The 139,358-nt window shown below is 37.0% G+C and overlaps 7 protein-coding genes across 11 annotated transcripts; 5 read left to right on the top strand and 2 right to left on the bottom strand.

Annotated features, from left to right (window-relative positions):
• Positions 1–13,465: 13,465 nt before the first annotated feature.
• Positions 13,466–19,674, bottom strand: zfand5a (zinc finger, AN1-type domain 5a). The gene is made up of 6 exons (XM_081365673.1): positions 19,508–19,674; positions 17,346–17,504; positions 16,857–16,956; positions 16,609–16,712; positions 14,928–15,059; positions 13,466–14,838 (listed from the first exon to the last, which is right to left on the bottom strand). Exons 2-6 carry the CDS (start codon positions 17,500–17,502, stop codon positions 14,690–14,692), a joined length of 642 nt encoding a protein of 213 aa, XP_081221799.1. The 5' UTR covers positions 17,503–17,504; positions 19,508–19,674; the 3' UTR covers positions 13,466–14,689.
• A 6,200-nt stretch (positions 19,675–25,874) lies between these two features.
• tmc1 (transmembrane channel-like 1) lies at positions 25,875–38,670 on the top strand. Its single transcript, XM_081365435.1, has 19 exons — positions 25,875–26,005; positions 26,087–26,561; positions 27,440–27,643; positions 27,715–27,805; positions 27,903–27,984; positions 28,102–28,208; positions 28,341–28,439; positions 28,948–29,090; positions 29,232–29,376; positions 32,624–32,818; positions 32,902–33,081; positions 33,223–33,375; positions 34,970–35,098; positions 35,177–35,244; positions 35,338–35,577; positions 36,133–36,258; positions 36,344–36,422; positions 37,902–37,995; positions 38,213–38,670. Exons 1-19 carry the CDS (start codon positions 25,924–25,926, stop codon positions 38,443–38,445), a joined length of 2,925 nt encoding a protein of 974 aa, XP_081221561.1. The 5' UTR covers positions 25,875–25,923; the 3' UTR covers positions 38,446–38,670.
• A 3,257-nt stretch (positions 38,671–41,927) lies between these two features.
• tmc2b (transmembrane channel-like 2b) lies at positions 41,928–54,606 on the top strand (the record flags this gene model as incomplete). The annotated part of the gene is made up of 19 exons (XM_081364741.1): positions 41,928–41,970; positions 42,738–43,152; positions 43,821–43,970; positions 45,472–45,562; positions 45,644–45,725; positions 45,824–45,930; positions 46,536–46,634; positions 46,727–46,869; positions 47,005–47,152; positions 47,256–47,450; positions 47,544–47,723; positions 47,865–48,026; positions 49,346–49,474; positions 50,025–50,092; positions 50,172–50,411; positions 53,506–53,631; positions 53,721–53,799; positions 53,890–54,010; positions 54,195–54,606. 19 exons carry the CDS (start codon positions 41,928–41,930, stop codon positions 54,431–54,433), a joined length of 2,817 nt encoding a protein of 938 aa, XP_081220867.1. The 3' UTR covers positions 54,434–54,606.
• An 883-nt stretch (positions 54,607–55,489) lies between these two features.
• On the top strand, positions 55,490–60,080 carry cyp1d1 (cytochrome P450, family 1, subfamily D, polypeptide 1). The gene is made up of 7 exons (XM_081364846.1): positions 55,490–55,690; positions 55,895–56,739; positions 57,460–57,583; positions 58,027–58,116; positions 58,615–58,738; positions 58,858–58,944; positions 59,226–60,080. The coding sequence occupies exons 2-7, from the start codon at positions 55,903–55,905 to the stop codon at positions 59,506–59,508; spliced, it is 1,545 nt and encodes a 514-aa protein (XP_081220972.1). The 5' UTR covers positions 55,490–55,690; positions 55,895–55,902; the 3' UTR covers positions 59,509–60,080.
• Positions 60,081–64,494: 4,414 nt separating this feature from the next.
• Positions 64,495–74,047, bottom strand: kifl (kinesin family-like). Of its 2 annotated transcripts, XM_081366941.1 has the most exons (14): positions 73,950–74,047; positions 72,059–72,235; positions 71,726–71,889; positions 71,521–71,627; positions 71,382–71,431; positions 71,211–71,300; positions 70,966–71,065; positions 69,919–70,111; positions 69,246–69,426; positions 68,953–69,163; positions 68,434–68,594; positions 67,086–67,288; positions 64,844–64,922; positions 64,495–64,761 (listed from the first exon to the last, which is right to left on the bottom strand). In XM_081366941.1, exons 1-14 carry the CDS (start codon positions 74,019–74,021, stop codon positions 64,714–64,716), a joined length of 1,836 nt encoding a protein of 611 aa, XP_081223067.1. In that variant the 5' UTR covers positions 74,022–74,047; the 3' UTR covers positions 64,495–64,713. The 2 variants fall into 2 exon arrangements, with proteins under 2 accessions (XP_081223067.1, XP_081223068.1); XM_081366942.1 differs by lacking the exon at positions 72,059–72,235 and having other exon boundaries at positions 73,950–74,024.
• An 8,011-nt stretch (positions 74,048–82,058) lies between these two features.
• On the top strand, positions 82,059–85,653 carry anxa1a (annexin A1a). Its single transcript, XM_081365739.1, has 13 exons — positions 82,059–82,221; positions 82,661–82,763; positions 83,017–83,101; positions 83,198–83,292; positions 83,378–83,491; positions 83,635–83,725; positions 84,015–84,094; positions 84,294–84,350; positions 84,425–84,518; positions 84,612–84,707; positions 85,005–85,063; positions 85,194–85,316; positions 85,482–85,653. Exons 2-13 carry the CDS (start codon positions 82,689–82,691, stop codon positions 85,533–85,535), a joined length of 1,023 nt encoding a protein of 340 aa, XP_081221865.1. The 5' UTR covers positions 82,059–82,221; positions 82,661–82,688; the 3' UTR covers positions 85,536–85,653.
• A 2,194-nt stretch (positions 85,654–87,847) lies between these two features.
• On the top strand, positions 87,848–113,942 carry mfsd3 (major facilitator superfamily domain containing 3). Of its 4 annotated transcripts, XM_081365328.1 has the most exons (7): positions 87,901–87,989; positions 88,338–88,628; positions 88,713–89,070; positions 97,122–97,269; positions 103,514–103,614; positions 107,456–107,565; positions 111,030–113,941. In XM_081365328.1, exons 2-7 carry the CDS (start codon positions 88,380–88,382, stop codon positions 111,231–111,233), a joined length of 1,170 nt encoding a protein of 389 aa, XP_081221454.1. In that variant the 5' UTR covers positions 87,901–87,989; positions 88,338–88,379; the 3' UTR covers positions 111,234–113,941. The 4 variants fall into 4 exon arrangements, with proteins under 4 accessions (XP_081221451.1, XP_081221452.1, XP_081221453.1 ...); XM_081365325.1 differs by having other exon boundaries at positions 87,848–87,989; positions 88,338–89,070; positions 111,030–113,942; XM_081365326.1 differs by having other exon boundaries at positions 87,886–87,975; positions 88,338–89,070.
• The last annotated feature ends 25,416 nt before the right edge of the window (positions 113,943–139,358 follow it).

The raw sequence follows: 139,358 nt of genomic DNA, 5'->3' as shown, positions 1-139,358 counted from the left end.
ATTTCATTAAAACGACACATTTTGTAGTCATGTACAAAATATGCCTTTATCCACATAAAATTGATAGCCAATCATGTCTTTATCATACGTTCAAAAAGCTGAAGAAATAGCAGCCCCCAACGGACATTCATGTTAAAAGATCAAATTCTGTACACACCTTATTAATAGCAGATGAGCCCAGAATGCGAACATTGTGTTTAATTCAGACTGTAAAAAATAGGTTTAATTGCATATTAGGCTAAGCATAAAGAAAAAGCTTAATGTGGCTAGGCTACTTCAGTGATAAAGATCAAATGCTGCACACACCTTATTAATAAACCATATCCTACAGAAAAGCAGATGAGCCCAGAATATGAACGCAATGCATTTAATTATACGTTAAGCGTTTTCCGATAGAAACCCATAATTATAAAGAAAATAAAGGTGGCTCTTAACGTTTCTTTCTAGGAGGATGGCATTGCGGTGCACAGCAAATCCTTTAAATGGTATTCAATGCAAAACAAAAATGAAAAATAAAAGTAGCCAATAAAATAAACAAATTATTGTGGCATTAATTAGCCCACAAACAATATTTATTTTAAAGACTAAACGAATTTGTTTAAAGAAAAAAAAAACAGCATTGGGCGTTTATCTGTAGAGTGTTTCAGCCGCCCTTTTCAAACTGGCGCAATAAAATGCAACAGAATTTGATTTGTTAAACATGAAGGACTTATCAGTCTGGCATGGCCGCTCGCTCTAACGTTAACCTAGATAAATGTTCGCTATTATTAAGCGCATATCCGAGTGTTTGTGCGGAGTGTGGAGCGCGCACTGCATGGCACACATGGACGCGCCGGTGCCATCACTCGCATTTTCCTATCAACAGTGGAAACAACTTAAATACTCCATTTCTGGTCATACAGAAAAGAATAATACATCAGTCGCAACTTTATTTGTGTAAACTCTCAACAACAAGAAAACGTTGTGCTTTTGTAAAATAAAAGAAAACGAACGCGCTTTCATGATCTCTGTGAATTGGAGCGCATCTAAAAAATGAACCGAAAACAGTTAGCCTCACAGACATGAGAAATATCACTATCTATATAAAGTTTATAAATAAAATAAAAATGTCCACCAACGGAAAAAAAATCCAATCGAAAGCAAATACGGTAGGCTACCATCTGATTATGTGATCCTGTCCGTATGAAAGGCGCATTCATTAGCCTACTTTTGCCGGTGCTTTGCGGCAAGTTTTATGCGCTTGAGCGCGGAATAGCCATATACACCCAGGATTGAATATAAACGTGCGATTAGTCCTAATTGCTTAAATAAATTACTACTAGTCTAGAAAAATCCTTTAGTCTATGGCAACTCTAATCAATAGCCTACATTTAATATTTGACATTATTTAATTAGTAATTTTATCCAGCTCTTTACATTAAATTAGTTGAGTTAGCATAATTAGTTCATGAACAAATAAAATAATAAAATAAAGTTTAAATTATACCGGTAACATTTCTATATAGCATTGCTTATTCCACCACACAAAGGACTGTTTATAAGGTGACTGTCCGTTATACATGTGAAGATTATATGGCTGTATCTTGAAGATTTTTGTATTGTATCTTCTGTTATAAAGATGAAGATTGACATTTCGTTAATTAAACAAAATAAGAACACAATGTTGTAAAAAATAAACAACTTAGGCTATGTTCTGTTAGATGTGTTTTGACTACTTTTTGTTTAATTATCTCTAGGTAATGAAGATATAGCCTATTAACAAAAATAAATCTTTGGCTATATATAATTAATATATTATATAAAAAAAACTTATAGGCCTGTATAAAATATATTTTTAAAAAGGGCCTCATTGATTCATTTTGCCTGATTGGGGGCTACTATTTGCATAAGCTTTTTGAACGTAGAAGTGTGAAAAAGGATAGGCTGTCAATTTTATGTGGATTATAAAGGCAAAAAAAAAGATGTCGTGACATCTCGTTATTACGAGAAAAATATGTCGTTTTAACGACATAAGATCACGTTATTACGAGAAAAGATGACGTTAAAACGATAAGATCTCGTTATTAGGCTACAACATAATTGAGGGGAAACAATAATATGTATGTGGCAGCAGCTATGCGTCACCGTAGTACTGCTCTTGATGTAAAGTGTAACAATTATCGTCAGTTATCCTCTTGCGCCCTCTGTTGGCATTTGTACATAATATACATGTTCATTGTTTATATATTTCTTCATGTATTTTAATAGTGTTGTTAAATAAAATAAAATAATTAATTACTTTTAATACCCTACTTTATTTGAACCAATTATATTGCCTCATTTGTAATTATGTATTTAAGTCATACTAAAGGCTATTGTTCACTTCAGATCTATCTTTATGACCAAAAAATATATAGCCTAAATAAATAGTCGACACTGACAGCCCTAGTCTTGAACATTTGACCATGAACCTACATTGTTTTGCATTTTGTGACTAAACGACTATTTCCCTGTCTTATATTTTTTCATTGTTGGTTTCTTGAAAATAATAGGCTATTAAAATACTTTCTTGTCACCTTCTCCTGTAAGCAATATCGTGAATAGTTTAATTTTGTGTATTCGCCCATTATGGTCAACTGTGTAAATTAAAATTATTACCACCTTCAAAAGTAAAAACTCAGACTGACACATTCCAGAATATTATGTTTATAGATTACAATTAATGAATTTATCTGTTCAACTTTAAAGTTGTTGTTAATAATTGTGCAAAAAGTTGTGACTTTGATGGTGTATAATTTGCATAGCCCTCATATCCAGTAGAAAGTGAGTGAATTATATATATATATATATATATATATATATATATATATATATATAAAAAAAACTATGTTCGTAAACCATTCAGAGATGACATTAATGACATACACAACTTTGTATACAATACAAAATTTGTATCATTGATATTTTCAATGTCATCAGAATACAAGAAAAGAATGATTGATTAGAAAGATAACAAAGGAAAGATAAGAAAAGCTAGGGGGGGGGAAATAGATATTATTTTATTGTGATGCAACGTTGGAGTCAGGCTGTGGTGAGACGTTGGTGTCACGCGTCTGTGATGCGACGTGCTGTGGTGAGACGTTGGAGTCAGGCGTCAGTGGTGCGACGTGCTGTGATGCGACGTTGGAGTCACGCGTTGGTTTCACCCGTCTGTGGTGCGGCGTACCCCTTCTGTCACGTAAAAGTACACGACTGTAGACTTCGGTAAGTTATCCGTGGCATTATCCACTCGCCATACATGCTTGCGTTTGTTTGTATTCCTGCATGTGTGTGTGACTGTATCATCCTAAACCAGCAACCCTTCGCTCAACACCACCATCTAAAGGCCGATGAGTGTACAGTCACTAAATGTGCACATAAATGAATTTGTTTTATACCCCCCCCCCCCCCCCCGGATGAAATTCTACGAAACTTAGCATACCCCCAGAGGATGTCAAGTTAATCATACACATGAAATATGGTGCAGTTCTGAACATCTCAACTGAAGATAGGGGCGATTAAAGCAGAATAATATTGCATTTTAATTTTTTATGGGAGTGGCGTAAATCACCAATGAGTGATTATGGGCTAGGTTGATGTGGGCCCTTAAGACCAACATACCATAAAAATTTCTTCATCCTCGGTGCCACGGTTCAGGTAGCCTAGTTATGTAGGAAAAACTGCATTTTTGGGGTTTGGGGGGGGCCCAGCTCGGGGGGAGTGGCCCCCGGGGACCAAACGAAATTTTTCCGTAAAAGTCTAGTGGGGCTACATGCCCACAAAATTTCATGTTCCCCGGTGCTTCGGTGTCCCTGGTATCGTGGGTTATTGGGGACCCAAAAAGACCCAAAAATAGTCGATTCATACACCTAGCCTATGCATTTTTTTCTCATGTGAATAGGGTAAAAATTTTAACCATTAGATATCACCATGAAACAGTCCCACGGACCCAGCTCCAAACCCCATCTCTTAAGTAGGCTATCCTGCCTGATGTATTAATGCTCATGGGTATCCTAAATGGGTTCCATTCAGACCTTAATATTAGTATTTTACTGTTATGTGTCAACAAGATATTTTCACCTGGCTATACCCAATGTTTAGATCTGTTGTGGTATTTATACAAATTAGCACATACATAATTAGATTATGCATCGTTTGTCCATGTTAACAAACAATTTAAAAAAACTTGTAATACATTGTTTGTTTGTCTTGATGTAAGTAATCAACTCAGTAATTTTCATGGTGATATCTAAAGGTTAACATTTTTACCCTATTCACGTGAGAACAAGAATGAATATGCGTATGAATAGGCTTTATTTGGGTGTTTTTCGAAACTTTCCCCTAATGGGATTCTTCGGGACTTGTTTTCCTTACTCAGGACATATTGAGGATACAAAATCAGTTGAGTTTGCTTCTGTTGCAATTTTTTCAACCTTTTTTCATAAAATGACTGGACTAGTATGGTCGACATGGTGGCAAAATCTTGAAAAGTTTATGTTCGTGTTTTCTGTCAGCTGCTGGTTTATTAGCAAAAATAATTGGTAACCACATGGAGGCGCTACAAGACTGTGTTTTACACTCCATCTTTGACTTCAGTGATGATGTCGCAATTATAGGCCTATCACACTAATGGCTTTTAGCAACACATAAAATCTGATTTGCTTCAGTGAGGGTGAGTCACATTTGACGCATATTTTCATACCTACTAACATTTGACTCACATTTCATAATATACATTTGACTCACATTTTATATTAAAACATCAGTAAACAATTCTGTTAGTAGCCTATATCATAGGTTTTTTATAACCTATAAGCATATTTTTGTTTTGTAGATTACTCTGTTTATTTAATTACCTGAAACACTTAGTTGAAGTTCGTTGAACCACATTGCCAGCAGCATTCCAGTTCTGAACTCTTTGTCAGGCAGGTCTGTCTTGTGTGTTGGGAATATAATATCTGATCACATTGCTCAACTTGCAAATCTTGATTTCATAATGGCCAATCCTCATTAGAAAACAGAAGTCATGAGCCTTCAACCTATATATAGGTGTCATTTACAGAAATGTTTAGAAACCTGAACACTCTCAAAGAAAATGTTCCCTATAAGGTATATGTTGTTGAGATAAGATGAGGGAAGATGCCCCCTTAAAGGGATAGTTCACCCAAAAATAAAAATTCTGTGATATACTCACCCTCGAGTTCCAAACCTGTAAAAGTTTCTTTCTTCTGCTGAACAAAAAAATATATTCAGAAGAATGTCAGTAACCAAACATGCCCAGGGCCCCATTGACTCCCATAGTATGAAAAGATATATAGTCAATGGGGCCCGTCAATTGTTTGGTTTACCCATAGGCTATATAGGCTACCTTCATAAATGTTTGGAACAATGTGAGGGTGAGTAAATTCAGAGTGTTTTTTTATTTTTGGGTGAACCATCCCTTTAAGAACAAAATGCATTTACTTTTATATATGTAGTTTTTTACCATTTCATTTCTATAAAATACTAAATCAACTATTCTATTTTAATAACAGACAAAGCAGAATCCCAATAAAAGAGATTCATCTGAATAGGAATTTTTGTGACTTATAGCCTACAGGCATATGAACATACACTCACCTAAAGGATTATTAGGAACACCATACTAATACTGTGTTTGACCCCCTTTCGCCTTCAGAACTGCCTTAATTCTACGTGGCATTGATTCAACAAGGTGCTGAAAGCATTCTTTAGAAATGTTGGCCCATATTGATAGGATAGCATCTTGCAGTTGATGGAGATTTGTGGGATGCACATCCAGGGCACAAAGCTCCCGTTCCACCACATCCCAAAGATGCTCTATTGGGTTGAAATCTGGTGACTGTGGGGGCCATTTTAGTACAGTGAACTCATTGTCATGTTCAAGAAACCATTTTGAAATGATTCGAGCTTTGTGACATGGTGCATTATCCTGCTGGAAGTAGCCATCAGAGGATGGGTACATGGTGGTCATAAAGGGATGGACATGGTCAAAACAATGCTCAGGTAGGCCGTGGCATTTAAACGATGCCCAATTGGCACTAAGGGGCCTAAAGTGTGCCAAGAAAACATCCCCCACACCATTACACCACCACCACCAGCCTGCACAGTGGTAACAAGGCATGATGAATCCATGTTCTCATTCTGTTTACGCCAAATTCTGACTCTACCATCTGAATGTCTCAACAGAAATCGAGACTCATCAGACCAGGCAACCTTTTTCTAGTCTTCAACTGTCCAATTTTGGTGAGCTCGTGCAAATTGTAGCCTCTTTTTCCTATTTGTAGTGGAGATGAGTGGTACCCGGTGGGGTCTTCTGCTGTTGTAGCCCATCCGCCTCAAGGTTGTGCGTGTTGTGGCTTCACAAATGCTTTGCTGCATACCTCGGTTGTAACGAGTGGTTATTTCAGTCAAAGTTGCTCTTCTATCAGCTTGAATCAGTCGGCCCATTCTCCTCTGACCTCTAGCATCAACAAGGCATTTTCGCCCACAGGACTGCCGCATACGGGATGTTTTTCCCTTTTCACACCATTCTTTGTAAACCCTAGAAATGGTTGTGCATGAAAATCCCAGTAACTGAGCAGATTGTGAAATACTCAGACCGGCCCGTCTGGCACCAACAACCATGCCACGCTCAAAATTGCTTAAATCACCTTTCTTTCCCATTCTGACATTCAGTTTGGATTTCAGGAGATTGTCTTGACCAGGACCACACCCCTAAATGCATTGAAGGAATTGCATTAATGAGACATTGAATAGGTGTTACTAATAATCCTTTAGGTGAGTGTATTTATTTGTCTATATATTAATTGAAGATGTCATAATCAACACTATGAATTCAAAATGAATTATTTTGCTCAATTAGCATATGGTTCAATGCATAGCAAAGTCTGAAATGTATATCTAACTCATGGAATTACTGAATAATAACCCCATGAACTATATTATGTATTAAATTAAATAATAATAATACCACCACCAACATGACAATCTGGGCCTTCTGTCCTCATTCTAAGGCCCCGTCTTAACCCAAGGGTCTAAACTAAAGGCATCTTTACACAGCTGGGTTAAGGCTGCTCTGTGCCTGCTCAAAATTCTGTGTAAAATGCAGCATAAAAGCTGGACTAAATTATACCTGCTCTGACCCACATCAGCCCCTATAACAATATACAGTTAAAACTGTTGTGTAAATGCATTTATGCCATCTCTGAGCAGCATTAAACAGTCTGTATAAAGACACCTAAGCGCTTCTGTGCCACCTTTGGAACGTAAATTTGGCATAATTTAGCCTACCTTTTCACTTCAAAATAAAAATATTTAATCCACAAATTGAAAAACATGAACGTGTCTACAAATCTCATTAACAGACACAAAAAAATCAAAACTGTTTTGACTGACTATAGGCTAAATCTCACAAAAATGAAGAAGAGCATGGCAATTGATTAATTGAGATGAGATTTTGTGCCATCTATTGTTAGAAGATAAAATTACAACTGAGGGGCATCTTTACCCCATTCTAACCTATAAGCTACAATATGCTCAGTTCCTCACTGTTATCACGACCACAGCAACTGCTAAACACGTTTTATTTCTTTTAATACACAGTATTATCACTAATTATGACAATTAGTTATTTTGTAGCCCAACTTTGTGCGCTGAATCTGCTTTATAGTAGTGTTTGGTAAGTAAACACCTTTAGTAGGCTATTTAATACACAGCTCTGTCTGTGTGACAAGGGAAACTGACTGCTTTTGCGTTCTGGCCCTAGGGCTTTGAAACAGACAGCATAAAGCGAGTGTCATAGAGTGAGAGAGAAGCCAGGCGGACCGCGCAAGCAGAAGTGAGGGCGAGTGTATAAACATGGGAAAGACAAAGAGGCACACAGTTGGGGAGAGAGAGACGAGAGAGCGCTGAGAATGAGACGGAGGCAGGCATGAGTAAAGCGCATGTGAGTGGGCGGAGCTTCTCACACAGACGCGGTGGAAGCATGTGAATGAGGAATGAGGCGGCCTGTGTCATATGCAGTGACGACATAAATACCCATCTAAATCCCGCCCCCTTCCTGCCAGCTCTCTCTTTTACAGAAGTGCTGAATCAGTCAAGAGCTGGATTAGTCTGGCTTGGAGTTTCCTGGCTAGACCACACAAGGTACATTAAATATTTAAGGCACACATAAGCACTTAACAACGAAGTCATAAAGAATAGAATTTAGACCATAGAATGTCTTGAATGAATTCAGAATAGACAATTCTTGTTTTGTTTTTTTATATTGGAATACTGCAGTAGGCTATATATAATAAATGATTTATCTGTACATACTACATATCATTATTATTTTTTAATTAACAGCTTAAATTAAACTAACAGCTGCTTGAGTTCTTACCAGGTCAAGAATTTATGATCATATAACACCAATTTTATCATCTCTACACTATCTAAAGTTCTGTATTGATTACAAAGTATTTCTACTGACCCATAAGGTTTAGGTCCTGTGTGCTTAATCGATCTTCTATTGCCCTACAATCCATCACGCTCTTTAAGGTTACAACACTCTGGACTATTGGTTGTTGGCTATATCTAAGACCACTGGAGGGAGAGCGTTTACGCATTTGGCTCCTAAACTCTGGAGTAGCCTTCCTGATAATGTTCGGGGCTCAAACTCACTCGGGTTTAAATCTAAATTAAAGACACCTCTTTAGCCAAGCATTCACATAATGCATCTCATAACCTTGTACTCTAGTTATATCAGATAAAACGCACAAGATTATCTTTGCTTAATTTTATGAACAGCAGCTACACTAATTATTTTCCATTTGCTTTTCTGTTTTACCTTGGGATGTCCATCTTATGAAGACTTCAGATGCTCCAACACCTGTGAAGAGATGAGTCCAACTCCTGCAAGGACTTCAGATGACCAACTCTGAATCAACATGCACCAATGCTAAATGTTCTATGTATTGTAATCGTTTTATTCACAACTTGTAGAATTACTTCAATGAGCGTATTGTTTCTGCCTTAAATTAATACATTGTTAGCTAACTGCATGATTTGTAAACGTATATTTCTGAAATAGGCTACATTACTTAGACGCAGTCACCTCTGATAACAGATCTTTCTAAATTGTAATGTCACATGTGTAAAGCTGCTTTGAAACGATATGTATTGTGAAAAGCAGCTATACAAACAAATGGGAATTGAATTGAATTTCATGTGCCCTTGTAATCTTTACTCAAAATGACTTCCCCTCCCTCTTGCAGCAACATCTCTTTTCTTCTCTGACGACTATCTCTACTGGCGTGAGGACGGGACAACCTGTCACTCACATGTGATAGCAGCAATAGCAAACCACAATGATTCAATGAATTTTCAATGGACTAAATCAAGTACCGCCCTACTTGTTTTCTTGTTGGAAAAGCCATGTCACTTGGATACATCACAATAGGGAAGAAAAGACTATGACAACTTCCATTTCATGCTTCCTTTCATATGATGCAGGAAGAGTGTTGACTCCTTGTGTATCATGAGTCAAACAGGTTCTCGTATCTGTCACTATCCCCTTTCGCATGTAATCTGACTAACTGACTGAACTTCCTGCATGAGGAACACAAGCAGCTTTGAGCCACACCCAGACACACAAGTTAGAGGGGGGTTTTACTCTGTACTGTTAACTGATTAGCATCTTCCTGACTACGCCTCAAGGAAGAAAAAAACACACGAAGCACGAGAACGTTCCGGTAAAGTTGAGAAAGTGGGAATGGGTAAGTTTGGAGTTTCCTGTGAACTGAGAATTGTGTCGGATTGGAGTTTGCTTGGCCGTGGTATTGTTAGGTTGAGAGGCAGGGCTGGACTGGGGCTAAAATTCAGGGCAAATCCAGACCAGCCCACGAGTTCCCCCCTAGAATGTTTTTACTGGAATTAGGGCCTTAAATTTGGGTAAATAAATGAATAGATAAAATAGAACAGGAACAAATAATGATAGATGTTATTGAATTTACTGCGAATGCAGTTAACAAACTTAATATTGCATTTTTGTCACATAGAAATGCATTTGACAAAGCACTGAATTTGAGCTAGAATGCAGTAAAGTAAATTATGACAGAATTTTTACATTCTGTCATAATTTACTCACCATCATGTTGTTCCAAACCTAAATGACTTTCTCTCCTTTTTGAAACACAGAAGATATTTTGACTTCTATTGTATGGACAAAAAAAGACTCAAATAAATAAAAAAATTATATTATTTTATGTTCCACAGAAAGAAAGTCATTCATGCTTGGAATGACATTAGTAGGCCTAAATGATGGCATTTTCGGGTGAACTATCCCTTTAAAGCAAATAACATTAAAAAAGACATATCTCTCTTTCATCAGAATGTCATTGAATTAACATTTTACTTTAATTCAAATACATTAGAACTATTAAAAAGTGCATAAAACATATTTAAAGAGAAAAAAGCTTCATCTTTAATTCATGGGATCCAGGCTTTAAAGCCGTTTTGTTAAATTAACCTTTAATTGCCCTAATGAAATTTACCATATAGTTCTTGCATAGAATCCAGAGTTTAACTGTAGTTTCCCATGTGCTCTAATTTAAAAAACAGTGCCTCATTATGAGGAAGGGGAAGGCCACTCTCTTGCTTCTGCCTGTCAATACATGATTGGCCAGTCCTTGGCAAAAACAAACACTGTATTGGCCCCAAAATGTGTCGGACCACCAGGAAAATGCCTGGTATGCCAGATTACCAATCCATCCCTGTTGAGAGGGTTTTTGTGAGATCATACCGCCCTAGTTCAGTGAATCTGTCATAATCTGGTTAGGCTTTGTTGAAAGGCCATTCTCACTGTACTCAGTAAAAAAAATAATATACTAATTGAAATTGAAAACTAAAGTCTGAAAACTAAAACCATTACACTTTTTATCACTAATTACTGATGGATAAATTCAATGTGAAACTCAGGGAAACATACAATTAAGCAGAAATGACAAATTATTGTGACAAGTTAACATTTGTTTTTAAACTTGAAACAAAACAAAAATCTGTCAATGTGACAAGAAAAAAACTTAAATTCAAAGGGGAAAAAAGGCTTATTTTTCTTACCCCACTTGCAGACATTTTTTCATATTTTAAGCATGACTTAATTTTGATGATTCATCAGAAAACAAGACTATCATATGACATTTGTAAATGTTTCTTGATTTAAGAATGTTTGAACTGGAATTTTAGCTTATACTTTATATTTGCACTGGAAAACAAGAAAAAAATACAGAGTAAGAAAATGACTTTTTACAGTCAACATTTTTGCAGTCATATTAGCGGTCAATATCCCTTACATTCCTATTCATTTGTAACATCCCATCTAAATCTAGTGTGTGTGTGTGTGTGTGTGTGTGTGTGTGTGTGTGTGTGTGTGTGTGTGTATATAAAGTTATGTCATGCGTTTAATACGCGCCTTACTGTGCAAGCTGAAACCTCAGTGTCTGTTGCCACCAAGTCTTGCTGCATTGTCTTTTCAGTCACTCAAGGGGTTTTGTGAACCTGCCTTCTCGGAAATCTGGTTGCAGCCATTGATAGATTACTTTTCTGCCCCTTATAGGTAGTGTAACCACTGTTCCTTTAACTTGGAACTTGCAAGCTATGCTTCCAATTGTGTCTCTAGGAACATTTAGTGCCTTTGCTATCTTTTTGTATCCTGTCCCTTGCTTGTGAAGGGCAATGATATCTTCTCTTAACTTTTTGGACCATTCTTTTGCCTTAGCCATATTTCTAGTCAAACGTGACACTCAACAAACCTAGCCAGTTCAGATATTTCATGTGTTCTAGCTCAAGCACACCTGGTCCAACTAATGAAGCCCTTGATTAGTTGCTTCAGGTGTGCTGAGACAACACCTTTTTGCAGATTTGTGCTGTGTTGAATAATTTTAAACTGCAGAAATCATTAAAAGTTGCATTTTCAGTTAAATTTGGGGAAACCTTTGTTGTGTTGAATGACTTGTTTCAGCTGAAAGCATTTGCAATGCAATTTGTTGAATAATTTCGATTGCAACTATATATATACATTACATTTTATTGAATAATGGTCAATGTATTCCAATTTCCTTCCCTTCTCCACTCTTTTGTCCTCCCTCTTACATTTCTTTCCAAACCCTTCTTTTTTCTCGTAATGACCACAATGCCCATTTTCATTTCATTCCTTCCAGCACAAGCTTCATAATTAGTTTTCATACGAAACTCTTTCTTTAAGCTCCTCTGCCTCATGGTCATGAGCCTTGCCCTCTTCTCCTCAGCCAAACTCATGACTGTGAAGCCAATTTACATCCTCTGACTTGACCAAGGATTAACGTGAGAAGAACATGTGTGAACCCCTCCCCCTGACGCCCGTCTACACACAGTGGCGTAGTCATCTGCCCTTAACATCTGTCACCACCCGTCACTGTGAAGTCATCCACCCAGACCGGCTTAACGCTCAGCCCCCTCTGTACAAATACTGAGAGCGGGCCACAGACGCTGACTAGTCAGAGTCTGACAAGAACACAAACTGACTAGACTGTGTCAGACAATGATACAAAAACATTTTCTTTCAAGGGATAGATATGCACTTTGAAAACAAGAAAGGAAAAGTATATCCTGCGTTTTTGAATGAGGCTGACACCTAGGGTCCACACCACCTGTTGTCATTCCTTAAAAGTGACACACACCTCTCCAGCTGTTACTAGGTCAGGCAGGGATTGTCAAATCTGCTTTGGTTGCGACTGCGAGTACAGAAGTGCAAAAGGTTGTCAGGACAGCTGTCGTCAAAACAGGATGTCTTTGCGTCAGCAGCCGGGACAGGTGTGCAAAATAAACGACATCTGAAAAACCATACAGGTGTCAAGGAATCCAGTTTGGGCCCTCTGCTTTCAAATAAGAAGCATTTTATGTGTAAAAGAACACTGTAAAAAATTTGCTGTAATTTTGCAGCTGTTTGCCAGTAACTTACTGTAGATTTAAATTTATGTTATTTACTGGCAACAGTTTGTTCAAAGTTAAATGAACATTATACATTAACAAGTCTTTGTCTTTAAAGAATAAAATTATAAAATAACAATCGAATGCAAAGCATTCTGGGAACCAGAAATCTTCATCAACCTTTTTCTGTTTTTTTCCTTCAGATTTTGGTTCCCAGAATGCTTTGCATTGGATGTTATTTTAGTTTTATTCTGTAAAGATAAAGACTTGTTAATGTTTAATGTTCATTTAATTTTAAACAAATTATTGCCAGTAAATAACATCAATTTAAATCTACAGTAAGTTACTGGCAAGTAGCTGCCAGTAATACTGTAATTTCTACAGATTTTTCTAACAGTGAATGCCTAAAAGTGACTCAATTATCTGCATGGTGTTGAGGAATTTTCCCCAAAATGCAACAAATGAACAGAACAGCTTGACTATATTTTCTCTCTGTATATTTTTATTTACAATACTTTTTTAATGCCAAGTAAAAGGATTAAATGCAATACATAAATATGAACATAGTAATGTTTTTTTTCATACAAATTTGCATATAACTAAAGGCTGAAATTCAACATACTCTCAACAGTTACATCTTTTTTTTAAGGAAACCTCACTCCCTAAAGAAGAAAAGACGTTTATATACACAACATATGCACTCAGACTCGCTTACATTAAGATATGCAGACACACAAAAATGACAGGTGCATTGTGGGTGCATTTCAAAACCAACAAAAAGAACAATGTTTCACAGACTCGGGTCTGACTTTATGCGTATACTATTGCGGTGTTGCAAATGCACTAAGGAGGGTCAGCTCATCTCATTTTGACAACAGGAAGAAGGGCTTGTGCGCAAAATTCCCCCCATGCGCACAAATACGCTCACACGGAAACCAACTGCACCACCTCACAGTCTTATTAAAAAGTCTACGTAATGTTCACACAAAATTGACAAAATTAAAACTCCCAGACCACTGAAACTCTAAAGCGCAGTTGTTACAGATTGGAGGATTATTGGTTCTAGAATGTGGGAACAGAGTTGCCTACAACAGATGAATCTCAATCTTTCATTCTAAAACAAAGAAAAGGTATGATGTCACAGTAGCAAGTTCACATTCTAAAATAATGCTAAAAAAATGGCCTCGACGACTGGGCGGCCCCACATTCCAAGTGATTTTGTTAGAATGACAAACTGCAGTTTAACAGACCAACACATGCAGCACACACCATCAGGTAGAGCTTTGACACATCTCTTGAAAATCCAGCGTCTTTCATAAGACAAAAGGCTAAACAACACTAGTTACTCAGAAACTACACGGCCACGTTTTGGCACAGAGTATCTGCCACTCCCATTGCATGAGGACGGGAACAAGCAAAAAAACAAAACAAAAAACAGCTAAAATTTCCTAAAAGGTGTCCTATGCTTCAGGGAAAAAAAAAAGAATTTGCAATAATAACTAGCATAAAAAACCACAGAGAGGGAAAAGAAAAGAAAAAAACGGAAAGAAATGAATACCTATTAGAAAACCAAAATCTGTCAGATCGTTCATGCACGAGGCGGTACAGTTCTCTCGTTTTCTTCTTGAGGTGATCGAAAAACACAAGTCCGTTTTTCAAGTCGTCCATTTTATCCACCAGTGTTTTTGAAGAAAGAGGGAAAAGCTTATATTCTCTGGATCTTATCGGCAACTACAACTGGATTCTCCTTACGGATCTTAGCAGCGGCTTCCGCCTTGTAATCGTACGTGCAGTTGTGCTTGTCAGAGTACCGGTGAATTCCACAGAACAGATTACCACATCGACAGTCAAAACCTGTAAAACACGAGAAAACATAAGACCTCCGTTCATAGGTACGTATGACTGTCAAACTAATAACAGAATGACCAATCCATGAGCCTCACCTGTTAGGCCGACTCTCTTACGGCAGGTAAAGCATCTATTTTTCTTAGGTTTGATGGAGTCTGGGATCTTGTCCTCGTCGCTTCCCTGAGCCACAGCGATAGGGGAGTAGGAGGAGGTGGGCTGTGTTATAACTGTGGGAAGAATAGAGACAAGAAGGATTGTTAAATAAAACAGTTGCAATGTGGCATGGGTGGATTCTGGAAGCAGTTTGTGGGGTTTAAAGGAAAATGAGTATGGTCACAATTTTATAGGGCTGTTCCTTAAAATAAGCTCGGCCACAAACCCCAAAGTCCCAATTTCTGTCAGAATGAAGTTATTAACACTGCATGAACTCGCATTAAAACTGGAGCAGACCCAAAGATGGCTCTGTTTGTTCTTGGGTCTGGGCTGACCATAAGAGTACATATCTAAACAACGGGTGTGTATGATGCCAAAATACTTCTGAAGACATGTTAGCAATTGAATTTATAGCAGCGAAGTTCATTTTAATAAAAAGAGGAACTGACAAAAGAGAGCTTACTGCCTGAAGGCCCAACTACCACAAACTTCACTTCAGTACTTCCTTTGAGATTGACATTGTAAACAGAGTCTTATGAACAAACACACCTTGCAATACCTGAATGGTTGCAGGAATGGTGACAAGTGATCAAACCAATAAAAGTCATCTTGCTCACTGCTGTAGCAGCAAAAATTAAAAAAACAACAACAACGTTTTGGTCTACCAACATTCGTCAGATTATTTTTTTTAAATCCCAGACATTATGAATCCCCCCCGGTGCACAATTTGTTTAAACATTATTTTAAGGGTTGTGATCACTAAAGCATTAACTTTTTTTGCTCACCAGCCACTGTGGCTAGTGGTTTTAAAAAGTCTACGTTTAAATTCAAGCCCTGTAACAGCACCAATATTTATCCGGAGCAAAAGAAACGTGTGAGTGAGGGGAGGCGGGTTTGTGCATCAACTCGCTGCCGGAGAGATGAGAGAGAGCGAGAAAGCACAGCTGGTATCGTGTATCTATTCTGCAGAAAATGAGTATTGGGAGAGTTTAAGATATTTCAGTATTGATATGTATCAATTTTTTTAATGTTTTTGACAAAACTACATTGCACTTTATTATTCAGATGCCCTTTTAAAAGACTACAATTATGTATACATTATATATAAAATTGAAATCCACCTGCATTTGGGAGGTGTTAACGTCAAGCCCTGGTTGTGATATGAATGAAATGTTTAGCATAATTATCTACATTTACTAATTTTAATACATTTAACATTTCATTCTGCTTTCTAAATACTGGTGAGAAATCATGAGATCAAATACAATAATTTTTTTCCAATGACAGCACCACATTTTAACAGTATGAATCTACATATAGTTTTGTGGAAGAAAAAAAAAAGATAAAATCTCAGACTAAACTTTATAAAAAGCCAATATTTTCTAGAGTATATTTTAACAGTTTGCAACAATGACAATGTACATTTTTTTATACATTTTTAGAGACAATTATTTAATTCAGTTGTCTTTGCAAGAAATCACACTTAATATTTTTTATATTAAGTATAAATACTTTATATTTCAGAAAGTGAGTCCATTTTGTCGACATGACAAAGTTTGAAACACCCTGTGTTAGACTAAACAAGGAGCTTTGTATGTCTACTTCATTTTTAAGTGCAATTACCTGGTTCAATAGCCTCAGTTTTAGGCGACAGGGCCTTTTCCTCTCTAGAAATACTCATTTCTGTCATCTGTTGTGTCACCGGTAAGGAGGTTGAAGGAATACTTCTGCAAAGACAAAAAAACAGTGGGGTTTCAGCACCTGGCTTTTCTTGAAACACATGAGATCATTGTAATGTCAAGCAGCTGAACATAAAATGCATCCTTTCTCAATCTGAGGTTTAACAACAAACACACATGTGAAGTACTCACTCTCTCATGGTATCTGTTCTGGGTGCAGGTGAGGCCTCTGCTTTGTTTATGCTGGCTTCTAGCCTCTGTATAGCACAGGCCTCTGCTGAGGGGCTGCCAGCTGGTCCAACAGAACACAAAGACACAAATCACAAACAGTGCACAGGTGCAGCTGTGCTACAGTATACAAAAGGCCTGTGACACAAAGCAGTGCTGCCTAGTACAAAACAAGTGCAGCTTATTACAGTTTCTCATGGAAGTCCCAACATAGAGCTAGAGACCTCAAGAAAAATATTAAGCTCTAAAACAGGTGGGTCTGAAATGTCTTACAAGCAGTAATATGGCAGTCTGTTATTGCTGTAACAACTTTAATGTCATCGTCTCCAAGAGGTGCAATGAATGAGAACCCTTATACCATAGTATAACCAAGTTGTTTGTGTGGTCTGTAACCATAGAGAGAGCTTTTTCCAGGAGGTTAGACAAACAGGTTAATGTTTCAGTGAGACTTACCCAGGGGGCTCATGGGACTACGATCACTGCTTTGCTGTCTGTTCAGGTGCTCCTTATAGCACACCGAGCACATGCCATTGGTCCTGGGGTTGCCATAGAAACCACAGCCTGTGGTACACAATATAGGCACAGGACTCTGGTTTGTCTCTTGGGCCATTGCTAATATATCACAAAAGAAAAAAGAGACAGAACAGGAATGTCTTGTTAATAATGACTGCATTGTGGTTGGCTTACATGCACATGCAATGAGTAGAGGAGATTATTGTTTTCAAGGTCCACTCAGCTAAAAACTAGCTATTAAACCGTTTTAACCAACATGGACTGGGTCCCCATCATGGATGTTGCCATGTTCAGGTCACAAATATGTATTATGATAAGAACCATAGTGTGTGTGTATGTATAATACAGTGAATAAACAAGTAAAGATTACTTCAAAAACTATATTAACATACCAAATAAAATATGCTGTAAAGAAAGAAATATTTTTTCTCCCAAAAAGCAAATTACATACTTTTATTAGTAGTAACAACTGGTCATGTGACCTCAACATGGCAGCACCCATGAGGGGGCCCCACTCCATGTAGAATAAAATAACTTTTTCTAGAAAACTATCCTTATCTCATGTAAATGTACGTAATGACATTTAACAAAAGTACAACTCATTTCTTTATGTAAAAAATAATTAGCACTAATGTCACCTTGTGCACCTTTAAAGCAAACGGGTTTAAACTTATCTAGAGTCTCTAAGCGTGAATACAATGCCCCTATAATTAAAAGGCACTGTTTTATCTCAGCCAAAAATAAAGACACAAGCTCCTCAACCACCCTCCTCAGGACAGAGTAATTACAGTGAAGTCAACCGTCTGACCGGACTAATACAGAGTTCAGCTGCATCTATTTCTAGCCACATCCAAACTGAACTCGCTTCAAGTCGGTGTCCCAAAATAAAGTACACATAAAACCACGATACAAGCTCTCCCACCTACCATGACTAAACAAACGAGTGGGTGTTAAGCGTGATATGCAATTTCAGCAGGCCGTTAAGGTAAGACATCTAAGACTCTAATTTTTAAGCAAAAGAAGCACACAAATGTTGTTAGGACAGTGTTCACGTGATCAACCATGGAAGTCAAAGCACCACACCACTGATAACCGCTCACGAACATTCGTGCTAGTCAATGTTGGCGGGTTAACAACTTTAAACCTTCACCAACCGAGAATTACAGACCATTTAACCGTCTAGATGACTAATAACACACTGTGTCTCAAAACCCGGCGAGCTGACTATCTAGACAGCATAATGGGGCATCATAAGCGCGTGGCTACCTAGGTAGGCAGCTTACTTCTGTCGAATCTCACAGACAAACTAAACTGGGTGGATTGTAGAGGACTGAAAAAACCAGACAGGCAGGTAAAAGCCCAAAATAGCAAGACATCAAATATCATGACACATCCAAACGCAACCATCGCGACTATGAAGCAGCACTGGCTTTGTTTAATCTTCCTTCTTTGTCCCTTTGCTCCAGGATTTCCTCCCCAGACAGACAATCTGCCCTTTGAACAAGCCCGAAACAAAAAGCGAACAGGTTTAGCCAGCTGTTTGTCTGAGTTACTAGTATCATAGAGCAGGAAAACGCGAAAAACTAAACGAGATTTCCTTGGATTTAACGTTATACGGGCACGGTCGAACAATAAACAACCCACCGCACAATGAAGATAATCCGTTGGATTGTGCGTCTGTTTCAAAAACCACAGTTGAAATTCTGAATTAATAAAAGATTTAAGAACCGACAGTCGCAATTCGACTTCTAGATCAATGAACAAGATGGAAAAAAAGTTGGCGATTGTCCGTGTCTTGTGTTTTATGTAGAGGCGAGTCACGTTCTGGGGCTTGTGATGTTCATGAAGGTGCTGCTGACAACTTGGGACACTTTGTTATTTTAGGGATCCACCCGTAGAACAAAAAAAGCTCAATACCTCGAGCAACCCTGGCGTTTATAGATCCGAGTGAGCGGTTTAACTCGCTGTGCTACACGTTCTGAATCGGTAATCGTTAATCGCTCCCTTTTTCGGGGTCAGCCTCAGCCAGTCTTTCCGTGGTCACAGCGACAAACCTCAGATTATCACCTAAAATAAAATTCAAAAAACGTTGCGATGCTTACCTTGGTGGATTTTAAAATCTAATCGGTCGATGAACCTCGGTTAAAAAACAGGGACTCTTCGAAAATGAGTTTGTCTTCCTCCCGAGGCTTTGTGTCGGTGATGTAAATAAGTCAATTCCTCTCGTGTCCTCTCCCAAGCTCTCTCTTCTTTCACTCTGTTTGTTTCCTTCTTTAGTAAAGGGGAGTGGCTGTTAGCGTCATCGCGTCGAGGCAGGTATTCATTGGTCACTCGACGTTTGGGGGCGGGGCCTGGAAGTCAAAGAGGGGCACAATCCTCTTTAAGGTTTGCCTTTGCCACCTACACTGATGACGAATTCAAACCTTCCTGATGAAAGTCTCCCAAGCCTGAAGACACCGACAAAGTCAACAACAGGCTCATGATGACATTGATTTAACGGTTACTTGTTGTTTTATACATATATTCTCATTTTTATTTGGTACTTTCCACATTTATCAGTGACCAATTTTGTGTTAGTTGTCCCAGTCTGTTGTATCACAGCTCTTTTTGTTGCTGGCACTACAACATTTGGCATATGTTGACACTATAATGCCATCTTTACATTGCTAAGGTGGCACAGGAACTGCATCTGAAGTGGTGCATTTACACAGACTGGTTAAGAGTGTCAGAAACGCATTCACATAGGAATTACAATTGCAGAAACAATGTTATGGTAATTAGTTTGTAAGTAAATATAAATGTAGATAGATAAATTGATAAGTGGAAAATTAATTAGATATAATTAGATATATAGGCTACTCTCTGTCAGGACAACAGTGAAGTCTAAGGCCTGTTCAGAGCAGCCTGTGTAAAAAAGATGTTTACACTGTCCTTTCTGGAAATCGTATTTCAAAGAAGTTCATTCATGTTGTTACATCTGTTCCTGGAGATGCTGACAGCTCTCGTGTTTTTCAATACACACATACCCAGGTGTCAGTCAGCAAACACTCATGTGAACATGTGAACTGCATGAACTGCATTGGTGTGAGGGAGATTCCTTTCAGTGTAACCCAACTCAGTGTGTCCTGAGGGTGGCTTTGCATGAGCAAATGCAGAAGCCGCATGGTTGTTTGTGAAAAGAACAGTTTGAGGTGGAGGAGGGGGACGAGTTTAAAAGCTTCAAAATATAGGGGAAATAAACCTGCCTGAACTAGTTTAAGTTTGGTTTGTCACACCGTGTCTGTGTGTGTCTGTATGCATTTGCTGTGTGTGCCAATATGCTGTATAGGGGAGCGGCTTAATCTACAGCATGTTTTTCCTTTAAACTGATGTTTTTGGTGTGTCAGGGCTGAAGTAGAGATCCAAGCCCAAGTCAAACGTGAGAACAAGGCAAACAAACATGTGATTTTTGCATTTTTAGATAACAGTAGGACAGTAGGTCACTCTCTTCAGTGCAAGGTAAATGTGTAAATGCTGTTTTATCTGCATGCATCCTTAAGCACACAGAACCTCACTGCATTTACATTTCGTAGAAGTTTTCAAGATATCCACCTTATATATAATATAATATAATGTTTTCCTTATTTACATATATAACTGATCTTAGTTAAGTGGAAGTAGTTTTGCATTTGGATACCATTCTTGGCTGTGGGAAATGAATTAGATATGTGTTTTTTCGTCATTCGTGGAACATGGTGGACAAAAAGATATTGTATATTTAGGCCATGACGTGTTGTACAGTAAGGTAATTTTCCTTCCTTTCGTCTATTTATGCTTTTAAGTGATAAGCTCCAAAATGACTGAATACAGAGTTGAAATACAAAAATTACACTCAGATGAAATGTTTTGTTATAGTGTACAGTGATTTAAGTAACCTCTTGTGCCATAAAGTGTTTGTTAGGTTGCCAACCGTGTCATAAAGTTGAGTTGTAACAGCTGCTGGTGCCATTGGCTTACTTGTGTTGGCCCATAACAGCATCAGGATCAGATAAACACTCTGAACATCCTCACACTCATAAACACTAAGTGTGTCTTCACCTTAAGGCAATGATGATCTAATGAACGTATATTGGATTATCTCCAAAGAAACACATACACACACACTGCTTATTCTTCATGAGGTCATGAATGAAACCTGGTTAGACAATAGGCTACATTTTTTAAACAAAATACTTTATGGAACGATAGAAAACTATCAGTGACGCAGAGTTATGATGGTTAGCTAAAACCATAAAAAAAAAACATTTTTGTTATTTGAAATAAAATAAATATAAAATTTAAAATTATTTCATTTCAGCTAGTTGCCAAGGCTAAATTTCTAAATAAATCTTAAATACAAAATATCTTAATAAAAACTAGATATTAGATTTATAGCCTAGATTATATATAAAATAACAAAAACACATAACAAATGACTAAAACTTAAAATAGAAATAAAAGAAAAGAAAAATAACAACAAATTCAATATTATTACTGATATTAATATTAATGTTAATCAAAACTTTAACAGTATATATCTAAAATAACACTGAAATGAGGTAATAACAAATTAGCAGTATTCTAGAATGACAGAATTTAAATCCATAAAATGCGCTGTTTAAACCAGCCTTGATTTACCTGTCAGTTGCTCCACTTTATTTTGACAGCTTCTTCCTGCCCTTGTAGTTGTTTCAAGTATGCTTTCACTTTGGCTGTTCTTCCTCAAGGGAGATTTGTTGTTCAGTTGCTCAAAAGTACCCAATATTCTGACAGTTCTTCACAGTGTGTTTATTCAGTATAAGTGTATTTATTCTACTATTTTATATAAAAGTGACCCTGCTTGTAACTGTCAACATTTTTAAAATATGTCTTCAGCAATCACATCTATGCATAATTTGACATCTTCCACTTAAAAAAATGTATTAATTAATCCATCACAGAATGATAGTCTTCAGTCAAAGGCTATTGAATCCTGTTTTAATTATGAATTTTACAGCTTTATTAATGTATTGATTCTGTTTTTAAAAATATTTTAACAAGTTAAATGAACAAACAATCAGAGGAAAACTGTCTGAGTACAGTACAAACCAGTCAGTAGCCGTGAGTCTGAATATGTTTAGTCCTCTATCACCAATGTGATGTAAACAAACATAATGCAAGAAAGTTTTCTTCATGTTCTAGTACACTCATCCATATTTAATCACAGGATCTACAATTTCCCCATCACAAGTTTCGTCCTGTACCTTGAGCAAATGGACAACGAAGAGTGCAAAATAGAAATGAATCATCTTTCCAGTGGGTAGGCTACTCTTTTCTTTTCCTGGACATGCAGTAGGCTACTGAGAATACGACCTGAATGAAAACGTGAGAGTAACAGGGCACCGGCTCTTCTATAAATATAAACCTTCATCCACCCATGATATTAAATATCCTGACTATAGGATTCTTCAGAGTAATGGAATGCAGAACAGCAGCGTCGGCTCACATGATCACCTGAGGGCGGTTCTGATGACAACATTAAAAAAAGAGACACTAGTGTATGTGACTCATAACAGAGTCATTCCACAAATAAAAGCTGCCAGCTCATAGTTTTAGTCACGCGTCTATTGACGCTAAATAGCTCTTTATGGTGTCTTTTTAGCATTATTTGTACAGTACTCTACACGTACTGTAGGTTTTGTCAAATACTGTTAAAGTAGCCTATATGAAAAACCTTTTTCTTAAGACATGATTGGGAAAAGAGGAACGTTTCTGTGTTTCTCTCATCAAAGGTGTGCCAGTGGCTGAGGGAATGAGGGGGAGAAAATGAGACATGCTCAGAATACAGTTACAGCCTGTGTCAATCCTCCGAAGATGGAATCCCCAAACGGCGCTGCTAAACTTAGCCGAGGAAAACAATCTAGCTCTCTGCAGGGCGAACAGACAAATACTGAGGTAGACACTCAAGCACAGGGATCACACGCACAGATATTGACACAATATGCACGAATACACTGTGTAAATGTGAATATCTGCTGACTAGGTGGGTAATGCGCATCAGAAATGGGTCAAACATTGAAAATTGTAGGCTGACATCATCTGAATTCCCCCAGATTGCTCATTCATTTCAACAGAACAGCCTCAAACGTTTATCTTTAGTGACATCAGGTGGTCAGGCTGTGTAACAGCAATGAAGGAATCCACAAATACTATTGGTGGTGTTTGATTCAGTGCTTTGGAGATAGACCTCACTTCTTTGTTACAGCTATATCTATCACATGCACTGAACATCGTCCTTACATTAGTTGAGAAATAGGTGAAATCCCTATTTTAAGGATGTAATAATTATAAGATTCCATCAGTAAACTCCAAATTACTGGTTGATCCCCACCATTGATTAGTATTAGCGTCCCAATAAGGTTACCACTGCCTTCTGGTCTCAGTATCATCTGTTCTGTTTATTATTGTTCTGTTCTGTTCTTTCTTTTTCCTATCTATCTGTCTAATTCCTTTATTAAATATTGTTGAGATAATTTAGGCACAATATAAGAAAGATAAAGATAGACAACCTTAATAAGATTCAGCTAAATATGGCAGCATATCAAGATTTATTTTCAGAGCTTTTTCTCCTTTTCCATACCTCTAATATTTCCATGCTTCTACTGTTCTGTGGAGCATTATGCCACAGGACATGCACCTCAGGCAAAATCTATCTTCCTATTAATTTCTCCACAGACACTTCCAGACTTTCTGTTTTTAGTCTTTATTGTATGACAGCTTTGGTTCTGATGTGCCAGCCAGATACTGTACGGTGTACGCTGTTTGATATACAGTAGCACTGCATTGCTCATGTAGTTTAGAGTTTCACACTGCAGGACAATTTAAGCTGAGGGGGGTATTTTATTTTAACGATTAGCATTTGGTCCCAAATTCAGATGGTGTAGCAGAAAAAACTGCCTGCCTCAAAATCAGGAAACGTTGGGGACCATTTTCAATTATTTTGGTAACACTTCACACTAAGGCCCCATTAGTTAATGTTACCTAATGCATTAACTAACAACTAACAAACAACACCATACTTTTTATGAATCACCTGTAGACAAGTCCTCTATGACTTCATGCCAGATGCGTTTTTATGATTTTTAACAACAAAATGTCCCATAAAACACTGTGGGCATATACTGAGAAATATACTTCCATATTTCTTTGCATAATAAAATTGAGATATATTGAGAAAGTTGAGAAAACATAATGTCATGTCAGCTGTCCATGTATATTATGTACGTAAGTCTTTTACAATCTGAATTTCTTAAATCTTATTACATAGGTATGTTATTTGTAAAATTATTGTACTATTTCCTGCAAACTGAAGCAGTATAAGTAGGAAGTTTTATGTATACGTTTTGCACTATAAGTGGAAGTAGCTCACACTGACCCTGTGGCACTAATCTTCTGTTATCTGCCTCTTCGATCTTTCTATAGTCAGTCATTAGACCATCATCATCTATTTTGGCTTGGTACTGTGTAACCTCCTTTCTTTTTGAAAAAAGAGTCATAATTCTGTTGAATAATTCAAAGGGGTGAAATTGAGAGGCTCTAGAGTTTCGACTGGTTATTGTTCCTGGGAGAGGTCGCTGAATGCTAGTAAAAAGTGAACTCTTCATGCACGGTACTCATCACCCTCCAGGTTCTATTCAATCAGGCCATGGTCCAATGCTACATCATCATCAACACTCACACACGCGCACACACACTTTCACTCTCACTCTCACTCACTCTCTCTCCTGTATGCATGGACACACACACGCGAGGTCACAGAGTGAAGGCCACTCAAGAGGAGGATGCCACGGCATAAACTCATCGCATCTGAAAGTGACGGTAAAGATGATTATTACTTTCTGTGTATTTGATATATTTTTAACACCATTTTTAAACATGTGATGTTTGTTTTTATCAGTGTTAAGCCACAACTAACAACTGATTTATAATATCAACTTATTGTCATTTTTGTTATTAATAATAAAAACTAATGTAACATTGTATGCAGAGATTAGCAGCTTAGCAAAGACATACTGTCTTTTCCTTTACACAGTCTGTCTCAATATTTAAAAATCTGATGATTTTTTATTCTGATCAAATTATTTGAAATGATTAGTTACTTAAAAGGCAATTTATATTTTATGCCTTATTTTCATTTTGATGCAAACCTATTGACTTAATCATGTATTTCAGCTGTGCTAAATACCAAGATGGTCATGCAACAAAAATATAAACTTTAAGTATGTGTATGTGAACATTACTTTCATTCTTTTGACCTTTGACCCCATGTAAGAGGACAGTTTGCATTGACACTGAAGATGAAAAGCACCATTGTGTCTATTGTGCAACACAGCTAAGCATGTAATGACCCGGTCAGCGCTTACCGGTCTGGTTACACTGTGGTCAAACACAACAGACGCTGAACAGCTGCTGGGAACCCTACATGTCTGACCTTTCAGGACTTAACAATCTCTTCTAAACAATGTCTGGAACTTATGTCCATTATTTTTTACTTTTTTGTTATTTGCTTGCCTTTACAGTGAGCATTGAGGTGGAGGATGAAGGTAGGAAGGTTGACTGCTTTCTGTATGCATGTTTTTATTTTGTGCTGTATGTTAATCAATGTACAAACTTTTTTTTTGTAGGGAAGGACAATGAATTCAGCCTTTACTATGTAGAAGTGGAGGAAAATTTTGAGGGAGGTAAAGAGAAGCAGGCGACACGAGATGGCAAACGGAGGAGAGTGAGAAATAGTGAAGTTGGCAGAAGAGCTTCAGAGAAGAGAACAACTGAGGCGGGCATTAAAAGAGCAGAGAAGAAGCACGATAAACGGCACAAAACAGCAAGGAAAGAGGGTGAAAAACAAGGAAGAAAGCAAAGAAGAAAGAATGCAGATGCAGAGGAGGCTGAGGAAAAATCCAGAAAGGAGAAAAAGAACATTAAAAATGAAAGAACTAAGACATTGAAGCTGGAGGATGAGAAGGAAAAAGATGTGAAGAAAAAGAGAAAGAAGCATGCAAACGAGGAGGACGATGCGAAGCATGGAAAGACAAAACACAAAGATTGTCATGACATGCCCTTGAAGGAAAAGAAAAAGAAAATAAAGAGACCAGAAACTATGTAAGTTTGTTTTATTTTGCGAATCATTTTAGTAAATCAATTTGGGATGCACTGATATGAACATTTTGGTCGATACCGATAACAGATAATTCTTTATATTTGAAAGCCGATAATCCATATATTGGTCCAAATTTTTATATAATTTTTGAGAGCCTGATTACAAAAGCAAAAGTCTCATCATTACATCCATGTCCCAAGCACACGATTATAATGTTCTCATTATAATTTTATGTAGCCTAAGCCTATATGATAGACTTGCGCTGCACATGTTTCCTTTTTGAAGTCATTCCAATCATATTTCAAGCAATTCAAAAACCTTAATGATGAACAGTGCGCATCTCAAGTGTCGCAGATGAAGGAGCATAATCCATTATTTATTGGCTTTAAGATATCGGCCACATTTTCTTACCGGGCCGATAACGATAGCATTAAAAATAAACGCAGATACCGATATGATAGCAGATATATATAGTGCATCCCTAAAATCAATAAATGTATAACCACTAACTTCTGTCAAACTATGCACTCTATGGACTAGATGGAGTCTTTTTTAATATTTTTTAAGTATGTTTTAGCTTGTTAGAATATTTTTTTCAATGATGTTAAGTAAGGAAATAATAATATAATATTCAGTTGTTTTTATTTTATATTGTTTTATTATTATAACATTTCGCACTAAAGCAAAATGAAGATTTATTACAATTCTGAAATTCATGTAAAATTTTCAAATCAACTTTTCTCTGAAATGGTTTTGCTATAGATGTCATTTGTATTGGATATGCTGTATTGAATTGGATAGAAATTAGCAAGCATCCCATTTGTGGTCTCAGACGTTTTGAGTCTCGCTCAGCATACCTGCATCCATTTCTCCCTCCCAGCTCAGAGTCTGAGTCTAAATCTGAGTCAGAATCTCAGTCCGACTCTGACTCGGGGTCAAAGGACAATCAGGCTGTGGGAGTTTTGGGGTCTCTGACCCCAGAGGAGCTGGAAAAGTTAAAAGAAGCTGTGGACGAAAGGAAAAAGCTAATCGCCACACTGAAAGGAAAGCCCTGGCCCATGAGGAAAAAACTAGTTATCCTTAGGTACGTCACTGCTGGTTTTATGTGTATGTACACCCGCCTTCAAAATGCCAGCAATTTGTGTTCTGTCTCAGGGAGTCACAGGAGTTTGTGGAGAAATATGAAGGGGCTCTAGGAAAGGGCAAAGGCAGAAAGCTCTATGCCTACAAGGTCATGATGATGAAGGTGAGGAGATGACTGTCATTATGAAACTAATGGAGCTGGAGATGTCCTTCCACAGCTTCAGAGTGATCATCATTTTTCTTTTTTACTTTGATTTCAGAAATGGATGAAGTTTCAGCGCGACTTTGAGAACTTCAAGACTGCATGCATCCCGTGGGAGATGAAGATAAAGGAAATAGAAAGTGTGACGCCTTTTAGTTTGAGCTTACTTCTATCTCCTGCTGTTTTTTCTACTTCCTTTTTGTGCATTTCCCCACTTATCTTTTCTCATATACAAACTTATTTTTATCTCCTTACAGGCCATTTCGGCTCATCAGTTGCTTCTTACTTCATATTTCTAAGGTGGATGTATGGCATCAATTTGATTTTATTTGGATTGACGTTTGGGCTGGTGATGGTTCCAGAGGTGAGAAATATATTAAATCCTGCAAAGTTTAAAATTATATTAGATATTAGTAAAGAACACCACGTTATTTCCTTCAATGTAACTAGCTCATTCTTTAATGTATCATGCTCTATGAATGTATTCACTTTCCAGGCTCTTATGGGGAAACCGTATGGCAGTTTACCCAGAAAGACAGTGCCCAGAGTGGAAGAGGCCAGTGCCATGAATTTTGCAGTCTTATGGGATTTTGGGGTAAAGAGTCTATATGATTATACACTACCATTCTAAAAATCAGTATGAATTTTTTTTTAAAGAAATTAATAATTTTATAGTCTGCGAGGATGCATTAAATTGATTAAAAGTGAGATTACATTGTTACAAAAATGATATTTAAAAATAAATGCTGTTCTTTTGGACTTTCTGTTCATCAAAAAGAAAAATCCTGACAAAAATCTTTCAACATTGATAATAATAAGAGATGTTTCTTGAGCACAAACTCAGCATATTAGAATGATTTCTGAAGGACCATGTAACACTGAAGACTTGAGTAATGATGGTGAGAATTCAGCTTTACCAACACATTAATAAATTACAATTTAAATATTAAAATAGAAAAACATTTATTTTACATTACATGAATGTTTAATATTTTACTCTTACAGACTCAAACTTTTGAACAATATAGTGTAAATACCTCGCCATCCAAGTACATCATTTCTCTTGCATCTTAGTCCAGTACTTTTCTTCTTTTTTTTTTCAGGGCTATGCTAAGTACTCTGTCCTCTTCTATGGCTACTACAACAGCCAGCGGGCCATTGGGTGGCTCAAGTTCCGCATGCCCCTCTCCTACTTCCTGGTGGGAGTGGGCACAGTAGCATATAGCTACATGGTGGTAATCAGGACGTGAGTGATGACAGTATTGTAAAGTCTTACTGTCTATATCAGAAACCTTTATATATGTTGAGTGTATCAATAAGCACATTTCTGCCTCTTAGTTCATACACAAAATATTTCTTTAATGATTTCCACACTCTTACCGAACAGTATGGCCCGCAATGCAAATGAAGAAGGTGGCGGAGATGACACCAGCTTTAATTTCAGTTGGAAGACGTTTACTAGCTGGGATTACCTCATTGGAAATCCTGAGACAGCAGACAACAAGTTTGCCTCCATCACCACAAGCTTTAAGGTGTGTTTCTTTTTATTTTATTTCCCCCCTTGCTGGGCCCAAGTCCATGTTGTCCATAATAGAGGAGTCTTATAATGGGAATGAAAATTCTCTAAAAGTTTCTGATTCTGTAAGTATCAAAGCTGTAATGCATTTAAAAAAAGACCATGAACTGACAAGGAGCTGCAAAAATGGCTATTTTTGGATTTCTGATGTCAGACCCTATGAAAGCCCATTCCACCACATAAGAAAATGCATGGAAAATCATAATTATGACATAAAATCTCACAATTATGAGAATACAATCCTAATTATGACCGAGTTATAAATTATGACATAAGTTAACATTATGTAAAAAGTCATAACTATGACAAAAATATGAAATTATAAAAAATTGAATAGAAAATTGACAACACTGATGTTATATTGATGACTTTTTATCTAATAATTTTGACTTTTTGTCATAATTTCGACATTTGTCATAATGATGACTTTTTATTCCATAATACATAATAATAATAATGATATCATAGCTTTGACTTTTTATCTAGTAATTAAAAATTATCTAATAATTATGACTTGGTATGTCATAACTTCTTTTATCTCATAATTGGGCCATTCTACAGAATTGGTTCAAAGTCAGAGTTGGAAACGTCTTGGAAAACATTTGACTTTTTTCACAAATTTTGTATGTACGCAAATTGTATAATATCCAAGGTACACATTTCTAGTAATTGTGCAGTTAATTATCATATTGTATTTTCAGAAAGTTTTGGAATATTTTTCCTCTCCCCAAATTTGTCACTACCGAAACACAATAATAAATATTTGAATAACAAGGCTTTTATTGGCCTTAATGGCCTATTCATATTTTATTTACATCTACCTTGTAAATATATATATATATTTTTTTTTTACATTTACAATTTTAACAATATTTCAAGTGTAATTTATAAGATTTGTTGTATATTGAATCCAATCTTTAATTTTAAAAGGCATTAAATTAATCATACTGATTTCAAAGTTAAGGATTCATTAGTTTGACTATACATTGAACCAGACACTATAATTACATCTTAGCTGATAATTAAATATACTTTATTTTAGACAAAACATGCATGTTTCGGTCATGATGGCACATTTTCAGTAGTGACAGTAATGCTTTGGTAGCGACCACATCACATTACAGAATTTTAACTTGCATACTAAAACAGTAATAAAACATACTAAGATACTAATAATATGCATAACTGTACTAAAATTTAGTTTATTTCCCCCAAATAAATGATTATGTGCTCCTTTTTGTCACTACCAAAACAATGATGACATGTTTCGGTTATGACTGTTTTGGTAGTGACAATTTTAGATACTTTTGAGCATAACTCAAAGATGCTAAACAGCACATGATTAAATAGCACAGTTCTGACCAGTTGTACACACACAAAAACTAAATTTGATCAAATAACACACACAAAAAAAACATGATATCACAACCGAAACTTCACCACATGTTTTGGTAGTGACTGTTTGGGTAGTGACAAATTTTAGATACTTAGCCTAGCTCAAAGATGATAACCAGCACAAGGTTACCTAGCACAGTTCTGAACAGTTGTACACATATAAAAACTACATTTTATGGAATTACACCCAAAAAAGTTTGCTTAATTGCAGAAAAAAGGTGTTTGGTAGTGAAGTTCCTTAAAGTTACACAGTTTTTCAGACTTTTGAACACATTTCCCTTAACATGATGGTCATCTACAATGAATGAGAGGCTATGAGAAAGAGGGAATATTTCCTGATAAAAAATGTGTGGTTAAAATCAGTCTCAGCCAATGGACTAAAACACACACTTTTTCGGTAGTGACATGAAAATGTGGGACACATTTTTTTAAATGAAGTTTCATGATTTAAAAATTAAAAATAAAATAAATGTGTTTTTTTTTTTAGAAATCAACATTTCAATAACATTTTCACAAGTTGAAATTTAGGGGTTAGGGTTCAGGACAGTACCCAATACATTATGATTTTATATATATTAAAGGGTTAGTTCACCCAAAAATGAAAATTCTGTCAGTAATTACTCACCCTCATGTTGTTCCAACCCCAAGACTTTCGTTCATCTTCGGAACACAAATTAAGATATTTTTGATGAAATCTGAGTGCTGGCTCACTCCTCCTGCAGGCTTATGGACACCTTAACTTGCTGGTCCAGAAAATGTATTAAAGTTGTATTAAAGACATTGTAATATAGTCCAAGTGACTCCAGTGGCTCAATCTTAAGTTTATAAAGCGACGAGAATACTTTTTGTGCGCAAAAACAAACAAAAATAACGACTTTATTCCACTTTTCATTTCCTTCTCTCTGGACCTCGAGTCTTTTCACGTAGTGTTTAAGCGTAGCGCGTCTGTGTTGCACGTCACCACGTAGGCTCACTATTGGGCGACTCTGGTCATGTGTGATACGTGGTGACGTGCAACACAGACGCGCTACGCTATTACACTATACGTAAAAAGACTCGAGGTCCAGAAAGAAGGAAATGAAAAGTGGAATAAAGTCGTTATTTTTGTTTGTTTTTGCGCACAAAAAGTATTCTCGTCGCTTTATAAACTTAAGATTGAGCCACTGGAGACACTTGGACAATATTAACAATGTATTTAATACATTTTCTGGGCCAGCAAGTTATAATGTCCATAAGCCTGCAGGAGGACTGATCCAGCACTCAGATTTCATCAAAAATATCTTAATTTGTGTCCCGAAGATGAACGAAAGTCTTACGGGGTTGGAACAACATGAGGGTGAGTACCGGTAATTACTGACAGAATTTTCATTTTTGGGTGAATATTTTTTATATTATTGTGGGATTCAATAGATAATAGAAGGATCTTTGTAAACATCTCAAATTTGAATACTTAAATTCTTTTTAAATGTGTTTTTTGTTTGTGGGACAGCAGTTTGCACCAATTCTGTAGAATGGCCCAATTATGATTAACCAAAACATGATTTTTTTTCTGAAATGGGCCTTCACATCAGACAGACGAGTATATTAATAAATGCCACATTTACATCAATGACGTTATTCAGTGTTCAGAAACTAAGGCTATACCTGCTATACCTTCACATGCAAAGAAAGCATTTACACAGAAGTCTTAAAGGTCCCATATTGTCAAAACTGAAATTTAATTCAAAATAAACAATAATAAAAAAGAATGATATGACCCCTTTAATATGGCGTCTCTTGGCTTCATAATAAATTCAGCACTTTAACAGGAGACCATTGTGGAGGAGCAAGAGAGCAGAAAAGATGACAACATCCACCTTACAAGATTCCTTAGAGTGCTGGCCAACTTCCTGGTGCTCTGCTGTCTGGCAGGGAGTGGGTACTTGATCTACTTTGTGGTACGCAGGTCTCAGAAGTTCGCTCTGGAGGGACTAGAGAAATACGGCTGGTGGGAGAGGAATGAGGTCAGACTCATGTAACAATGCACAATGGTAATCCTCTTGTTAATCAATAAAAATGAATTTTGCATGGTTTTACATACATTCAGGTGAACATGGTGATGTCTCTGTTGGGAATGTTCTGTCCGATGCTGTTTGATGTAATCAGCACTTTAGAGAACTATCATCCACGCATCGCCCTCCAGTGGCAGCTGGGACGCATATTCGCCCTTTTCCTGGGGAATCTCTACACATTCATTATCGCTCTCATGGATGCCATCCAACTAAAGGTAGAGCTTAATTTAACAAAGACTAAAGCCCTCGCAGTCCCATTTTCAGTATGTCTATTTCTGTCCCGCTGCCACAGAATCTGTGCTAAATCATCTTCTTATGAAGGTCATTTATTCTCCTAACTGTCACATATTTTCAAGAGGGCAGAAGAGGAGATTGTGAAGAAGAATATGACAATATGGCAGGCTAACCTGTACAACGGGACTATGCCAGACAACTCGACTGCTCCTCCGATCACAGCGCACCCTGCTGATGTTCCAAGAGGGCCTTGCTGGGAGACAATGGTGGGACAGGTACTGGGGAAGAGTGCTAAAGCTCTTTTCATAATCCAAATTCCAGTACAACTGGAACACAATACATTCCAAAGCAGCATTATAAAGAATTGTATAACTCCTAACCCAACCTTTAGTGAGAAAAATGTAGTATACACTTGGAAAAACTTCCCAAACACTACCCCATCTTGAATTGTTTAGACAGCCCAAAATCACACCATTTGTTGAGGTGATGCTGCTATTTTGGGCTGCTCAAGTGCTACAGACCAACAGTGTTTACACTTTTTTTTCTTTCTGTTAATCAATCTGCAACGGTTTACTTCATTGCACATTAAAATGTTAGAGGGCGAAGTATTTTAACATTGGAAATTTACACAGCAGTCTAAAAATAAGTCTAAGACACTGGTGAGATGACTATTAATGACTTATACAATTTAAAAACATTTCAGCCTGTTTTAAAGATTTACACATTTCAATTATTTGACACATTTACATTGAATTAAACTACAGTTCAGAAGTTTGGGGTCACTTTCATTTTTTTTAAAACTAATTAATACTTTTATTCAGCAATGATACATTAAATGTATCAAACATTACAATGTTACAAAAGATTTCTATTTCAAATAAATGCTGTTCTTTTGAACTTTCTATTAATCCAAGAATCCTTAAAAACACACACACACACACACACACACACACACACACACACACACACACACACACACACACACACACACACACACACACACACACACACACACACACACACACGGTTTCAAGCAGCACAACATTTTGAATTATTATCAATGTGTTTCTTCAGCCCCAAATCAGATTTCTGAAATGATTTCTAAAGGATCATGTGACGCTGACATTTTAACTTTAAGTATGCGATTTCGGATGTACCCAATGTTTTGATCATGGTTCTGAATCTGATCCAAACCGTAGTCTTTGACAAAAAGGCGATTTTTCTCAGCTTTTTGCTAAAAATGTAGCTTTTTTTAAAATGAAACTTACCCACATTCAAGTTTTGATAAAAAAGAATGCATGAAGCTAGAATAAATAATAAAAAAAAAATTTTTGTTTAAAAGTAGAGGTCATATTGCATATTCACATATTATTAACAAGTATTCTAGGGCCATGAAACTTTTGTGAAAGTTATCAAAAATGCTGGCGCACAACTTTTTTTCCAAAATGCTGGTGGGGAAAGGGTTAATATATATTTAAAAAGAATTTATATATTTATAATATTTCAAAATGCTGTTTTTACTGTATTTTTGATTTGTGAGCATAAGAGACTTTTTCATTAACATAAAAAACCCCTGACTTTAAACTTTGAATGGTAGTGTACTGTAAGTATAATATTTGTAAATATAAGCATTTCATTAAAATTATTGAAAAATATGAACATTATTTTCAGACGAAATACAGTTTGGTAAATGGAAAAGCAAGTACAAATGCTTTGGCATTAATTCGATTTTCTAGTTAGCATAAAGTTACAAATATTGAGTGTATGTTTGAACAAATCCTAAAAAAGTTTTAAAATATAGTGTTAAATGAATGTTGTGATGCTTTACATCAAGTCGTTAGAGATCATCAGCATCCTCTGCGTCTACAGGAGTTTGTTCGTCTCATCATTTCTGACACAATGACGACTTACATCACTCTGCTTATTGGGGATTTCTTCCGTGCCGTACTGGTGCGATTCCTAAACAACTGCTGGTGCTGGGATTTGGAGTTTGGCTTTGTGAGTATCCACAACACATGCAGAATCAGTGTCAGGGATTCCCTCTCATTTATAACTGAAGTGTGCTTTCTTTATTAGCCGTCCTATTCAGAGTTTGACGTCAGTGGGAATGTTCTGGGGCTGATCTTCAACCAGGGAATGATCTGGTGAGAAATATCACCATATTATGTTTTCTTTCTTTCCGAATGAAACCTGTATACCTCTAAATCACACCAAATCTTTGTCTGTGTGTGTACCAGGATGGGGGCGTTCTACGCTCCATGTCTTCCAGCATTAAATCTTCTACGGCTTCACGTGTCCATGTACCTGCAGTGTTGGGCGGTGATGTGCTGTAATGTGCCTCAGGAACGGGTCTTCAAAGCTTCAGGCTCCAATAACTTCTACATGGCCATGCTGCTGGTCATCCTCTTCCTTTCTACATTGCCTGCTATATACACCATTGTCACCATTCCCCCCTCCTTCGACTGCGGACCCTTCAGGTTTTAAATTTTAATGTATGGATCAGAATTGATGGGGATTATGGAGAAGGTCTGTTTAGCATAAGAACTGAGTAATAGTGTTTCAGAAATTGGTCAGTGTGGTGAAAGCTTAAATTAAGAATAAATACAAATAACTAGACTTTAGAGTAATGGGCTATTTCTGTATGTATATATGTATTATATGTATTTATTTCAAAATTACAATTTAAAAGTGGAGGTCTGCCAACAAGTCAAATCTTGCAATACCGGATCTTTAACACTAGAGCGCAGCAGAGTGCAAGTCTACAATTTTCTCACATCCTTTTTCTTCTTAAAATCCGCACAAAATGCGGTTATCAGTAGCCTACCTGAAGAGTTTTTTTTTTAAGTCGACATAAATAAACTAAAGTTAAAAGATAAAAATAAACATAAAAATGTATAAAAGAATTAAAATATTTATAAATCCCCCTCTCAGGAGTTGACTCAGGGTCAGGGAGCCAGTTGACGAGGCTGAATCCATCTACTTGTTCGTTTGTTAGCCTAAGCTGCTTATTGTAACTAGAGATTTTTCTGCAGTGGGAAAAACCGCATGTTTGACGTGATTCAGGAGACCCTAGAGACAGACTTCCCTGCCTGGTTCGGTAAAGTGTTCAGCTATGCCTCGAACCCCGGACTGGTGCTGCCCTTTCTTCTGCTCTTGGTGTAAGTGGGAATGTCTAAATCCATCCATGTGTTTTTCCCTGTACTTCTATAAAGATGTGTAATGGTGTTTTTTCTGTTATTTTAGTCTTGCAATATATTATCTGCAGTCCACTTCTAAAACATACAAAAGGGTAAACATGGAGCTGAAAAAGAAACTTCAAACAGTAAGTTGGGAAGACCAAATGTCTGTTCAAATACAGTAAATGTCAATTAAAGGCCAAAAATGAAAATTCCTACTAACCCTGTACATGAGCAGATTATATTACAGTTTTTTTACAATCACTTTGCTACTATTTTCAGAACCTTGATGTCATTTTTCAAAACTCTAGACACAAAACTCAAAACGGTTATCACTTGTAACACAGGCTATCTAATGTTCAAAACATTGCATTGTGTATTCACATCTTTAAAGAAATCTTGCACTTGCACAATCATTGGTTCAAAAAACTAATTTACTGTGAAATACCGTTGAGACATAACTATAGATCACCCACACACAAGCAACTGATAGTTTCATTGTGAACAAAATAGGTGATACAGGTTTCATTATGGCACTACATGTACAGTAAATACATCTCTGTAAAGGCACTGCAGTAGTAGAGAGAATACTACAGTGGAATCATTGAACAAAGTTTGTAATATATTGATGCAAAACACTACAGTACAATCACAACATAGGTTTATTTGAATCAAAGCAAAAAATAATTAGCTATGAAATAGAAAAGAAAAGACAGTACTGTAAAACATCAAATGCAGTGTTCCTCGCTTGCTTGTACTGTAAGAAACAGAACAGGAGTGATGATCTATACAGTGCAGTGCTGTCAATACTGTACATAGTCTGAAAAGGTAGTACAGTGTTTGGGACCATAGACACAGTGTCTGATGAAGCAGTATGATCAAATATTAGGCTACATCCATGGATATTGTAGTCTAATTGGTTCATGCTCCATGCTAATTGGTGACAATGAATATCGTTATCTTGAAACTTTCATGATTTAGTAAACATGGAAGATTGTTTGTCTGTTTCCATACAACTATGCATTCAGAGTAATGCAATAGTTTCTTATCATTTTGAGCAGTTGTATCAATTGATAGTTAGATCAATGTAAGGAAATGAATAGACACTCATTTGAAATGTAATGTGTGAATTGCCTTTTGAAATAGTAGTACTTTGATGTTAAGTTGTGTCATATTGAACAGGTGATTTTTGTTGAATGAACAAATGATCTAAGTTTTATGTGTATTGTATCCAAGCAATTGAGAAAAGGGTTAGAGTTTTGAAAAATGTGCATTTTGATCATTGGTTGTGAGTTTTGTGTCTAGAGTTGTGAAAAATGACATCAAGGTTCTGAAAATAGTAACAAAGTGATTGTAAAAAACTGTATGTAAACTTACCACTACGTGGAAGCACTAACATTGAGTTATCATAAATAAAGATGATAATAATAATAATAATAATAATAATAATAGATTTAATAATTATTATAATGACTAATTATTGTTATTTTTATTATTATTTCACATAGACCTAAATATATTTTATATTATTTCAATTTAATTTTATAATTGGACATAGATCTACTCACTACTGTTACTTGTCATTTATTGTCATGTCACTGAATTTTCCAATTTTGCATTTACAGCAAAATGAGGAAAACAAGAAAAAGAACAAACTTGCAGCCTTAAAGGCAGCCAATGAACTGGAGCAACAACGCAGCAACAGCGCCTCCGATTTGGGTGAGAGCACATTGAACGGGTCACAGCTCCCATCAGTCAGTGCACTTGACAGCATCTTGGAACCAGTGCAGGGAAACTTTCCATTAATGTTGAAGAGCTAATGCGCTGTGTTTGGGCAACAGGTGGCCACAGTATTAAAACAACATGCCCTTGTTTCTGTATAACAGTGTTGTTCTTAGACAGCAGTTGAAAGGTCTCTCTGCCTCCTCTTTCTCAGGAGTGAATGAAGAAAGCAGCAGCCTAGATGAAGCAGGGCATCACAGACAAGCTGGGCAGAACGGTCGCTTTATTCACCCATCACAGAGTCAGCATACTCAAAACTCTAGACCTCCCGTCACCGCGACCCACACAACTACCAGAACCCCTGCATCCCGGGGACACACATCATCTGGACATCTTCCAGGTCACCCACATCAGCCACAGAAAAACTCTCACTCAAACAAGAGATAAATAGCACAGATGTAAATAGATGTGTATCTCTATGTTGCATACACAACATTTGGCACTTTTAAGACACTTAATTTATTTCTTGCTGATATTGTTATTCAGTCTAAATACTGTGCCCAGGCCTGCCGCACATGTCATGAATGTCTCAGTTATGCTCAAGGTGACTATGTAACTCTAGATTGATAAGTTTTGTCTCTGTGAAAGAGAAATTACTGCTCTTGTTACACACTGGCCAAACTGGGGTCAAACTCTTCATCTCTTGCTTTGTTTCATATTTTAACTCATGTTTTATATATATTTTTAGTTTTAGAAAAAATGCTTCTTGATTGTTGGTTTACATGCCAATTACAACTAGTTATTAAAATGCATCAGATAAAGTAAACATTTGTTTGACTATATGTTATTCTAAGAGCTACACAGAGGTGGAACACGTGTGTCTTATTTACAGTGGAAAGTGATTGGACATCTACGCTACACTTAAAAATGTATGAGTGTCATTGCATTATATAACAACATTTTAAACCAAGTGGCATATATGATTAGCCTGGTCTTATCAGACTCTCGTACATTTCATTTGTACAGAGAGTCTGGCCACTCTCCATTGACAAGCGTTAACTTCCTTGAAGGCGGGTACTCTTTTGAAGTTCAAAACTATTGGATCTGCCCAGAGCCACTCTGGATCTGCCATAACCAATCGCTAATGTTTGATCGTGACGCAACCCTACAACTCAAACTATCGCACGACCTCAACGTCATCGTTCTCAGCCACTCCCTCTGTTCGCTGATTGGACCGGTAAAAACCCACGAATATACCGCAAACCCAGACGGAGTACTGAAGGAAAATGAAAATTGAGCAGAAGTACGTAGGAGGGTGGAGCCAGGCTAATTTATGATAGCAAGAACACATTTAAAAAAAAATGAAAGAAATTTGAAAGAATCACATAAAACATCAGATATAAAAGTTGAAATCAAAACAAAAGACACTTTTTAACAGCTTGTTAAAAGTCTAGTTCATACAAAAGGCCTAGCATCATGTGTGACAAATTGCTTTGTTGGGGGCCAGTGTAAAACCCAATTTATACGCCATAGCTACGTCGTACCCTGACATGCACCTCTCCAAAAATGTAACAACGCGTACATTTTACGCGGACCGTAAGCGCTGTGATTGGTCTGCTAGAACCCCTCCCTTAAGTTTCACATGCTCCCTCTGCATGTGTAATTGCAGGTCAGTGCGGACAACGACGCAGAAGTATAAATGAAAGCCAACGCGTAGTCGATAGCGTAGAGGCTCCGGCGTAGGTCCGAACTGTCAGCAATCCCAAAATGCAATTTTCACACAAATGTGTTTTTCCGTTCCACTGTGCTACTTTCCATTGATTTCCAATGTAAAAGCGATAGACGGACAACGTGTTTAACCATTGTGTTTGTGTCTTTTGCAGCATCGTGCATGCCAGGGCATTATAAAAATGCCAGGGGTTCCTCAAATCTAGTCCTGGAGGGCCACTTCCCTGCAGAGTTTAGTTCCAAAACTAATCAAACACCTGAAAAAGCTAGTCAGCAGAGTTACTAGAAAATTGCAGGTAAGTGAGTTTGATCATGGTTTGAACTCTAAACTCTACAGTCCATGCTGGGTTTGAGGAACCCTGACCACTGGTCGCATTCAAAACGTTTGCGTTCAAAAAGACCACAAAACGCGTTCTGTGTGAACCGGTGTTCTGACGATTTGTGCTCCCTGCTCATTGAAAATCGCTACCTATCAGACTACCAGCGTTATAGTTATGTGGTGTGACATGTTTTGAGGCTTTTTTAACATCCATACCTACCCCAAACCCTAAACCTACCCTTAAAAAATGCAAAAATAGTGTTGGTAGCAGAATTTTTTAGGTAGCATTATTCGTCAAGACACCGGCCCTTAGCCCCCATAGATCTGGAAGCGAAATCATTTTTGAACCGATTGACGGCTTGGCTTTGCCCAACATTACGTCTCCATTTCATTGTTTTCCTATTCTCAAATCCATGCAGCTTTATCTTGATCAGCGTGTCAGGTGACCCACAACATTTCCATGCGCAGTACTGTATTCTCAAATCTGCTCTCAGCTCTAGGGGTGTCTAATGTCCTGGATTATTTTCCAGCAGCCACAGATTTGGCAGCATAGATGCATGTGACTCACTTGTCATTCCACGGCCCATGCTGCTCTGTTTGGGGTTACGCTGTGTACCATTTAAGTGAGGGGAGTTTGTTACAAACCTACTAGAGGATGGTGAAAAAAAAAAAACCTTAAAGAATATAAGAATATATAAAGAGCACCTGTTTTGAAGATGGATCGAAGAGATCTTACAATGTTTATGTACATTTTGGAACCTTATGATATCCCTGTATCAAATCTTGACGATTATTTATAAGAAAATTGGCACATAAGTTTCATTAACAATGCAAATGGTCATTTATAATTCATGGGCAGTCGTCATTAACTATTAACAGGAGTCATTTGAGATTTTGTTTATTTGTTCATTTAGGTAGTCATTGTTAATTGAAAATACAGCTCATTTTAAATTCTTTTAGTAAGAAATCAAGTGATAGTGATAGCATTAGGGCTCATAATAGTATTAATGAATAATTTAATTAATTAAATTATAAATTTAATCATAAATTAAACTTTACTGTAAAAACCTTGTAAATTCTTTAGTGTGTTTATCAAATTGATTTGTCCAATGTATTGGAATTGATCAAATTAAATAGAGTTATCTCAACTTTTGGAAGTAAGTAAAACTCAAAAACTCTCAAAAAGTAGTCTACAGTTTTCACAGTGTGTTTGCGTTTATTGTGAACCTTCCTTACTCATGGTCACTACAAAGAAACCGCTTTTATATGCTGGATATCTGATCTGTGTGAATGTAGTTCTGTTACTTGATGTTATTTTAGTAGACCTCTTGTATATAATTAACTCAAAGCAATTAATGGTATTCTGCTGCGCTGTGTCTGAACAAGAAGGTTAGAACTTCCTGTTGACACAAAGAACAAAGACACAAATTTAACCAAAGTTAAACATGTTTAAACTATATAACTTTTTAGTTTTTACTAAGGTCCAAAAGTCTTATTAACATAAAGAATGATACATTTGTCGTAAAGGACATTAATTTAATCAGAACTTCACATTATTTACAATCTGATATAATTTTCTAGAAAAAATATTTTCAGGTGTTTATCATGAAACTCGGGTATACTTGCCGTACTTCATTTAGCCGACCTGCTTGTGTTTAGGTATCATGAGAGACACCTTGATTATTCTCTGATTATTTGAATCTTGAATCTGCCCTGTACACTGGCGTTTTGTTTGCTGGCTCTCAAGGAGTCAAGGAGACATTTGATTCCTTTTTTAGGAGTGGAGAGCCTGTTAGCAGAGACCCACCTGACAGTCAGGTGTGTCTTCAGCTCTAGATGCCTCGCAAGACTGAATAGCTGGACTCAAACTCAAACCGGCAAGATGCCTCGCAGAAAAAATGATATTGCGATAACCGTGGATGATGGTAAGTAGATTTGATTATCAGAAGAGGATCATTCTAATGCATGTTGATTCAATTTGATTCAGTGTATACTAGTAGACTGTTCGTTTCAAGCGCATCCATCTACATATTGGTTGGGTAACTATTTGCAACTTTTATTTAATGGTCTGATATAATTTTTATTTTCTGATGTAGTGCAGTTGATGATTTTACAACTGGCAGGCATGTGTTGTGCTGTTGTGTTTCCTGCTGTTATATGTTTGTGTGTGAGTTTTTGAATGATGACCCTTATTTAACAGGTTTACCTAATTTATGTTAATTGTTTTAATGATTAACACAATATATCATGTATGCCATGAAGTGCACTCATCTGACAGGATGGTAAATAGTTGTGTTATTGTGACAGTATTTTTAAAATGAAAGAAATTCTCTTGATATTAATTCAGTGTGTGTGTGTGTTACAGTTGGGATGGAAATCGATGCAGAATATGATAGTGGAAGTGACGGTACGTTTTGAAGATGACTGAATTTTTTTTTGTTCATGTATTTTTTTATTAACATAATTATTGTTTATCATTATTATTTATTATAATTTTACTTTTGATAATATTCGATAATATTATTGTATTATTTTTAATTACTATTTTGAATGTGCATGTCATGCAGTGATCTTACAAAATGTATTTTGTAAAAAAATTGTATTTGATTAAAATATAATATGAATATATATATATATATATATATATACACACACACTCTCACATACACACACATTTTCTCTATATTTTCAGTGGATTCAAAAAGAAGAGCAAAAGGCAGGAATAAACCGAAGCCTGCTGCTCGAGGAAGGAAAGCCAAGCCTGCCGATAGCGTGGAGGAGAGCGACGAAGAGGAGGAGACTCCACGGAAGAGGAAAGGCCGAAAGAAAAAGGAAGTAAGTGAAGATGAGAGCGAGGAAGAGCAGAAAGGAAGAAGAAAGAAAGCAGCAGGTGCGAAGAAGAGGGCTGCCAAGAAAGATGACTCAGAAGAGGAGAGCGAAGAGGAGAAAGGAGATAAAAGAAAAGGAAGGAAAAAAGGCACAACTAAGAAGGATAAAGAGGTGGAGAATGTCAAGGAGAAGAAGGGGAATGGCAAAGCAGCAGGAAAAGGAGGGAAGGATAAACAGGAAGATAAGGATAAGAAAAAGAACAAAGGCAAAAACAGCAGGTGCAGTATTCTCTAGCCTCCCTCTCCACGCCACACACACACACGGTGCCGTTCACTTCTCATTACCTCCACAGCCATACACATCTATTGCCATAAAAGAACTTTTGAATATTCTCAACTATTCATACTACAAAATTTGTGGTAAAATGCAGCCAAGGAACTAAAACCTCTGAACAACCGAAAAAGTGTTGTTATCATAATATTGTATTGTATTGTATTGATTGTATTGCAATAAATAAATACAAATATTATATTTATTTAATTTATTTAAAGTTTTAATCATTCACTAAACCTTTGTATAGGGTCCATTCAGGGTGATTGGGACACTTTTTGCCATTGAAATGACTTGGAAAAAGTGTCCCAATCAACCTGAATTCACTCCTATATATATAGACTCATCACTATATTATAGAGAATTATAGCAACCAATGTAAAGTAGTATTGTTGTTATTGGCTATACATTTTTTGGTTTCAGTTGGACATTTCATTCTTTTTCTTTTTTTCTTTTGCCTTCCAACTGATGATCTGGAAGTGCTTTTCATGGCCATCCTGCTCACTAGAACTTTTGACTTGACTTGACCAAAACAACAATATCCTTGTGGGATATACTGTTAAACTGGACTTAAAGGACTGACTGCTGACTCTTGGGTCTCGGCTTTGTTCTGCAGCAGTTCATCATCAGACAACAATTCAGAAGACGAGTCTCTGTCTGAGGGAGAGATGGCCCGACTAAAAGAGGAAGTGGAGGAGAAGAAAAAGCTGATAGCGACACTTCGGAACAAACCCTGGCGCATGAAGAGGAAACTCAAATGCCTGAAGTAAAACGGATTTCCTGCTACTCATTGTTTGAGCTCTTGTTTCAGTCACCTCTTACTCAAATGAAGTTCATTTATTTAGCATGAGTTTCATGTTTGTTTATGTGCTTCATTAAAGCTTACAAGTTGCTGTGCTTCTGCTTTCTTGCATTTTCACGTTTCTTAATGCACTTTAAGCTGATGTTTAAAGGAGCTCTTATTGGCTACATATTCTTACTGCCTCTGAAAATTATTTTTAGGAAGCATGGAAGTAATTTGAATTAGGATCAGTATGACAACATGGCGCTTTTGAAGTTTAAAAAGTTTCGGTAAAGAATCACCATCATCCAAAATGCGCTCGATTGCACTTTGAGATAAAACAATTGACACAGAGACTACGCCAATGCATTCATTACCTAGTGGCCTCCGTCTGAACCTTTACCTCAGACTGCCCAGTGGAATTGACCAGTGTGGGTGACAAACGAGAGTTTGGACAAGTGCCCTCAGAAGTTAGCAGAGACTGACACACTGCCCAAGAAAGCATCAATAACATGGGCCCTGAAGCTGTAGGGAAAGAAACAGTGCCACATAGGGGACACTCACTTGGCAAAGCTTCATGGGTAACTTCTGTTTGGTGAGTGGAATGTTACAGTTTCATGAGCTTGATGCTGTTTTATGCATGCTGATGTTTCTTGAGGGCAGTCTTTGCATGCATGTTTGGGTACAATTCTCTTCAGAGATCTCATGTACCAAGTGCCAAAAGGTTATGTGGTCATGTCCAAACAATACACGGATGTCGATATGGTCCACCACGGGTTATAATGAGGTGCTTTGTAGGTTTGAGTTTTAGTTCAGTTAACTACAATTACACTGGTACCCATACTATTTCCATGTGAAAACATTAAAGGGTTGGTTCATCCAAAAATGAAAGTTCTTTCATCATATACTCACCCTCATGTCATTTCAAATCAAACCCGTATGACTTCTTCTCTTCTTTTGCCTATACAATGAAAGTCAAAGGGGTCTAAAACAACACTGGACCTCAGTGACTTTCATTTTATGGACAATCCCCCCCCCCCCCCCCAATATCTTCTTTTGCTTCACATTTGGGTGAACTATCCCTTTAAGTAATATCCGTTTATTAGTGAATTAGTTCATCTTGTGTCCATCTGGACCATTCACATTCATTATTCATTGATGAGTTAATTAATTGGCTGTAGGCTCAAGTTACAGAGTGTGAAGGTTGTGAGTGAAACATGATATTTGTTCCTAGTATTATCTCTGGTGCTTACTATACAATGCTGAATGGCCATGCTGCGTAATAAACGCAGAACCAGCCAGTAAGTCAATGGACTGGTCCGTCTACACATGTATAGCAGCATGCAAAGATTACAACCCCAACAGGACAGAGAGAAATACTCATGCCCCGTTAAAATCTGAAACAAAAACAGAAAGTTTGTTTAGATATTGTGTCATACATTTTATTTCCATGCTAATACAAGTTTCTATTTATATCACCTGTTAGAGAAGCCCAGGGGTTTGTAGAAAAGTTTGAAGGGGCTTTGGGCAAAGGAAAAGGAAGGAGACTCTATGCATTCAAAGTCATGATGGCTAAGGTACAGCATTAAATATTCCATAGTGACATGTTACATTTTAAATGCAATCACTGAATATTTTTTGTTTTATTCGTTTCTCAGAAATTAATCAAATTCAATAGAGACTTTGAAAACTTCAAGACAGCCTGCATTCCCTGGGAGAGTCGGATAAAAGAAGTGGAAAGTCTGTTCATTTCTGTTTATTTTTCTTTTGTATCGAAATCTGTATTTTCAGAGTTCAGTGTGTTTCTTATTCTCTTCTCAACTGTTTTATTCTCGAAGGTCACTTTGGGTCATCTGTTGCCTCCTACTTCATTTTCCTGCGGTGGATGTATGGATTAAACCTTGTTCTCTTCGGCTTTGTGTTTGGACTTGTTGTTATGCCAGAGGTGAGATGTGATGCTAATGTCTTTGTTTAAACACCTTTTAGGCAATGTACACTACCGTTTATTGTAAAAATCGTAATATTGTAAATTTTATTACAATTTCTATTTTCATATATTTTTAAAGAGTCATTCTTCCTGTGATGGCAAAGCTGAGTTTTCAGCAGCCATTCCTCCTGTCTTGTGTCACATGATCCTTCAGAAATCATTCTTATATGCTGGTTTGCCTCTCAAGAAACTTTTCCTATTATTATCAGTGTTGTGCTGCTTGATATTTTTTTTGTGGAAACCGTGATTGGTCAGATTGGTAACCGAAAGGTTGCGGGTTTGATTCTCAATACCAGCAGGAAATGAATGAAATGCACTTGAGCACCAACCCACAATCGCTCCCCGGGTGCCACAGCAATGGCTGCCCACTGCTCCGGTTGTGTGTGTACACGGTTTGCAGTGTTTGTTCACTACTCACTGCTCCTAATAACTGCACTAACTTGAATGGGTTAAATGCTGAGTACAAATTCCAAGTATGGGTTATCATACTTGGCCTTCATGTCATAAAAGAGAAAATTTAAATAAAAGCTACACTAATATGATCTGTGTCTTTCTCTTTGCAGGTACTGATGGGCATGCCTTACGGCTCCCTTCCCAGAAAAACAGTCCCCAGAGAAGAACAGGATACTGCCATGGACTACTCTGTCCTGTTTGAGTTTGGCGTAAGGATTTTTCACTATTGGATTCTGTGTAAAAGAGGTTGTAAGATTGCTATTGTCTTATTTGGATTATACCTTTAGCATTTTTTTCACAGGGTTATTGCAAGTACTCCGTTATGTTTTATGGTTTCTACAATAATCAACGAAGTATCGGATTCCTGCAGTTCCGGTTACCTCTGTCATATCTTTTGGTTGGTGTTGGGATATTTGGCTACAGTCTAATGGTGGTTATCAGAACGTGAGTCTAATAACTACATCTGCAGCATTGACAGTGTCACTCTGTTTAGGGTTTTGCTCACTGAAAATTCTCTTTTTGCTGATAATGTGGAGCCTCTTTCTTTCTTTCTTTTTTTAATGGCCTTCCTTCTTCTAGAATGGCAAGAAATGCCAATGAAGGAGGAGATGGAGCAGAGGATAGTGCCTTCACCTTTTGCTGGAAGCTGTTTACCAGCTGGGATTACCTTATAGGAAACCCAGAGACAGCTGACAACAAGTTCGCATCCACCACCACAAGCTTCAAGGTTAATAACAGCAATCGTATCAAAGAATGGTACACTGTGCTGTGAAAACTTCTGCATAGCTAGACTGATCAAATCAAACATTAACTGAGTCATATTTCCTCAGGAATCTATAGTGGATGAGCAGGAAAACCTAAAGGATGAGAACATTCACCTGCGCCGCTTTCTACGTGTCCTAGCCAACGTTCTCATCCTGTGCTGCTTGGGTGGGAGTGGATTCCTCATCTACACTGTGGTCAAAAGATCTCAAGAATTTGCCAAGAAGGACAGGAATGAACTGACGTGGCTTCAAAAAAATGAGGTACCCCTTTTCTTTTATCTTTCAATTTATTAATATGATGGTACATGAAAAAAAAAGAAGGAAATTGTGAAACTCTGTGTCTTCTTCGGTCAGGTTGAACTTGTGATGTCCCTGTTGGGCTTGGTGTGTCCACCTCTGTTTGAGGTCATAGGGGAGCTGGAAGACTATCACCCTCGAATCGCCCTAAAATGGCAGCTGGCCAGAATCTTTGCCCTCTTTCTGGGCAACCTGTACACTTTTCTGTTTGCTCTGTTTGATGAAGTCAATGCAAAGGTATGACCATAGAGGGTATAGTAACCATAAACATAATGAAAAAAGAGGATATTACTCTTCTTAAGAGTTTTGGGATCAGCCCTTACACATATACCTGTTACATTTTATGTGAATCATTTCTTTGGTATTGTATGTTCACAGCTTGAAAATGAGAAACAGATAAAAAATGAAACCATCTGGGCTCTTAAAGAATACTACGACAACTACACCTTACAGTACAATGTCACAGAAAACATTCCCCCTCCAATCACCTCCCCAGCTGATGTCATCAGGGGGCCATGCTGGGAAACAGAAGTTGGCATTGTAGGTACCGTCAGCAACAACATCACCATCACCAAAGTTATCAGTAACAGTCAGTGCTGAACATGTACAGTGTTGGCACTATTTTCAATGGAAAGTAGCTAAAGCCTGCTCAAAAATTTACTACATGTCGCTGGATGACGTAATGCGCCAATTGTCAGCACTTTACATCCGTTTTTTCTCCTAATCCGTGCTCACATGTATTTTAATATAATATATAGCCTAATGTCCAATAAAGCTACATATCTTCTGTCAGAAAATGGAACAAGTATGTCACAGTAACCGATTACATGTTAACCAGCAGTCCAAATATCACTATATTTGTTGTTAGCTGACAAGTTGCTAAGTTGGCAACACTGACCCTATAGTGCTTGACAAAATATTAGTCACAAAAATATTTTTTTTGAAATGGAACAGTTTAACCCTAAAATGTAAAAGTACATCTAAAACAAAGTTTGCATTTATCATATTTGATACATCAGGCTTTTACGGTTCATAGAGTGTGAAATAGTCACAGCAGGGGTGGCGAACTCCAAAGTTCAGCTCCAACCCCAATCAAACACACCTGAACCAGATCATCAGGGCCCACGTCTGAAAGCTTAAGCGCTGCCTTCGGAGGATGCATTCCGGGGTAGAAAGGCATCAAGGAACGTCTGAATCCAATGTTAGCTTCACTTCCTGTCTCCTCCTGACATACCTTCATCTGTTCGATTTTTGAAGGCAGCATAGTTGTATCTTTCGCTGACTTTAATATCCCACAATCCCGTGCTTTCCATTCTGTGACAGTTCAGCTAAGAAATAAAGATGCTGTCTGAAAGTTGCGGTTGCTGGTTTGTGTGTAAATGTACGTTTTTGGCCAACGTTTGGCCACTTCTGATGTCATTTCTAACAAGAAATTACTATTGATATAAAATATTAACTTTGTTTTCACCAATGCTCCCTCTATTATGCCTTAAATCATTAAACCGTTACGCTGCCTCAGAAGTCTGTCTGAAATCAGATTTGTGAGGTACTTTTGTGCGCAAACGCACAAGTGCAACAAGAACTTAAGTTGCTTCAGTCTAGTAAATGTTAATCTTGAAATATTACTGACAATGCAAAAGTTTTACAAATATAAAATAATTTTACTAAAAGGCCTTTTACTTGCTAAAAAAGTATGATCTATCAAACAGAGTGCCGAAATCATGCAGTAGATTGTGTGCAACAGGATTCTCAGCAATGTTTGATTCATGCTAATAATTCAAAGGCCTTAGAAATTCATGTATCAAACATAATACAGTAGGCTTTATATGGTTAAAATGTACTGCTTTATTTGCTCACAGGAGTTTGTGAAGCTCACCGTATCCGACATCCAGGTGACATACCTGACCATTCTGATAGGGGACTTCCTACGAGCCGTGATTGTGAGATTCCTCAACTATTGCTGGTGTTGGGATCTTGAAGCTGGGTTTGTAAGTCCAAGCTCACACCCTGCTGTTATTCAAGTTACTCACGTAACACAGTGTAAACAAGCTGGAACAGTATCAGTTGGATGACCTCTGTCAGATGCACATTTTAGTTGTTAAGTTTAATTCTTAGCAATTTAGCGATGATGTGACGTTCCCATCAAGAAGAGGGCGGATGTTAGAAACCTGACTGACTGTGAATATGTCAGGTTAAGTATATTCGCATCAAAAGTTTTTTGTGCTCAGAAATGACTGCTCTATATGGCTTTGCCCTGTCGCCCTCATTTTCCTGTTACTCGATATAGGTAACATACTACTCATTCATCCGAGGTCAACTGAACTCCATGAGAAGGTGGCAGGATAGGTGATAGGGCTGCTTTACAACCAGAGTCACAGAGAGACACACTACACCATTCAGGGCACTTAATTACAGAGAGAGAGAGAGAGAGAGAGAGAGAGAGAGAGAGAGAGAGAGAGAGGTATCTTTTACTGTGACATCTCTTTCTGTGTTGTCATGCATACAGATATTTATGCATGTGTGTTTGTGTTTCTGCAGCCATCTTATGGAGAGTTTGACATCAGTGGTAATGTACTTGGGCTCATCTTCAACCAGGGAATGATCTGGTAAGTAGATCATGCGAGTAAAAACACAGCATCTCGGCGATGGACAGTGTGATGGCCTTACATAATGTGTGTGTTTCAGGATGGGCGCATTTTACGCCCCTGGGCTGGTGGGAGTAAACGTGTTGCGTCTGCTGAGCTCCATGTATTACCAGTGCTGGGCAGTGATGGCCTGTAACGTTCCCCATGAGAGAGTGTTCAAAGCCTCGCGTTCTAATAACTTCTACATGGGATTGCTCCTCCTCGTCCTCTTCCTCAGTCTCATGCCTGTGATCTACTCCATTATGACCCTGCCACCGTCTTTTGACTGTGGACCCTTCAGGTAGCTTTTTAACCATATAAAGATTTATGTACTAATCCTTGAAAAGGCTCACTGTGGTCAAAAATGGGAAAAAGTTGAAAAGTACAGAATGCCTGAACAAATTATTCCTGTAGGAACAGATTTGTTATCCCTATTCATGTATTAAGTATGGAAGCCCATTTACGCCACATAAGAAAAAGAAATCATGCTTTGGTAAATCATGATTATGCCATGAAAAGTCAAAATTATGACATGCATAAGTAATTATAAGATAAAGTTGAAATTACAGTTGTAATTGAAATTATTCAACCTCCATTGCAAATCAGGTTTATTGGCAAAATGTACAGACTTTCAGCTGCTTGCCTTGAAAAAATCAAACAAAAGTAATTGAAATTGCTCAACACAACAAATGTTTCAAGTGGTTTCCCCAAATTCAACTGAAAATGTAACATTTAATGACTTCTGCAGTCTCAAACTTATTCAACCCCTTCATGGCAAGCATCTTTAATACTTAGTAGAACACCCTTTTGCTGTTATGACCTGCTGCAAACAAGATGTATAACCAGACACCAGCTTCTGGCAGCGTTTCTGAGGAATCTTAGTCCATTCCTCATGAGCAAAGGCCTCCAGTTCAGTAATATTCTTGAGTGTGTGTGCTGCAACTGCCTTCTTCAAATCCCACCAGAGATTTTCTATGGGGTTCAAGTCAGGTGACTGATGGCCACTGTAGAATCTTCCAGGACTTCTTCTGCACCCAAGCCTTGGTGGAATTTGAGGATGCTTGGGATCATTGTCCTGTTGGAAGGTCCAATGACACCCAAGCTTCAGCTTCCTCCCTGACTGCATGACGTTTTCTCCTAGGATTTTCTGATACTTCAATAAATCCATCTTGCCTTCCACATGCTGCAGGTTTCCAGTGCCAGAAGATGCATAGCAGCCCCAGAGCATCACCGAACCACCACCATGCTTAACTGTAGGCAGAGTGTTCTTTTCAGCATATGCTTCATTCTTCTTCCTCCTGAAAAGTTCCAGTTTTGTTTTATCGCTCCACAGAACAGAATCACAAACATTCTGTAGCTTATTTATATGATTTTGAGCACTTTTCTTGTGCTTTTGAATCAGTAGCTTTGTACGTCATGGAGTTCTGGCACTGGAATCGCATGCATTTAGTACACGCCTTACTGTGCAAGCTGAAACCTCAGTGTCTGTTGCCACCAAGTCTTGCTGCAGGTCTTTTCAGTCACTCAAGGGTCAAGGGTTTTTTCTGAATCTGTCTTCTCAGAAATCTGATTGCAGCCATTGATAGATTCATTTTTCTGCCCCTTCCAGATAGTGTAACTACTGTCTTTAACTTTGAACTTGCAAACTATGCTTCCAACGGTGTCTCTAGGAACATTTAGTGCCTTTGCAATGTTTTTGTATCATGTTCCTTGTTTGTGAAGAGCAATGATATCTTCACTTAACTTTTTGGATCATTTTTTTTGACTTAGCCATATTTCTAATATGCAGTCAAACGTGACACTCAACAAACCTAGCCAGTTCAGATCTTTCATGTGTTCTAGCTCAATCACACCAGGTGCAACTAATGAAGCCCTTCATTAGTTGCATCAGGTGTGTTTGAGACAACACCTGTTTTGCAGATTTGTGCTGTTGTGAGGGATTCTATTCAGGGGTTGAATTTTGAGACTGCAAAAGACATTAAAAGTTGCAATTTCAGTTGAATTTGGGGAAACCACTTAAAACATTTTTGTTCATTGCAAACAGCTGAAAGTCTGTAAATTATGCCAATAAACCTGATTTGCAATGGGGGTTGAATAATTTCGATTACAGCTATAGGCCTATATATGATGTATGTACATATAGTACAGTGTGTCATAATTTTGACTTTTTATATCATAATTTTGGCTTTTTATTTATTTAGATTACAGAATGTACAAAATTATAACATTTAATCTCATAATGACTTCATATGTCTTTTTAATCTCAATTATGCATGATATTTTTCTTATTTATGGGGAAATGAGCTTTCATGATTAAAGGCAAATTAATACAGGAGATGTGATAAAATACTTAGCTGGTTGCAACTTACTTAGCTAAGAGGTTATAAAACAGTAATTAAATAAATGTGTGTTATTTGCAGGATATTTTGAACAAGTATGTCTTAAAATGTTACAAAAACATCTTACTACAGTATAATAACAAGCTTGTTTCATGTTGGTCCATCAATATGGAATAAAAATGTATATTTTAAATTGTCATACATTTTTAGACCAGCAAAATAGGGCCTAGACCATGAACTCTGTCGTCGATTTTTCCCTAAACCTAACTATCTGGGTCGTCTTCAATCGACGTTCCCTTCCTACTCTAAGTCTACCTGGGTCGTCTCCAATCGACGTTCCCTATATAGTCTACCTGGGTCGTCTCCAATCGATGTTCCCTAACGTCTCCAGTCGACGTTCAATATATAGTCTACCTAACTAACTTGCTTCCCTAACTAGCTTTCTTGCTGCGCAGCAATGATCGACAAACAGACTTCCACAAATGTCCTTTAAATGCTTTAATCATGGCCGGAAGAGTTCCCGAGCAGTTCTCAGGGAATCTCTCCCAAGAAGAAGCAAGGGCGGAGGATCTCAGACAAATTCCATTGAGAATCCCACCAGTTAATAGAATACAACAGTTTTTATAGAATAGGGAGGTATGGCAAAATGATATTAATTTAATTGGTTCTTCATATGCAAACCTTTCTGTTACTAGGTAAAGCAAACTTTGTTTTAATGATTACTTCATTGTTAATCACAAGATTCTAACCTAGTCATCTGTCTAGTTTCATTTCCCATATTTGTTATTTTTACACTCACACAACCAAAGTCAAAAGGGTATGGCAACACAACATACAACATTCAAAAACACAGGACAGAACGTTTTAGTACACTGTGTTTCAAAGTGTTAGTTTTGTTTGGCCTAAAAAGGGAAGTAAGGTTAGATGTTAGAGTTAATATTAGTTTGATATACAGTTTACTATTTTATTCATTAAAAATCCACCACATCTCATATTTAAATTTTTCTGTTGAATCATAAATGTCCTGAGCAATATGAGATCCACGTCTCTCCACAGTGGTAAAGATAAGATGTTTGATGTGATCACGGAGACTATAGAGAAGGACTTGCCACCATTTATGGCAGACATCTTCGGTTATGCATCCAATCCAGGCCTCATAATTTCTGCAGTCCTGCTCATGGTGTGAGTAGTCACCTAATGTGAAATATAAAGGTAAATGTTATGATTTATTTGCATTTAATAAAACTATCTGTATGTCTTGTCTCTGACAGGTTGGCTATTTATTACCTGAATGCTGTGTCCAAAGCATATCAGAACGCTAACATGGAATTAAAACGCAAAATGCAAATGGTTGGTAAACGTTTTTTTGTAAATGATGGTAAAGTTGTCTGACATCAGCAGTGTCAGCTATTGGTTTATATTTTCTGCTCCATCATATAGCAAAGAGATGAGGAGAAGAACAGGAGGAACAACAAGGACAGCACCAACCAGGTGATGAAAGACCTGGAGGATCTTATGCCCAACAAGTCCCTGATTCCCCCTCCATCTGCTGAAGAGGCTGGTCAGTGGGCTAAACAACTCGTTGAACTAGTCATGACATGTTTGTTTTGCCGTGTTTCCCCTACTGGTGTTCACATTGTAGGAGATGCTTCCAAACTCTTGTGATCTTCAAACTTGAGAGTGGAACAGTCTTCATTCACAATGGAGTGTCTGTTTCTGTGACAAACTTGCCATTTTTATTACAGAGAAACCAACTGACCAGCTTAGCAAGTCACCAAAAGTGACTGGCAAACCAGGTGCTGCAGCCACCGGGAAAGGGGTACATGTTCAGAGAGATGTGTCTTTGGCTGCGGCAAATCCTCGGGCACCAGTGACTCGCCCTCCAGGTCCCAGGCCACCCGGGCCTCTCCCAGGTAATGGCCGTGGACCTCCACCAGGTCAAGGGATGGGAAGAGGGAGAGGTGGACCACCACCACGAAGATAAGGCTTTAAGAATGTATATACTGTAGACACACACTCCACAGTCATACTACATATGGATCCAAATCGAATTGTAATACTATAACAGTGAGGTGGTGCTGTTGTTGTAAATATTTTTTGTGTAAAATTTATTTGTATGCTATTTAAAAAAGTGCAATAAAAGGTTTATGGATATACATGTCTGTGGTGGTTTATCAAATCATTTCCATTATTATTGCAAACAGATCAGGAATATATGAAATAAACATGTATTCATGAATTGGATACCCTTCTTATGATCCCCCTTGTTGTGCCTTTATGCTTGGATAGTTGTCAAAAATAAATTAAATATTAAAAATTAAAAATAGTATATATTTAATATTTTGCAGGCATCAAGAGGAAACCTGAAAACATAAATTGAACTTTAATTTGAACCTTTTAAATAACTTTCAGTGTCACAGAACAATAAATGCAACGTTGTTAATATAAGATTTGTTTTCTTAAGTTTATTATTATTAAATATTTTTTAAGTCAAATCAAATTATATGTGCAGTGCTAAGTATTGGGAATCCAGTATGCTCAATAGCTTACCCAGAATCCAGTCATTATTTCCTTGTTTCATAATATGTTCCCTTATAGGCTACCACATATTAAATAATTAAGTAGAACAGAAGGCTACTTTAATTACTGGAGTTTCGTCTATGACAAATGCACTTCTACAGACAAGAATGCAATTACTACTGGTCCACTAACGTACTGGCAATTATTATTTTATTTTTTTAAGATAATGGTTGGCGTATTTTTTTACGCCAAGCAATGTCTACCAATTTGATTTGACGTTTTTTTTTTTTTTTTTTTTTTTCATTAGATTTTACGAATCTAATTTTAAAACCCTCCCTAAAATGCATACAGAAACCATCGACGCAAACAGTCACAGCTGGCAGTATTATTTCATTAACAGACTGTCATATAACTCGATGCAATTTTCTAATCATAATCGATTCTGCTTTCTCTTTCCTCCTCGATTTGTAAAGGCTGTGAGCTTTCAGGGTTTTAAAACACTGCCATCGTGTGGAAACACGCACTTAATATCTCATTGGCTTTCATTCATGCTTGTGCATCGATCATCTCGACGGCCCTCCAGTGTTCTCCTGAGAATCAGTCTGTGTTTTTGTGCAGTCATGGAGACACGTACGTTCTTAAAAAGAGTTCTTGCACAGCCATTTTTCAGCTGGTGATACTTTGGAAGTATTTGATTGCAAACGCGGGAGCGGTTTCAAAGGTAAGCTTTTTTCCGCTTCTGTCTTCAGTGCCGTTTTATTTGAAAGTAATATACATTCATACTATAATAGCTATTATAAAGGTTTAATTTCTCTAAAGTTTATCTTTAAAGCTATTTATAGAGTGTAAAATAGAGCAGTGTATTATGCTTAATGCGTTAAACCCCTATTTTTAAACATATCACAGTCATTTTCTCCCTTTGCAGTGTATGCCATGTATCTTGAGGAGATTTCCCGAACGACTAACGTTACATCTGGAGTGACTTTGTTCCTCTGTGCCTTCGCTCTGCTCTTGCTGGCTCTCCATGGTCGACGGAGAGGACCAGGCTGCTCCTTTCCTCCAGGTCCCAAACCTTGGCCGTTAGTGGGCAACCTTTTCCAGATGGGGGAACAAATCCATTTGTCATTAACAAACCTGAGGGTTCAGTATGGAGATGTGTTCCAGGTGCAAATGGGTTCTCTTGTGGTAGTTGTTTTGAGCGGCTATTCTACAATCAAGGAGGCTCTGGTGCGGCAAGGAGAGGCATTTGCTGGACGCCCTGACCTTTTTACATTCTCTGCCGTTGCTAATGGCACCAGTATGACATTTAGTGAGAAGTATGGCGAAGCTTGGGTGCTTCACAAAAAGATCTGCAGAAATGCCTTGAGGACCTTCTCCCAAGCTGAGCCCAGAGACTCAAGTGCCTCGTGTCTTTTGGAGGAACATATCTGCACAGAGGCCATGGAGATGGTGGAGGCTCTGAAGGAACAAGGAGATAAGGTTGGGGATTCAGGGCTCGACCCGGTTAAGTTGCTAGTGACCTCAGTTGCCAATGTGGTCTGCACTCTGTGTTTTGGCAAGCGGTATGCCCATAACGATAAAGAGTTCCTCACCATCGTCCAAATCAATAATGAAGTCCTGCGCCTCTTTGCTGCAGGGAATCTGGCAGACTTTTTTCCTATCTTCCGTTACCTGCCCAGTCCGTCTCTGCGAAAGATGGTCCAGCACATTGGCAGAATGAACAGCTTCATGGAGCGCAACATCAGGGAACATCTCATCACCTTTGATAGGGTAATACTGTTGAAATATAAAAATGAGAAGACAAAACATTCCTGCAGGAACATAATTATTTTATCCCAGAGATGAGTGGCAGATTGTTAGTGTCAGAAGCCTCAGATTACATCTCTTCTCATGAGATGTCTCTTATGCTCACCAAGGCTGTGTTTATTTTATCAAAACACAATACGGTAAATTCAATAAAACAGTATAACATTGTGAACTAGCGTTACTCTAGTCTTCAGTGTCACATGATCCTTCAGAAATCACTCTGATTTGGTGCTAAAGTAACATTTCTTATTATAAGCAATTTGAAAATAACTGTCTTTACTGTCACTTTTTATCAATTTAATTCATCATTGCTGAATAAAAGAATAAAACTATTAATCTCTTTAAAAAAACTAAATCTTACTGGCCTTAAACTTTGAACAGTATGCTATATTGGTATTTTTTTTATACATTGTGGTCAGTAACTATTATCCGACCTATACTCCAAAATATAAAGAGATTTTTCTTTCAGAGTGCATGTGAAGTGATGCTTTCTTTCTGTTTATACAAACTAAAATATTCACATGCACAGTTGAATTTGGTGTAAACAATGCATGCATGTGTGGAGAAGGCACCCGCATACATGGAACAAGATGGATGTAAATGTCATAGAGAGAGTACATTCACTGTTTATTTTCCCACATTTTAAACATTTTGCAAATCTGATTCTCTGTGTTTTTTGTACAGAACTGTATTCGGGACATCACCGATGCCCTTATAGCAATGAGTGAGGACAGGCAAGAGGACGAGCAAACGGCCATGCTCAGCAACTCACAGATCGTCCACAGTGTTATTGACATCTTCGGAGCCGGTGAGAGACCAGGAGTCAAGAGAATACATGTGCGAATGTGGCGTCGTGCTTTTAGAAAGACATACAACAGAACCATTTACATCCAGAACCAGATGTTTTTCCTGGCTCTTTGCTGTCACAGGGGAGGCTCTGCAGACTGATCTAGAATAGACATGGAGTTTTTCTGACAATTTGCTTTAGATGTACTGTATGTTCTTCATCTGCTCTTGGCTTGTGCTGTTCATTCCTGTTTCAGTTTATGCATCTTGGTAGTTCTAGTTCATTAAACAGTATTTAACAAACCCCCATGAGGAGCTCAAACCACTCATTTTCATTCTTTTAGCCTGAGAACAGCCCACAACACATCTTCTTTCGATTTGGTTGCCCATATGCTAATTGTGACTTGTGTCTTAAGGCTGTTAACAGATTATGATCATAAACAATGCCTTTTTTTTTCCTTGTAGGTTTTGACACTATCATCTCCGGTTTGCAGTGGAGCCTTTTATACCTGATCAAGTTTCCAGACATCCAGGCTAAAATCCTCCAGGAGATAGGTGAAGACTAGAAAGGGCCAATCAACACAACATTGTGTTTACTAGAAAAAACAATTTCCCATCATGCACGTCCCTTTCTTCAGCTGTGCTGCGGCATCCTGGGGAAACTGAATCTGCATTAGCGGGATTTGTGGTTTGTTGTGGGACAGACACAGGAAACCAAAAATTATAGACGATTCAATACACAATTTTGAAAGTGGAGTTTAAAATACGTTGATGGAGAACTAAAAGTGTCTTCCTGTGGCCTTGCTTTATTTTGGTCTTTTGGAATTTGCTATGAAAAGGGAAATGATTTTGTTTTAAATGAGATTTTATCTACAGGGTTATTTGACTGCAAAAAGAGACATCTGAATTTTTTTTTTTTTTTTTTAAGAAATCTTCCAGTACTAAAACAATTTGTGAGGTCCAAAATAATATGGTTAAATTCAGTTCAAAATTCATGAAGTATCTCTTCATCTTCATTTCTGGGTGTTTATTATGCTATATGTGCTTTCCTAGATAATCAGGTTGGTATGAACAGGCTTCCACAGTTTAAAGACAAGCCAAACATGCCGTACACAGAAGCTTTCATATTTGAAGTGTTTCGTCATGCATCCTACATGCCTTTCACCATACCTCACTGGTGAGTCCATTTTTTCTCTGTTTCTCTATAGTATCATAGTGTTATAGTTATAGTATCATACTATTAACATATGACTGTATTCATAAACAGGTACTCACATTTTCCTCCATGTTATCTAGCACAACTGAAAACATAATACTGAATGGATACTTCATCCCCAAAGACATGTGTGTGTTCATCAACCAATATCAAGTCAATCACGATGTGTAAGTATCACATTCCTGACACATTCTTATTAATGTGTTTCCTAAGGCTCTCTTTATTATATACATATTATTTAGTTCATTAATATGATATTATAATATGAAATATAATGTAAATGATTATAAATCATTTTATTACATCATTTTATATATAAAAGTAAAGTTATTTTTATAATATTTATTCATATATTTTTACATTAATTTTTATCTTTTATATAAATATATAACGTTAATAAATTCAATAACTCAATAGAACTGAATTAAACTCATTATTTGGCAAAAAGGGAAATTTGGGGCGATCCTGAGGCTTTCCGACCCGAACGATTCCTCACCCTGTCTGGCCATCTGAATAAAAATGTGACTGAGAAGGTAATGATATTCGGCATGGGAATACGGCGTTGCCTCGGTGACAGCTTTGCCCGTCTGGAGATGTTTGTGTTCTTAACCACCCTGTTGCATCGTCTGCACATAGAGAATGTTCCAGGGCAAGAGCTTGACCTGAGCTCTACATTTGGACTCACCATGAAGCCCAGACCCTTCCTAATAAAAATCTCACCTCGTAACTAAACTATTATGCTCTCAGTGTTCCAGGTGTTATGTTTTATGCACCCCAAATCAACCTACAATGCACCTCAGAATCATTGAAGTCACAGCACAAAGCTAATGTCGGCCATCACTGGACTGCTAAGCTAATTCGTCACTAATAATCATCATGTGGTCTTTTCTCTACCTCTGTTTCAAATGTTAGTGTTTTAGTAGAGTATTCAGCTCAACTGTTACTTGAATGTTTACTTTTGTACTCTGAGCTTATCAATATATGTGATCATGCATGAAGGATTAAGCTTGTAAGTGTTTCACAGATATTTGAAACATCTAAGAAAGCCACAATATGTTAAGCTGCTTTGTGTTACATAAACTGAATCAGTGAGAGAGAATCAGATCTGATTTTGCATTAACAAACAAATATTGTTAATAATGAATAAAATGTAATCCAGTTTAATATAATATATTGACTATACAAAATTATATGATATTTATAATACTTTAAAGTTGTCAAGTCTCTCATATCACTAAACTGTTGTTATCCTTGTTATTGAACATCACAGAATTTAATAGAATAAAGGACAGTTAAAACCCCTAAAATGTATTTGTTTAGTTTTTTTTTTTTTTTTTCATTTTCAAAGTTTGTGAAGAGAGATGAGTGATTGAGATCTGTTTGTGTCTCTTGACTATAGCATGAGCTGGTATTGATGTACACTACCTTTCAAAAGTTTGAGGACAGAAAGATTCTTTATTTATTTATTTGAAAGAAATTGATAAAATGTATTCAATTGTTTAAGACTTTTACGTTATTACAAAGAAAATCCATTTTAAATAAATGCTGTTCTTTTGAACTATCTATTCATCAAAGAATCCAGAAAAAAATAACGTTTTTTAACACTGATGACAATAAGAAAAGTTTCTTCAGCACGAGTAATGACTGATGAAAATTCAGCTTCACCACCACAGGAATAAATTAAAATATAGGAAGTGTCCCAATTCAAAGACCGCATCCTTCGAAGGCCGTGAAAGGTCGGGCCGAGCGTTGTGAAATGGGACTGACTAGCCATGGAGGACTGGTCTTGTCTCCTAGCAACTGTGACAACTGTCATTGATGACTGACAGTAAAGTTTGTACAGGGTTTATAATGTTCTAAGTCTAAATATGTTCACCACGGTCCATTTCTGTACATAAGAAAGAGTATAAACTATATATAATCGCATCTTAGTAAAATATGAGTCAACGTGTGAATGTGTGGCTTATATTGAAACCCAATACTTAAATTAAAAGCAAATTCTCTGAAAATCCTTTCATCACTGGCACGGATAACATTATATATATACATCTCATATTAGATCATATCATATTATAATCATCATATTAGAATGATTTCTGAAGGATCATAAGACACCAAAGACTGGAGTACTTGCTGATGAAAATTCAGCTTTGCATCACAAAAATAAATGACATTTTAAAGTATATTAAAAAAGAGAACCATTATTTTAAATTGTATTAATATTTCATAATATTTATGATTTTTTTTTTTTTTTTTACTGCAGGCTTGATGAGCATAAGAGACTTCTTTCAAAAACATTAAGAATAGTAATGTTTCCAAACTTTTGACTGGTACTGTATATATATATATATATATATATATATATATATATATATATATATATATGTGTGTGTGTGTGTGTGTGTGTGTGTGTGTGTGTATATATATATATATATATATATATATATATATATATATATATTTTTTTTATCAGGTTAAACTTTGATTAGTCACTCAAACCTATATCTAAACCTCTAAACCTTTTTTTTTTTTTTTTTAACACTTTTTACTCATGTTTGTAGCCTTTAGAGTGTGCATGGATCCACACTTCGAAAATCTACTGGAAATAGTAGACGATCCGGTGACTTCTGGCGTTCTTTTTTCAACATACTATGCTTTGGGACACACTTATTTTAATCTCACAAACTGTTTTAAGATGGATAGTATGGGCATTGAGACGTAGAGTGACAGTTGAGTTAGAAAAATAAAGATGGCGTCTGAAAGTTGCTGCTGGTCGTCAGTTTGTGTGTAAATGTACATATTTGATCAACGTTTTCCTTTCTAGCAAGACTTACTAGTCATTAAATATTAATTTAGTTTTCACCAAAGCTCGTTCTATTTTGCTGTAGATCATTAAACCGCTGCGCTGTCTCAGAAGTCTGTCCGAAATCAATTTTGTGAGGTACCTTGCCTGATAGGTCAGCTGCCTAAGTTTTCGGACGCAGCCATGGTCAAGACGATCTGCTGAAGTTCAAATTGAGCATCAGAATGGGGAAGAAAGATGATTTAAGTCACTTTGAATGTGGCATGTTTGTTGGTACCAGACGGGTGGTCTGAGTATATCAGAAACTGCTGATCCACTGGGATTTTCATGCACAACCATCTCTAGGGTTTACAGAGAATGGTCCAAAAATGAGGAAATATCCAGTGAGCAGCAGTTCTGTGGGTGAAAATTACTTCTTGATGCTCGAGGTCAAGAGGAGAATAGCCAGACTGGTCCGAACTGATAGAAAGGCAACAGTTACTTAAATATCCACTTGTTATAACCAAGGTCTGCAGAAGAGCATCTCTGAACACACAACACGTCAAACCCAAGCGGCAACCTCCCCGTCTCTCTCTTGAAACCAACACGGAAGTGAGTTAAACTGCAATTCATTGACTGGCCGCTTGGCCTGGCTGCAGAAGTGAGTCAAATCTGTATCTCCCTCATGTTAAAATTACCAACTTTACAGCAGAAAAAAATATGTTTACAGCCTGGATCTCTATGTGGCTTTGGTCTATACAGCTAATCTTTGGATTCCGTCGTTATCGTTCGAGAGAACAACCAGCGCTGTATTTCAGTTGTTTTCCTCCGTGAACCTGCACTAGTTGTTTTCCTCCGTGAACCTGCACTAATGGATGTCTGACAATTTCGTTGCTTTTTGGGGTTTTCAAATTTAAAACGTCAATAAATGCTCGTTCGTTCTGCTCTCACGGAACAGATGGATTATAATATGTTTATACCGTCAGATGAAATCATGCAGGCGTCGGCGCTTTCTCCGTCCATGCAATAAATGCACATGAATGAGCGCGGATTTTCTAGCGCATTTACTTGCACTTCAAAGGCAATATATCTATGGTTTAACCCATTTGAGAGACGGCCAAAATCAGAATTTAAAATGGACTGAATAAGCTCTCTACGAACTTGAGCAATGCCGCGCTGACGGACCATGAAAGAGTGACGGACATGTATGCACATAAATCACTGTCACACACAAACACTCTCGAAGTAACACTTGTAGCCATGTCTTTTAACTATTATAATATTTCGAAGGGCAAAAATAGGAACGTTTAATTGGCTTTACATCATCAGCTAACTCGATCACGTCGAGCTAGGTGATTTCAGATAGCCAGGCTCCTCAGCTCCACTCACTGTTTGCCTATTTTTGTTATCCGGGAGTGACGCAAGGCCAAGATGGCGACGGCCGGCTCCGCCCACTTTAAGCTTCAAAAATGCTCTTCAGAAACCTACGGGTGACGTCACGGACACTACGTCCATATTTTTTACAGTCTATGGTCAAACCTTGAAGCAGATGGGCTACAACAGCAGAAGACCACACCGGTGACACTCCTGTCATCTACGAACAGGAAACTGAGGCTACTATTCGCACGGGCTCATCAATAGAAGATTAGAAAAACGACGTCTGGTCTGATGAGTCTTGATTTCTTGAACATTCAGATGGTCAAGTCACAATTTGGTGTAAACAACATGAAAGCATGGATCCATATCAACAGTTCAGGCGGAAACTTTTGGGCCCCTTAGTACCAATTGAGCATTATGCCACAGCCTACCTGAGTATTGTTTGTGACCATGTCCATCCCTTTATAACCACAGTGTACTCATCCAGCAGAATAACATGCCATGTCTCAAAGCTCAAATCCTCTCTTGAACATGACAGTGAGTGCACAGATTTCCCAAGACGTTTGGGATGTGGTGGAATGGAAGATTCGCATCATGGATGTGCAGCTGACAAATCTGCAGCAACTGTGTGATGCAATCATGTCAAAATGGACCAAAATCTCTGGAATCTCTTTTTCCAGCACCTTGTTGAATCTATGCCATGAAGAAATAAGGCAGTTCTGAAGGCAAGAGGGGGTCCTTTTGTTATTACAGTTATTTTTGATAAATTATAATATTTCACAACATTATGGTTTTATTGTATTTTGATAAAATAAATGCAGCATTAATAAACATAAGGGACTTAAGAAAACATAAAAAAAAAAATCGTATGTACCCCAGACTTTTGAATGGTATTTTATGTGCATTTAGATCAACTGAACTACATTTTACTCTAAAGATAAAATGTTAAAGATTATAAATATCCCTACAGCTCATGCACGGGCTTATGGCCTTCTACAGTTTCTCTTGCACTTTGTATACTTGTAACTTTATCATTCTTATTTACAGGTTGTAAAACAGGACTCTAAAATATTGAGATTACCATTGTTCTCAAACCATCACATGGGCCTTTCATGTCCCCGGACCACTCTGTGTGTGTTTTGCATTGAGATCTGACTGCATGACAGCGTCAATCATCGGCACAACTCTCGCATTCATTTGCCTCCTGTATTTGCCAAGTGAGGCTTCATTCACGCTCATTTCCTTTTCACACATTAGCAGCATAAATTGGCCAAGTGACTTCATAATTGGCGCTGGTTCCTCTGTTCCCGCCGCTGGGCACCATATGTGCCTAATTGGGTTGCATGCGATGGCTGGCCCACCTTTGCCTTCGGCGTTAGCCTGACACGCACATTTAGATAAGGGGTGAAAAGGGACACACTGGGTACAAATTCCTTCTCACAGAAAGAAAACACATTACACACAAAAAGGCCATGACTGGAGCTGCAATTGCTAAAATGTATAGTGAAATGAAAGATAGGTTTGTTAATTTACTTTGTTTATTTTATGTGTTTGTTTTAAATTAAAGCTGTAGTCCGTAACTTTGAGTTTAAAATTGACAAAATATATACAGTATAATGAGCGAGTACATCATGAATCCATTTTTCAAACCATGTTTTTGTCTAATTACATTTCTAGTATTCATATGTTATGAGAAATGGTTAGAAAGGTATATAACATGCATAAATGGAAACGGGTCTAATTTAAAATAGCCATATCTCCAGGACTATATGGAAGTTTAGACATCTTCTTCCACAGGCTGGCCTGACTTCAATTTTAAAATCACCTGTGAAGTACACAGATTAAATGAGACATAAATGTGTGCTCACACAATAAAAAGGTGTGATTTTGATTAATAATGTACATACCTCTTTCAGCTGAGCAATTTCCTTGCTGTCTATGTTCCTTTGAGCATTGTTGGTGATGGCTTTCACTCGAGTCGCATAGCTGGAATAAACCAATTTTAAAGTGTATATTACTGTATATTCCTTGGAAAACAGCCTTTATGCTGCAAAACTATATACAATTATATGATTAGCTTACTCAAGATTTCAAGTTAAGAGCAGAAAACTTGCTAGAGTGGTACAAATGATAAAGTTATAAACTTAAAGGGGGGGTGAAATGCTATTTCATGCATACTGAGTTTTTTACACTGATAAAGAGTTGGATTCCCATGCTAAACATGGACAAAGTTTCAAAAATTAAATTGTACTTTTGAAGGAGTATTTCTGTGCCAAAAATTGTCCTTCCGGTTTGTCACAAGTTTCGGAAAGTTTTTTTCGAGTATGGGTCTGCGTGACGTCAGTTGGGGCGGAATTTCCTTATATGGGTCCTAAGGGCACTTCTGCCGGAAAACCGCGGGCGCGCGCGCACTCGTAGACCAGAGCAAGAGAGCGAAAGCAGTTCGCCATCAAAGCGCTCTGCTCGGCTTTTGGAAGTCAATGTCACCAAAGAAGTGGGTTTTTGGTTGCCAGGGCAAGACAACCCTGCACAGATTCCCCAAAAACCCAGCGTTAAGGGACCAGTGGATGGAGTTTGTTTTTTCAGAGCATCATCAACGGAGCTGTGTAAGACTGTTTGTTCCCTGCATTTCGACGATGATTGTTTTATAAACAAAGCCCAGATCGACGGATTTGCAGATCGTCTAATGCTTAAGGATCGAGCAGTCGCAATGATAAAGGTTCGCGGTCGTGCGTTGGAACCGGGCGGTGAGTAAAACTGCTTCAAATGTCTCTGTGTTGTTAGTGTGGCGCATTAGCACACAGCTTTAGCTTCGCCCACACGGCCCGCCCCCAGCCGCTCGTTTTTTTCCGGAAAGACTCGTTACAGCCTATCTTTCTTTTATAAATATAATAAAACTAAATACTTTTTGGAGATATGAAGGATGCAATACTACTCTATAGGTACTCAAGATTAACAGGAGATTGAGTGAAAATGAGCATTTCACCCCCCCTTTAATCTTGGGAGTTTATTAACGTATGTAACTGATTAACTTTTTTAATTTATTTTTTTAGTTCTGCTAACTATTTAGGGTTTACAGTGATATGAAGTGAGGTCCAAAGTTTTATTTAAACCTAAGGGGAGGGAAGGGGAGGGAAGGGGAGGGAAGGGGAGGGAGGGGGAGGGGGGGAAGAGAATATTTAAAAGATTTTAGGACACAGAAGAACTCGCCTCACATTTATTTATAAAATGCTTTATAGAATACAGATTTGTTTCAAAGCAGCTTCACGTTAATAAACAGGACAATAGTGTTATTAATGTAAAACTCAACAATTATGAAACCAGTTCAAATTCAGCTTTAAAGCAGCTCTATAGAAAATAAGTGTCATTATTCAGGTCAATTTAGTACAGTGTTGTCTCAGTTTAGTTTTTAAGTAATTGTAGTCTGCCTCGACCCAGATTCCACTCCAAAATATATTTTAGAATGAGCTCATCCCCAAAATGGCTTAATTATCATAGAGATGAAAGAAAGTCAAGTTATATTGTTTCTTCACCATTTGGGTTGATCATACTGTATCCTGAACAAATGGTAGTCAATTGTAGATTGGGACTGGGTGTGGGACACAGAGAACATTCTCAGACAATGGGGTGTCACAACTTCATTAACGTAAAGATCACAGCTGTTGCAACAAGAGCAACTTCATTTACATTAAGAACAGGATTAAAGGTTTGAGATTCGGATGTTCTGGGTTCATTCTGACGCCGGTGAACCCAAGGTGCTTTGTGTACCTTGCCACTGCTATGCTGTAATAAACTTCATTTTTGAGATCTTCGACGTCCACATCATTTTTTCTTACAAGTTCAATAACATAATTAATGTTGAAAACTTTAGTAATTATGAATCAGCTATAAGCAGCAGAAGGGAAATATTTCTTTTAGCTCAAGTCAGTTAAATTCTATTCAGTAACAAAAACAATAAATGTTACAAGGTTCGTGTCATTATCCATCTCAGTAGAGCTGTCAACCAACTCAAAATGTTGATGAATCTGTAATTTTCTTTTTAACCCCAACTGAGCAAGCCAAAGGTGACAGTGGCAAGAAGCAGCCTTGTGCTGCTATTAATTTAGGTGATTGAACATGTGAGATACATGCAAGGTATTTGGATCTCACATGAGCGAGGTGAGAGTCTCATCCAGGTTGCAGTCGGAGGGAGCGATGTTGAGGAACATGAGGGTCTTGGCATTGCCCCCCAGTGAGTCCTGCATGAGCTGGGTCAGCTTGTTGTTACGGTAGGGCACGTGAGGCTGCTCCATTGATAAAGCTGAAATGACATCTCCAAGAGCACTCAGAGATTTGTTAATAGCGTTTGCCTCCTGGAAAGAAACAAACAGACAATGTGGGATAAATGTTGTCGTGAGAGGTTTTAGAAATAAAATACAAGACAAAAGTCAGGGGTAAATAGATACATGGGGGCGGAATATGCATTAAGAAGTAAGTATTTTGACATTTTAAGTCACACGTAACATCTTTGACATAACAAAATATTAAAAAAAATATTAAACAGTAGTATTTGCAAGAAAAACAGCAGAAACAGTAAAAAATGGTAAAAAAAAAAAAAAGTATTTGGATACTGGGGTTGTCCAACTTTGTGTTTTTAAGTGTTGCAAGTGTATTCTCTTATTATTCACTTAATATACAGTAATTTTATTGATTTCACTGCAGTGACTGTTGGATGAGAATAAAACTTGAACTGACTTGAGCCAGATGATAACTGCTTTATTGCTGATTTAACTGTTTCATAATGGAAGAACTTACTGTACTGAACTTACTGCAACATCTGTACTGTTACTGAACTGAATTGAATCAACACTGAATGACTCAAAGAAAAAAAATAACTCCATTGTCTTCTGTAGAGCTGCTTAAAGCTGAATTGAACTCATTTCTTAAAGGTATAGCGGAGGATCTTTCCAAATTTTAGATAAGACCCGCCCTCTCCACTTTTTGAAAAGTTTGATTGATTCACCAGAATGATTGACAATTAGGAGGACCAATAGTATAGGTTACCCACCAGGAGGTAAAACATCCTCCGCTATACCTTTAATTGATGAGCTTTACAGTTATTGAATCAAACTAAATCAACACTGAACTGACTTCAGCTGAATAATGACACTATTGTCTTTTTTTAGAGCTGCTTTACATCAGAATTTAATTCTGTTTTCATCATTGATTCTGTTATATTCCTGTTTATCACTGTAAAGCTGCTTTGAAACATTTGTATTGTATAAACTGCTATGTAAATAAAGGTGACTTGACTTGACATATATTCAGAGGAACAGCAAAAAAAGGGGTTTTGCCCTAATTGTTTTAGGTTTAGCCACTTGTGTATTTTGCTTCTGAATTACATGTGACATGTGACAAGTCATAATAATGACTGTCCAACATCTCGGGTGCACATAAAAGCCAACATGAAGTGTCCAAATACTTTCTGGGGCCACTGTAAATCAGCTTTTAAAAAAACCTTCAGCTGGTCATCTTTGGCTCCAGTTTTTGCTGCTCGTTCACTTCCTGCCAGGTCCACCAGACTTAGCTTCCCAAAACTCACACTTCCATTGGTCAGATTCCGACTTTCAATCATGATGCCAATGATCAGGTGAGAGCGGGAACTCTCTACGTTCATCTCTACAAGAAGGTATAATAAAAATGAAAAATGTTTCAAAGTTCATTTGACAGCAAATATTACTTGTGTAACCAATAATGAATAGATGGATGCATGCATAGATGATGTACAGAGACTGTATTAAATCTGCATTTGTTCAAAAAAGACGCACTTGTCTCTCCTATATAACCCTAAGTCACTTCTTTAGGCTTGTTCTCAGACACACCACACAGTTAAACTCAAGGACCTTCTCCTTTGTTACGAAGTTTGGCATCAGTGCCAGGTCATTATGTTCTTACCATGCATTCATACTGACTGTTACTAAAGCAATTAATCCAAACCATTTAACCGGAGTCTTTTGAAATTTCATTAAGCACATACTTGTGGCCGCAATGTGGCGATTTGCACAGCCCTGCTCAAATAATGCAAAGAGTTCGCCGGCACTAGCTGCCTCCTTTGTCTCTGCTCCCTGGGCAAACACAAGCCCCTTTCTGTCCCTCTTAATTTCGATTCGCTTGCTGAAAGCTTCAGAAGGGCTCACAAAGAGATCCTGTAGGCGGTCGTTGTACAGCTCCAGCATGTAGGCTGAAACCTGTGGACGGACAAAAGAAAAGAGTATGAAGACTGTTGAATATCAGTTCAGCTCAAGAAACACGTAGTGTACCTAAACATACCTTAAACTCAAATTTAGACTCATTATCCTGGATGATCTCAAAGATCTTGGTGAATGTTCTGGGAATGATTCCTGGGTTCCTCCGATCTCTGTCTCCAACCATTGTGAAGGTTTTCCCTGAACCCGTATGGCCATACGCAAAAATGCACACGTTAAATCCATCAATTGCACACTGGATTAGCCTAGGAAAAAATTAGCATCTTCATCTTGAGGAAATCTGCACAAATGTCACATTTCTTATACCGTATCTTAAAGGAATATTTCACAAAAATGTCATCATTTACTAACTCTCATGTCATTCCAAACCATATGAGTTTCTTTCTTCTGTGGAACACTGATGGAGAAATTTTTAATTATGTAGTTGGTCGCTGTTTTCCAACAATTATAATGAATTATTAGCATCCGAGTACTCAGAATATAGAAAACACATCACATGTACCAATATTGTTTGTAATTTTTGCAGCTTGACAGCCACATATCTCATTAACTTTCATTATATTAAATATAGCACCCAGGATATTCCTCACAAATTCATCTTTTGTGTTCCACAGAAGAAAGAAGGGTTACTGGCGGCGTGAGGTTGAGTAAATAAAGACAGGATTTACATTTTTGGGTGAGCTATCCCTTTAATTTAGCATTTAGCTTTAAGTGTGTCTCAGCACTATCACACTTACCCACTGGACTCCATGAAGACCTCCTCTTGCGTACAATCTGAGTTGAAGATCTTGTCAAACTGAAACTCGCGAGGTCCTCGAGGGGTGTCCAGGATCACAGAGTAGTCATCAAGACAAGCAACAATGGTGTGACCTCTTCTTGTCTGCTCTGCAAGAGTCAGTGGCCTTATTCGACAGAATACTCTGATCTTACCTGTACAAGACCAGACATAAAGTTGGACAGAGACAACAATTTAAAGGGTCAAAAATGAACATATATGATTAGTGACCTAGTGGTGCAGAAACTTTAATATATGTCTAGGTTTCAATTTTCAATGTGGGCTCAGACTGCTGTACCTCATTGTACTTTACCTTTGAAAAGTTTGGGGTACTTTTATAATACTTTTATTCAGCAATAATGCATTAAATTGGTCAAAAGTGACAGTAAAGACATTATTTTACTGTATTTTTGGTCAAATAAATGGAGCCTTGGTGAAAATAAGAGCCTTGCATGGTCAAAAATGCCTGTAGGTTTTTTTTTTTTTTTTTTTGGCATTCATCTGTAATACTATTGGATTTGAACACAACTGATTAAATAGGAAAAAATAATGTCTGGGAAATCAGTCAAGGTCTTGGAGATATTTTGCCCAAAGACTCAGATTACATTGTATTCCCAAAAAAGGGCTATACCAGACCATGTTGGCAACAGTTCCTATATCAACTAATTTCTATGTTTTAACCGTAAAACTGTGATAATATGCCTTTCAGCATGTCCTGGTTTTGCAGCGTTAGACAAGTTCTTGGGTCAACATATTTTGTTGATTCTGGAACAGCATTCCTGTCCAAAAAATTTATCCTAACCATATCCCTTCTCCTAAACTTACCCATAAGTTATCTCTAAAATCAGAAGGAAATTATAGGTGAATAACACTGATGTAGAAGTACCTAACCCTGGCTGTAAGCCTTAACTTGACATTAACTGTAAACATGTCCCTAAAAAAATATAATTGGTTGATTGGATGTTGTTCCAGGAACATGCTGCACTTGGTGAAATCAGGTTCTACATGCCTTTCATGTCCTCCACCATGTTGTAGTACTTCTTCCTCAATGTTCTTTCAGCTGAGTAGGTTTCAATAATCTTCTTGTTTTCATCTTTGATTTGCTTCAACTAGATAGACAGACAAGAAATATGAGGCCATAAATGGCAAAACCAAAAAATCGACTCCCATGCAATTCAGTCACTATAACATTTTAGAGAGTCTAATTTTAGTTTAGATTATACATTGAAAGATATTTCCCTTGGCTGTGGTCACCTCAGCTTGAAGTAGTAACAACTGCTGCCCCACACTTTTAGCAGTTTCAGAGTTTAAGAATCCATTGTTTTGGAAATCCTCCTTAAATTTCTAAAATGAGAGGAACATTGTCTGTATGGAGTGATAATGAGTACAGAATATGTTTAGTGTGTGTGTGAGTTTGTGCCGTACTCTGATTCTTTCATCCAGCTCTGCCTCCCATGCCTCATTCATGCCAGTCACTAAGAATAACACAGAATGAACTTATATAGACATCCATCCAAAAAAGAGACATTAATCATTTACACAGTTAACAATTGACCATATTTACCAATGAAATTGGGTTTGGCCCCCGCTCTGATGCACTCTAAAGCCACCTGTATGACCTGATGATGGAGTAAACTGGCCTGTGATTCATCATCCGCCTGTGGCTCTGCCCTGAGTTAACATGCGTTATTCAGTTAGCCGATGCTTATTCTGAGTTTGACAGTTTTAAGCTATATTCTGACTCTTTAGAAACCATTCCATGATCCTACATTTTCTTCTGTGCATCCCCTCGTTCCTCATGACTCTTCTGGCTGGACTCTTCCACTGTTTGGCCAAGACTTTCTTTAATCTCGGCCAGGATTTTTTTGTTGTCTTCAGCCATTTGGTCAAACTGCTGTTTAGCCTCTGTCAGCTCAGCATAAACATGATGAGCCTGGAATACACAATGCAGGAAAGCTGTTTTGTTCAGTCATGGTCCATTTGAAGGCACAAAGTAGCATTTTGTTAGCAATTCATGTTCAGGTTTAGTACACAGTACTATTTTTCATAGACCTTATTTCATTCAAAAACTAAAAACTATGTTCTAATAAAATAAAAATGACCTGTTGTATAACAGCACTGAGGAGGCGAAAATATTCTGACTGTTCAACAGGATCTGTCACACGCTCTTGTTCTTCCATGAGCATTGAGATCTCTCTCTCCCTCTTTAGTAGATTATCCTTCAAAATTTCCAGACGTGCTTGTGCTCCATCTAGTGGAGCATCTGAGTCACTACTGTCCTGATGGCAAAGGCACAGTTAAAGGGGTGGTTGATTGCTATTTCACTTTTTTCATTTTAAATACTGTGTAATGTTGCTGTTGGTGCATGAACAGTATCTGCAAAGTTGCTGCGCTCAAAGTTCAACGTAAGCAGAGATATTGTCTTTTAAAAATCAGGAAGTTTAATGCCTACAAAAACGACTCGAATGGGACTACAACGAGATACTTCCCGGGTTTTATACGTAACTAACCCATACATTTACATCAACCCTCCCTCCGGAACATGTTCTGCTGTCGAAGAGGAGGAGTTATAGTGGAGAGCTGTAGCTGTCAGGTCTTCTGTGTTCAGGCTTCCTACAGACGCTGTAGTTCGTCAACTCAACAATGGTTAAAATTTAAGTTTGGTTATGTTCCTGACAATTACAATCGTAGTTTAGCTCTCTGTGCTGCGCATTTTACGGAAGACAGCTTCCAGAATCTACACGAGTTCAATGTCGGATTCAACAAGAAACTATTACTCCAACATGAAGCAGTTACAGCTTTAAAACCAGAGGCCACAACCTGCAAGTAAGATTTAATCATTTTAAATGTATTTGCCTGTATAATTTAAGACGTACGTTTTAGTTTTATCAAGGATGTAAACAAATGCCAGCGCTGGCTTTAGTATATGACAGATGCGTATAAACATTTTGGACCCGAATTTGTATATGTACAAATTTTGTAAACGTATTTTCCATGTATACTTTATGACGTAATTTTTTGATTTGATCAAGAACGCAAACCAATGCCAAAGCTGTTTGGTTATAGTAGCTAGTTAGTTCGATGTTATTTTGTGTGTATAAGAAACGTGTACAAACTTAAAAAAATTATCGCAACAGCAAACTTCAGCTGCTGTTATCACATGTACACCTAAAGAAAACGACAAACTGAGTAAACTACCGGTAAGTTTTGTGAATAGTTAAACGGTTGTTCATTCTATCAATAAAACAATATCTTTAAAAAACGGTATTACTCAGTCATGTATTCAGTTATATTAAATGTTTAATCAGGGGGAAAGCGTATCTCAAAAGCTAACAAACAGCAGTAGCATTTTCAAGTAACAGCGTGTGGAAATTCTTTGAGAAAATAATAATAATTAAAAAAAATTACCATTCAGAAACGTTTAGTAAGAGCCGTGTTTGCGGAGGTTCTGCTTGACTCTCTTCATCACCGCTCTCTGGGTCTGATTCTGGCTCAAACTGATGAGGCAATATTGACACCATTACATTTGACCGGGTCCGGAGCACATGCAACTGTCGCCCGTAAAGGTAATGGGCGTGAAGATTCCGGACGCAGGTTAGCCAATTACAACACACCGGCCGAACTAACCAATCTGAGCTCATTGCCTCTTTCTGAGGGAGTGGTTTCATAGAATCAGGAAGTCAACCGGTCGTTCGAATGACAGAGGAGGAAGCGGCTTAAGGTGAAATTTATGAAAAATAAGGCGTTTTTTAACAAACGAAACACGAAGACATGTTATATTGCAGCCCATAAACATAATCAAGCTAAGAAAAAAGGCAGTAAACCACCCCTTTAAAACAAGTTAGGCTATCTCACGGAAATCACATATGCCGTTCCCTCACATCACCAATGGTAAATACCACAACATGTCTTGCTTTCCAACTCTCTGCAGGGAATCTTTTAGAATGAAGATGGTCTTAAGAGCTGGAAGAGACGTTTTTATTGATTTTCTACCTTTTCTTCAGATGTTATTTCTGGTTCTTTCTTCTCCTGAAAGTCCTCAAGCATCTCCTGGACCTTCCCCATCTCTGCTCTGGCCAAATGCAGCTCCTGCAGTGCTGTTAAAGAGACGGAGCCATTTGTTAATTTTACCAGATGTTTTTTTTTATCTTGTAAACATCATACTGTCACAATCTTTCAATATTAAATTATCACACAATATTAACCTATACAACTCTTACTTGATGCCTGGTGGCTGTGAAGGAGGTCCAGACGGGAGGAGAACAATTCCATCATATTGTTCTGTAAAAGTTTCACTAGATTCCTTTAGTCTATTAAACAGCCAATCTCATACATACACACCACAATTGTATACCTTTTCTTTATCCCATGAAGCCAAGTCTTTTTGGTTTCTCTCCTGCAGCAGTTTGTGTTGCCCCTGAAGTTTTTCATTCAGATCCTCCAGAGTCTGATCACAGGAAAAGGAAATATTACAGTAAAAAAAAGAAAGAAAAAGAAAGACAGATGACAGCAAAATGGCATAACCTTTAAAACAATAAACATATAATACAAATCCTATACAGGACACCATCACTGTAAAAAGTTATCAGTTGACTTAACTTTAAAAAAAAGTGAGGAAACCTGAAGTAAATAAACTTGACAATTACACTTAACTTAATTTTTTTCAGTTACGCATGAAGTTTATGTAGCCTACTTAATAATTTTAAGGCAACAGATTTCCTCACTTTTTTTAGGTTAAGTCAACTGATCACTTTTTACAGTGTAGGATTACATAATTTAGGTTTAGGCCTAATCGGATTAAGGAGTTACATGTGCTGTGATCAACCCATTGAGAATTTGGGAAATTTGAGGGAGTAAAACACATTTGATGATGCTTGTGACTCACCCTGACCTTCTCTTCCCAGTATGTGTTTTTTCTGGCCACCTTTTCCTGGTAAATATCTAGGATTCTCTTCAGGGTGTTAAGCTTATTTTGGTAATACCTCTTAATTTTAAGAGCTGTATTTTCCTACACACAGATAAATAAACTTAAGCATCCATGCATACAATCAGTTGTTTGTCTGAATAAATGAATGATCAGTAAACAAGCTCATCACCTGATTCACTCTTGATGCAATGAGAAAGTTCTCCTCCAGTTCTTGAATCATCTCCTGATGTCTGCTCTTCATTGCGATCATATCATCTGTTATCTGTTGGTATAGGGAACAGTCATTTACTATTCTGGCGCTAAAAAAGATTCTACATGATCGGCCAGCCTGTCAAAACATAACATCAAAATAGTTCGCCATTTAAGCTCTCATTAAAGAAAGAAGCCTATTGGTCAATTTTGTTTAACCCAAAATATCAATTATTTTTATGTAAAAGTGAATAATTGTGACCACTTTAATACATTTTATTATAACACTGAATTATATCCAGTATAATATTAATTAAAACTAACATATTTTTTGGTTTGGTGTTCATGAAGAGGTAATCAATCAAGGTTGGGAAACATTATTAAAGCTTACTGCTTACAAAGTATATACAAGTGAGTGTATGATGGCATAATGCTAACAGCTCTACATTTAGCAAACTAAACCAAGATTACATGGGGTGTGTACTGGAACCTGATGAGATTTGTCCTTTTGTGAATCAATATGAATTATGGGGTTTGAGTTGTTTTATAATGTGTATGAAAGGGCCTTGCTCGCAGAAGAATCTAAAACACATGACATCAGATGAGATGTCTCCTTCCCACCTCATGCTCCAGGGCAACAGAGGGAGTGACAGACATGTGACTAATGCAAGAAGCAAACCAAAACTCTTGAGAAACAAAATTTCCTGTTCCAATGTCTTGACCAAAATATATTGGCTTAGGTTACATTTAATGAAAAAAAAAAAAAAAAAAAAAAAAAACAATGCCTACACAATAATCCATATACGAAAGCAAAAGGAATGACATCTACATACTTGGGTTATGCATAGCTTGGCAGAGTCGTATGGGATAAACATCTTGACATCTATTGGAGCCTCATCTTTAGGATGTCTTACGCTTGCACTCATAGAAGGCACATTGGGTGCTGTAATTTGAAAATGCAATGACAATGAAAAAACTTTTATCGGCACTTAAGTATGCCCAATCTCCACTGCATGGCAGAACCTATACCTTTGCCACTTCGCTTTGGATCCCGGTGCCGGTCTGCGCCGATCCAGTGCCTGAACGTGTTCCATTTGAGTCTACCTTTCCTCAGCCATGAGAACTCACAATTAGCTGCACCTTTAAATATTAACATGCAGTTACAGGCAGCGATACTTCACTCACTGGACTCGGTTGGGGAGTCTGGAGATTTTTTTTTTTTTTTACAAAGCCTTGATGAACATTTCCTTTAAAGATGTGGGATGGATCAGTGACAGTTTTTGATGAATGCTAAACAATAGGGTGCAGTAAATGTTAATTAGTTAAAAAAGTTAATTAGCTTGACAGGTCATCTGGGTATTCACTGGGCTTAGTCACACACTGAGACGCATCGGAATAAACAATACCATTCAGTACACAAATGTATTAAATCTTTAATTTATACATTTTATCATTCAAGTTATGCATTTCAAGTATTGATTTATTTCTTAAAGTGACAGTTTTACAAACACATTCATTTTAGTTTTTATTTATTTATTCCTTTGTTTAAATTTACATTAACAGATTTAGGGTGTTTAATTAAATATGCAATTAAGCGAGAGCTGAGCACAAAGTCATTACCGGATGTACTTTATTAAATAAACAATTACATCATTATTTATCATAATATTTCCACAATAGCACTGAGTAGACCTTTTAAATCACTTAAACATGTCTGTACATGACAAAACACAAGTACTTCCTTAAGTACTTCACAACAGAGATTACTTTCACTTATTTTTTATGCAAGTAGTTTCTTCTTCTAATATTTTCAGCGGCATAAACATCATGATGAAACGTTTGTTCCAGACGTACTTGCTTAAAAGACAAAAAAGAAAAGAAAAAATGATTGAAGAAAAAAAGTTGGTTGAATTTAATGTTTTAAAATTAGGTTTAAAATTAGGTTACAAGTTTAGATGAATCAAATCAAGTTATTTTAGTGAGGTGGTATTAAGATTATTACGTTATTTTAATTAGGTGTTAGTTTAAATGTTATGCAAATATTAGATTCTTTAGATTCTGGGAGGTTACAGGGACACTCAACTCACCTCTATCTTTACCCTGGTCTAGGAGTGTATTATGAATGTTACACGGTCTACGCCACTGAACCTCTTCTCTCAGATCAGGCACGCTGCCTGGAAGTTCCTCTGATGACATGGGATGAGAAAGCACCACTCGGGTGGAGACTACTGAATTATCCTGATATCGAGAAAGGTCAGTGGTCTCCCAGGCACCTATAGTTAAAGAAAACATTTAGCCTGTCCTCAGACATGTTCTTCAACAAAGTATTAAACATTTAGACACTTAAAAAGGTGTCTGTTGGTATTATAAAAGCAAGTAGGTTGTAGTTTTGGAAATGAATCCTCTGCTTTGATGCAATAATATTCAGTACAAGTTTTCTTCTAAAATTACTCCATTAACAGGAACAACAGAACATTGATAATGACTCCGGAGTAGTTTAGGAAAAACTATTTCACAAACCTTTATTGCACAAAATATAACACACTCAAGTCTGATTACATGACTCAAATGATGCATTAAGATGAACGGAAGGAGTAGGCACTTGTGTGCATGTGATATTTACTTACGTTGTTTTGCTGCTGGGGCAACAGTGTGATTACGTAACTTCCTGCCCAAGAAGTTCAGAGACATGGACGCATTTTCTGCTCCAGAATTGACATACATGATGCCAGAGTGTTCGTATCTCAAGCTGTTTTGTTTGGAAATGGTACAAGCACTCGATACGTTGAAACTCTCTTTGCAGGTTACACTCAGAGGTGACTGTACCAGCCAGATTCCTTCACACAAACAAACATGTAAACTGAGCAATGCAGTTTAATAAGGTGAATGCAACTTAAAACATATTTTAAGAACTATTTTATATTATATCCATCTGAATATATACATATTTTACTATTCCACTGGTTAACCAGGATTAAGGGTGTGAACAACCTCTTCATTTAATGAAAGTACAGGTTATATATATATATATATATAAAGCTACCTCTGGCTATAACAAACATAGACTTGCATTTAATAGCTTTTGTTAAATCGGAGAGATGATCATTAACATAATTAGTGAAACCATCACTATCCGCTTTACGAATCAGATTAAAGAAATAAATGAATCAATAAATCAGAAGGATTACCTGGATTCAAGATGACACTTGACTGCGGAGGAAGACCTGACTGGTAGACTGGCAAAAAACTGGAAAGATGCTTGTTTCTGTGAGGAACCAAACTCTCAACACTTGTTAAATATTAACCTCAGTGGATGAGGTTTCAGGTGCACAAGCTGCATCAGGTTTCCAATGTGTGCGATAGAGATTGTAATGAGATCTACACTGGTCTATCTCTCTGGGACAATAATGAAAAAACCTGCATTGTGCTCATCTGTCAGTTTTGTGAATTACTGTCTTCCCTTAATAATGGATTAAATATTTTTTCATGAATTGAGATGCCCAATTGGCACTAAGGGGCCTAAAGTGTGCCAAGAAAACATCCCCCACACCATTACACCACCACCACCAGCCTGCACAGTGGTAACAAGGCATGATGGATCCATGTTCTCATTCTGTTTACGCCAAATTCTGACTCTACCATCTGAATGTCTCAACAGAAATCGAGACTCATCAGACCAGGCAACATTTTTCCAGTCTTTAACTGTCCAATTTTGGTGAGCTCGTGCAAATTGTAGCCTCTTTTTCCTATTTGTAGTGGAGATGAGTGGTACCCGGTGGGGTCTTCTGCTGTTGTAGGCCATCCGCCTCAAGGTTGTGCGTGTTGTGGCTTCACAAATGCTTTGCTGAATACCTCGGTTGTAACGAGTGGTTATTTCAGTCAAAGTTGCTCTTCTATCAGCTTGAATCAGTCGGCCCATTCTCCTCTGACCACTAGCATCAACAAGGCATTTTCGCCCACAGGACTGCCGCACACTGGATGTTTTTCCCTTTTCACACCATTCTTTGTAAACCCTAGAAATGGTTGTGTGTGAAAATCCCAGTAACTGAGCAGATTGAGAAATACTCAGACCGGCCAGTCTGGCACCAACAACCATGCCACGCTCAAAATTGCTTAAATCACCTTTCTTTCCCATTCTGACATTCAGTTTGGAGTTCAGGAGATTGTCTTGACCAGGACCACACCTCTAAATGCATTGAAGCAAGTGCCATGTGATTGGTTGATTAGATAATTGCATTAATGAGAAATTGAACAGGTGTTCCTAATAATCCTTTAGGTGAGTGTATATAGACAGGTAACCCATACAATCAATAAGCCTACTTGTTTTTTATTGTAGCATTTCCCCAATATTTTTGGTTTAACATTTTATACAGTGTGTATGCAGTCATCTGTCCTGTTTGAAGGCAAAGAAAATATAACACAGGTCTATAGTTCATCTTCCCTCTGTAAAATATTACAAGGATTTAATATGCTTACTCAGTGAAGTAACAAAAAAATTAGCTGTCAAGTGAGTTACAGTTGTTGGAATAAACCCAGATGATCTCGCTGAGTTGCGCAAGTGTTGAAAATCATGCTCCAATATCACACTTAGCAAATAGTAAATCAACATCACCCGGTTGTGCTAGCGGATGTTAGGCAGAAATGTTTGAATATCACAAATTCCATGGTAGATGCATTTACATGTCAAAAGAGTTTACAAGACCAGAGGTTTACAAGTAAACAATGTGAGGAAATACTGAAGAAAATACGTCACAATCTGTTTGGGCAGTGTTAGGTCAGTCCTGTACATAAATGCATGTGCCGACAGGTCTGCATTCACAAAACAGCAATTACTGGTTGTATCTTTCCAACAGTCAACCTTTTGTCCTAAGAATGTGAATAGTAAGATGCCACATTGCGATTAGTTGGTTGGTGTGTGAGGAATGCAGGAGAACTAGAACCTCAGAAGCATTGCCCGTCTCTGTTTGTTATCCAATGCCCCTTTTCTCACAAATTCAGTTAATTAACCAGCTGTTCAAGGAGATCATAATGTGCTATCGTAGCCACTGAACCCTGATTAAAAAAAACAACATTTGCGCAACACAGTAAATAAATGCAATAAAAAGCTTCACATAAATTGCTTCCAAGAATTGTGCAAACTGCCTCCATCTTGCATGCTTGATGGCGTGTAGCAGAGTATTCACATTGCAGACTTTTCGCAACAGCATTTTCAGTTGTTCTCCTGAGAACAAATACATTCCTGAGAAAAGGGTGTTTAATATGTAGGCCTAAACTAAAAAAAAAAGAAAAAAAAAAAGATTTAGAACATTTCACAGAACAACCCCCACCCAATGCCAGCAAATAAGTAACAAATAAATAAGGTAAATAAAAAAATTATAAAAATGATAAAAAAACAACAATAATGATAAATGTCTATACATATACATATAGCACACACACACAAACGTACAATATCCAAACATATGCATATACACAGATACACATATACTTATACTTAAATATACTTAAAATAAAATGCCAATACCCAATTATAGAAAAAACTGAGTTACACTGCAAGAGATTATATAATCTACAGCTTTAAATGTTGTGTTGGAGGAACTCTGGAGTCATTTAAACATTCAACAAATTTAGAAACTTGACCTTTCATGTCAAGTTCAGAAGTTATACAAAAATAAAGATGTTCAGGGGGTTTGTAAGTTTCAGAGTTAGGTATGCTACTTTTAACATAATTCCGTACTTGTAAATAACTGAAAAAATTAGAGGGGGGTAGTCCAAACTTTTGTGACAACATTTTTTTTTATCGTGTAGGCCTACATGTGAATGCACAGAAAGTGTTCATTCTGGTTTTCTGGTTGAACTATTTTTTAAATAACCTGACCTATTGTGATAAAATGTGAAATGAAATGCATGGTAGCAATATAACATGTTCATCCAAGTATGTAAAATGATTTGTTTTCTGAAATGACTGGTGAAAATACATTCACCAGACATGCCTTGAATTTGTTGGGCTCTCTCCCAACAACAACAAGAATGCACCAATAATGTCAGGTTCAAGTGTTGCATGAAATAAGAAGACAATGGCTATTCTTTATGACTCATTCTGTCTATGACAATGGGAAATAATATACAGGTAGGAATATGCCTGCTGGGTTGCTTAAATGATTAGTAATATGAAGTGAGTTGGCCTATGTGATCATAACATGTCCAAATCGGAACCTATTTAAACCCATTAAACCACAGTTTGGCCTAACGGTAAATCAAACCAACTGTAAATTTACTCAGAATATTATCCCCTATTGATTTGATTGTAGGTCAAACAGTGTTGTAGTTTATTAGATTTAAATGGGTTCAGTCGTCTACTGTATATAAAAAATATAGGAAACATTCTGAGTAATTTACAGTTGGTTTGATACCTTTAAGCCAAACTGTGTTGTAGTTTAATGGATTTACAGTAAACTATTGCATACATTTAAAGTTCCAAAGTTATTATAAAACATATTAAATGTTACTTCCAAAAACAGAGCCTTGTGCAATAAAAGGGATATTTTTCTGAACATTTTACTATTATTTTTATATAATAATAATACATTTTATTTATTAAATTAATTTTAACAAACCTTTCTCAAACTCAAAGCGTACAGCATAGCCTACAGAACAAAATAAATCAAACAAGGAGAAAAAAAAAATCTAAAACCTTAATTAAAAAGATTTGTGTCTCAAGAAGTTTTTAAAAAACAATCCACAGAAGCAGCATTCCTAGATGCAGGTCATAATGTCATATTTAAATTGTTTAGACTAATTCATTTATAGGGCTAATTAAGAATTCAATTAATTTTTTTTTTTTAATTAATCCTTGTGCTATGCAAAGGGAACTTGTAAATCTGAGCTGGTCTAGGCTGAGAGTTTAAACCGAATGTCTAACGAATGTCAACGTTAAAATAACTTTTATTATTTTTATGTGCATTCCACAGATTTTCTTTTTGCGTACAATAGAACTGGGTGTTTAAAGGGGAAGGACGGAGGAAAGTAGACTTGCGGAGACAACGCCCAACTGTAGCGCAAGAGTTAAGCTGATGTTGCTAGGTGTGGTTCTGTGTATAAATACAGCTGAAACTTTTCCTCTACTCGCTTGCTGTGCATTCGGTCAGGGTAAGTGGCGAACTGGGATTTTCTTTACTTCTCACACGTCGAACTCACGACAGTGCTGTCGGTTTTTTGTATTTAAATAAATAATTGTTGCATTTTTATGAAAGCGTTGTTTTTGTTTACTGAAAAATAAGATTCAAATGAGGAAAGTAAATGAAAAAAAAATGCTAATGAACATTATGCAACAAAGTTATTATGCAATACAGTTGCTTAAAGTAGTTCTAAACAACTTAAAGCTCTTAAACTCCTCATCCTGGTTTTGTGAATTGTTTTGTCGTCTTCAATATTTTGATGTTTGACTGGCGTCTTTCATGTTCTGTTTTACTGATGAATCATGTCCTTCTTATAAGATTAAAACTGCTAGAGAACGTATATAAAATATGATTTATATATTTTTTAAGGATTCTTGCTTTTTGATATATGTATTTATGCCAACATGTAGGTTTGTCTGTTCAGTTCCAAGTGTCAACATGTCCTTCATCAGTGCTTTTCTCGAGCAGCTTGCCTATCAGGGCATGCAAGAAAACACAGTACAAGACATCTCAGTAAGTTTGCTTTAACTTTCTGGAAAATTTGAGCAGCTCCAGACTGAATGAGTCAGTGATAGGAATGTACTCCACTCCCCATTTTAGTCACAGCCATCCTGTTAAAGGGCAAGAGCTTCAATGTTACTGCTTTACTTTCCTCCTTGAATGTTTTATAGACTTCTTAAATTGATCTGCTATTAGTTAGTTTGTAGGCTATGTAATATGTAGGCTATGTTTAAAGGATTTTATTAAGTGTGTCTCATGTCTTTAGGAGGGACAGGGGACAGTGAAGCCCTTTGCTCAGTTTAATGCGGCTGCAGATGCAGGTGTCCTGGACAAAGCTATCAAGGCAAAAGGTTGGTATATGTTGAAAAGTGAAAATCTATAAAAACACGTTTATGTCTGTGCATTGTGCATCTGTTTGCTCTATTGACACAAATGTTTGTGCACAGGTGTGGACGAGGCCACAATCATTGAGACACTGGTCCACAGAAGCAATTCCCAGCGCCAGCAAATTAAGGCTGCTTACCAGCAAGCGACCGGCAAGGTATTGCATTCAGTTGACCTGAAATGAACACATTCTTTCTCTCTGGATTCACCTTCATCTAAATGACCTCTTCTCCTATGTGCAGCCTCTAGATGTAGCCCTGAAAGCTGCCCTTAAAGGTGAGCTGGAAGATGTGGTTCTGAGCCTGTTGATGCCTCCTGCTCAGTATGATGCCTCTCTGCTCAAAAATGCCATGAAGGTAACATTATTTTCCAACTGTAGATAAAGATAAACTTCACATTTTTACCCTGTATTTGGTGAATATTTTAAATATATTAACTGGACTTGCATATCTTCTCAATTTCACAACCCCTCCTGATAACGCAGTCTTTTTCTCTCCAGGGTTTGGGCACAGATGAAGATACACTTGTTGAGATTCTGGCCTCTAGAACCAATAAAGAGATCCGAGATATTAAACAAGTTTACAAACAAGGTAACATCAATGCTAATTATCAGCCAGTTGTCTTTTAAATATTTGTATGCCAGGAGTGTCCAATCTTGCTCCTCTAGGGACAACGTCCTGTTGAGTTTGGCCCCAGTCTGCTCCAACATGCCTGTCTGGAAGTTTCTAGTTATCCTGAAGATCTTGCTTAGCTGGTTGGTTCAGAATTAGAGCTAAACTGTGCAAGATAGTGGCCCTCCAGGAGCAGGATTGGACACCCCTGGTTTATGGCATCTGAGTAGAGTATACCTGTAAATTAATGTATGGCTTACATTTATAGATTATAAAAAGGATCTAGAGGCGGAGATCAAGTCTGAGACAAGTGGAGACTTCAGGAATGCCCTACTTGCTCTCTGCAAGGTTGGCTTTTCTTACATAAATGAACTGCCTTACATTTTCTAGTAGTGTTTCTCAATTCTGCCCCTCCCAGTCCCAGTACTGCATGTCTTAGATGTCTGTCTTATCAAACACATCTGATTTTGCACTTCAGTTCACTAGTAGAGTGATTTGTGACTTGAATTGGCTTGTTAATAATCTTTCTTTTAATTTGAATTCATAGGCTGCCAGAAGTGAAGACAAGGTTGTGCAAGATGACCTTGCTGACAAAGATGCCAGGGTAATCAAGTGTTTATTGTGAAGATTTGATGGGTTGTTGTGTACATGTCTCTTGAACTCTGATTCTGCCTGTAGGCCTTGTATGAGGCAGGAGAGAAAAGAAAAGGCACAGACTGTGCTGTGTTCATTGACATCCTCACAACACGGAACGCTCCTCAGCTGAGGAAAAGTATGGTTGACCTCCCTGTTTTCAAAATAAGTAGAGCAGTTGTCTTCTAATCCACTTAATACATAATAATGTCATTTTTTTCTTTATATTTAGTTTTTCAGCAGTACGCCAAGTACAGTAAAGTGGATGTTGCAAAAGCCATTGATCTGGAGTTGAAGGGTGACATTGAGAACTGCTTGACTGCTGTTGGTGAGACACTCGAACCTTCATGACTGTCTATAGCTTTACATATCTCATTATAAAATGGTATGACATGCAATAATTCCACTGCAAACTTCTCTGTGAATGGCCTTAGATGTATCAATTACTTTAATTACTTAAAGTATGACAAGAATGCCATTTTATTTTTACTGTGTGCAACAATACGACAAGAATGTTATTTTAAGAGAAAGCTTTGAACAATGAAACAGAAGCTGCATGACATTTCTGGAAAAAAAAAATATTTTCACGTTTTCATAACACTGTCACTTGACATCTTTTCAACAGTAAAATGTGCTGGAAACAAATCTGCATTCTTTGCTGATAAACTGAATCTAGCAATGAAGGCAAGTGTAACTCGACATATAATTGATACATTAATATAACACGAGAGTCATACATTTAAAATTGCACCTTTTATAAATGTGTTGGAAATACAGCAGCAAGATCCATCAGTGTGACTTTGTGTTTTCACAGGGCTCTGGTTACAAAGGCAAGATCTTGACCAGAATATTGGTGAGCCGCTCTGAAATCGACTTGGCCAAAATCAAGCAAGAGTATCAGAAAAAGTTTGGCAAGAGTCTCTACCAGGACATCCAGGTAAATACTGTAAATCTCAGTTAGCAAATTTAAAATATTGAATTTCTATTCTGTGCTGTCATTATTGTACTCTTCAATACATAAACACAAAATAGTGAGTGTGATACTGTGGTCCTTTCCTGTAAAGATTCAATTGTTAAAGATTGTCTATTTTGTTTGTTTTAGGATGACACCAAAGGAGACTACGAGGCGATCCTGCTAGCCTTGTGTGGCAATTAATTGGTGCCAACAATGAATGTATACAAATGAAGACCTACCAGCTATCAATATACCCCATGTAACAACCATATTGGATTAAAAAATGTTTTTTAGAAATAAAAAAACTTGTCTTAATGTATATGTTTGTGTGTAAATTATGCAACACTTCTAATGTGGTGTGTATCTATGAATTTCTATGAAAGAGCCTATTGAACAACACAAGTCTTTAAAGGAGAACTCCGGTCAATTTTAACATTGAGCTCAATTTTTCGCAGTAGTCGATTGTCGAGTTCACGCGCGTGATCATAGGTACTAAACCTATGCGCGTGAACTCGACAATCGACTACTGTGGACTTCGACCAAAAACAGGATGCAAATACAGGTATGCGCGCTGGCTGAATAAACATAATTTTTATTCATATCTTTCACATCTACTGCAGTCAGATTCACCCGTGTTCACTCCGAAGGAATCACTCACATTGGCTGTGCACTTGTAGGTCATTCCAGAATTGCGGGCACATTTCAAGTATAGAAAGAAAACAAAAAAAATATGATTTTCTTTTTCTGTTAAACCTTTTTATTTTCATAGAAGGCACTTTAAATTCAACATTTTAAATATTTGCTGATCTTAAACTTGTAAGGTTTAAAATATTAATGCTGAACATCAATTTACTAACTGAACATCAATGTAAAAATCTGTCAACTCTGTTACAGACAAAATGGGTTGATTTATATGGGTTGATAACAGAGTTGACGACAACAGAGTTGACATTTTCCCCCATTTTGTGCTTTATCTCAAAATACTAACCTCAAACCAGATATCACATGCCATGTCAAATCATAAATTTATGGGTTTTCACCATATTATCATTTTTTAAAAAGTGAATGAGAGATTCACTGCAATATCACAATAATAGATTTGACAAATAATTAATCTACTATTGGTGTATACTAAACATTTTGTACAAATTAATGAGAGAAGAATAATGAAATACTTCACGTTTTCCAGAGTTTCCCACAAGAGGAAGTGACATCCCTTGGTGCATGTCACATGCTTTTTCTACAAATGCTTTGGAGGTTTTTTTTTGTTTTATAACAGAGGTAACAGAGTTGACCAGGATGTAGGGACAGACACCAAATCTATTTATTTATTAATTAAATTACAAATAATACAGAAAATCTATATTCTATGCAATTGTTAATATAACTTAAAAGAGTAAACAAAAAAAAAAATATTTGAAAATTAGACTTAATTATTTCATGATAATTCAAGTTGAATGTATGAATCAGGAGGCGGAGACAGTCAATAATAGGTGCAGTGGGAGTCATTTAGTTAATATTTCCCCATTAAATTGTATTCCTAACTATACATAAGGCATTATTTTTAGTGATAGTGTAATATAATTTGTGTTATTATTCAAAATTGATTCAAAAAAGTTTTTTATTATTTAAATAAAAGAAGGTTTATCTGGGAGACTCGAAATGTATCCCCAATTCTAGAATGACTCTTGTAATGACACATCAAGGATGTTAAGAGGCTAAAAGCAGGTTTAAAACTTGCCCCATTGAAGTCAACAGGGTGCAAATTTTAAAAAGAGGATAACACGGTGTAGGCAACACCGATTTTTGTCGTTGTTCTCTGTACTGACAGCACTCCAAATTTACATTTTTTTTTTTTAAATTGACCGGAGTTCCCCTTTAAGTTTACTTTTAAAACTCCAGAAGGTTCTGCCAGTGTGTCAATCTGAGAAACCCCAATTGGTGCTTCAAGAATCTTTTCAATCTATTATAACTTTGTCATAAAAACAAAGACAAGTGCCTATTTACAGAGAGGAAAATGTGCCTAAAAGTTTTTAAGTAAACAGTCCCCCCTGACTTATAATAAATACATTTGCTTATTATAGACAGGATTACCATTTGATTAAAGTAAAAGCTTACATATTTATTTTAGATGCCTATATATTTATCAAGTATATTTATCTAAATTCTTTAAAAATAAATTACATTTTCTTTGCAACAGGGTTTAGGAACTTACCTGCAGTATAGAAAACTATTACCACGAAAGATTGAGGATTACAAAGACTTGTGAGACGTCAGAAGAAACATATTTGGCTGGAACAATGGGAGAGGTGGGAAATAGATAAATATTGACTAAGTTGCGAATTGACTTACTTAATGGACTTGGGAGAAGTACAGTGTACTTCATAATGTCATCGGATAGGTGTCAGTCTTGCTGTGATTCCTGGCCTACGCTGACTGCAGTACCGGTGGCGCTCTATTTTTTACAGTCTATGGTGGCGCTGTTCATTTATTGGCTGTGAAACAGGGGCTCTGCCGAGGGCTATATGTTGATTGGTTGAATGAGTGCGTTACGTCACGCGCTTCCGCGGAAGTAACGAGGATTGGAAAATACGAGAGGTTATGCAGCATTGAGCACAGCGGGTTAAGGAGACATTTACCTGTAAATACAGTAAGGTATTTGCTGTACTTAAATTGTGTCATTTGTTCATTGATGTATCATTTCGGTTGTTCGTACTAGTCCTAATCGAAAGTCTCCTTCAAGTAGAGCAAATGTGGACAGTGATAGACTGTTTATGACTGTGAATGAATCGTTCTTATGCTCAAAGATACAATTGTAGTGTAAAGCAGTTTGCAGAACGTCTATGAAAGATATCTAATGACATTTGCACATGTTCTATCATTTATATCCAGGTGTGACATTATGTCAGTGTCGTGAATGAATGAATGAATGAATGAATGAATGAATGAATGAATGAATGAATGACATGTCCATGTCAAACCCTCTACTTGTGTTCGTTCCAGAGTGCAGCCATGAGCTGAGGCTCCCCAAACCCGCCTTTCTCAATGATGAACGACAAGCTGGTGTTTCTGGGTCTCCTTTACTTCATCCAGGGTATTCCATATGGCTTGCAGTCATCCCTGCTCCCAGTGTACCTGCGCGGTGCCGGTCACTCCCTCACTCGGATCAGCCTCACCAAAATCCTCTACTTCCCCTGGGTGCTCAAGGTGCTCTGGGCCCCTCTGGTGGACCGGACAGGCACCAAGCGCTACTGGTTGGTGGGCACGGTGGCTGGTCTGGCCCTCACCTGTTTGGTGAGCGCTACTATTTCACCTGATGTTCAGTACATGGTTGTAGCGGGCTCCCTGCTTGCCATGAACTTGCTGGCATCCGTGCAGGACATTGCAGCTGACGGGGTGGCCGTGCGGCTGCTCAGGGGGCAGGGGGAGCTGGGTCTGGGGAACACTGTGCAGGTGGTAGGGTATAAAGCTGGGTCTGTGTTTGCTGGAGGGGGGCTGCTGGCTGTGATTGATGTTGCAGGCTGGGGCTGGATGTTCACACTGCTGGCCTGTGTGTACGGTGGTGTTGCTCTGTTTGTGTGGGGCGCCCCTGTGTTGGACGGAGAGTCGGCGCGGGGACAGGGAGAAGGACGGAGAGGGCCAAAGGATGTGATGCAGCCCTGGAAGGTGTGGAGGAAGCTCTTGTCTGTGCCAGGAACGCCATGGACGATGTTCTACGTCCTCACTTACAAGCTAGGTAAGAGATGTGTCATAATTCAACACAATTTACATCATTTACGTTTTTACACTAGTTTCACACAAGTTGACACTAACCTATTTTTTTGTAGTTGTCTACTGAATAAATTATATTCAGACAGTTTAATTTGTAAAGGTGATGTGTGTTGTTTTTACATCACCAGAAAAAGTGGCCTTTCCCCCCAAAACATGTATAACTTTGCCCCACTATTCTGACATTCTGTTGATTTACTAGTCACTCTCCTGCTTAACATTTACAAATAATTTTATTAAAATCTATTTTGTTTTTATGTGTGTATATATACATTTTATTTTAATACAATTATTTGTAAACTATTAGTATTTGTAAATACTATTTGTGTGCTGTGATAACTATACAGCTATAAGTAAAGTTCCTAAAGTTATTTAGCAGGAAAGTGACTCATTTATTTTAGAATGGTGGGACAGAGGGAAAGTTATAAATTAAAAACTACAGCAACAACACCAACATATTACTGTGACTGATCATGAACTTAAAACTGAGCATATTATTATTTTATATATATATATATATATATTAGGGCTTGCATAGACTAGTCGAGTAGTCGATAGATCGACTACTTCAACCACTATTCGACGCTGTCGGAAACAATCGACTACTCGAGCGTCCATTAACCATAAATGAATTAAAAATGTCGAACGTCACCAACAGACAACACACGTCAGATGTGTGGAAGTATTTCATCAAGGATGACAAAAATATTGTAATTGGCCAACTCTGCAAAAGGCCGTTCACATATTGCGTCTAAAAACATGTGGAAAGCGCGCGTGGCCGTGCCGCAGTCTCCTACAAGCGCTCCCGTGGCGTCTGTCGTTGCTATGCAACCGAACTGCGCTCTCCATGATGACGACGAAGAAGTATCATTCAGCAAAGGATTCATTTATTTCTAGCCCTTGCATTAGCTTTACTACTAGATATATTTCTGGAGATGAGAAGGAAAAACCCGCCTGGAAAAACTAGCGCACCATGTTTCTTTCATTATGAGCGCGCTCGCCGCGCGCCTACATTTGAAATAACGACCTTGAGCGCGGAAAAGATGCGATATGTGAACGGCCCCTAGAAGCAGACCTCTGAAATGAAAGGCAAGAACGGCTATTTATTTGGCTTTAGACTTGTACATGAAAATTTAAAAATGAAATGTCATAATTATAATGTTTTGTGAGTTTACTTATGTAATTGTTGCATTAGGCTATGAATTAATAAATGTTTATTGATAAGATCTAGCTATTTCATTTACAGTAGCATGAACGACGAGTAGTCGAGTAACTCGAGTATTGTTTTGATAAGAAATCGACTAGCAGAAATCAGTAGTCGTGCAACCCCAAATATATATATATATATATATATATATATATATATATATATATATATATATATATATATATATATATATATATATATATATATATATATAGTGGTGGCCAAAGTTATTAGAATGGTAAGTTTTTTTAATGTTTTAAAAGAAGTCTCTTCTGCTCACCAAGGCATCATTCATTTGATCCAAAATACAGCAAAAATAATAATATTGTGAAATATTTTTAGTTTAAAATAACTGCTTTCTATTTGAATATATTTTAAAATGCAATTTATTTCTGTGTTGGTAAAGCAGAATTTTCAGCATCATTACTCCAGTCTTCAGTGTCACATGATCCTTAAGAAATCATTCTAATATGATGATTTGATGCTCAAGAAACATTAATTATTATTATTATTTAATTATGTATTGTATGTTGAAAGCAGTTGTGTACAATTTCTTTTCAGGATTCTTTGATAAATAGAAAGTTCAAAAGAACTGCATTTATTTGAAATAGAAAGCTTTTGCAACATAATAAATGTCTATACTGTCACTTTTGATCAATTTAATGCATCCTTGCTGAATAAAATGATTAATTTCTTTCCAAAAAAAAAAAAAAAACTCTTACTGACCCCAAAATTTTGAACGGTAGTGATAATGTTACAAAAGCTTTCTGTTTTCTACATTGATAATAATAATTAATGTTTCTTTGAGCATCAAATCATCATATTAGAATGATTTCTTAAGGATCATGTGACACTGAAGACTGGAGTAATGATGCTGAAAATTCAGCTTTACCAACACAGAAATAAATTGCATTTTAAAATATATTCAAATAGAAAACAGTTATTTTAAACTAAAAATATTTCACAATACTATTATTTTTGCTGTATTTTGGATCAAATGAATGAAGCCTTGGTGAGCAGAAGAGACTTCTTTTAAAACATTAAAAAAATCTTACCATTCTAATAACTTTGGCCACCACTGTATATATATATATTCTATATATTTTTTTTAGTTTATGGCCAGTCATTGTAATGTGTTGTTTTGCCACAAGATGGCAGCCTTGCCCTTTTCAATCCTTACTGTCACATTATTCACTATGACTTTGAAGCTGCTAAACATCAGGAAACCATACACAGTTGGGTCATCCAGTTGTTCGGAATGTCTGCACTGAAACTGATATTGAAATCTTTCATTCAACTTTGAGCTAGCATTTAACTACAAGCCTAACTTCTATGTTATGATTTGAATCAAGAATATAGGCATACATAGCAGCTAATGAATCACTTTCAATAAGCTGAATGTGGTGTTTGGCACCAGAAGGGGATTATGTCCAGATTAGTCTCTTTGTGTCTGTGGTATTTTCATTGAAAACTGTTTTTTTGTTGTTGTTGTTGTTGTTTTTTTGTCTCTTCATGTCTCTTCATTTGAGTGCAATATTTTTTGTCAAATTTGATCAATTTAAGCAGAAAACCAGGCTTTGTGCAACTTGTGTATGTATATGGGTATGTGTCTCTGGCAAAGAGAGAGAGGTGGCACTGTAATCGGATGAGCTCCAGCAGACAAAATCAGACAGGACAAGCGGCAGCCCCACTCTTAATCCGTCTTATAAGGTTTCTCCCCCTGATCATCATCACAATCATTATTAAACAGCACTTCGGATGACACCAATTACTTTAAATGCAATAACATCTTTCGTTTACAAGTGTGCTAGCAAAGTACACTGCAAAAACATCATTCTCCTAATCAGTATTATGTCTCATTGTTCAGTAAAAATATGTACAAATCTTTAAAATAAGATACATTTACTTTGCATGAGATTTGTTTTAGAGAATATGCATGAATTGACATGTTTATTTTCTGTTTTCCATTGACAAATATTTTTTTCCTTTTTAATAGAAATCTTAATATATTTTTTTCTAGCACAAATCGACAATTTTGTGCAGTTCATGTTTAAAGCAAACAACAACAACAAATCAATTTGCCTGTGGGATGAGATTTTTTTTACTTTTTAGTCTTATCTAATGGAGTTTTGCATCTCAATGATTAATTTTAAATATTAGTATGATTTTTTCTTCTAGAAAACAAGACAATTTTTGATTCAGAAAAAGGTTTTGCTCTGTTTATCTGCAAAATATAATTAAAAGACAATAAAAATCACTTTAAAACTATCAACACACATTGATGTTGAGTGGAGATAGAAAGTCTTAGAATGGTCGTTTGCAGTTTTTTATTTAACTTCAATTGATTGTTTCTCGCAAGCTTTATGTGATCATATATATTACAGTACATAGGAATTCACAAACTATAGTTCCCTGTTATTTACTTCAAGATTTTAAAAACAATTGTAGAATAATGTGATTGTCTTACTAAGTTGTCGAATCAATCACACTTTACGCTGTTGTATGTCATATAGAGCATATTGCATCACAGGTTGTTACCAAAATGTGTTCAGCCCAAGCGTTGATAAAGGGTCATGGAGGGACAGTGATGGGATGGAGGGGGCTGGGATTTTGCCAGACGTGGTGCTTCCCTGGGAAGAGTCCAGCTGGAGATGGGAGTGTACTTGTGGGGGGTTCAAATTGGACTCTGTATGGGAGTAGAAAACCACTTTTGCTCTGTGTCTCTCTGTCTTTCACTCTCTTTCTCTAACTATATATACCTAACACACACACTCATACACGCTTATATGCATGTATATCGCCTGATGCTGCCCTCCCTCTGTCCCGCACAGCAGGGGCCAGGGGAAAGGAGGGGCTTGCAGGGGGGGTGGAGGGGTGACGCGAGCAGGAGGCAAATATTTTCTAGAGGGAACGCAGAGGACTGCAGGGGGGATGAATTAATGAACACCCACCACATGGTCAACTATGAGAGAGAGTGAAAGAGAGCGAGAGAGATGGTGGGGTGCAGGGGGCATCGGGTATGATGAAAAAGCGTGTGAGTGGAGGGTGATAGAGAAAAGAGAATTCCAAGGAAGAAAACGAGTAAAGTATGTGATGTCTTTTAGTTGACCTACCTTGTTTCCCCATTGTCTGGACCGTTGTGTAACTCGGGTGTGAACATTAAAAAGCATTCCGTTTAGATATGTGAGCTTACATCACACTATGAATAGGATGCGTCTCCGTTCCCTATCCTTACCACCGTATCTTAGCTCATGATTTTTGCTATGCTTTTGTTTCATCCGAACAATTGTTATTGTGTCCCAGAACGTAAAGGGAATAACCTAGACCTTTGCGTATTCTAACCTCAGAGGTCCGTAGAGACTTGTTTTTAGCTTGTCGTTGGTTAAAGAGCATTTACAATGGAGTTGTGTGACCTGCTCAAGTACACACAGATGCAGATACACACGGCACAGTGACCTACATGAACTGGGAGGGACCCAGGTTCCTCAGGCTGTTCCCATGCTGAAGACTCTAGGGACTTTGGATCGTAGAGTTGGTTTTAGTCAGCATCTAGTTCAGGTGGCGTTACATTGAAATGCACGCTCATGTTGCTCCAAACCCGTATGGCTTTCTATCTTCTGTGGAATACAAAAGGCCAATACTTATAATACCCTGGCCTTTCTTTTCTGTGCAATAAAAATAACTTAGATCTGGGGCTATCAAGTTTTAACATTTGAACAACACATTGGATTGAAAGATCTCTGTTGATAATCAAATGCATTTCAGTGCTTTTTTGTCGTTTCTGAGACTTGAAAGGTCCAGTCGTTATTCATTTTAATTGCATGTAAATAACCAGTATATTCTTAAAAATATCTCTTTTTCTTTCCATAGAAGAAATAAAGTTTGGACCAACATGAGGGTGAGAACAAGAAGGCAATTTTCTTTTTTAGCTTGAACTATCCATTTAATTGTAATTGGTGATTTTCTTTATATATATATATATATATATATATATATATATATATATATATATATATATTATATATATATATATATATATATATATATATATATATATATTTATATATATATATATATAATGCAGTGGCAGAAAACTTTTTAAAAGGAGCATCAAATCTTTCATCGGGTTTCAATCAGTACCACTGTAGTATGATTGTTGTAGTTCTTTATTTGCTGTCATAATTGTTCAGTCTCATCCTGAATCTGTTGTCCATTTTTGTCTTCATCTGTTCCCCATTATCTATCGTTGTTAACCGAAGTGAACTGATATAGCATCTCTCCCCACTCTCTCTCTAACTCCCCCATTTCTCCTCCCAGTGCCTCCCCTCTTCTGCTGTGTTTTTGTGGATGTCTAATGAAATCCCATGTGAAATGGACAATTGTTGCTTTGAGATTATTTATAGACATAAATAAGCAGCCTTGTTGTTTGTTTTCAATCCCTGCTTAAAAAATAATTAGTTTGAAGCAGCGTAGGAGAAAATAAAAAGACTGAGACAGAACGCTGAAGCGCATGTCCAGACTTCACATACGAGATGATCTACAGCGTCTGAACTGTTCAATGATCATTTTTGGCATTTTGTATACATTTAGACTACCATGATGTTGACACTGATCACTATTTGTTTCGCAGTGTTCCCTTTACATACATTTTCAACTATAATAATTGTGATATTTTAGTGGAAATGCAGATTCATATTATCTTTTCATAAATTAGGAAATTAAGTTTAAAAATGTAAAAAATAGTAAAATGTTAAATGGTTGATAATTTTTTTCCCCATATATAATACAGTGCAAGTGTAGTTTCGATTACATTTTTGCTATGGTAATAGTTCTACCTGTGTTTACTGTGCTCTTAAATAAATGATGGTTATGCAGGAACTGTGCTAAATTTTCACAAGGGTTAGGTTATAAATGACTACTTTGACATTAATCAACACACAATATAAGCAAAGTAACATGCAGTTTCAATGTCCTGCCGTTCAAAAGTTTGGGGTCAGTGAGATTTTTAATGTTTTTAAAAGAAGTATCTTCTGCTCACCAAAGCTGCGTTTATTTGATAAAAAACAATAAAAAAAACAGTAATATTGTGAAATATTATTCCAATTTAAAATGACTGTTTTCTATTTTAATATATTTTAAACTGTAATTTATTCCTGTGATCAAAGCTGAATTTTCAGCATCATTACTCCAGTCCTCAGTGTTACATGATCCTTCAGAAATCATTCTAATATGATGATTTGATGCTCAAGAAACATTTATGATTATTATCAATGTTGAAAGCAGTTGTGTACAATTTTTTTTTTCAAAATTCTTTGATGAATAGAAAGTTCAAAAGAACAGCATTTATTTAAAATAGAATATTTTCTAACATTATAAATGTCTTTACTGTAACTTTTGATCAGTTTAACTCATCCTTGATGAATAAAAGTATTGATTTATTTACATTTCTTTCCCCCAAAAATAATATTAAAATTCTTACTGACCCCAAACTTACAAAAGCTTTAGATTTCAGATAAATGCTGTTCTTTTGAACTTTCTATTCATCATTGCATCATGAAAAAAAAAATGCAAATAACTGTTTTCAACACTGATAATAATCATAAATGTTTCTTGATCATCAAATTAGACTGATTTCTGAAGGATCATGTGACACTGAAGACTGGAGTAATGATGCTGAAAATTCAGCTTTGATCACACGGAATAAATTACACTTTACTGTATATTCACATAGAAAACAGATTTTTAAATTGGAATAATATTTCACAATATTACTGTTTTTGTTTGTCTTTTAATCAAATAAATGCAGCCTTGGTGAGCAGAAGATACTTCTTTTAAAAACATTAAAAATCGTACTAACCCCAAACTTTTGAACGGTAGTGTACATTATGTTCATCCTACATAGAACTGCATTCTTATTCCTTGAAGGCATTGGACCTGGGTGGCGTAGCTGCCTTATGATTCTCTAAGGAAAGATGTGCTGAATGTGAAAAATGAGTTCCATTGTTCATTGTTGCCCCCACATTACAGACTTTACAACATCCTTTACAAATTTAGTTCTACTGTCAGACTCAATCCTCCACAAAGAAAGCAATGTCAAAGCGCTCACGTGCCACTGTCAGCAACCGTAGCAGAACTCAGGCAGAAGCGTCTGATTTTTGATTTGATTTTCTGTTTTTGTTTCTCACCGGTTTCATCCCGGGATCCCCGTAAGCGCAGTTTCTGTTTGACGGCGGTCTCAGAGCTGTCAGTCAGCGGGCTGTCTCGCTGTCAAACTGAAGGCAGACTCCATAAATAATGACAATGGCGTTAAATAATACACGGCGGCGGGTTACCGAGGCCTCTGTGCACCCACTATCATGCAGCGAGGCAGCCAGGCAGGACTCGGCGCAATGTAACGGCAACGTTTTCTCTGGCAGCTTTTGTTTTTGTCAGAGTTTAAGTGACAAACTCTCAGGATAAAAATGACTGAAAGGCAATCCAGGCACTGATCCTTTGAGGAGTAAAGTGCGAAAAAACAAAACAAAACGTGGCCTCTGCTCAGGTTATCATCACTTTTTTTTCCGTTCTCAGACATGGCTGTGTTTTATATTGACTAAGTTTGTGCTGTGATATGTAGTTAATATCAGGTTTTTAACACCAGTTTTTGAGAAAAGTCTGATGCAATGTGATAAGAATGCAACACATTTTCAATAATCCGGTCAATTTTCTTGGTCTTTTTGTTCCCTCTAACTAAAGTCCAGAGTTTTCCTAGAAAAGAGCATTTACAATCGAGTGTGTATGTGCCCTGATGTAATCCTATATTTTGTGTCCAGGCGAACAGGGGGCTATCACCATGTTTCCTCTCTTCCTGCTGGACCACCACATGACGGCCAGAGAGCTGGGGGTGTGGAACGGCATGGTTGCCATGGCATTTTCCATCTGCGGCTCATCAATCGGGGGCTTCTTGCTCTCTCAGTACAGGTAGGGAGTGTGTTTTGTTATAAAACGATGGTGAAACTGACTCAATTCTAGCTGCAACACCCTTTCAGCCAAGTCATGCTTTGCCATTAATGTTGCAGGAATGGTGTTTGAAGACTTTGGTGTGTGGATTTCACCTTACATCTTTTTCTAAACCCCCTCTTGCTTTATCGGTTTTTGTTGCCCACCGTCTCTCTGTGAAAGAAACACGGCCCTTTTCTTTTTCTCAGTGTTTTCTCACTATATCTCTACACCCATCTCAGCCCCAGGTGTGAAAGAAGGAGAGAGAAAGAGATAGAGAGTGTGTGTGAGAGATAGAAAGAGTGATAGTAATGGAAGTAAACACAGCCTTTTGTGGGAGCTGAGAGTAAAGCAGGCTCAGGTGTGAGCTGAAAGGCCTCCAGGATGCATAAGGTTGGACTGCGTGAATGGAGATATACTTGTTGCTGATACGTCGCCCTTGTCTACTGACCTGAGACCGGTTTTTACCAGTTATGTCTTGTAATAGTTAAGATAGAATTTTGGTGGTCTGACCCGTTCCAAGAGCAGTCGAAGTCGCTTATCTTCCTGGAGCGGTAGACTGATAAGCCCACACACCTGTTAGTCTGCTCAGAGAAAGGCATGAGGAAGAGGATTTTGAAGAAAGACAAGTGCAGTGGTTCTGTGTTTACTTTGTTCCAGACTTGAGGGCAGACATCTAGTCATGTATCAGAGTTTAAAGTGAAATGATACTTTAATGTTATTATGTTATACCATTTTAATGCAGTTTTACACACCACTGGAATGCATTACATTATCTTCTGCACTTGCCTGTTGGTGTGTACTTTAGTTAAAATGATGTAATGTTGGTCTATTTTTAGCCTGACAGTAACATCAACCTTAGTCTACTGTCTCTGTGAGCTGCAATTTCCAAACCATCTAAACAAGCTAGTCACTGAGGTGATGCAAACATTGGTTAGATCAGAGGCCACCAAATCCAGAACAAAAAGTTTGGGGTCAGTAAGATGTTGTTGAAAGAAGTCTCTCACCAAGGTTGCTTTTATCTGATCAAAACTGTTTTATATATAGTGTAATTTATTCCTATGATGGCAAAGCTGAATTTTCAGCAGCCATTACTTCAATCTCCAGTGTCACATGACCCTTCAGAAATCATTTCAATATACTGATTTGTTGCTCAAGAAACATTTATTATTATCAATGTTTAAAGCAGTTGTGCTGCTTAATATTTTTAAGGAATCACATTGGAATACAGTGGAAACTGTGATACATTTTTCATGATTTTTAATAAATTGAGCAGCATTTATTTGAAATGGATTTTTCTATAACAATAAACATCTTTACTGTCACTTTTAAGCATTTTAAAGGTAGGGTAGGCAATGTTTTTCAAAAACTTATTTTATACTGGTTGAAACTCTCTTCACATCCTGATAGCAATCTATAATAGAAGCAATGTTTAGGATGGTCTAAACATAAACACATGTTCGTCCAATTGCCTTTAGTGCGAATGTAATGCTATGATGTTTTACCTGCCTGTAAACCTATGTATTTCCATACCTCCGCTCCAGTTCCATGTGAATATGCAGAGTTGTAGACAGACAGTCACTGAGTGCCACAAACAAACAGCAGCCGGCTTTTACGGTTCCTCCTGAACCAAAACAACAAGCTTATGCTGCGTTCACTCCATGTCTTAACCATAATTACAAGATGGCAACCTGTGACTTTCTACTCAGAGCTGTTCACGGATTTATGCTTTTCTATCTCAACACTTATCAACGGTGAAATGAATCTATAGCAGTCAGGTGGTACAAGTCAGAGCTCTGTAAGTTGTTTACGTTCATTATTATTGTAAAGCTATGTGCTTTGAAACAGGTAATTTAACACTCTTGTGATGCTTTGCAGACTCTGCTGTGTGTGTTCATGTGTTTTGGAGGAGACGTGGCTTTGGAGACGCTCTGAAGGGAGGGTTTGATCTTACGCTTTCAAAGCTAGCTTGCTATTGCTAGCCTCTCCAAAATTGCCTACCCTACCTTTAATGTGTCCTTCTCAAATAAAAGTATTTATTCCTTAAAAAATCTAATATTCTTACTGACCCTAAACGTTTGAACGGTAGTGAACATTTATTGTACAAATAGTGACTAGTCTAGTATTTAAAGGAATACTCCACCGTATTTTCATATTAAACTATGTTATTCCCTTAACTAAGACGAGTTGATACATACCTCTCTCGTCTCAGTGCGTGCACTCGATCGCTCTGTCTTGCGCGAAACTTTTTTAGCACTTAGCTTAGCCCAGTTCATTCAATATGGGCCAAGCAGAGAAGCAACAAAACACCTTGACATTTTCCCTATTTAAATACAGTTACTCGAGTAGTGTAACTCGACCTAGGACGGTGACACAAAACAAAACGTTGCGCTTTTCTAAGCGTGTAAAATGGATAACTATATTGTATGGCGGAATACCATAGCAAGTGCTTGGAAGCACTTCGACTTCGGCGCAGTAATATCTTCACTAGAGGGAGCGGGAGCCGGTGAGAGGATTTTTCACGAGTGAAGATATTACTGCGCCGAAGTCGAAGTGCTTCCAAGCACTTGCTATGGTATTCCGCCATACAATATAGTTATCCATTTTACACGCTTAGAAAAGCGCAACGTTTTGTTTTGTGTCACCGTCCTAGGTCGAGTTACACTACTCGAGTAACTGTATTTAAATAGGGAAAACGTCAAGGTGTTTTGTTGCTTCTCTGCTTGGCACCTATTGAATGAACTGGGCTAAGCTAAGTGCTAAAAAAGTTTCGCGCAAGACAGAGCGATTTAGTGCACGCACTGAGACGAGAGAGGTATGTATCAACTCGTCTTAGTTAAGGGAATAACATAGTTTAATATGAAAATACGGTGGAGTATTCCTTTAATTAACATTTCAGTAGGTCCAGTTTCTAAATTTCCTTCAAGCAAATATCCAAACAATCATACCGTAATCATGTACTGGGTAGCAAGCCAATATGTTGTATGGATATGAAATTAAATGTGCATTTAAGTATAATATTATTGCTAGAGTGATTATGGGGAATATTAATTTCAGGGGCTCTCCAGGGGCTTTGAGATGCTGTGGTCTCGTAAAAATGAGCATGCCTTCAAAACCCCCAGGGGACAAAGTATATAAAACTTTGTGTGGATTTCATCCTAAAAAGTGTGCGTGCGCACAAAGTTTTCAAATTTGTAAAACCGTATTGTACACCATAGACTGTAAAAAAATTGATGTACACCAGCCCAGAACCTGTGCAAAATTAAGAAATCCTAATCGGCGGAAGACTCAGTACATGCATCTCCACCCCGCCTCCTCCCCAAAAATAACCATATAAGGAGTTTACAACGCTACTGTTCATATCCTCACCTGCATATCATTTCCATATCCATATTTCCATCCATGTAATAGCCTACTACTGCTTTCAAATACACTTGGACAATATGAGATTGAGATATTTGAGACTGTAAATGCTGTTTGTGCCGTCACATTACATTGCTAAGACTCATTTAGTATCCTTGTCATGTTAAAAATAAAAAAAAATATCTGTAAAACAAAAAATGTCCAAAATTGTAGGTATAAAATACTTTTCAGAAAAGAATTATTCTCATTCATTCCTCTTGGCAAAATAGACGATTTTTAATTGTTTTAAACAAAGCAAATGTATGCAGTTTTGTGCATAAAATAAACATATATTTTAGAATGTTTAGACTGAAAAAGATAGTTATTTTTCAGTGTAACAATTTTCTGACATCAGTGCTTCTCACAGAACATAAAAAAAAAGAAAAAAAAACTTACCATATAAATAAATAGGCATTTTCATGATGCTTGGAAGACTGCGTAAGGTGTTATCAATAGGCTACTGTCAGTCTGCACAGGAAAAGCCACACACGTGTGTGCAGTGAGGCAGCAGTTGTACAGTACTGTGTCATCGGACCATTCGAACACCAGAAGAGTCCGTGAGCGTCTGTCGTTATACTAACTGTGTTGCTAAGCCATCTTAGTCAAGTGCGCAGCATTGATCATAATTCGTGTGGAAATATTTTGTTCTGCTATTTAGAATACAATTTAAAGCAGAATTATGTAGCGTTGCACTGGAAAATTGGTAAAAAGCAGCACATCTATTACAAATATTCACATTTCAATTTTAAACTTTTTAACTTAATATGAGGTTAATTTTAACTTACATTAAATAATGATTTAATGTAATTTTAGTGCTTAACTCCATTAATGAGAGTGGCATATTTAATATGTGTAGATCAAATGGAAAAACAGATTAAAATCATTTAGTTTACTTCATTATTTCACTCACACCGGTTAACAAGTGTGGTCTGGGGTGTGCGGACGGTTTGACATATTTACGCCAAATAGATTTTTTTTACAAGTCCCGATATGTGCGTGGAAAATAGAGTATGCATATTTCAATGGCCATTTTGTGCAATGTTTATACATGAGGGCCTGGGTGAGTGGGACATATGTGCAGTTAAATATCTACTGTACTCTATCTCAAATTTTCTTACCTTTCCATCTCTCCCTTTCTCTCTAACCTCTATTATTCTCGGCCCCTTCGTCTTTTTCCTGCTTTACCTTTCTCCCTCCCTTTCTCTCTCTCCGTCTCTATGCTAAAGGCAGTGTTGGTGAATGAGGAGGGATGTAAAGTTTCACACGCAGAGGGCTTGTTCATTCGACACAGTCGTGCATTCAGGCCTTGCTTCCCACAGATTGGGTTTCTGTCGTTGTCTGTTCAGGGCCACTAAAAGCTAATTTGGACACTTATCCTGGCCCCATCTGAAATGCTTGAGCGGCCAAAAACTGACCCCCATACACTGATCGCCATCAGCAATCTGAGAGTACGAATCTTATCGGGCCTAACTGCTCGTGTGATACACCTGTTTTAGACTTGCTTTCGATCTCTTGCATCCTTCTCTCTCTCTCTCTAAGTTGCTTGTTTTCCTCTTTAAGACTCTGTCTGTCTTTCTTACAGCTCTCTTTTTCTCTCTCTCCTCTCATCTGAGTGAAATATGAAAGAGTGTTATTGAGTGGATGCAGGGAGGGTGTTTGCATGAGAATGATGGCAGATTGGCTTTCTGTCTGACCGGCTGCTGTTGTTGACTGGGTTCATCTAGATCTAAAAGGCTGGTTTAAGATGACAGACGATTCCTTACTCTTCTCTTAAAGTTCAGTTGACCTTCACCCGCATCCCCTTCTCTCTTTCTCGACTTGCTTTCTCTGTCAGAGGCCTGGGAGTTTATTCACATGGAAAGGATATTTAATTGATGATGCAATTTTATACTTTTTTTTTTACAACCTTAGGGACAAGTCAAAGTAATTTTCAGGCAACAGATGCTGTCACCAGAGCTTAACTCAAGCCTGGTTATTAATCTTTCTGCCTGACTGCTTGAAGCATTAATACATTTGTTCATTTTAGAGAACATGATGTAAAATTATGTTAACTGTACTGATAATTGGAAATATTAACAACTGATGTGACTCCAGACCCTGTGTGTGATTGACAGGGCCCCACGGGTGTTCTGATTGAAACTGGGAGAAATTGAGGTGTGTGATGGTCACTAATTAGCCGGGGGGTTAATCAGCCCGTGTCTGTGGATCTTGTCGGGTTATTGATTATGTTGTGACGGAAGTTCACCCAGTGGGATTCTTAACCGCTAATAGAGAATCAATTAGAGTGTGTAAGCAAACACACTGCATGTAAGCATGTGTACAGGAGTGCTTCTCTGTCTCAGTGTGGCAGTCCTGTGTGGTTGACCCTCATTAATGTCCTACAATGTTCTGTAAAATATTAGCCTATAGTTTGTTTGGTATATATTTTTTATATATGTCTTTTTTAATGTTAAATTATATTGCACTACTGTTCAAAAGTTTAGGGTTGGTAAGGTTTGCCCAACAAGGCTTCATTTATTTGATAAAAAAAAACATATTGTGAAATATTACTATTTTAAAATGTAATTTATCCCTGTGAATTTTCAGCAGCCATTAGTCTTCCTTGTCACATAACCCTTCACAAATCATTCTAATATGCTGATTTGCAGCTCAAGAAACACTTTAGTGTTGAAAACATTGTTTTGCGTAATATTTTTGTGGAACCTCTACCTGTGTCCTGTGACTCATGAAAGTACATGAAAGTAACTTTAATAGATATTATACTATTCGTATTTGTGTAGTATGAGATGATATGAACTGAACTTTCTCTCTTTTATGTCCTCAGTATTGGCCTGCTGATGAGACGTGTGTTTATGATGCGGACTATCGGCATGATCTTTCAGAGCTCACTTCTCGTGGTGCTGGAGCCCTCGCCCTTGATGAAAGGTGAGAAATTCGCATGCATGAACGTTCTATAGGACCAGCATTTTTATTTTTTTATTTTTTTTGCATTTCTATTTATTTTACTTTATCTCTTTGAATAGTCCACTGCTTTATAAATGAAAGGCCGGGGAAAAACTCAGTTTTTCAATGCATTCAAAACAGGTTTATGACTGCCATGTACAGTTTGTTCTTAAGAGTCAAATAGCTCACGTGTAATTATGTATATATACTGTAGAAGTGAAATTGACCTGTTCTCCGCTGAGCTTTCTACTGTTCCCCTGCATTTAAGAATCCATAGGGCCGTCTCCGGTTTCCCGCGTTTTCCACTGACAGGCTAAAGTGTCCATTTCAGCACCTTTCACAGAGTAAACAGGTGTTCAGGCAGAGTGTGTCTGAATAAAACTCTCAACTCTGCATTAAACAACAGCATCTGATAAAAAGAGAGAGTATTAACATGGATGTAATACAGACCAGCATAGAGTTCATCTTGCTGTATGGTGAGATCAGAATAGAAAATTACAAAAAGTCTAAAGCTGACGTGTGCGATTAAAAATATGTTATTTTAACATTGCTTAATTAAGTTAATTCATTTAATTTATCTATAAATCAAATCCAGATGGGTAGGATAATAAAGATATTTACACTCTTTATATGGCAGAAATGATTAATTATCAAAGCTTAACATGTATAAAAAAGTGCAAACATTAATACGATCATCACATGATAAAGGCAAAAACTTATTTGCGACCTCTGGAGAATCAAAAAGGAAAAATATTTTTTTCTAATTAATATAATATATTTAAAATATAATTGCCAATTGTTGAGTCTGTTAACAGACTTGGTTTTATTTCATCAGGTGCTCAAGGCTGTTTACTTGTTGCCTTAGGTATCTGTTTTAATATAAAATCCGTAGTACCAGAGGCTGATATCTTACCGAAGACAAACTTTCAGTTTTGATCCAAACTTATATCAGTGTGCTTTCTTTTCTGAGGAATTATCTTGAACTTTTATTCCACAAATCTTCTGTAAGACTCCTGTAGATCTGTTCTGATAACCATCTTCATAGTCCTAGTGCTTGGATTCAGCATAATTCAAGCAAAATTTTATGCATGAACTGTGTAGAAGTGATCATACAGAAGTTATGTCAAACATACTCTCTCCTGGTTCAACTTGCTTAAGTGGATTTGCGTTTCTGTTTCTGTCTGCGGAAGCTAACGCTATTTTACCTTGAGTATTCTCACGGCTCACTTTGATAAATGAATAAACCCATATTCATACCCTCTGCCTGTTTCTCTTATTTTTCCTTGCGCTGTCTCTTTCTCTCACAGGTGCTTTGAATGTTTATTTAATGAAAATGAAAAAAGGAAATGGGGAAACTCTTGCGTTTTAGCTGTTTCACTCTGTATTTTTTGCCACTGTATTACTTCTTCCCCAGGATGTCGTTGCTTTTTAGTCAAGATGTTTTTGTCAGCGAGCTTCTGTTTGACAACTCCCTCATCTCTCTGTCTTTCTTATTCTCTCTCTGTCTCTCTTTTTGCCACTCTCCCAAACGAAATGGAACAAAGCAACTCTGCACCCCATCTAACCCCCCTCAAAAAAAAAAAGAGGAAAAAAGAATGATAAAGTTCTGCAGAAAATATTTTTCAATATTGTATGAGACTGGATGCCTCAGAAGAGCTGATTTTCCTTCCTGTGGTTCCTGGATAAGTAATGGAGAAGTCTTGTTAGGCAGAACTAAACATTTCCAGTGAATAATTCAGATGGAGCTGGATGTGAAAGCTTCATGATTTTTCTTTTTTTTTAAATGGGCTCTGGTAATGATTGATTTGAGATTCATAATTTTTAGAGGCTTTAATGGTAGACGGTCTGTCTCATGCTCTGGGTGGACGTTACTCAGGTGAATTTAATAATCAACTTCAAAATGGCCAAAAAGACCGATTTCTAAACGTCAATTGTGGCAACATATAAAGTCAGATTTTACTGTGTCTTAAGTTAAACTGCTAGTAGTTTGACATGGTTCTGTCTGCATAAATTATAGTCTGGGAGAGCTCAGTGTTATAATAACAAGCTTGTACAGTACTGTTCCTGCTAACACAGGTTTGACAGTGTTGAGTCTGAGTAGAGCTGAAACTGGATGGAAGTGTGCTGGAAATATTCAAAAAGTACTCATACGTACACTGAAATCATTTCACCAAGTTTTATGCAGAAAACCGACAAACAACAAATAATATTAGCACTATGCACTTTTTGTCTGCATATAAATAACATGAACTGGTGAACTTTCAACATAAATAAACCCTACAAAACAACAGTAAAGCAGCAGTACCTCACGGACGACCGCTGCATATAAACATAATAAAAAGCAGCAACATAAAGTCCAGGCCTGGTCCTCTCTTGTCTTGCACTGTTGTTTTTATCCTTCCGGAGCTCCGCCCCCACGGCTCTCGGTCACGCCCTGCTTGCCACAGACAGATTTTAAATTGACGAAAAATATTACTTTGGGGACTTACAACAAAACATGATATCTATCTACTAATATGGGCCAAAGACTATAGATATAGAAAGACAAATAACTTCTATTAGATATGAAAAAGTTTTATTTTTTATTGTATTCTGTTTAATGTGTTTATATTTTGTTCGCTGCATAGGTTCTTTTTATGCCTTCTTTTTATATGCTCAATGTTTTATTGTACAGCAAAGAGCCAATCACTGATTGATAAAGTCATTGTGTCACTGCAGCTGCCGTTAGAAGTTCCCATAGAATCCTGAGACTCGCACTTAGGACTCTGTATGCGCATTGGCTCGTCTAACCTGAAAAATAAACTTTTTTAACGCTATTTGAGCATAAGAAACAACATTTATGGGACAATTCATGTCAGATTGTGTTGCTGATTTTGAAATATGTTTCTATGTTTATATACTATGCAGAGGGTCTGTTCTTTCTTTTGATATATTGCATGTTCCGATATTTATACAACAAAATATTCTGGGGGCCATAACATTTTTGTGAAAATGACCAAAAACGCTTTTGCTAGCTGGCAATTTTTCTTTATTTTTAATAAAAAAAAAATAAACACTGGTGGGGAAAGAGTTAAGCACACAGTCTTTTCCTTTGTATTTTTGTCCGATTTTCAAATACTTCAAATAAAAGTAGTATTTTTTTTTTATTATTCCCCTTGTTGGTTGGCTTGTAGCGCTTTAACAAAGACTTTTTTGAAATCCCTATGGGAGAGATGAATGGAAAAAATACTTCCGGAACCAGCGCCGCTGAAAAAGTGGCAATCTAAACTTTTCTGAAGACAGTTGGTTCCATCGTATACATTCACAGAATTCATTCATTCATACACGCTTTCATATAATTTCTCTCAGCACCGTTCCTTCTGTCAGGTTTTCACACAAAACAAAACCCATGCTGTGCCTGCGTGAGACTTGCTAACTTTGCTTAATGCTGAACAGTATTTACCGCGAGTTTTTCAATCACCATTGTCAGGTAAATTAAACATGAAAGGTAATACTAAACGTCTGGAATTTTTATCATGGCTTATCGTCAAACCAGTAAACGCTTCATCCCTAAGTCTGAGTAAGGCCAAGCACAAACTACAAGACAGAAACTCATCACCCTGCACACATTTCTTCCCACAGGCCATCTCTCTCAATTAACACCGCCAGATATTCAGTGCAATATTTCAGAGGCATTATGAGTTTTAATATGCAATATCTAAATTCAGAGTCACAAATTCAAACTTGAGGTGTGTCTGCGATCTGAGGCTTTTTGGCGCAGGCTTAAAACAAGGGCAGAATTTTAAATGTTGAATTAATGGGCATTGTGTCCGCTCTTCCTCAGGTATGGCAGTGCTGAGTCTGAGTTTGCAGCATTTCATAGCGGGTCTTATCACCACTCTCACTTTCACCACGATGATGAACTGCACACAGAGAGCCGAGGAGAGCATACAGGTATCACACACCACACTTTTCAACTGACCACTCTTTCTCCCTGACAGGTCAGAACAAGCTGCTTAACAGCATCACACGTGTTCACCTGAGGTCAACAGCAGGACAAGTCTGTTGTGTTTTCTCTACAGTTTCAGCAGCCAAGCTCCAAAGACAACAAAACCTGCATCTTACAGTTTTTGATAGTTGTTGACAGGTAGAGTCTCACAACAGGCCGTGAGCTGCAGAAAGCCTGAGAGTGTTTCCTGTCTGCCACATACGTGAGCACATCACAGCAGTCAAAATCTCATTCATCTGTCAGTCAATATCTCCACTCAGAGAACTGAGCAGTTTTAACACTCTCTTTAGCTCTGCACGTCAACTCATTTCAACTCATCAATCACCTACAAAGCATACTCATCAGAAAGTATATTCAAATTCATAGATTTGACATTTTGATTTCTTTCTTTTTCTTTTTTTAATGTGTAGCCCAGTGGTTAATTTGCATGCTCTGACACATTGTACATTAGTGCTCATGTGAACAATGCAAGATTGATTTGTGTTATTTCCAGACTCCGTTCCACAAACCGTTTCAAAACTCTCTTCTTAGCAAAGGTCTGCAAAGGTGCAATTTGTATATACACAACCATTGAAAAAAAATTCGATTTCAGATTTTATGGAGTCAAAAACTCTTATGCTCACTAAAGCTGCATTTATATTTGACAGAAAGCACAGTAAATCATTTGAATATAATATGACAAAGCTGAATTTTCAGCATCATTACTTAAGTCTTCAGTGTCCTATGATCCTTCAGAAATCATTCTAATATGCTTATTTGGTGCTCAAGAAACTTTTCTTATTATTATCAATGTTGAAAACTCTATTGCTGCGTAATATGTATAGTCTTTTTCAGGGTTCTTTGATGGAAAGCAAAGATCAGCATTCATTCAAAATGGGAATCTTTTGAATTATAAATGATAATTTTGATCAATTTAATGAATCATTACTGAATACATAAAAAAAAAAAAACTTAGCAACTCAACTTTTAAATGTTTGGCTGTAAATGAATGAAGCATTTATTATTCCAGGAATATTAATTGCAGGAGTGATTATAGGGGTTCATTTCCGCGTCAGATTCTGTTTTTGTTTTAGTTTTGTTTTTTTACTTTTTTTTCTGGTTGCCAGTCGGGCATTTATTCTATTATACGTGTTAGAGGTAATATATTAATATTTTGTTCTTCAAAAATCCAAAAAGGTTTTTAATAACTGAGAATTATATCGCTATTTATACAGCTATAGTATTTATGAAATCCATGCTGTAAATCTATAAACAAAGATGGCATACAGTGCAAAAGTTTGTGCCCATTTTGTTCTGAATATGGGCATAAGATGAATAAACAGCAGATAGTTTGTGAAACAAACCTAATGCACATTGTATTTCTCTTCAGATACTGCTTCTGTGCAGTGTACTGTTCTGTGCCACTTTTATTGCGTAAAGACAGCTTACCTGTCTATCAAAAACAGTCCATCTATATCACCTCTGTTCTTCACAACACTCCACTCCCTATTATGTCCCACTAATCTTGTGTTGTCTAATTTCTCTCTTTGTTAATTCAGTTGTTCATTCTCTCTATTTGTTTATTTATGTGTCCCCTAGATGATAAACGCTAGTTCTCACTATTCATATATCTCTCCCCTCCCATGTTCTCTCGTTTCGTCCCATCGTTCATCTTTGACATGACAGTATTGTCCTGTTTAAATGGGCCTGCGCTGCTTGCATGTGATCTTTCACTTCTCTCTTAGCTATTTGTCACTTCACCAGCTCAATACCTGCTGAATTAATGGTACTAACGAAACTCATTACACAATAAGAGAAAGTGCTAGTATGTTTTTCCTCAGCCTCTAAGCAATTAAAAACTTCAGATTCACATTTAGAAGAAAATAACCAGGAGGATGATTGTAAACTGTAGGTTAATTCGAAATGTCCTTATAACATACTGTACATACTGTAGCGAGAGCAGCTTGTGTGTGTTTGTTTTAAGGTGGTTTTAGATGACCGAAAACCGATACTGTGAATGTTTGTGAAAAGGCCCTAGAGGGAGAAACTGAACACCTTAAACAAGTTTGTAGGAATAAAGGTACTTCACTTAACTTTGGTGGCGAGGCCATGTGAAGGAATGGACTTGGCTTTGCTTTCCCATTCTGTGTGTTAAGTCGAAGGACTAGAGTATGGAGACAAGAGAGGGATTCAGACTGCTCTTTGATCCTCCTGTTGGAATTGTTTTGATGTGAGGCGAAGTTAAAAATTGATGAATAAGAATCATGTTAAAAAGTCATCTGTTATTTTGAAGAGTATCAAACCACGTCAAAAAGGAAAGCAAACATTTCTGTTGTGCGTGTAATCTGGAGTGTTACACCGGAGTTCGAATCCTGCTAAGTTTTTTTTTACTTTGCCTCCTCTCCTCGTTGTTTCCCGTACTATCTCTACTTGTCCTGTCCTATGAAGACATAAAGGGTCATAACTTTTAAATTAACATAGCACAGTGTATATTTGTTATCGTACAATATTGGAGATATTTTTTATTTGTTGTGATATTGTATATTTCATTGTGATATTGTATATTTAATTATGCATGTTCAATTGTGCCTTCTCATTCCCCCTATTTTTACATTTAGATTAACTCCATCATCTAACATCTACTTAAACATTTTTTAATAATCTTAAATTAAATATCCATTTTTATACTGTACATTATAGTGGTATTTTAGTATAATTTTATGCTATAAATACTTATATTTATTAATATTTTGAATTGGGTTTATTTTAATATTTTCAGCTTTTAAATTTAAATTAAAATTTTAAAATGTAATTTTTACCATTAAAAAAAATCTGTTTATCTTTGATTTATTTTTATTTCAGTTTTAATTTGAGTAATTTAAGTACTTAAACTTATTTCAGTTAGTTTCTAAGGCAACATTTCTATTTTTTGTTACAGTTTGTCATCTAACATTTATATTTTATTTCAGTCAATGGAAACTTTTTTCATAGTTTTAGTAGACAACGACAAAATGATATGCCTAGTATTACATGTTGTAGTGTTTAAATTCACTTGTATTATTTAACATGACAGATTTTTAGTTCGTGTTTTCTTTTTTAATTATTTAGGCAATATAGTGTAGAATTGTAATATAAGTCATTTGATGGTTTTCGGCCATAACATGGAAACATTTTTTTGGGTTATTGGTCATTTTTTTTTAAATCAGTGCATCCTTAATGTAAAGATCTCTTTTGTAATTAAGTTCTGGACCTGGATCTGAAAACATTTTTAAAAAAGTAGAGATCAGTGAATAAATAACAGAGTCTAGCCTGACAGCAAAGCACATTCCCCTTTCTTTATAATTTACTGTCCCTTTTTCACTATTCTTGAGTCAAAAGTGAATGCTAAAACTCTTTCTATATTTGCCTCTCTCTGTCTGTCAATCTTTAGGCCACCCACTACAGTTTTCTGGCCACTCTGGAGGTCCTAGGGAAACTGAGTTTTAGTGCCCTGGCTGGAGGTATGGTGGACACTGTGGGGTTTCCCATAGCCTTCATCCTCTTCCTCTTCCTCACCTCCAGCAGTGCGCTGCACGTGTGGAGGGCCACAGAGACTGGTGTCCTGAAGGAGCAGCTTAAAGGCCAGCCACTGTGACCAGTGTGAGCCTAAAAGAGGGCTGAGTGAGTTAATGTCTGGGTGAAAGAGAGCGAGATCGAATCTTATGCTTAGAATAAGATACTGGTGACCAAATAGACAGACAAGCAAATATGTTGTTTTTATTTGTGTTTATTTATGACGCAACCAGCATTGTCCGAGACAAAAGCCACATGCGCACTCTCAGTACCTCTGAAAAACACTGCAAATGTTTAACAGCCACATATAGTCAACTATTTAAAGGTACTTGCTTTTATGAAACAAGTCATCCTGAATGGCAAGCAGACTGAGCTATGGCAACACTGTGAGCATGTCATGTAGTCTGTCTGAAGGACAACAGTTGTTCATTAAAAAAACAAATGGTTTATCCATTATGTTTGCTATAATGGACAATGCTAAATGTGCATCAACAGAATTGTACTAGTTATAAAAGGTTTAAAGCTTGTTTAAGGGTCTAGTATAGTTTGCTTTAGTTATACACACCCTAGTCATTTACACATTTTCTTATATGCGGCATGTATTCATCTTAGAAATGCCTTTAGTTTTTAATCGCAGACACAGTTCAGCTTAATGACCAATCAGCAGCATGCTGGATTTTAAGAATCGCTTGACTTTAGAGTCATGCAAATTTGGAAGCAGTATGAACATTGAATTATGGTTCTATGATTAGTGGAGTGCTTTTTTGTATTCTCAATGCAATACTTTTATTAAAGGGGTCATATCACGGGAAAATAAAAGTTCAATGTATTATGAAAAAGCACTGTACCTTTTGACAATGTTATACATTGAGCATATATACATTCAGCAACTACAAAAAATACGACCTAACTCCACAATGGATGAGATGAGAGTTAAATAAGTTAAAAACCTTGTGCTGCTCCCGGTTGTGTATAGCACCTGAATATCTGCTTATCCTTCCTAGGAAATGTTAGGAAAGAATGGCCCAGCAGAACACGTGACCCAACTATTTCTCATTTCACTTACCTAGACTGTGTTTACATAGGCACAACACCAAATATTGCTGTTTCATTCAGCGAGTCAGAAGAAAGAGGGTGGAGAGCAGTCATGATAATACTAAATTAGGACTGTTTTGATATCTAAAACGTGACTAACATTGTAAGTGGACCTCAGGGAAAAAATATTCTAGAAAGTATGATATGACCCCTTTAATGTCTGTTAAATAATGTACATTGAAACAGTCAACTCATCAAGCTCATTTTTTTGAGCCAATACTATTTTGTTTAAAATAATTATTTTTTTGTATTGTGAATTGTCTGCATTTCCTATGCAATAACACAGATTCATGATTTTTCAATATAACTGCTTCTCATCATACCTGAAAAAGTTTTTTTTATTTTTTTTTAGGTTCTTGAGTCAGTGAAATTTAGACTATCATCATGAATCGATATACAAACCTTAATCCTGAAGTTCTTGTAAAGGACTGTGGGTAATTCTCTGAGTCACTATCTTCCTGAGCCATGTTTTATTTTTGAATATGTTTGAATTGCCTTACTTTTTTATATAGTTTATTGCAGAGCCAAAACATGTAGAGATATTGTTGAGACTAGATGGGTATATACGTGTGGATTTTGCCATAACTAATGTGTTTAAGATACCTTGAATCTGTAACATATTATAATTGTTTATACAAATTTTGGAGGGCAATTTTAATTGCAAAAAAAAACTAAAAACAGAAAATAAAAATGCAACTACACATGTATAAAGCACATTAGGTCCGTGTACGTTCAATGCGTTCATTAGTTTTTCGATTTAATATCGAAATTAGGAATATTTATTCGTTTTTTTTTTCTTTGTTTTTTTTTCATAACAACCAAAAATAAAAAAATACGAGAATTCAGCTTGATTTTTATATTTTTAGACCACATGTAGGGCATGAAACGCCACTTTCTTCTGATTGGTCAACCAAAGATCAACCCATTCTTCCACAGTTCCGTGCAGAATAGAAGTCCTCCGCTTCTGGATGGATTCTCTAAGTCTTTATTACAAATAATCTCTCTCTCATCCAACAACCAGACTAAGGAATGCTTTGACATAAATTGGCCTAGTTTTTAGTAGGGTTTTCTTCTCTATAGACATGGGTTCGACAACCTACATGCCAGAGAAATATTATCTGATTATTTCAGAAATATTAATGTTGGTTGTCTCTTATCTGCACCCACATTACCCATCAGCCTTCTTCTTTAGCTTATTTAGTTGTCCAACTATCAAAATCTGTGTGGCAAAGCTGTGTGACCCACAGGACAGCACGGATCGGATAATTTTATGTTGTAGCGAAGCACACAAAAATGAGCCGTTTTCTAATTTTCTACTTTCAACATTAAATCGAAAAACGATTGAACGCCGCGTACACGGACCCATTTACAGTAAATGTTTTCCATGCTTGTATAGTGTAGTATAGTCTTGTGTCATTTTGCTCCTGGTTTCATGTTAACAATGTTTTTTTTTTTTTTTTTTTTGAAATAGAAACAGACAGCCACAACTGAATAATACATTTTTAAAATGGTTCAAAGCTCATCCTTTTATTAGATAACTGAAAAAGGTATGGCCAATTGATGGTTATCATTAAATACTATGATTAACAAAGGCCTTACCAAACCAAACAAAAAAAAACAAAAATATATATATATATTTTGGGGACATTAGCCCTGACTATACATGTAGGAGACTAAAAAATAAAAGCTATTACTGAACCCAGTGTGTGCCTGTGCTTTTGTGAGCTTATCAGACAAGAATTAAAAGCCATTAGCCTTTGTTATCAAGAGATCCTGGGCCATAAGACTTAACCTTAGTCTTTAGAAAATCCAATATTGTGTTGTGTACATTTGTGGTTTATACACTGCTCTGAAGATCTAAAGCAGAGTGAAATACTTACAACTCAAGTATTTTCCCAGATGGAGCCTGGCGATGTTTCCCCATGAGATGACGCAATAACTGTAGAACCGTATGTTGTTGATGAGACTGAACCATATCCCCAGCTTTTACCATGACACTGTATACTCTCCCTCACCATGACAGAGAGGTGATTCTTCCCGATCTGTCAAAGGGATTAGGAGTCCTTACGTAATTCATGAATAGACCTGCACTTCACCTTTTCACTGCCATTATTTCCTGGGTGGTTTAGATAGAGAAAAAGGACAGGGAAGAAAGGAAGGGAGAGTCTTCTTCACACTTCACCTTCGGAAAATAACAAGAGACCAAGAACTGGTCAAATGGAGAGTGTGTATGTTTACATGCACCTTTATAATTGAGCTACAGCAGGTTTTTTCATAGTCTTCAAGTATATTCAGAAATATAGATTAACTATGCATTACACTCTAAAAAGTGATCAGTTGACTTAAAAAAAAAAAGTGAGGAAACCCATTGCCTTTAAATAAACTTGCACTTCATGCGTAATTCTTATGTGGTTATAAAAGTTATGTGGAATTGTCAAGTTCACATAACTTATTTTTTTCAATTACGCATGATGCTTCTTTCTTAATAATTATAAGGCAACGGGTTACCTCACTTTTTTAAGTTAAGTTAACTGATCACTTTTTACATTTATTTTACAGTATGTATTGTATAGTTTCTTCAGCTCTTAGCCAGAAACAGAAACTGGTGCTTGCTTTAAGTACATTACGGTGGAAAATGTTAAATCTGGGTCCACATGTTTTAGCGAAAATGGAATGTAAGTCACTCACATGTCACGTCATTATATTGGCTGTGCTTTCAGCTATGAAAAAGTATAGCTGTTGAACATGTTTTCAAAATGTATTCAGTAAATCAATTGACCCAGTTTCAATCAATTTACACAGTCTGTGATTATGCGTTTTTTGCAGTGATTTTTTATTTTCATGTAAAAAGAATTTATGTACATTGACATTTATTAGTTAATTCAACAATATACTTTGCCTTTTATCACCTAATATAGTGAATCACTCTATATATTTTTGTTCTCTTTTGTAAAATCATAGAAACACTAATATGTTTTTTGGGGAGGGCTATTGGATCAAATGGGAATGCAAAAATTATCTTTGTTGTAGTTTCCTTTAACCAGAAGTTTATCCAACTATGACAACTTCCGCATCTGAGAGCCCCAGACATGTGAAAAGGGTCCATTCTGCTGATTTTTCCTTCAAAACCAACACTGGAAATACTTGTGAAAATAAATGTTAAATATGTCAAATGTAGTCGAATCTATCTCTGCCTGTTATATTTTTGTGGTTAGAATTTCTGTTGGTAAAAAAATAAAAAGTATTGATTATTTTAATGAACACTGCCTACATTTTCTTAAATTGTTAGCCTCATAGGTTGTTCTGTTTTCTCCTTAGACTGGTCAAATAGCCAGTTAACCTCCAATTAGCTTTGGGTATGAAATGTGGCCTGGATTCCCATTTACAAGCAGCTGAATGTGACCACCAACTGTTTTTAAGGTAGCAAAGCTGTTGTAAATTGACTTGTCTTACCTAATAGCAACAAACAATAGGTATGACATGAAACAGACCTCAAGTTGTTTCTTGTGCTTTTCCCAGGCATTGAGTTTCCATTTTCTGGGAGCAGAAAGAAGCATTAGAGCCTCAGGTCTTTGGGAAATAAGCTGAGAAGAGAAGAAAGGACACAGTGTAGAGTGAGAAGTAAAGGGACAGTTTGTCTCGTGGTGTCGATTGGAGACAGACCCCCGACTGGGTCCGAGAAATTGGGAGGAGTTGTCCAGCTGAGTGAGTGAGTCCAGAGACTGTACAGTCACCAAAGCCGTTCTGCTGCTTTCAGTTTCAGCCTGTCTGCATGTCTCATCCAAACCTTGCACAATATTTTTAACTTGAAACTTGACCGTTACGAATCCTTAAATGTGCACCATGTAAGCAGTAAAATTTGAGTATCTTTGAGATACTATTATAGTTTTAATTAATTTTCAAAATATTCAAAATTCAAAATATTATTATTTTTATAATTTTTCATTGAAATGTTTAGCAATTTAGTCTATAAAGTTAAATATATATATATATATATTTGTATAGTTTTATACATTTTATTTCATTTTTAGTTATTTTAGTACATCAAGTTAAACTAAATAAACATGAGTCTCCTTGGCAACTAGCTGCAAAAAAATAAATAATAAGTTTAAGGTTTTAAGATGAATTTCTTTTTGTATTCCTCATTTGTAAGTCGCTTTGGATAAAAGCATTAATTTGGAGTAAGTTTTATATATTTTATTTTATTTCAGTTAATGTTTATTTTCAAGTAACAAAAATAATTTTTATGGTTTTAGTTTTAGTTAACTATAATAACCCTGGTTGTGACTTAAAACCTCTTATCGGTAGTTTAATATTTATTTTTTGGCCCTAATAGAATAACAAGTTATGCCCATCATTAAGGGATGCACTCTTTTGTGTCAAAGGGATAGTTCATCCAAAAAGGAATAAGCTTTGATAATTTATTCATATTACCTCATTGTTTCAAACCTGTATGACTTTTGTTTCTGTGGAACATAGAGGTTTTTCTTTTTCTTATGTCCTAGGGTTTTTGTCCATTTAATAAAAGTCAGTGGAGTCCAATGTTGTTTGAACCCCATTGACTTTTAAAATATCTTAAGTCTTAAATGAACAATTTTGGGCTGAACTATCCCTTTAACAGTTAACTCTAACTAACCCTATACCATCATAAATTGACTAACCCTCTCCTCTGATGATGTTCTTAGCCCCTGTATTAAAAACCAGCCGGCTAGCTTCCTCCTCATGCGCGTGATTAAGTTTCCTTCGTGAGACGGGCTGATATTGCAACATGTTTTAATATCGACTAACAAAAGTGTTTTGTGGAGCCCCCGAAGGGAAGAGGTGTTGGCTTTTTCAGCGCAGCTTTTTGTGGGCAGGCCGGCAGAATGCGCTGGTGGCTCTTTGTCTTCCAGGGAAACCCTAGCCGGGAGGTGCGGGCTGAGCGCGGAGTGGCGGCATCGGATAACCACGCATTTCCTCTCTTGCTATTTACCGGCCTTTTGTTTGTTTGCCGAATGCGAAATATATACATGTCGCCAGATCAGATCTGCTTTCCACACGTTGCCCCTCTCTTTGTTTCGTTTTTTATTCATCATCCTCCTCCTCTTCTCCTCCTCTTTCTCCTCTGCCTTTCCAAACTCTTCATGCACTGTCAAAAGTCTGTGCGCCTGTTCTTGAATATTTCTGACTGAATTTGATAACCCTCTCAGAACTGTTCAGATATCATTTACATAATGCAGTCTATTATTTAGGAGGTATAACACTTTCATTTGTGTGCCAACATTGTAGAAAAGGTGTTGTTGTTTGTCTGTGATGAAGGGAGATGGGTAAGCTTGAGATGACCTAAAGGTCATGTTGCCGCTCTTCAGCACACGGGACAGTCAGTATGTTGAACATAAGCAGGTTTGAGATCAATATTTTGGTTCCCAAATATTTCCTCACTGCTAATTGAACTATACAGCATAATACGGTGAAAGTCTGAGAACATGTGCTGGTTAATTGCGGCCGTTTTACAAGAAAAAGCTTCAGTGACTTAGATTGGCCATCAGTTGTTTTCTTGAAATTGAGTATCATTTGTAGTTGCAATCAAAATGATTCAACCCCCTTGACCTGCAAGACATTTTGCTGCTGAGAACAACATTTAATGAAAACAATTCAACAAAAGGCATCAGTAAATTATTATGAGTGATTCTGAGAATGTTAAGTTGATTGACTCTAAACATTCATGCACAAAACTATTCAACCTCCAAAAGTCAAATTTTGTGAGAATCTTTTATTCTTTATAACCTCCAAGAAACGCTACTGTAAGTGCTTAGAAGCTACTGTCACCTCTCTACTGTGATCTTGGCCAATTCCTCGCTTGAAAAAGCTTACAGATGACTGATAATCTTTGGTTTTCACATTACCACTGGTTTCTTCAAATATTTTCACTGAAATTTAAATCTGAAGACTCTACAGGCCACTCAAGAACATTCTACGACTGATGTGCTGAAATCTTCAGTAGATTTGGGTGTATAATTTGGGATGGCTGTCCTGCAAAAGTCCACTGATCATCAAGCTTCAGTCTCTGCACCCAAGGCATCACCATCTTTGCCAAAATGACTTGATACTTTAAAGAATTCATGATGTCATTCATTCAGTCAAGATTTCCACTTCCTGCAACAGCAAAGCACCCCCATGACTGGACCACCTCCTTGTTTGACCATGGAGATTGTGTTCTTTTGCTCATAAGCTTTACATTTTTTGCTGTAGACATACCGCTGATCCATGGGTCCAAAAAGTTCCAGTTTGGGCACATCACTCCATAAAACATACTTCCAGAACTCCACAGGTTGATCCAAATGAATTTGAACACATTGAAGTTTGCCTTTTATGTTATTCTTGGTCAAGAGTGGCATTCGGCAAGATGTCTCAACATTAAGGCCATGCTTGTCTAATGTTCTTCTTATTCTCCTTTCATCGGGTCATCTTGCAAATCTTTGGCAGTAAATTAAGGGTTTTTCTCAGTTGCTCTGATCAAACATTTTATTCCCCTTAATGATATTGTGCTTTTTCTTCACCACCCTCAAAGGTTTTCTGGTACAACACATTTTAAACGTATGAAAAAGGCTGCCAGCTGTGTCTCTAGGAACTTTTAGTGTTTTGGACATCTTCTTGTGGCCATAGACTTTCTAATGTAATAAAACCATCTGTTCTCTATAGTTTTTATGAGAGCTCTTTTGACCTGGCCATATTTGCTACTCAACTTTAGCACATGCATGAGCTAAATGTATGTATGTGTAACAGCACAAGCTAATTCAGTTTAGTTATAGAGTTTCCAAATGCTTAATTGTGTTTTAACACAATTTTGTACCACCATACAAATAAGTGACTTAAAAACAGCAGTATTGAAAAGGGGTTGAATAATTGTGCTATATATATAAAAAAAATAAAAAATAAAATAAACACTATTACTTAAAAGCATTATATTATATTTTGACGTTATCACTTTTAATTTGCCACTAAACTGATAGATATTTTTTTTTAAACTCTGTATCTTTAGAAAAGCTTACACTTGTAAATTATTACAGTCTCTGAGGGGTTGAATTATTTTGATTGTAACTGTATATCCAATAATTCAAATTATCCTGTGCTTTAAATATGTATGTGGTTAAAAAGATGAAAAATCACATCAGACTCATCTTATTTCCCTAGTAAAAGGAGAGATTTCATAATCATATTAAGCTATTTTTACCAACCTGACTTATCTGCATAAATATTCATAGGCAAATATTCATTCATAGACAAGGGAAATACATGAGTAGTGGCTTAGTCTGTCAAACGCAATTCAGAATTTCATTTAGAATTCCTTTTAAATTTAAATTCCATTCCTGATTTTGAATTGTGATAGCAAGCAAGATATAGAACTGCAATTTTAATTTTAATGTAAGAAAATATAACTAAAATGAATAAAAATGTAATATAATGTAATCAATAGAAGCTGTAATTTTAACTAGAAAAGTAAGTCCAGACAAACTATGAATGTTTAAGGTTTATAAGCCGGATGGATGGATGGACAGATGGATACAGTAGATAGATGGGTGAATATATGGATACGGTGGATGGATATGATGGATGGATGGATGGATGAATGAATACCGTATATAGATGGATGGATGGATGGATGGATGGATGGATAGATACAGTGGATGGATGGATGGATGGATGGATGGATGGATGGATGGATGGATGGATGGATGGATGGATGGATGGATGGATGGATGGATGGATGGGTGGATGGATGGATGGATAGATACAGTGAATGGATGGATGTGTAGAAGGATACAGTTGATAGTTGGATAGATACAGTGGATGGATGGATGCAGTAGATGGATAGTTTGATAGAAGGATAGATACAGTGGATGGATGGATGGATGGATGGATACAGTAGATAGATGGGTGGATGGATAGATACATTGGATGGATGGATGGGTGGATGGATAGATACAGTGGCTGGGTGTGTAGAAGGATACTGTAGACAGTTGGATAGATACAGTGGATGGATGCAGTAGATAGATAGTTGGATAGAAGGATCGATACGATGGATGGATAGATGGATGGATACAGTAGATAGATGGGTGGATGGATAGATACAGTGGATGGATGGATGTGTAGAAGGATACAGCAGACAGTTGGATGGATGGATGGATTCAGTGGGTGGATGGATAGATACAGTGGATGGATGGATGGATGGATACAGTAGATAGATATATTCAGATAAATAGATGATAGATACGATGGATGGATGGATGGATGGATAGACTGACAGACCCTTGGATACTTCTGGAAGCTTCAGTGATTTTTAGAGAGAAGACGTCAATCAGGATGATGATGATGATGAATATTGCTGTAACAAACAATTTAGAGAACGTGTAACTGATTATCTTTGGCCTGATGATGGCACTCGGTGTGGACAAGGAACGCTGGTTGATTCTGATGTGTTTATCACACTTGTGCTGGTAACATGTAAGGGCTGAGGAAGCAGGTCTGATCTGATAATGGGAATGTGTCTGTGTCTGCCTTTGTGTGATGGGTTGGGTTGTGACAAGCTGCCAGCTCATATGGCCTTGAAGCAGAGTCACCACCGCCTCACCCCTGTCTACACTCCACTGCTCTCCCCTCCACCTCGTTTGGGCCATTACTGTGGTGGCAGCAGAAGCCCGCAGACCTCTCTCATCGCCATTTCATCCCCCTCTCTTTCCCCCTCACTGCTCCCACTTTTCATCCCCTTCCTCCCTCCCTCCGCCGTGTCCTGTCCCTAAATCACAGCGTTTCTCTCTTACCCCTGCCTCCCTGTGACATCACTGCACATTCTTTGCTCAGAGTGTGGAGCGGGGATGTTCATCGGACCACAGCAGCGTGATTCAAAATACTATTTCTATTCGCTTCGTCGGGCCGGCCATTGTGGGGAGTCCGGCTCGGGAAATGACAGGCCAAAGGGTGCTTTTCAATGGCGTGTTCATTAAATGTAACAGCTGCAAACTAGATGTGACATTTCACAGAAATGTAATTATTGTACATTTTAAAGTTAATTTTTAGTGTTGAAAGGCCTTATATTTTATTTTATTTACTCATTTTCCATGCATTTACAGTAAATAGGGACTGAAGTAAATTTTAAGTAATTTACTACAAATCTTGACATTTTTCAAAGCTCATAACAAGTAGGCCTAGTGATTTCCAATCCGAGAACAAAATCATTATTTTCAGTCATTTATTCAGTTCACTGTTTTTTTTTTTTTTGTTTTTTTTTTAAATTATGAATTTTCATTAGTGGTTAAGATAGGCTATCCTTTAAAACAACTGAATCTGTTGTTATATTTAGTGTCATTAAATGAGCAGAGACTGGTGACACTGAGAGAAAGTGCTTTTCCATTGGTTTGTAGGGATTGCTGTGCTATTGGGCTACAGCTGCTCAAGTTTCTTCTAATCTTCTAATAACATCTGTAGAAAAGGTTAGGGATTACCCGCTTCACAATACAGCCCAATTAGTCACTATAATGTGTCATTTAAACCTCCATTATTGCGTACTGAGTCAGTGAATGGCCTGAATTTGATCTCATGTCATAAAACACTGTGTAAAGATCACTGCAGTTTTGAATTAGTATTCCGAAATTGTTTACAACGTCTTTAAAGCGATTGACCTTTCTAACAGCACAAAACATTTTTTATCCTGCTACAATGTCCTTTTCTGAAGACATAAATGGACCCCATTGTCTCTTTCTTTTACAAGCCAGATTGTGGGTATGTGAGAGGAATGCAGTGCTTGACTTTCAAAAGTGATGACCCAAAGGATGTACCAATGAATGTGGAGGTGTATCCTGGGATATAATTGGATACTGATCCACAGACTTATTTGGATGATGAGAATGGGGAATCATGAGCTTGTGTCTCAGTGATTATGGGATGGCCTTGCCAAAGTCGCTGGTTTTATTTTATTGGTATAATTCCTTCCAAAGTCAAAAGGCGATGATAAATCAAAACAGTGCTGCATGACTTATGCTTATCCTTCAGTGCTGGATTTATGAATTTAATTTGGTTCCATGCTTAAAAATGTATGATTGTAAACATGAAAATAAAAATTTGAGGGTCAAGAGAGAAAGTGACAATTAAAGCCCAATTTATACTTCTGTGTCGAACTAACGCCGTAGCTACATCGTAGGCTGTGTGTGTGTAGCGCGCGTACCCTGACGTGCACCTTTCCAAAAATGTAACAACGCGTCAATTCTACGCGGACTGCAAGCGCTGTTATTGGTCTGCTAAAACCCCTCCCTCGGGTTTCACATGCTCCCTCTGCATGTGTAATTGCGCGTCAACATGGACAACGACGCAGAAGTATAAATGAAAACCAACGCGTAGTCGATAGCGTAGAGGCTCCGGCGTAGAAGTATAAATAAAAAAATTATGATTATAAAAAATAAAAGTTCTCTCATCATTTACTCACCCTTATTTTGTTCCAAACCCATATGATTTTCAAAAATCATATTTTTATTTTCATGTTTACAATCATACATGATTTTCAAAAATCATATGAGGCCAAGGCAATCAAGAATTTATAGCCATGATTAACAAAGGTTTTTTTATTTTTTCTAAATTCTCGAGTGCCTTGAGTATCATTTTTGCAAGTTGAACTATCCCGCAGCCAAAGAGCACCGAGATTCGGACTTTATACCCCACACTCTTTGCATCTTGTGCCATATGAATTATTTTTGAATAATGCAACTCTTTCTTTTTTCTCCATATAATTACAAATAATGGGAGCTATGAAGCTTTAAAAAGGACGCCAAATCAGCATAAAATATTATAGCCTGCTAGTCCATCATGCACTTTATTCCAAGTCTTATATCATCTATCCTCAATTCTTCTCTCATGAACTCTTGTGATGCCATGCCAACAAGATTTTTAATGAATGAATGAATGAATTAATTACATTTTAGTCTGTTCCTCACATATTGTGATCGTATGGCTTCAGATGACTTGGAATATTGTGCATAAGTTGTCATTTTTGAGCTTGACAGTTCTGGCCCTCATCACTTTTATGATATTGTAAAGAGCGGCCAGGATATTCTTAAACAAATTCACATGTAAGAAACAATGTTTTGCATTTATCTAGAGTATATTGTTTTTATTTATTTATCTTATTTTGAATTAATTAATCATTTTAAAATGTTTTTCTCCCACTGCTCAGTGTGTTTTTTTCACTGCTCGTCTTCGAAAAGTGTAGGAATTAACAGAATATCTGATGAAATGCATTTTTTAGGATGATCCAATACAGGTTAAAACCAGGCTTACACAGGGCTTTGTTTCCTCAAATCATAACATTATTGAGCCAAACGTGGCTTAACTTGTGAAGCTCTGGTCAGCCTGCAAGAACACAGAGAACTGTCTCACTGTGACTGTAGGTGTGAGGAGTGGAGGTCTGTGCGAAACGACAAACCATGTCCACTCACAGAGACGATGAGAGAAACATTTGTCTCTCTAGTTGCTGTTTCTTTTGTTTGCTTGTGCTTTATACTGTGTAATTTTTACTGAGAGAAGTTCCAGTTGAGCGAAACCAAGGAAACAATGATTTGACCATACTATTAATTTGAGTGTGATATAGGGGGCTGGTACTGAAGAGATGTGCTGCTCAAATAAACTGATTCGGACAGTGGCACTCCTCAGTGATGGGAAGGAGCCTTAATTGGGCTAATCAGAGGGCTTTCAGTGACTTGCTCATTAAGAGAGGGTGTCTTCCTGCTCTTAATGCCATTGAATAGCCTGCCAAAACTATAAACGTGAATCACTCAACTGCATCACTGGACCCAACAGAAACCCACGAGAAAAGGCCAGTCGTGAAATTCAAACATTATACTGCATGGTCAGTCTTTGGTCATCTGTGTTATTTCTCCATTTGAGAAAGTGTTATGGGTTGTCAGCAGGCCCACATGGCCTTCACTAAGCTCCTAATAGGGGATTTTTAATGTGCTCATAAAGTGGTAAAAATTGATTTGACGATATTCTCACGTTGGCTGGAATGAACTCTGACAAAGTATTTTTATCAGCTGTTTTTCTTAAAATATATATATTGATATATTAATATATATATATTAAATATTGAAATTGTAGCATATTCCTGTGATGGCAAAGCTGAGTTTTACGAAATCTGAAATGAAATCTGAAATCTGAAATGTCCATTTGTTAAAACAGTTGTGCTACTTAATGTTTTTGTGGAACCCATCCGTGATACTTTTTTTTTCAGGATTCTTTGATAAATTCAAAGTTTATTTTATACATTTCTTTTATATATATATATATATATATATATATATATATATATATATATATATATATATATATATATACTGACCCCAAACTTTTGAAAAGAAAAGCTTCATTTGAGAAGAAAAGCTTTGATTGTAGCTCATAACATTAGTGTAATGTTCCTACAATGCATTTACTATTTGTTGCAATCTCCATAGACACACACACACACACACACAAAAAACCTATAAGGCGGACAGCAACAGTTTTACGCATGGCCTTGGCTGTACTTGTTAATTTTTAAAACAAATTGGCAATTTTTTCCTTTGGCTACCAATAATAATTGTAGCTCTGTGTACCACATTTTACCACTTTTGAGTCTATTCCACAGGTTTCCCCTAAATTCAACATTGATACCATCTGGGTCTAGTCATCAGATAAGAATGCTCTTTCACTCTAATCCAGGTAACTGGTGAGAAAAGCAAAAGCACATTAGCGCACTGTAAAGTGATTTATTGAGATTACCAGTGACTCGTGATGCGAGCATCATTATGACGCAACAGGCTGTTGGTGTTGAATAAGACAACCTTTTTGTCCGATAATGAGAGAGAGTGTATCTACAGATTTCTGTCTCTCTCTGTCCTCCCCTCACCTCCTTCCCCTCGCCAACAGTCCCCTCCCCCATCTACCCTCTCATTAGGGCCCTAATTGCTCTGTATTTTTGTAAAATGTTAAGTTTAACGAGCGCTAACTGTAGCACATGGACTGATCACCTTGTTCATTTGGATTTATTTCTGGTATTTGAAAGAATTATGTCGGATCATGAAATTGTGAAATAAAGATAATATGATATTTTACAATAAGTTTCTATTTGTGCACTTAATGCATTGGGTATGATTATCCAACAATAGACAACATTTACAGTATGTATATTTATAAATATATTATAAAAATGTTCACATTTGTACAATTCTTTATTCAGTCATGTTAGTTCATAATATGCTATCGCTTAAAAGTGTAGGGTCAGTAAGATTTTTCTTTTAATTTATTCACCAAGGATGCACTAAACTGATTAAACATTACAGTAAAGGTTTTTACATTGTTACAAAAAATTGTAATGCTGTTCCCTATGAACTTTCTATTCATCAAAGAATCTTGAAAAATGTATCAAAGTTTCTTCAAAAATGTTGAGCAGCACAACTGTTTTTAATATTAATAATAAGAAATGTTTCTTGAGCAGCAAATCAGCATATTAGAACGATTTCTAACGGGTCATGTGACACTGAAGACTTTGCCATGACAGGAATCATTTTTTTTAGAATATACATTTTAGTATATTTAGTACATTTTTGTATATATTAAAATAGAAAACAGTTCTTTTAAATTGTAATAATATTTTACAGTATTACTATTTTACTGTATTATCAAAAATATGCAGCATTGGTGAAAATAAAATGCTTATTTTAAGAACATTAAAAAAATCTTACCGACCCCAATTGTTTGAACAGTTGTGTACATTATTGATCATTTATCCCAATATTAACTTAAAAATGTTAATGTATTGGTTTATGTTGAAGTTAACATTGACTAAGAATAGATTAATACGTGCTATTGCTATTGCATTAACTAATGCTTCAATATAGAAAAAAAAATGAGTTGCAAAGTGTTAACAAATATAAACCAAGTAATTTCTCATTTTTTTCAATTTGCTGTTGAAGTGGATATAATTCTGTTGTCACTAATAATGCAGTGGTTGTTTGTTAATTAACAGTCAGAATGAGTTTATTTGGCCACTCCCCCTCGCTGACATCATTAGTTTGTAGACTTCTCTGGTTAACGCAGCAGTCATAGTGAACAGCAGCATTCCGACAATAGGCATTTTTTGCACATTTTGTGGTTGCAAACGTGAAAGACACAGGAAGCAGTTTTCAGAATTCCCACGTGAGTCATTTTCCCAAGACAAAAGAGTGTTTCATGTTTTTGCACTGTAGTTGGAGATGTTACCCCTGCTGATACTGGGTCAATACATTGTTTATGTAAAACAAAAGGATAAATGTGATGTCGCGTCTAGACAAAATGCAAATGAATGTTGATAAACCTTTGTTTGCTATAGCGTTTTTTCCGAAGGCACGCGCAAACAAACATGCATACAAACTTATTTTTGATTTTAAATGCTCAGTTATGACAATCGTGAATAGTGTGTTGCAATTTTCAGTTTGCTATTTGTGCTGGAAAAACCATTAGGATTAATTTGTTTTGATCCACACACATTCTGTTCATTACCCATGATGGCTAGAAAACATAAACTGGTAAATCTATTAGTCAAAATAACAACAGCATGCTCTTTTTAATTGCTCTGACCTTTGCCCTTTCTCTTTTTCAGTCTGTCACTGTGACACAACTATTACTACATATCTCTCAAATGTGAGAGGAGGATGTGACGGCATCATCTGGTCTTTCTTTGGCAACCTGTCTGTCACTCTCAGGTTTCACTATATTGTCTCTTTGTACTCTACACTGGTCCTCAAGCCATTAGAGCCGATATCTCTGACCATCATCTGCCTCTGTTTCTTTTGATGGAGCTTCTCACACATACACTTTCACTTCATTTATACTGTGGGTGCTTTTTACTTCTAATAACTCATGATAGATAAAATCACGAGTTCATCTACTCTGGTTCAGCACTGATCATGACTGTCACTGAAATGATCGCAAACCGAGCCATCACCAGCTCTTATTTACTGAGCTGTCTGTTGTTGATGAGGGGGTTGTGAAATGTTAAGGGTCGGGATTAAGATGCATGTTCTGTCCAAAGCCTACTCGTCACTCAAATGCTTCATTAACTCACACACGTATAGCAGCTCATAGGGGACACTGAGGGTGGTTGTAGTACTTTTTAAGTCTGTAACTTAAAAAGTACGTTTTTTTGTGCTGTTTACAAACTTATAGATTAAATAACTTACAGGTCAAAAGTTTGGAATCTGTACGATTTTTTATTTTTTTTTATTTAATAAATGATTACTTTTAATACTAACAATATCAGCTTAACAAAAATGACTTTTTCTACCATTTGGGCCAAATCAAGTGCTTCTGATTTTACTTGCCCTTTCACAAATGATTGATAAAAATACATTTTAATACATTTTTATTTTTAGAAATGTATTTTTATATTTGCTAGAATATTTATGTATTTGAATTAATTAAATGTACTATCTATCTGTCCGTCCGTCCGTGCACCCACTTGAAAAAGTAATGTCTAACCTCCAGAAAGGGAACAGAAGGTTTAGATGCATTTCTGGGTATGTATTACGGATGATGAGGGTATGAAAGATAATGGGCCCCATTTGAACAATCTAAGCACATGGTCTAAAGCACATGGCGCAAGTGCGTGTCCGAATCCACTTCTGCTAGTTTAATGATGGGAAAAATGGTCGGCGCACCCGGTGCATGGTCTAAAAGGGTTGTCCCTATTCTCTTAATGAGTAATGGGTGTGTTTTGGGCATAACGTGCAATTAACCAATCAGAGTCTCATCTCCCATTCCCTTTTAAAGCCAGCTGAGATCGCACCATGGCGGACTCGCTCTTTACATGGTGGAAATTCTCAAGTGGAAAAACTGAATGCTTCTCTAGCGAGGAAATTGTGTCGGGCTGAAACTAGCGAAAAACACCGGCACCGCATTGCTCCGGGTGTATGATAGGGCCCACAGTGTGACTGGCAGCCTTTTTTAATGAAACATCTGTGCTCATATGTCTTTATATTTTTTCATATTTATCGTCTGGCCTCATAATTATTTAACACAATTACTAAATCCATTTTTAACACCCTTAAGGTAGTGTGATCAGGGCTTTGCTGGCGTGCCATTTCAGCCGCACCCAAAATTTTAGATTATTCTGTCTGTTTCAGCAGAAAATGTGAAAGTTATCAGTTGGAGAGATGATTGGTCAAGGCATGCTTTATGAGCTTATTTATCATGACATTGGATTATTGATCTGTTTATAGATGGATTGTTTCAGTGACTGACCGTCTCTTGTCATCTGAGAGCAAAGACAGACAGATGGCTGTCATTGTGTGAGCGCCGTTTTGCACATTCTCATAATGGCGGGAATGAAACGTACCAAACATATGCACTGCCCAGCAGGACCCAGCCACTGTAAGTAATGTCCATACATCTGAACCCCCAGCATACACACACACACACACACACACACACACACACACACACACACACACGTGTGAGGATACACACTCAACGTACACATGCTCAAATTAGACAGCCTCCTGAGACCAGAAAACGTGTTTGGATTCAGATTTGGTAGATGACATTTTTAACTCAACATTAATCACCTAGTCTTTTGATAGAGCAGATTTCCGTGATTGAATATGTAAAGACCGACACGGCCTTGATCTGCACATCTCAGTTTCTGAGAAGCTGTAGAACATGAACATTTGCAGACACTGATGATGAAAGCTACAGCTTTTATTTCAGACACATTTGTATTTGTTAGTTCTTCAGACTGTGATACTGAAACTGATTTTCTCCTACAGTACCTTGAGCTATTGTTCTTGATGGCATTAAAGTTTCCTTCATAAGATATTTATGAAGCCTATAGTGCCTCAGTTAAATGCTCCCCTAGGATTACAACGTCTACTCGCTTGTAAATGAAGAAGCAGGTTGTATGTCAGCATTTGATATCTTTTATAGTTTCGCCACTGAAAGAACATGAAATTCAGTCATGCAACAGTTCTACTGATGCAACAATTTGGCAATATTTCACATATTTGTGGTCCAACAATGCAATGTTTAATAGTATATAGGTAAGTATACAGTTTAGGGGAGTGATTAAACTAGAGGTAGTGGCACTGCTAACTTCAATACATTTTTCATGAATTTACAATAGTTGATTTATTTTCAGAACAATTTAGCTTTTCCAGTAACAATCTAGTTTGTATTGCTTTTTATAGTTTTTTATGTATATTTTTAAACATGCTCTTCTAAACCACCCACTTTTTACTCACTCGTATCATGTCATGTTTGAAACTCTATTAATTTTGATACGATTTGTTTCGGATGTTTTATGAAAATGTAAATGACCAAAAAATAAATAAATCACATCCCAGTATGGCATATCATTTAATGCTATTGTTGTATTACAAATTTATGAAATATTTAATTTAGGTTGCAACAGTAAAAGTTGAGTACATTGAAGTTAGCATTTTAAGGTTAGGTTAGGATAATAGTAACAACAGTTTCTGCCAGTCCTGTTTTTCTCTATTGTAAGTCACCTTTTGTCTTTAATGGCTCGAGCCCCAGCCCTAGACGATGAATCGTTAGGTTGATTGGATTAGCTGTAGGGGAGACTTTCACCTTTTGGGCCCTATTTTAACGATCTGAAATGCAAGTGTCAAAGCGCAAAGCGCAAGTAACTTTGTGGGCGGGTCTTGGCGCTGTTGCTATTTTCCTGGCGGGATAAATGACTCTTGCGCCAGGCGCAAATCTAAAATTGGTTGGTCTGAAGTAGCTTCATTATTCATAGGTGTGGTTTGGGCGTAATGTGAAAAAAACAATCAGAGCGTCATCTCACATTCCCTTTAAAGAGCAGACGCGCTTTTTCTAAAGCGGATTCCTATTATAACGGCGGATTTGCCAGGCGCGCGCCAGGAGCGGTTCACAGCCGAGGAGAGCAACGCTCTCGTCAGGGACGTTGGGGATGGAGAAACCCACCCAAATTAACTTCGGTTAAAAAGGCGTATGATAATTTGGGTAAATGTGTAAGCTAGATGTATGCTTTTATAATAAATTGTCTATCTATCTAACTATTTAACTATCTATCTAACTATCTATCTATCTATCTATCTATCTATCTATCTATCTATCTATCTATCTATCTATCTATCTATCTATCTATCTATCTATCTATCTATCTATCTATCTATCTATCTATCTATCGTAATAATGTATGATTTGCAAAAATGAAAACTGCTGCTTCTGTGTAGATGAGAGAATCAAAGTGTATGCACGTTGTGCACACGCTACATTGATTATGGCCAAGCATGCGCCCTTAAAATAGCATATGAATAACATGCGCAACGCGCCACTGACTTTAAACAATTTTTTCCTGGTTAGTGGCGCAATTGTTTTCTAAACCTGCAAAATAGCATGAAGGAATGTTTGCGCCGGAACACGCCTCATTTTTTGCGCTGAACCGTCCAGGGAGCGCAAGTTCATTCCCTAGTTTAGCGACGTGCTTCTGTGGAGGGAAAAGCGCGCTTTGCGCGGGTGCAAAATAGGAATGATACATGCGTCGGTGTACAAAGTAAATTGCGCTGGGTGCAAGATAGGGCCCTTTGTCTCTAATGGCTCTGGGATTGGCTCTTGGAACCGGAGTTCCTGGCCAGTATCAGCATTTGAATAAGTTATGCTGATTCAATTGGACTGGTAGCGCTCTCAGAGTAGGGTGTGTTCATACTTAATTTACATGCTTTGTTCAGAGACTCCACCTCTATGTAATGCCTCCCCTCTTTGAGAAGTATAATTACACTGAATACTGTATTAGATTTAGATTGTTGGACGAACCGCAGCCACGCTTAATAAAGAAGAACTTCTATTTGAACGTGATCCCAACGTCTCCTGGTCTTGCTTTGAAGAAGGAAAAAGTTCTCAACACTATGTAGGGTGCATTATGGTATTACGGCTATAATGGCTAGTTTAATAGACTGTAGGGTGGATTTGAGTATTTAAAATTATGATGAAATTTTACAATACATATAGAGCTATAATTTGATATAGTTAATAAAATGTCATTATGATTTATTACATTTAAAGGTAAATGCACCTGTACATAAATTACAACTAGCTAGTTTTTCAGCCTGACAATAGTTTGACTACTTTAAATACACAACCCGATTTGCAGTCTGGACGAGTCGCCGCTAGTTGCTGAAAGTCAGAGCCAATCTGCTGATTATGGGCAGTCAGAGTTGACCGCTTTCAGAAAATTGTGAAGTTGGCCACATAGTCAGATTTTTTTAGCTTCGTTCAGACAATGATTCCATCCAGTCGAGGGATATCAAACATGTTTGACATTTTAAGCTGATTTTAAAACACAATGTTTTTCATTTGTCAAGCATCAAAGAGGCATGTTTCTGCCTTAATTTGTTGTGTTCGGAATGACTTCAAAGTCTGGTGGTGTCTGATACAGTCGTTTAGTGTTCAGTTTTAATTCTGTAACCTTTCACAAAGTCCTGTAATGAATTCCAGCCTTAACTTAATCCCCCATCAGCAGTGTGCGCGGGGTTCAAAATTTACTTGGCAAGCACCAAATGCGAGTACAGTTTGGCTTTGGTGAGTAAATACAAATGGATGCAATTCACTTTTGAGAATTTTCTTGCCAAGTTTAATTGCAAGAACAATAGTATGAAGTAAAAGTCATACAGGTGCTCTACTAGAGGTACCATCTGTAATGATGAAAGTGTTTGCATTTACATGGACAGTTTCATGACCGTTACATTTTCTCAATTCAATCACCATTGTCAGGTGTAATTATAAGTTAATTTTGGTGTCTTCAAATAGGCTGATGCAAAATTCATGAGAAAGCATGTCTACGTATCAACACGTGTGCCAGTGTAACGTCCCCCAACATGAGGCCTTGCCCGCCTATCTCTCTAGCTCTCTGTTTCTGTTCTGAGTGCCTAACTGTAGCTGACAGGCAGCAGCTCATTAGAGAAGACGCTCATTTTGTTTCTCTGTCCGCCTGCGCCCTGGGACTCTGCTAAAGGGAGGGGTTAGGCTGGGACCGGCTGCCCCAAACAATGCTACTGTTTGTCCGCGACAGGACAGCCTTACATCCATAGCTCAGGATTTGGTCAGAGGAAAGGGGCAGTGTTGGGGGGAAGGGGAGTGGTTGTGTGTGTGTGTTTAGGGGGGGGGGGGGGGCTGTTCTGTACTCTCCTGCACAAAGATATAATTAATGAAATGGGCAAATGGTACGAAAAATTGGCTCTTGAACATTCAGTGCTTCACTGACGTTACTATAGAAACGATAGTTTTTGTGTGTGTCCGTGTGCATGAGATGTTAGAGACGGCTGAGTGAATGTTTTTATAAGTATTTGTCTTTATAGAGACAGACGACTCTAAACCAGCCTGTAGATAACTTCTGGAAACGAAGGAAAATATGAAAACAGAAAAACTCTATTTTGATTTATTCAGCTGGTAGGAATTCTGGGCACAGCTGTTGTCTCGCTGTCATAATTAGTTCAGAATTTTATAGGTCATACTCTCAGCAAATGCACAAAAACATTATAGATATTATATAATTTCAAACTAGTGTTGATGCTTTGCAGGATTTAGATAGTAGGAGACAACAGTATCAGCTTGACAAAAGCGACTTTTTCTACTTGTCCAGTAGGGCAGATGGCTTCTGATTTTACTTGCCCTTCCACAAAAGACCAATACATTTTTATTTTTTACCAATGCATTTTTATATTTGGTAGAATATTTATATTTTCATTAATTGTTTAGTGTACTTTAAAAAAAAAAACCACACACACACACACACAGATGAAACCTGCTTCTGGAGCCAGAGATGTGTTGTGTGTTTAAGTGAGATGGTGTAAAGTTGTGTCTTTTGCCATGATAGGGTTGTCTTTATGCCTGCCTGCCTGCCTGCCTGTGTGTGTGTGTGTGTGTGTGTGTGTGTGTGTGTGTGTGTGTGTGTGTGTGTGTGCGTGTGTGTGTGTGTGTGTGTGTGTGTGTGTGTGTGTGTGTGTGTGTGTGTGTGTGTGTGTGTGTGTGTGAGAGACAGAGAGAGATACAGCTATCATTTTAAATTCATAAAGTTTTTCTGTAAAGAGAAGAACATGCAATGCAAACCTTACTTGATAGGTTTTGTAGTTTCCAATACATTTTTACAAATGCTTCCACATCTATTACTGAAAAAAGTCCGCAATTTCGACAAAACAAAAAGTTTTGCTTCATTCAAGGTTAAATTTGAAGCTTTTTTAGTGGATTTTAGTACTACATTCATAATAGTATAACTTCATTGCTGTAATTGAGGTAATAAGTAATATGACTCCACTTAATTTTGGATTATAAAATAGCAGTATACAAGTAGTTTGTTAACTGACCCTCTATAAAAGTAACTAATTAACAGAACAAGTGAAGCAAAATTGAACACATCTGCATTATAGGGTTCACACAAAAAGAATATAATGCTATTTTATGTTAATGTCTTATTGCATTTGACATACACACACACTCTTTCTCATTCATTCATACACACACAAACACACACACAGACAGACTTCTTTATTACCTGAAATGCTTGGAGCTGAGAGCCCTGAGAGCTCTTTGCCCTGCGATTAACAATGATTATAGCCTCTTCACTTCATATTGCTAGCACACTGAAGATTTTAATTTGTAGTTTAATTAATTTTAATGACATAACACTGGGCTCAAAGCACACGTGAAGATGGATTGCACTGTACATGAAAACAAAAACACGAGTTCTATGTGCTCGGTGTCTCTGAGCATGTTAAATGAATCAGATAATGTTCATTTGTACTGTGGAGTTGTTCTCGTCGGATGGCTGTTGATGTGCATAAATGGGTTTTAGAGGACAGCATCAAAGGGATGTAAAGCAGGCCTTTAATTAACTACTCCATGAGTCAGCCAAGCAACAACAACAATACCAAAAAAATATATATATTTTTACAATACCTGAAAAGAACTGCAGTATCTAAGCCTTTGCCTGTTATTATCTCGGTTGTAGTGGAGAAACTCTCATTTTGCGATGTGTTAGTAACAAAAGATAATCGATAGGAGATCAATTAGTGGTGATGATAGATGGACAGATGTCAAGGACAAACTCTGAGAGCCGATCGATTAATGAGGGGGAGTTTCAGCTGGGTTCCATGGAGGGTGTTTGTTAGTGTTGATTTATTGCATAATGACTGCAGTCACCCAGAATGTGTGTTAGTGGAAATGTACCCAACCCTTCTTCACAATTCAGTTAGATGATTGTTTCTGCTTGATTTCTGTTTATACTTTGAAAACATTGTGCTAATCTCAGTACAAAGTGACTGATGATGAGTGATTGGCGAAGTCTAAGTCTGCTCACTCTGAAACTAACAAACCTTTGGACGAGCATCTGGAGCCAGAGATGTGTTGTGTTTTTAAGTTGGTGTAACGTTGTGTCCTTTGGCATGATGGGTTTGTCTTTATGCCTGTGTGTGTGTGTGTGTGTGTGACAGATACTACCCTCCTCTGTTCCCCTCACCTCGCTCTCTCTCTCTCTCAGCCCCATGAGCCAAAACAACAGGCTCCAAACAGCTTGAGCCTCTCCTTATCAAGCATAAAAAAGTGCCCCATTTTCACAGCTTTGAATCTGACATTTTTGGCACATTAAGTATTGGACATTAATAAATTAAATGTAATGAAGTGACATGAAAGCAGAACAAGTCAGATGGTACAATGCAAAAAAAAAAAAAAAAAGTAGAAAGGAAGAAAAAAAAACTTTCTTTAAGCTGCAATTAGCTAATACTTTTTTAAAGTCATCTGAGAGTGTTTTTCATGTTCATTTATTCAGGCATATAGTGAATGATTAAATGGCCAGAGATGTAAGGAAGAAATACTAGTGAAGTTTGTGCCAGTAAATTCCTGTTTGTGGACGTAAACCAGGGATCATTTTAAATTCATTTTATTTGTCGTTTATCTTAATTGGTCAACCGGAGGGTGTTTTGCAGCATTGAAATAATCATAGGCATATTCTGGGTTGGATTAATATTTGCTTCTCTTTTGATTCAACCAACAGTGTTTATGTTGATCGTTCATCATCACTTGTATCCTTATTTTAATATCACTTGAGCAAAACGAATCATTACGTTAAAAAGATGTGCAGAAGGTGACGCTTTAAAAGAGCCAAGCATAACAAAATTCAACAGATAAATATAGTGTAAGGCATGGAAATCTGATGAACGCCACAATTATAGTCAGAAGCCTCATTATAAATTAGTCAGCAATTTATAACAAAATCCATTTATTTTTGTAGTACATTCTATTACATTTTATAATGATAATAATCTTTTTTAAAATATTTTACATTTAATAACTTATAATAAAACAATATCATTTATAACTAAATATTTTTTACAACAATAGCACTTCATTAATTCTTCAAAATTGTACTATCCAATTTCATTATGCATCAAGAAATAAATACAAAATCTCAATTTGTTTACAAAGCACAAATTGTATCATCTTTCCATACATGAATTGTTTATGAAGCTCTATAAGCCAGCAGAAGTTTTAGGGCATATGGAGTATGTCGCTCAGCTACACACCGAGGGCGCAAGTTTAACAGGAAGTGGGTCTAAGCCTTTGGGCCTTTGATTGAGAGGGGTGGATGGAGAGATGCTCGGGTAGAAGGAGAGCAAGAGAGCCAGAGCCAGGACTCTCTGCAGAGGGAAAGCGACTGGACCAGCGGCCCTCCTCTGGGCATGGGAATTAGGGAAGTGTGTGGATGAAAGGATGAGGCTGCGTCCATAGAGGAAGTGGAGGGGCGGAGAGATAAGGTCAGCGCTCAAAGCGAGGGAACGGCGTGGAATCAACTTCAAAAAAACAACAAGGCAAAAAAAAAACAAATAAACAAACACAAAAAGAAGCAGAAAAAAGAAAAGAAGAAACACAGGCTCCAAGGTCCTTTCGCTAATTACCAGCACTTGCATTTATTAATAAGGTCTAATGAGCACTTTCTCAATAGTTTGTTTTCCCCTAATATGAATATTTCCTTTTCATTAACATGTAACATGCGCGTGGATTCTTTCCAGTGATCACACAGCCTTTTCTTTCCCAAATGTGCGCCTGCATGTGTTTATGTCTACATTAAATGCAAGACAGTTGCACTGTGAGAGTTTTTAGACAGATTATAGATCAGAGTTTCAGATCGCTGCTGTGCTCGTGCAGTTATGCGTTCAACTTTTCCTATATACGAGTCTTTGCATGATCAGAATCGCGTCGGATCATATTGACGGAGTGCGTGGGGGTGGGGAGCCGATCCAAGTGCCAAGTTCAGGCAGATGGTTTGCCTTTAAACTGCCTGATTGGAAGCATGTAGCCATCATTAAAGGTACTAATTTCAAAAAGAGTCCATATTGCACACATGCTTAATTAATCAGCCCCTGGCTTGCTCACTAAATCACCACTGCTGGTTCTGTACTGATATGAACTATACACAATCACAAACATCTTCTTTTATTAGGTCAGGAGGTTGCGGATTTGTGTTTGTGCTTTAATGAAGTGACTGGTTTTCTGGTCTGCACCGCTCATGAAAGCAGCATGCGTACATATTCAAATGCGAATACCTATAGACTAAACACGTAATACGCATGTGCACGCCGTCAGCGTTTTCACAGATTCGCGTTTTTGAAGTTTACCTGGAGATAACGTTTTTTTTTAAATGTCAACGCTTGCACCTTGGAACCTATTTAAAGGTTTGCGTTCTCGAGCCACCAGGCACTGTTGTTGTGCGAATTAGAGTGCGTTAAGGGTTTTCTGTGTCGTGTAAGCGGCCCCTTAGTTAATAACTAATGATCTTTGCAACAAGCTAACTTTAAAACTAACTTTAGCTGGACAATAACTTTATTCTAGAGCTGCTGTAAAGCCAAAACAATCTCTGTTACTTTAATTTCCTATTATCACTGTAAGCTGCTTTGAAACAATCTATAATGTGACCCATGGATCACAAAACCAGTCACATGTCGCACGGGTATATTTGTGGCAATAGCCAACAATACATTGTATGGGTTAAAATTATCGACTTTTCTTCTATGACAAAAATCATTAGGATATTAAGTAAAGATCATGTTCCATGAAAATATTTTGTAAATTTCCTACCGTAAATATATAAAACATTTATTTTTGTGAGTGAAAGCAGCACAATCATTAACATAAATTGACAACTTTAAAGGTGGTTTTCTCAATGTTCCAGATTTTCAGATAGTTGTATCTCAGCCAAATATTGTCATATCCTAATAAATTTATTCAGCTTTCATATGATGTATAAATCTCAATTAAAAAAAAAAAATTGACCCATGTGACTGGTTTTGTGGTCCAGGGTCACAAATTGTTAAAAGCGCTATTTAATTGAAGGTGACTTGACTTGATCTTTACAGTGTTTTATTGCTCCTTTAAATTTTTTTTTTTTTTAAATTAAGTAGCAGCATTTTGATTAATACTCTTTATTCTTGTTATTTTTTCTCGGAAAAGGCCTATTTTGAGATTATTCTCCAAAACTGTCCGACTTCATTGATAAATACTCTACCATTCAAAAGTTTGGGGATGTTACGATTTTTTGTAACACTTCTCTTCTGCTCACCAAGGCTGCATTTATCTGATAAAAAAACAGAAATATGGTGCAATCTCATTTAAATTTAAAATAACAGTTTTCTATTTTGATATATTTTAAAATGTCATTTATTCCTTTGATGGCAAAGCTGAACTTTCAGCATCATTACTCCAGTCTTCAGTGACACATGATCTTTCAGAAATGATTCAAATATGCTGATTTGCTGCTCAATCATTATTATTATTATTATAATCAATGTTGAAAACAGTTGTGCTGCTTAATATTTTTCTGGAAACCATGACACATTTTTTCAGGATTCTTTAAAGGGGTGGTAAAACACCTTTTTTCTAAGGCTTGATCGTGTTTGTGGGGTGCACTGTAACATGTGTTCATGCTTCGTTTTTTAAAATTCGCATTATTTTTCACATATTTAACCATTATTCTACACTGCTCTGTCCCTCCTTGTGAAAACGGTCGGATGATTTCCTGGTTCTAAGAAGCCCCGCCCTCAAAAATACGCAATGGGCTCAGATTGGTTTGCTGGACCACTGTGTTGTGATTCGCTAACCGCCAAGTGCACGTTGTTTCGGAAACGCCCCTTACCCTCACCGGTAGTTTGTGCTTCAGTAAACAACGGCGTTAATATTCCCATACCAGTTTGAGCCCGAATCAGACCCAGAGAATGTTAGTTGAGAGGATCGAGCAGAACCTGTTCAAGAACGGCTGTTAAAGGACGTTTCAGAAAGGTATGTTTTTTTTTAAGACTGCAGATCTATTGTGATCGCTATATGACACTGTTACTTTTGTATATTTAAAACGATTGTAGCTAAATATCTGTCGCCGGAACTATTAACCCAATACGAACACTAAACATCGGCTTTATAACAGTAGCCAAATCAAACACAAACCATGTTTAGCATGCCTGTAGATAAACAATACATAAAAGCTATAATCAAAGAATAATTTACAGTGATCACATAAACGACAACAACCACGAACATTCAAAGTTCGCTGCGCTGGTGATATTAAACACAAGTTTGTAGGCTATGTGTTTGTCGGATAAGTATGAATTAACGTTAGCATTTAACAAACTGGTTTGTGGAGACAAACAGCGTTGTCCTTCGTTTACTTGCTCGCTACGATGTACAATTAACAATACAAACTATTACAGGAAAACTCATCAACGAAAAAATAATACTTACATGTTGTGGCTCGTAAACAACAGCTTCTGTTTTTAAAGTTGGAACTGCTCGATCTTTCAGGACAAGCCGTTGTGTGAATCCTGCATTGTAACTCGTGTAGATTGAGGAAGCTTTCCTCCAGAAAATGTGCAGCACAGAGAGCGACATTTGGATTATAATTATGAGGGACCGAGTTAAAAATAAATTGTAACCGTCCTTAGGAAGACTGAACAAAGTGGACCTGCAATCTGGGTGAAAATAACAGCGTTTCGACGGCATAGCGGCAACGGCACTCTACTACCACAACAACTCTTCTCCAAAGCAACATAAAATG

The sequence above is a fragment of the Scardinius erythrophthalmus genome (assembly GCF_964197995.2).
Source record: "Scardinius erythrophthalmus genome assembly, chromosome: 5".
Taxonomy (NCBI): Eukaryota; Metazoa; Chordata; class Actinopteri; order Cypriniformes; family Leuciscidae; genus Scardinius; species Scardinius erythrophthalmus.
The sequence above is the reverse complement of the archived record's forward strand: the minus strand, read 5'-3'. Positions and strand labels throughout refer to the sequence as shown.

Excerpts from the sequence above, each read along its gene's own strand:
- zfand5a (XM_081365673.1), bottom strand. The coding sequence starts at position 17,502 with ATGGCCCAAGAGACAAACCAGAGTCCTGTGCCTATATTGTGTACCACA. Across the intron at positions 16,713-16,856 it reads AGAACAGATACCATGAGAGA|AAGTATTCCTTCAACCTCCT; the intron begins GTGAGTACTTCA and ends TTGTCTTTGCAG. Across the intron at positions 15,060-16,608 it reads AACTGAGGCTATTGAACCAG|TTATAACACAGCCCACCTCC; the intron begins GTAATTGCACTT and ends TTCTTCCCACAG.
- tmc1 (XM_081365435.1), top strand. The coding sequence starts at position 25,924 with ATGTCTGGAACTTATGTCCATTATTTTTTACTTTTTTGTTATTTGCTT. Across the intron at positions 27,644-27,714 it reads AAAAAACTAGTTATCCTTAG|GGAGTCACAGGAGTTTGTGG; the intron begins GTACGTCACTGC and ends GTTCTGTCTCAG. Across the intron at positions 29,377-32,623 it reads CCATCACCACAAGCTTTAAG|GAGACCATTGTGGAGGAGCA; the intron begins GTGTGTTTCTTT and ends GCACTTTAACAG.
- cyp1d1 (XM_081364846.1), top strand. The coding sequence starts at position 55,903 with ATGTATCTTGAGGAGATTTCCCGAACGACTAACGTTACATCTGGAGTG. Across the intron at positions 57,584-58,026 it reads TATTGACATCTTCGGAGCCG|GTTTTGACACTATCATCTCC; the intron begins GTGAGAGACCAG and ends TTTTCCTTGTAG. Across the intron at positions 58,739-58,857 it reads CCTTTCACCATACCTCACTG|CACAACTGAAAACATAATAC; the intron begins GTGAGTCCATTT and ends CATGTTATCTAG.
- kifl (XM_081366941.1), bottom strand. The coding sequence starts at position 74,021 with ATGGGGAAGGTCCAGGAGATGCTTGAGGACTTTCAGGAGAAGAAAGAA. Across the intron at positions 71,890-72,058 it reads TCAGTGCTGTTATACAACAG|GCTCATCATGTTTATGCTGA; the intron begins GTCATTTTTATT and ends TGTGTATTCCAG. Across the intron at positions 69,427-69,918 it reads GTCTTCATGGAGTCCAGTGG|GCTAATCCAGTGTGCAATTG; the intron begins GTAAGTGTGATA and ends ATTTTTTCCTAG.
- anxa1a (XM_081365739.1), top strand. The coding sequence starts at position 82,689 with ATGTCCTTCATCAGTGCTTTTCTCGAGCAGCTTGCCTATCAGGGCATG. Across the intron at positions 84,519-84,611 it reads CGCTCCTCAGCTGAGGAAAA|TTTTTCAGCAGTACGCCAAG; the intron begins GTATGGTTGACC and ends CTTTATATTTAG. Across the intron at positions 85,064-85,193 it reads AACTGAATCTAGCAATGAAG|GGCTCTGGTTACAAAGGCAA; the intron begins GCAAGTGTAACT and ends GTGTTTTCACAG.
- mfsd3 (XM_081365325.1), top strand. The coding sequence starts at position 88,380 with ATGATGAACGACAAGCTGGTGTTTCTGGGTCTCCTTTACTTCATCCAG. Across the intron at positions 97,270-103,513 it reads TTCTTGCTCTCTCAGTACAG|TATTGGCCTGCTGATGAGAC; the intron begins GTAGGGAGTGTG and ends TTATGTCCTCAG. Across the intron at positions 107,566-111,029 it reads GAGCCGAGGAGAGCATACAG|GCCACCCACTACAGTTTTCT; the intron begins GTATCACACACC and ends GTCAATCTTTAG.